Source organism: Scleropages formosus, chromosome 14 (genome assembly GCF_900964775.1).
Source record: "Scleropages formosus chromosome 14, fSclFor1.1, whole genome shotgun sequence".
NCBI classification, from domain to species: Eukaryota; Metazoa; Chordata; class Actinopteri; order Osteoglossiformes; family Osteoglossidae; genus Scleropages; species Scleropages formosus.
The window spans coordinates 9,443,643-9,587,821 of record NC_041819.1 but is presented as its reverse complement, the minus strand read 5'-3'; the positions used below and the strand labels follow the sequence as shown (position 1 = coordinate 9,587,821).

Genomic DNA, 144,179 nt, shown 5'->3' with positions numbered 1-144,179 from the left:
ATATACTATATACTAGGAGAAACATAGATACCCACCATACCTAACTGTTGCGACTTACGTACAAATCCGACTTAAATACAAACGTAGGAATGGAACTCATTTGTAATCTGGGGATTGCCTGTATATATTTTCTGTTGGGATGCCACAAGATATACTAAAACACAAACCAAATTCAATTTCAGGATCTAAAAATAACTGCAATTTCACCCAAGTGTGCCACTCTTCAAAAGGCTTGATTTGAGAACCCTTTGGAAGTGGGAATGTTGAAATAGACTGTACAATGATTCGTCAAGCGTGGCTAACGAACCCACACGCGTTCCTAGCTCACCACCTGCTTCGCCGAGGAGGTTTTGTGCACCAATGCTGCCGGCAGATCTGCGGTGGATTCATGGTCTTCGCAGCCCCGGTGGTCAAGAGCAGAAAGAAAAGCTTGAATGCAGGTCTGATTAGATTGAAAATCTTCACGGCAGGAAAGCAGCACCTCTGCAGTTCACAGAGAGGCGAGCAGAAATGTGGGAAAACCATACGAGATCGTGGCGTCACACCCTTGGTATTACGTAGCATGTTTTTCAGGACTTCATCACATCCAGGCTTCAAGTTAAGAACCAGTGGGGCCTTTAGCACATTCTCTCACTTCATATTAACGGAAATTATATAAGGTAATTGCTGAGTGGGGAAGGTAATCACATGTGCTCACAGCACTAACACGGCACACTGCGCAGCCCAGGTCCTCTGTAAATTGCTCCATTGCAACGGCGATATGGCGCAGTAGTGGGCATCCAATGTGCCACAATGCGCAACAGATCATGTATCACGATCCAGCTGGAAACGCATAATTTATACCTGGTAGCATATTTTGGCGTATTATTATTTCAGTTTGTTTGCTATTTTTTATATTCCCAGAAAAACCTTGATACACAAAGTTTTGCTTCAAAGTATGCGAACCCCTTGTGTCCCTTAGTTTCACCGCAAAATTATTATTTATTCAGCAGTCGTCTTTCTCATATGATATTATAGGTGTGTAATGACCAATTCTATATGGTGCTTTACACGAAATCATGCATCTAGTAGAAAAACAAAAGTAGTGCAGGTGCTAAAATAAGCGAACCCCAAGTTGCGTTGGTTAAACGAAGAAGATAAGTAAATTCAGTGTTTAAATCATAATCATGTGCAGGTTTTTTCTTAATTTTAAGATTTAAGATTGAGATTATAAGTTTGTTTTAATATTTTTTAGAAGAATCATGACCTGACTACATAATACTGCACAAATCTCAAGAAAGTAATTTGTTGTCATATAGTTATAATTAATGACATTTGATTTAATTACCACTTACCCCTGTGGTAAAAGTAAGGTTTCTTGGGATGTGAGGACAGCTTTCCATCACACTGCCTAACTCATATAGTCTCGCTCAGCATGGCCAAGGAGACTAGTTGTTAGTCACAGCTGATCCAGGTTTTATTTCTTTTTTTTTTTTTTTTTTTTACAATGCCTGAAAAATTACCTGGAAGACAACAGGTGGTTTGCTAATTGCACATCAATCATCCTGGTCAGACGCATTATTGGAAATATAATCTTCTTATATAGTTATTATTGGCAGCTCAAATCCTTTGAGATTCGCTACACAACCGCAACTGGCAGAATCCTTCCTTCCCCTCACAATGGGCAAAGGTACTGATGTCTTTATTTTCCTTCCCTTTGTCCTTTCCCTGATACCATTGTGTGTGCACAGTGCTGGCGCTGTCTGGCTCTGAGCACCGTTCCCTGTAAGGAGAGCAGGTGTTGGGGAGCAGCGCTGGCTCGGCCCACACGAGTGGCTCTGCCGGCCAGGATAGACTTCAGCATGACACCCTTGCAAACCATTCAGTGACAGCCCATTTGTTGGATCGACCTGTAAATCGCTTACATACATTAGAATGCAGCTGTGACGTTGTCTCTGATCAAAATACCAATCTTCTTCTTGAGACACTATAATGAGACCATTGAGATTATTCTTCTTCCCTGTCTCAGAAGGCGGTTACACCTAACCAGATATGATCCTCTCAATAATAAATGTTGTCCTCGCATGTAGTCTTCCTGTTTTAATTTTTCTGTTTTCTGTTTTTGAGAAGTGTGGTAAAATTAATGAATTACAAGGAATTGTTCACAATTCTGCATGGAGCATTCGATAATCATTCCTCAACAGCTGATGCTATTTTCATAATCGTTTCGTTCTGCAAAGGCATATGATGCATTTCACTATTTCAGTGAAAATGTTGCAGGTTTATTCTCTTTCTTTTGAATTCCACATACTGGCATTTTCAAAAGCAGCAACATTTCCTTAGACCTTTCTTATTTCCATTACCGTGATGCACTAAATTTGACAGTCGCCTAATTTGTTCTTCATATTAAATGGGACAGTTTCCTAGGACCTGTGACAATTTTAGTTTCAACTGAACTTATTCAAATGAAAAGCGTCTTCGTTTACAGCTCTGCGGAATCCGTCAATATACATCGTTTGTCTGATAACTAGGCCTTTAACAGAAAGCCATTAATTGAGAATCATTTTCACTTCTTCTGGTGAAGGTTTTTAGTTTTCTCCTTATCTTAGCACTTCTCTGCTCCTTCTGTTCCTCGTGTCTGAGGTCCTTTCCCAGGATAATTAATATTCCCTCTCCTTGTGCCAGCTGACTGGAAGAATGGTCGACCATTTGGGGAGAATGTGCTGTACGTGCACCTTTCATTTGGCCCAAGATCACAGGCAGGTAGAAGTTTTTTCCCTGAAAACACACGCACACACACACACACACACACACAGAGGAAACCCATACAGTGCTGTGAGAGAGCAGCACTACCTGTGAAGATAGTGTACTGCCCTTTGAATGCATCATGTTGCAAAATCATTAATTTTCTTAAAAAAAAAATTGCAAAAAAAAACAACTGTAGCTGTGCTGCACTTGATCCTTCTGCAGTGTCAGAGGAGTTCTGTAAAACTATTTAAAATGTCTCTATAAATAGCAAATGTGTAACAATACCAAGCCTCTACAGAAGTGATAGCAATCCACCTTTGCTGAACAATGTGACGATTAACCTAAGTGAAAAGATCAAGTTAATAGCAGGAAGTGTGAAAAGGTTCAGCCGTTTGTGACTAAATCACAGCGAGGGTGTCAAACTCAGATTTTCTGCAAAGGTGAGCCCTCTGATATTGAGGATTTCATTACAAATCCATTCTGTGAGCTCATCTACGTGTAACTGGCCACGGTGGACTCAGAATATTGTAGGGCAGTGGGAAAATTTCAACCGAGGTCGACCTCAGTCTTCTGAACAGTTGTTCATTTGACCTGCGTAAATGGAGGGCAGCGTTTGCCTCCAAAAACTGAATGAACGATGATTAAAAGTTTCAATGAATTGAAACATTAAGATGAAAAGCATTATTTAATAAATTATTTTCATAAATACTCCAGAGGTATATGGTGTGTTGTTAGATGATGCTTGCCAAAAATATGCATTATTTATTGCGGAGTACTTTTAAAATACAGGTCCTTGAGATGCACTGCTTCTCAATAGACACTTAGATACAAATAAACTGAAAATTCACAGCTAGTAATAATGGCTTCATTAATGCTTTATTTGTATGATGTTTTGTTTCCAGGAAACACTGAGGATTTGGCATAACGTGCAATGATAAACTTTTCATTTTTGAGGGGACATTTGAAAGCCTGTGGAACATAGTGTAACATAACACTGTGTTCACAAAGTTTGGGAAATGGCTGGTTAGCTATGAATAATGGATGGCCTGATAAGCTTTGAGAGAGGTATTAGTCAACATGTATTTCATGAATAGTTAGTTGTTCCTCCTTGGAATTATTATGATCATGTGCTCTGTAGTACTGGATTTACTGCTTGCCTTATTTACATGCTAACATTTTTTTTTGTTGCTGGACCTAAAAGACCATTATAATGGAGGGTGAATGACCCAGTTTCTGTCTATTTTTAGTCCAACGGCTCAGGCTCAGTGTTCTTGCTTGGTGGAATAACGCAGTCTGGCTTCATTAGGGGTGGATGTGGATGAAGTATGCTTGATTGTTGTGGGTTTTGACTGGTATATTTGGAAGGAGTCGCATTCTATAGGAGTCCATCTCTAAAGTGCAAGAGTAGAGAGAATGGGATCAGCCGTATCTTGATGGAAATGCTTCAGCAAGGTCTCACCTTCCCAAAGGCATTCACCTAAAGTAAAATTTTCCCCTAGGGAAACAAGTCCAATTGTAACTGTAGTTATCTCCTTTCCAAGGTGGCCAAGTGGCACAACAGGTAGTGCTCCTGGAATGTGGGTTTAGATTTAGTTTTGTCTGTGTGGAGTTTGCATGTTCTCCTCATATATTTGCTTTGTCTGGGAGCTCTGATTTCCTTCCACAGGCCAAAAACATGTGCTTCCTAGAAATTTTCTACTCCACATTGGCCTTAGTGTGTGCATGTTTGAGTGAATGAGGGTGTCTGACTGCACTACAATGAACTGGTATTGCATGCATTGGACAAGTGGTTATTGATTATTTATGGATGGATGGATAGACTATTTCCTTTATCGTGACGTTGCTTTGGGTTATGACTACATATCCCTCTCCAGCCTTACGCAGTAATTTCTAGATTGATTTCAAGTGGCAGAAAACTGTTTTTTTAGGAACCCTACAGAGGTTAGTTCTCTCAGATAAGAAGGTTCTTGAGAAATCAGAAATGAGAGCTCATGAATCAGTGCATAGATACTAGTGTCATCGCCTGTTTCAATAATTAACCTTCAAGTTTCTGGGCTGGGTCATTTAATAATCATTTCTCCAATTTCAAGATTTTTCTCCCTTTAACTTATGTAGAAAAGTTAAAGTAACCTAATGCTACCACTCAGAGACATGCTAATATTTTTTGAGACATTAGATGTCCTTTTTTTGCTATTTTTAGATGGATCAGTTTTTTTACTATCATGAAAAAATGTGTTTTATTTACTGCATTTCATATTTATTGGATAATTGTTCTGTACAGAAGGCCATGAGACTTACCTCTCATTATGCAAACTACACAGTAAAAAAAGAATAATACTACTGGTAAGTTGATTGCAGGACTCACGGAAAGCTGCATATGCATACTCAATGATCGCTGGCATAAACAAAAACATATGCAGGTGCATAAACTGACATATGAACACATAAACATAGTCAGACAGCATTCACCCAGGCAAACTTAAAATCAAGCTCTTACATTAGTCATTTTGAGATAGATTTTGCATAAGGGGACTGGTACAAGGTTGCCAAAGCACTGCTAAACCCTCTATTAGCCTGCTCAGGAAATTAATTCAAAATTAACAAGATTATTTGCGATCAGTTCAGAGTCTTATGGAAAAATTAAAATTCCCAAGGAGCCACTTTCCTGAATCACTCAGTTTGTACAGCAATGCGATTAAGGCTTTTATTAAATAGGTCTGATGTATACACACACACACACACACACACTTTCAGAACCACTTGTCCCATACAGGGTCACAGGGAACCAGAGCCTACCCAGAACACAGGGCGTAAGGCCAGAGAGGGAGGGGACACACCCAGGACAGGACACCAGTCCATCACAAGGCACCCCAAGCAGGACTCGAACCACAGACCCACCGGAGAGCAGGACTGTGGTCCAACCCACTGCACCACCGCACCCCCCAGCTGGAGACTCATACAGAAGTAAAATTCAAACATTACATATTATGCATTCACATGTAGTAACATAAAAGAGGGTTAGCTCTGTGTTTGTGTTGTGTTTGTGTATTACATGAAAATATTGCCCAGTAAGTGTGCTAGGTAATCCACTAAGTTGGCCCATGGTTTTTTTTTAAGCTCTTCACTAATTATGTTATAGATATGTGGTCTCGTTCCAGTGGAAATTAAATCTGTGTTTGACTGGGTTGATGATGTAGCAAATCTGAGTATACAAACCAAGATGAGCACTACTTTCAGTTCCATGAAACCAAATTTATGTTGTCTAAGAAAACTATTAGTGGTGTGTTTGCACCAATGTTCCTTTTTCAATCCTTGCTGATAAATCAGCAAAGCTGCATAAATTACTAATGAACCTCATTTTGATTTAATCCCTTGGTTACCTACTTGCCAAATGGTCAAGAATATAACCTATTTAAATGAATTCTGCAATATTCATTTTCAAAGTTACAGTATTGGTTTACTCCAGTACTTTGAGTTAAACATAGTTAAAAATTATGGTCCTCTGATAATGCCTGATTTAACACTATTTTGGATTTGTTTTAATATTATTTAAATTGTATGAAGTATCTAATCAAGGGTGGGGGTGTGGTGGCGCAGTGGGTTGGACCAGGTCCTGCTCTCTGGTGGGTCTGGGGTTTGAGTCCTGCTTGGGGTGCCTTGCAACAGACTGATGTCCTGTCCTGGGTGTGTCCCCTCCCCCTCCAGCCTTACGCCCTGTGTTGCCGGGTTAGGCTCCAGCTCCCTGTGACCCTGAACGGGACAAGCAGTCCTGACATTGTGTGTGTGTGTGTGTGTGTGTGTGTGTGTGTGTGTGTGTGTGTGTGTGTGTGTGTGTAGTATCTAATCAACAGCTCAAGAAAGCAAAATTAATTATGAGTTTAGCTGAAGCAAAAAGGGTATAGCAAGAAAATGTGGTGTATATTTCTAATTAATATTTGAGGCTTAGATTTCTCAGGGTCCACCACAAAGTACTCATCATGATATCTCTTGGTGATACAATACTTTAGTTTTGGCCATACCTTAATGTTATATACTGTATGAAGTCAAGGACAAAACAGCTGCAGCCCACAGGTGCCATAGTTGTAGTGCAGCTGCTTCACTGCCCATTGCTGTATATGACACTGATTGCTGTTGACATAGAAAATTCCCTCCTCAGATGGCCTGTCAACCTGCTCTTGTTCATAAGGACAGCAGCAGGAAATCTGCTTACTGACCCTAGCTGGGTGAGAGCAGTAACAGACCTGCAACAGTATGTTTGGTACAATTCCGTTGACACATATCAACCCGAGGATATGTCTTTCAGACACCCTTGAATGTAATTGTTTATTTGTCTTAAAACCAAGAAGATAACAATTAAGCTTAGGAAAAACAGCCATAAATAAAGCTAAAATGTTCGCCTTCTGGAAAGCATTGCCTTTAATATCCACCATTTCAGGGAAAAAAAAAAAAAACTTTTAAGCAGAAAAGAGAAATAGAAAACTTTTCAGTTGCAATAGGAAGTGTGGATGGACTATTACTAACAAAATCTGACACTTTAGGTCGTTGAGGTCGTTACTTTCACGACTGCACATTAACTTCCTGAAAATTTCAAATTTGCCAGCTATTTGGCAACAGCATTTGTGTTCAGTGAAGAAAGCATTTAATCTGTGAAAAAAGCTTATTGAGTAATTGACTGATTTTGAAAAGCCTTGGCGGCTTTCCCTGCCTGTAGGGTTTGAAATTTCATCCATGAAGACCAGCTGATGATGACAGAGTCACAAAACTAAATGTGCAACTCTTCCCTGAGTCCTTCCACTGACATGCTAAATTACCAGGAAGGTGGAAAACCGTTTTTTTGTTGATCGGCAGCAAAATGGCCATGTCAAGGTGAGAAAAACTAGTTTCATAAGACAATGGAAATGGCCCTGCCCGCGGTCAGTGCCAAGAACTTTCAGCTACTGCAAAAGAATTAGTTTTGGGTAACATAAAGGTGTACATTTAGTCTGGTCAATAAGAATTGTTTACATTTAGTTTTTTGACTGTAACATAACCACAAACTGTGATTTTCCTTGTAGTTTGAAAAGAATTAGTACGTCCCACAATAGAGCTATAGAGTATGGACACAGGTATTTACAGGCAAATTTGAAAAGCATCTGCTTCTTTTAAACATCAGCATAGAAATTCAGTTTGAAAAGCTAACACACTGCTTCATTTCAAAAATTCAATCATCCAAAGGATACTAATTTTGTCCAGTCTAACACAGACATTTAGGGTGATTAAAAAAAAAGAAAAAACACACCAAAGACACACCAAAAAGACTGTTGGTGTGGTAGAACACTGAGAATTTCACAATGTGTCAGTACTACATGCAACTACAAACGTTTATTATCAGAAAAAGCTGAAAAAGATGTCAGATTTTCACTCTGGGGCCTGGCCTTGGAATGCTGCTGAAGTGCTTCATACAAGACCTAAACATTAACTGGAGAAGTGCTTCGTGCTGAATAATGGCTCAGTTGGTACTTTGTCCAGAGGCAAGCCTTTGGCCCTGACTGAACCTCACTGGAGATAAACTGTGACACACAATATGGTAATACATCCTAGGCACATTAAAGGAATATTTTTTAAGAGGAAGGTTAGCATCAGCCGAGTTGAAAAAACAGACGTATGAAAAACTTAACAGAAATTCCCCTGTTTTCCTGCAGGTCTTCTTAGGCAAGAAACTGCTCAGCAGCTATATCAGCCTTTTGCAGGGTTGTTCTTGTTTTTATACATCCTGCTGAAATTTCCAAGACATCCAATGGATGGTGCCTGATAGCCATTAGCCCTTGTCCAAACACAAAATATATAGCCATTGTCTTGTATCGGTTTTTTGCTGATTTTTCCTTACATTGTATAATTAGCCCTTATATCCTTGGGAACTGTAAGTTTATTTTTCATAGACATAAATGTTTTTGCATTTTTTTTAATTACTACAGCTGATAGTAACATACTGTGTTTTCATGATTTTGAAACTCAAAAAATCAAGATTTGAAGAGTCTTATAACCAAACTAATTTCACAGCTACATTAATGGCAGTACCTTAGCATTTGTAATTCACCTGCAGTTGTACATTTACATTTATTTAGCAGACACTTTTCTCCTAAGTGACTTCCAATGAACTCTATGTAGTGCTATCAGCTCACACACCTTATTCACCAAGGTGACTTACACTGCTAGATACACTACTTACACTGGGTCACTCATCCATACACCAGTGGAACATACTCTCTCTGTGTCACTCACACACTATGGTGGAACCTAAACAGCATGTCTTTGGACTGTAGGAGGAAACCAGAGCACCCAGAGGAAAGCCAGACACATACAGGGAGACCATGCAAACGCTACACAGACTGAGTGGGGATCAAACCCACAGCATCTTACACCACCCAGGCACTGTGAGACAGCAACATTACGTGCTCTGCTACCGTGCCACCTAGCTAACTTTATAAAAGTTAAAGAGGGACAAAAGTAAGCTGGTTTCACTGGTCTAACTCATTCTTTGTCATTAATAGCTTATCCAAGTTAAAGTCTTGGTAGTCTACAGCTTATCTTGGAATCACAGAGCGTGAGGCTATTAGGGGTAACACCCTGGATGGGACACAAGCCCATTGCAGGATTACTTTTCCTTTTTTTTAGTGTAAGACTGTATACATACAGAATAAATTAAAAAAGATAAGGATGTACTCTAAATTTCACCATTTTAAATCCATCACTTTCAGATCAAGTTGTATGTTTGCTGCACCTTAATTAATTCTGGTGGAGACCTACATGTATACGAAAGGTGCTCTTTAATACTGCACTCCTCGGTCATTTGTGTATGGTTTGAAAAGTTTCAGACATTTAAATTGCAATTTCAGTTCACACCAAGCACTTTGAATTCACCATTTTGCCCCAGTTTTATTCTGCTTGCTTGCCAAAGCATCACAGAGAACTGCTAAAATCAGCAGTACTTAATATTCAGCTGGATTTTTTTGATGAAGCATGTTGCCACTTACAGACCTGCATGAATTAAGCAGTCTTTTCACTATGGAAAGATGAAATTTATTTTGATACAAAAGTTGAAATGACAGTAATTTGAGCTGAGATTGACACTGCAGTTGCATAGGCTGACAGAGGACATTGTAGGTAATAATATCCATTTATCTATGGAATGTGATAATTAATTAATGTCTACTGAGTGAATCTGCTGAAAAAATCTGCCTTGCAGCATTTTTGCACACTGGTAAAAGGTTTATATTAGTGCTATTATTTGAGAATAAATCAAATTAGTGTTATATTGGGATTATAAATAGAAATCTGACTTGCGCCTACCGGAATGATATCTTATATGTAAACATTTTTTAACTGGAAGAGACAGCTTTAAAATGTGGTTTAAACCTCAGTGGCTATGGATTTATCATCTCTTGCTGTGTTCACCTGGAATGCATTTCTTTTTTTGGCATTAACCTTTACATATGAGGAAGGTTACTCCTAAATGAAAATTCTTCGTGGTTTCACCTAACAGCCCTAGAGACCCCCTTTATATGCTCAAGTGCTGCTAAGCATCTCAAAGAACACTTGATCACTGATTGCTAAAGCACCTAGTTTTAAATGATCTCCTTCCATACGCTACATCACAGTAGAGCTCAGCATGGGGTACATCAGAGGATCACCTGGCTATCCTTAAATGTTCTCTGCTTAAATTTCTCTGCAATGACTAGTAATGACTAGCTTCATTCGAGCAAAGGTTCTGTTTTCCTTTAGGCTCGAAATATCCACACCATTGTCATTATAGTGTAAGGGGGTGCGGGTTGGTCCGCTGTTCGGTGGGTCTGGGGTTCGAGTCCCGCTTGGGGTGCCTTGTGATGGACTGGTGTCCCGTCCTGGGTGTGTCCCCTCCCCCTCCGGCCTTATGCCCTCTGTTGCCGGGTTAGACTCCGGTTTCCCGTGACCCTGTATGGGATAAGCGGTTCAGAAAGTGTGTGTGTGTCATTATAGTTTACTTTTCCAATCCAGACAGTTCACAATTGTGCAATAGTTGAACAGTGGTTAAATATGTGGATTTGGACTAAAATTCTGCCCAAGGGTGGCTCCTACCAGTTTATGCCTTACCAACATACTTAATTTGAATAAATTCACTAAATATTTAGCATAGAAGTGAAAGCTAAGGGCATCACAGTGGGTAGTGCTTGTGCCTCACAGCTCCTAGCCTTTGGTTTCCAATGTAGATTTAAATCCAGTTTAGCTTGTAGGGAGTTTGCATGATATTGTAACGACCTGCGTTACTGGTATTTAGGTGGGGAAGTGTTTTGTGTAAATAGTTGTATTGTAGGTAACTTGTAAATAGTGTGTGTATCCACTAGGGGCGCTTAGGGGAAAAGTGATGGGGTGAGTGTGCCTACCAGTGTGTGGAGAGAGAGCCTGGGGGTGCTAAGCAGGCTGGGAAGGCTGGCTGCAGGCGCAGGTCCTGGAAGAAACGGGTTCTTTGGACCTTGAGCATTATTTCCCTGGTGCCGGTGTTCTAATAAACCATTTGCCATGAACGCTGCCTACGCGTCCTTCTTCGCCCCATCCAAACCCACGGCACTGCGCGCCACGATATTTTCATGTTCATGTAGATTTATTCTAGGTACTCTGGTTTCCTCTAACAGGCCAAAGACGTGTTTCAGGTAGACTTTCGACTCTAAATTGCCTGTTGTGTGTATTTATGAGTAGATGGGTGTGTGCAATTAATTGCCTGAATGACAATATACTTTATTCTATCGCAATATACTTCAATTCTATCACATGTTATCATTAACATTGCACAGCACACAATCTCTGACAAAGAATGGGAAGAAAAGCTTTAAATGGGATTGTATGAAAGTGAATGCAAAACTAATGTGCGGCCTAAGCAATGCCATACACATAGTCAGTGAACCCTGTCTTGCCTTGATGAAGAAAATATGTAAAAATGAGACAATCAGATGATGGTAAACTGTGCTTTCTGTGCTAGTCTTTCTGAAGTAGAGATCTGCAAGTTTATCTACGAGCAATGCCAGTTCCATTAAAGGATTGAGATATGCTGTGCCTGTGCTACAGTCAATTCGAGTTGGGAATAAACGACTTGTAGTTATAAACCGTCCATCAGTCCTAATCTAATACATACAATTCAAATCCCCTTGATTGATGCTGTTTTTGGATCTCTTGGGGACACTGTCATTCCCTTCATCCCATGTTTATGCCAGCTCTCGTCAGCTATCTTAGTGTCAGTGTGCCCCACAGGTATGACACAGAGATGTCTTTTACTCTCTCCCTGCTTTCAAGTACCTTTGCTCTCAACTTTCTGACTATATCATTTTAAGCACATAACTCCAAAAAATATGTGAATGCTCCTGCCATTCCCTTTTATTTTTTCCATACATTATGTTTTATTTATGTAAATCGTGGATTCTAACAAATTATTGCTTACAAACAAAGAAAGAAGAACCTTTCCATCCCAGAGTAGATAAAATCAAAGCAGGGTAAGTAAATTGTACATTACCTGTCTTGAAGTTTGACCGAATCATACTTTGTCCCAGACTTTGCCCCAATGACAACTTTCATGACCTGTTATGACCTTTAACTGTAACATGTTCACCATAAAAAGATAATCAAATAGAATCAAAATAAAGAAGGTGCGTATATATGGTACAAAATGTCATGTAAATACTAGGAAATGATTTACCCATTGTTAAGCTTGAAGTAGTACAAATCCTTGTGAGGGTGGCAGCATATAGAAGATGAATGTAGGAACTGAAGAGGAAATGGCAAAGTGGAAAACATCAAAGGGGTTTCTTCCAGGTACAATTTCCACCTGAAGAGTTTGACTTTATCCAAAGCTCTCACCCTACTATTAAATCACAGTCATTTCCCCCCTTTAAAGATGAAGCATTTCAAAAAAGAGGCAGTGTTGTAGTGGGAAAAAGTACTTACTGACATCTGTAACCAGATGATTTTTATACTCATTGTACCATGAAAGTATATATATATATAAATACACACACACAGACATTGTATATATAACGCGTATGTCTATACGTATATGTATTGTATAAATGAAACACATTGCCCATATATGTATAATGTGGGGAGGGTGGTGGCACAGCAGGCTTGGCTGGGTCCTGCTCTCTGGCAGGTCTGGGGTTCGAGTCCCGCTTGGGGTGCCTTGTGACGGACTGGCGTCCCTTCCTGGGTGTGTCCTCTCCCCCTCCGGCCTTGCGCCCTGTGTTGGGACAAGCGGCTTCAACCAGTGTGTGTGTGATACACATATATGCGTGATGTGTTTCACCTGTTTTCCTGTGGTTCATCCGAAAATAAGTTTATTCTGCAAAAAATGGAACGGCAATTTAAATACTTTGAGTAGGAGTAATTTAATTTAGACCCAAAATGATTTTTATATCTTTGACCTTCCCTATTTCGAGACTGCCTTGTACACCGGTTGGCAATACACGATTAGGGATTTCTTTTATTTTGAAACACCTCTTGGAACTGAGCTGCCATCTTATTTTAGCAATTAAGTAACACGGCTTTGCTCAGGTGTCAGTGTCAGTGTGAGAAAATTGCTTTAGTCTTTAAGATCACACAGCTATGGATGTATGAAACATATTCAATATCAGAGAAAAAAAAATTAAAGGTACTTTGAAAATTTTACTAATGCCATTCAGTGTTTGTCAGATTTCTCCTGAGGTTGCCCAAAGAGGAGTTGGATTGGTCTTGACACAGTTTGTCACATCTGAGACAATATGAAGAGCTTCACAGCCACTGGGTAGCATCACGTGACACTGAAAGCGTGTGCCACCGAGCAGTGTGTAAATAAACTTGTGTTGCTTTTGATCCATTTCAGTGTTGCTGCATGCCAAGCCTGCTTGCTTTCTTCTTATTCCTAGTAGAAATTTGTTCCATGTATCTTTTGTCATCCAGCCCACACTGCCTGTGTCTCTTCTTTTAGGCTGATCGATTTGTGATGGACAGGATGGAGTGCTGGTGACATGCAGAAAGTAAGACAGCTGTCAGGGAGGGTTGTCCCTGCCATGCCGTGATCTCCTTCGGCTCCATTAGTAGTGTTCCATCTGTCAGTCTGATAGCTCGCATTCACACTGGCTCCTCAGAAGATCTTCAGCCTTGTGTGTGGCAGACCCTTTCTTTTCCTCAAACTGAAAGGTGAAGTCTGAGCCTCACAGAGACTCCTATCTCCCCCACACATTTCTTCAGATGTATACTACTTGACTCATATAGCATGACTTCTTCCAGTCTAACCTTTCTGAGCTGAACTGAATTTCTCAGCTCTCCTGTAGTTTTGAGTAAAACTGAACAAGCAAAAAGCACTATTATTTTTCAGCATTTAATTATAAGTTAATATTCCTGTAACATCAGCAAAACGTTTCCAGACACGTTTTAACAAAACGTTCACTTTATTTATAAAAGTTCTCAAGCACTTGAAATGAAGCCCTCATTTCAAAATCGTCAGAAGCCTGGGCACTGCAGTTCACAGTACTCTACAGAGTGATCAGTACCCACCGGAGATCATGCTTACCTGTCAGTATAAGGTAGAGAACCTAATTTCTCTGCAAGAAATGTGTGATCCTTTGTTCAAAATTTTACGATGGTGTTTTGGTCAAGTGATGGTCCAATTAAAATGCAAGTTTATGAAGGATAAGGAAAAACACGTACTGGAGCCTTGGCTGGCTGAGAGATGAAACACCTCAAGATAAGCTGCTCATAAGGCTTTCCCAAGACACAATTTCTGGTACAAGACCAGAACATAGGAGGGTGCTTGGAAATGTGGATTTTCTGATATGTAAGAGGCTCCATATGCTTTTAACACATACTAGTAGTACATACATGCAATGACTTTTTGATGTAGCTTAGTACACTTGATGTGTTGATTTTTGTGCTCTACTATACATGACTATCTTTGCACCTACTTTTGATATCAGTATCGATATCTTTCTTTAAAATGTATCTGATGGCTATTTCATGCCCGTTTTAACTTGTAGACAAGACTTTTAAAAAGCCTCTACCCATACAATCCAGAAATAAAGATATATCACAGGAACATATTCTGAAAATGTCATAAGGAGAAAAATCAAGATTTCTTTTGTTTTTTTAGCATCTCTTGGTTAAGTCCCACAGTTATCTGACAGATGTCTCTACACCTATTAACACTTTTCTAATGACATGTATCTAATTACTTGCACCTGTAACAATCAAGTATGTGTTCCCCCAGCACAACCAGGGAGGGAAAAAAGAACAATAATTGGAATAACAAAATCTATGGGAGAAAGATTTCAGAAAATAAGATTTTTTTTTCTTTAGTTTGGACTATGCCTAAAATGAGGACAGATGACTCAAGTCAGTGAATTCCAAGCCCATTTGGCTGTCAGAAAAGATTAGAGAGATCACACATTCCCATATTTGCATTTCATCAGATATTTCAAACTAAACTGCATTAGGATATTCAGATCAGAGCCTAGCTGACCTGTTTGGTCTCTCTGAAACTGTAGAATACAGAAAGGCACAGAGGAAGCTCAATTAGATCACTAAGTGGTGGTTTTAGTGACTGTTCACTCCCTCAGATAGAGCACAATGGAGATTGCTGGTATGTTAACATTACCAACAGTATTTTTGCTTCAATTAAGTATTGTAATTTCAATTTTATTGAAATGGCAATGCACATTTTGCTTGGGAATGTGTTTATGCTCTATAATAAGTAAGCAATATTTTTAAGATTAAGAATTCCCAAAAGAGTGGCTCATCTGTATTATGTGCAGACAGAAGGCGCAAAGATGCAACAAGTACAAGTGTCACACGGAACCGAGAACGTGGGGATGGCTTGACCAAAGTGCAGGATCATTTGTCAGGAACCGAGGGGTCAGGCGAGTTCTGGTTGTCCAGGACGGGACAAGAGTCAGTCGATCGGCAGTCAGAGTGGGAGTGATGATCCGGGGACGTAGTCAGAAGCCAGGGAACAAGCTGGTACTAGGGATGCCGGTAGTCAGGCCATGAGCACAAAGGAGTCCAGCTATCTCAGTGAGATCCTGCAAGTGTGAAGGAGCTGAGGAGGGTCTTTCAAAACCCGGTGCTCTAATTGTCATCAGGTGCTTGATTGGCATCAGGTGCTGTGGATTGTGGTGCGGGTGTGGACGTGACAACAAGCATATAATGAAAACATCCTTTGCCTTACAGAAGTGAACATGGATTAGAAACAAGCCAAATATATGTACAGTATATAATAATGATGTTTGTAATACACAATGCATCAAAGTTGGGACACACGTTTCCACATGGATAAAGAAGCTATGAAATACAGTTCAATCGAAAAACACTGGAAATGCACCCCAAGGTAAAGGCTAACTGATTCACAGCCTGAATGTATTATGTACCCACTGTTACAGGGTACGCTACTAAAGCAAACAGAGTAAAGTACTTTAAGGTCAAACCAGTTGGTATAGACCTGAAAGTATAGGAAGATCCTCTCAACTGTATTGCAACTCTGGTGTGTTCTCACACACACGCACGCATGCCATCTGAGCCGCTTGCCCCATACAGGGTCAAGGGGAGCAGGAGTTGAACCTGGCAACACGGGGCATAGGGCTGGGAGACGGGACACACCCAGGACGGGACACCAGTCTGTCACAAGGCACCCCAAGCGGGACTTGAACCCCAGACCCACCGGAGAGCAGGACTCAGGCCAACCCGCTGCACCTCCACACCCCCTGGTTGAGATTCAACAGTTACTTTATATGAATGCCTAAATCTCATAAATAGTTCTATGAATACATTCAATGCAATCTTCCTGACTTGGAATATCTCAAAGTTTCTAAAGAAACTGTGATTACATTTTGCCCTTGGAGACTGAAGCACAGATATTCAAAGTTTTGCTCTTGGCCATGTCCATACTGGAGGTCATGAAAGGTACCTTTGGGCCACCTTTGAAACCTTGCATATTCTACCTCATCAGAGGTCAAAGTGAGACATTTCTAGAGCAGAAATACAGTAATGGTATGTATTAATGTGGCAGGTATTTTGCATTTGCCTTACATTTGTTTAGCCAGTGAATTTTTAACAATGCAAAAAAAGTTTTCATTGTGTCTTCCATCTCAGTGAAACATAACCCTGCTCCTGATGTGCAGTAAATCTTCACTGGCATGCTTTCTCTGGCTAAGGAATAAAAGTTCTCTGTTCTTTCATGACATTGTAAAGTAATAAAGTACCTCAGACATCATCGCCATTTGGAGGCAGAAGCTCTATTAGAAAATATGGGACTTAAAGACTCCCATGGGGCAGCCAGTGAAATGTATTTATTTGATAGGACTGCTGAAAATTTGACATTTTTACTGGGTTGCAATTTAACGAGAAAGACACCCAAGAAGAGAAAATTGAAAAGAACACCTTGAAATGTCCAGTGTTACAGTTTATTTTTTAACCCCTCAAGATGAATGCCCCCTGTCTAAGGGTGAATCACACTGAATAGGAAAGATCACAGACTCAGACCTCTTAGTGACATAGGCTGAATAGCCATGATCTCAAGGTGACATAGCCTGAATACTCCTAAATTTAGGGTGACCCTGATTAAATATTCTTGATAATATGGAAAGCTGTACAACTTGCTTAAGATTTCATTAAACAGAAGGTTTTATAAGCCTCTAAAGTGAGCATTATTCTTAGCCATTTTAGTGGCCTAATAAAAGTTTTCTAACTTTGAGGCACAAAGACAGGCATCACCTCGCATTAAAGAGTCACTCTGCTTTTGCCAAAGGACAGAGGGTATTCATAGTCTATCTGATATTCATAGAGATACAAAAGCAGGCACACATATACACATGCTCCACATGTGCCAGTATCCAAGATGCCATGTGTTCATGAAGACCAACCTTTTCTCATTAATTTAAAGCTGCACTTTTAAAGGATCTGACTGAGGCACCTCATAGTGTGATGGTTGACTGTTGCTTTGTCTGTGTTTAGTGATCCTTTCTTTGCTTTCTTGTTATGATTAGTTGTGTATTGACTTTGTGTTGTCGTCTCGGGGAAAGGCCGAACAGGCAAGCTTGTCATGTGACCTACATCTCCACCATGTAGGTTTCAGCAGCCTGTCTAGACACATTAGGGAAGAGGAAGGTGCCACCCCCTGTACTTTTGGCTTTTGGTAGACAGAGCAGGTTAGATAGGGCATCCTAGATGCTGAAAACCTTTTTGTTTTGTTTTGTTTCATAGCTAGGATAGTCTACCAACTTTAGACTGTTTAATTTGGTTTTCCTAAGTTCCTTTCTTTGGCCCCATCTTAGTTCCCTTTTCTCCTGGAAAGTGTCTTTATGTTATGTAAATATTGTAAATAGTCACCGGAGTATCTACACCAATTAGCACAGTAAAGAGAACATCCTTGTTGTATGTGTGATTTCGTTGGCCCCTTGTTACCACTTGTCACCATTCACCTGATATTACATCCCAGTCACCTATAGAGCTGTGAGAGAGCTGCTGGCTCTGGACCTGAAGGTTGCATGTTCAAATCCCACCTCCAGTTGCAGTACCTTTGAGTAAGGTGTTTGTCCTAAAATACTCCAGTAAAAAAATCCCCAGCTGAGTAAATGACTGTAGGCATCTTAGCATTCTAAGTTGCTTAGGAGAGAAATTTCACTTAAGTAAATAAAAAGAAATATCTGTATTTTCTCTGAAATGTGCCTGAAAATAACAAGTAATGTACATTATCTGTACAGTAGGAAATCCAAGTTGAGTTTTGAGTGATTCTGGGAAGCAAAGCCTGTAACTAATCTATAGTCCTTGCCATGAATGATCTCCTTGATGATTGTGGACTCGCAGTAGAACGCAATAGAACGATTGCTCTGAATGTATTGTGAAATAATTTTAAGGTGTCCAAATGTAGACTAAACCTGAATAAATTGCTCACCCCCTCCTATTCACTTGCCCAAATCAGGGTCATTGCAGTCTGAGGCCAGAAGCCCAGGGTGCAAGTTTAAGTAGGGTACCCCTTGGCCTGGACAACGTTCCACCACAGGGCAGCCACACACATTCACAGACTGTGGGCAATAAATAGTCACCAATCTACCGGAAATGCATGCTCTTGGGATTGTGGGAAGAAATCCACAAATACAGGGAGAACATGTAAACTCCACTCAGGACGGATTTAAATCTGTGCTAAAACAACCCACTTGTTATGATGCAGCAGTGCTACCTGCTGCGCTCCCATGTCACTATTTCTGAAGAACCCTTACTAGAAAAAGCACCTTTGTTGAGTAAAGTTCTCTACAATCACACTGATTCATAAAAATAAATAATAAAGAAATCTGATTGAAGACTGAAACTACATACATAAAACTGAGTAATACTGAGTTGCATGTCAAGCCACTAGTCATCATCCATCTGATTTCTGGAGTGGAGTCCAAGTCCTGGGCTCATGCTCTGCAAGGCTGGATGGACTTTAGAATTGCTTTGGGGTGAATGGTGTTGAATTAGATACCGTTTCTTTGACAATTTATATTTTTTTGTCAGTGCACTTGGGATCCTTGAAGAGGCCACAGGTACTGTAAACGAATTAGCACTGGTACACCATGAAATAAAAAATTGTCTCTTTATACGATTAAGGAACCTATAAAGGTACTTTATTTTTGTCAAAAATTTTCTTTTTTAATGTAATTTTTTGGGTGGCGCGGTGGCGCAGTGGGTTGGACCGCAGTCCTACTCTCCGGTGGGTCTGGGGTTCGAGTCCTGCTTGGGGTGCCTTGCGATGGACTGGCGTCCTGTCCTGGGTGTGTCCCCTCCCCTTCCAGCCCTACGCCCTGTGTTACCGGGTAGGCTCCGGGTCCCCGTGACCCCATATGGGACAAGCGGTTCTGAAAATGTGTGTGTGTGTGTGTGTGTAATTTTTAGAAACACTATGCATATCACTGTCAGATAACCTCTGGGGTTGCACAGCATTCCTTATAAATGAACAGCCAAATCCATACAACCACAGAATAATTCATTGCTAGCATGTTTTCAAAATCCAGGCTTAATACATTATTCACAGATTCTCCATGTTTGTTATGTAGTCTAGAGTATTTTCTCTCCTAAGCCTCCATTCTTTAAAATGACGTGCAGGAGGACCAGATGAGAAAACTTACTGCCGTATAGCTCTGTAGACTGGAAAAAATTTACGTTTATACAGAGTGTAGTTCATCCTGGTTTTTATGAATAAATTAGGAATTGAATTTTATATGTATTAAAATATACTGTATAAACACATCATGTATGCATAACTTGTTTATATCTTTATAGCTAATTTTATACATTAAATCAATTTCCAAATACTCTTTGTGGGCAAGGATTCTAAATATAACGGTCTTGACATTGCGTTGCAGATGGTGAACATATTTGGTTTCAGTTTTCCATAATAGCTTTGTTGAGAAATGATGCTTAAATTGTACTGTTCATCAGTGAGTTCTTGGGAAACACACACACACACACATATTTTTAGAGCCGCTTGTCCCATACGGGGTCACGGGGAACCGGAGCCTAACCCGGCAACACAGGGCGTAAGGCCAGAGAGGGAGGGGACACACCCAGGACGGGACGCCAGTACGTCACAAGGCACCCTAAGCAGGACTCGAACCCCAGACCCACCGGAGAGCAGGACTGTGGTCCAACCCACTGCGCCACCGCACCCCCTTCTTGGGAAACACAACTGTCAAAACTTTTGTACAAAGAAATGTGCTTGATTTTCGTGTACCGACACATTCATGAAACACCTATAAAGGTACATGAAGGGCCACAGGCTTCTGGTCTGCAGGGTCTGGTCAGTTTTGACACATCAGCACAACATGGCCACATAGATGAATCGCATGCAGGATGGCAGGTGACACAGAGTGCATCCTTCCCTGTGCTTGAAGCACTGCTTCCCAGAAAGTATGCCGCAAGAGAGGGCTACAAGTACCTTCTTAAGTCCCAAGAGTCATTAAAGAACAGTTCCCATCTTTCCTGTCTATGCACTCAGCCATGACTTGGCTGCTGGTGTGCCAAAAAGTTGAATGGCAAATCTGCTTTCTTTCATACTTGTGTCTTAAAAATGAGAACTTACAAAATAACATCTCTGCTCTATTGTGAAACTAGCCAGGAGCCATTTATTACAAAGCTTAGTGTTCTTGCTGCAGAGGTGCCGTGGTTATGGTTATTGTTACTCGTCAACATAAAGTCATGAGCCTCTGAGACCTGCGGAGTCAGCACACTGCATTTTATTGGAGCTGTATCAAAACAAATTATACAAACACAAATAAATCATTTGGTGCAGGCAACATTCAGTACATTTATCACAACATTACAAGACCCAATTAAATAAACAAATGCCATCTACTTCTGCAAGCAATTATATGGTTTAATGGGCAGGTAATAGTCTCAAAAAGCAGCTAATTACCATCTGACACAATTTACTGGCATCAGTGGACCATTTCATGACTTTTGACAGAAATGCTTGAACTTGGATTGCAATAAAAAACTGTTTTCTAATACAAGAAAACAAAGTGAATACACAGTATGACTTGCTCAAGTACTGAAATCTTTACAATCGCGTAACTTCATGAAGGCCTTTTGCCAATGCTTGTCCTTAGCAAAGCTCTGGAACAGTTTCTTAACGCTTCCTGATATACGGCTTTAGCATTGGTTGTGTGCACTACAAATCAGTCGTTTGATGGGTGTCAGCAGAGGCGAAGGCTGTGGAACAGGTGGTGCCCAGACCAGGACGCCCACACACACAGACAATTAGCTGAAAAGGGTTCCTGGATGAAGTGATTTATCTTTCTTTTAGTTCCAAGGCTGCGAACAGTTTACAGAGAGCTGGGAAACCGGACTGCACTGGTCTCTCAGGACGAGAACTGTTGAAGAACTCTGATTGATGTCTAAAACCCTGTGCATCAGAATAATCAAGCAAACGGAGACAGAATTCTTCTAACCATTGGAATAGATATCTATAAATCCTTTCTGTCCCAAGTCAGGTGTTGAAAAGCATCCTGATCAATTCCTCTATGGCCCTATTTACAAATTATGATCTCCTAACAAATAGCCTGACTGCATGTACTTTGTGGCTTTGCAATAGCTGTGATGTGAAAGACCCTGTAGGCCCATTGAAAGAGCATATCTAAACTTAAAGACATCCTACAAAAGCAATTCCAAATTCATGCAAGACATGAACTTTCTAAAAAGATGCTCTTTACTTGTAGTTTCATCAGAGGCCCCGTGGCCTTGTAAAAGGTTTGCAGTGCAGACTGTACCAGGATAGGGCAATTCCCCATCGCTACTGCAGTGCCCACGCTGCATGAAGCTCATTTTTATGGTCACTTCTGACATTACAGCATAATGTTAAACCACCTCTCATCATAAAAGCTCTTTTCATGTTTTAGCCAGAGGAAACAACTTTATTATTTTATGACAGCAGGAAAAAGTTTGTTGAACTGAGTGAGAATCCAGGGGCCTTCAAGCGAACACAACTAGAACAGAGAGGTTTGTGGAATGTTTTAGGCTGATATGTCTTACAAGGAAGACTTTCTAAGGGACAAAAGGATCACCTACATCAAAGATGTCTAGGGCCTGCAGTGGAGAGGGCTATGCTGCTGAAGTTCTGGATTACCCCAGTAAATAGATCACTCACCTTTAACTAAAAGCAGTTGTGAGATGGATTTCTTTCTTTTCTTGGTTTCTCCCGTTACGTGAAAGAAGTCTAAAAAGCCTTTATGATGCAAATCTAGCAAGAACAGTGTTAGATTCAGTAAGGAGACGGCTTCAAGGATAACCTAATATTCAGCATTCAGTGGCCACAATTTTATTTTATCATAGAGTGCAGAACTTCAAAGCGAAGAAGGCAGGATCTTCAGGGCACTTGCATCATACGTAATGTCCTAAAAGAATTAGTATGACACAAAATATACAACACCTGGATATCAGGAGATCGTAAAACCATTTTTTTTCCTCTTCAAAATTGAAGCCTTGAAGTCTTTCATTTACAGTTATTGCCAGAGCCAGTGTTTTCAGTCTGTCCTCTCTCCTGCAATCTCTCTGATAAATTATTTCAGGCAATTTCCAATGCAATACCCCTCAGAGTTTCATTAACCTCCTCCTTGTCAGTTGACCCCTTCGTGGCCTCTTTGTAGTTTAGTGTTTGCATCTATTAAATATGTTGGACCGACTGTTGTAGACAGATATTCATGGATGACTTGAGCTTGCTGGTCTGTAACAGTACTAATGAGGTTTTCAGCATACAGTATATGAAAACCAATGACAAACCAATGAACATTTTTCAGATGATCTGATCTTAAAATCAGAGGAGGTGTTTTAGGCACCCTATATTTCCTATTACTTTAGATGGATTGTTTCCTTTGATGATGTCACAAAAAGACTGTTATGGAACATGGATTCCATTGGCTTTTGTTTTCTTCGAATAATTTCTTTTCTCATGGATGCAGAAATTCATCTGATTTCATCTGAATTTCTTCAGTTCTGAAGGCACTACAGAATGGTCATCTAATAAGCCATAACATGCATTAATATCGTGGTAAGTACACCTTGTAGCTGATACACCACTGAAGAGAATATTAATCATAAGACTCAAAGTACTTTCTGTTCAACTCTGGCGTACATAGGAGACTTGCAGCCGTATATATGTTCTAGTGGTTTAATACGCAAGATGAGCTGTTCATAGAGTATCTGCATGCTCCAGAAAGCTCAGTGGCATGCTGCTGTAGATGATCATTGTGCGGCTGATGTGCTGGATGAAATGCAAATGCAATGCCAGCAATGTGTGTGCTTTGGAAAGAGACCAGGGGTTCTGGCATGCCCAAGCTTCATGAATCCTAAAGACTGGACTTTTATTTTCATTTTTCACATTTCTCACTTTTGAATTGCAGAAGAGGTCATTTTTCAGTAAGGGGCATCTTCAGTGTTCACACAATGTTACTTATATTACTGGTGATAATTGATTAAAACTGGACACACTTTAAATCTATTCATCATTTTGGTGACGTGACCATGTTGTTGCACTGTTTATGCAGATGTGCAGGGAAAACAAGATTGTCCTTATTTTGCTTCTTAAGATTAACAACCTTAAGACAATAGCAGGCAAAAATCTACTTGACACTGAGGGGTCGTGCAGTATTGGGCTATCTACTGAACTAAAGTCACAGTGAGGAATTAATGGTGATTAAATTAAATCAAATGTCAGCCTATACACTTACATTACGTTCATGCCGTGGCCCAGTTTCAAATGCTGAACAGCCTCAACTCCCTCTGAATAGGTCAGTATGAAAATCTTGAAATGGGCTTCTTACAGTATTGTTTTCATAACTTGTCAGCATAATACAGGAATTGTAGTAACCCTGCTATTATGGAAAAAATATGCTACATTAAAAAAGAAAAAACATTTTGATACAGAATCTGTTTAGCTCTATACCGAAGAAGACTGGAAGGTTTATGTTTTTTATATTTTAGGGTATATACAGGTTTACATACTTTATGACTCATGATTGAAGACTATATTTAAAATTCTGTTTGGGTGTAACATGTACATATTTATATCACACTTCCGTGTCTTTTATACTTAAAACGTCTGTTGAATTCCAGAAAAGATTGCCAGACAGCAAATTCAAACCACTGTAAATAATGAGGATACTCGCTGAATCTAAGGTGTAAGACACACACACACACACACACACATTTTCTGACCCGCTTGTCCCATACGGGGTCGCGGGGAACCGAAGTCTACCCGGTAACACAGGGCGTAAGGCCGGAGGGGGAGGGGACACACCCAGGACGGGACGCCAGTCTGTCGCAAGGCACCCCAAGCGGGACTCGAACCCCAGACCTACCAGAGAGCAGGACTGTGGTCCAACCCACTGCGCCGCCGCACCCCCCCTAAGGTGTAAGAATCCAAGATTTTTCTATATAAGTCTCTATCAAAAAACTAAAATAACATGTATACATAGTCTTCCTAATATCACTTGCGTAATAAAAAATGTGGGACTTTTGTGATGAATGTGTGTATAACTCACTCACTCACAGTAATTTAATAGACTTTCTCGCATATTGCACAATTTTGAGTCACCAGTTCAACCGAAACATGTCTTTGTATAGTGGGAAGAAGCCAGAGCACCCAGAGAAAACCCACATGAATATTGGTAGAACATGTAAAGTCAACAGAGACTGAGCAGAGATCAAAACTACATCCTCTTACTACCCCTGTGCTGTGAGACAACAGCACTATTTGCTGCACCACAGTGCTATATTATGCAATCCTTTAGCGGCGGCACGGTGGCACAACAAGTAGCTCTGCTGTCTGACAGCACCTGGGTGGTGCAAGTGGGCATGAGTTTGTTCCCTGCTCAGTCTGTGTGGAGTTTGCATGTTCTCCCCATGTCTGCCTTGGTTTCCTCCAGGTGCTCTGGTTTCCTCCCGCAGCCCAAAGACATGCTGTTCAGATAGGTTGGTGAAGTCACCCATAGTGTGAGAGTGTGCTCTGCTGATGTATGGATGAGTGACCCATTGTAAGTGTATCTAGCAGTGCAAGTCACCTTGGTGAATAAGGTGTGTGGGCTGTTAACACTACATAGAGTTCATTGGAAGTTGCTTTGGAGAAAAGTGTCTGCTAAACAAAATCACGTAAGTGTAGGGTGTGCAGTTGGGAAACTTGTCCACACCTCATTTCATATTGCTGTCATTAATGCTTCATCAAAAAACCTTCAAAAAGCTTAATCAAAAATACTCTATTTCAAGGATTGGAAAATATTGGCTAATACTGAGAGAAGAGGCTGTTGGACACACAATAGTTGCTGCACAGATGGAATCTCTCAGCCTCTTTCTTTATTGGGAGCATGGCCATTTAATTAGTGTAAAAAGCATTTTTGGTCAAACTTGAGGTGGATGCACTAGCGCACAGTTGGACTGTGTTGATGCTGCTGATACTTTCCTGTCTAATATTGTGTCCGTCCACATGTTAGTCCACTGCTGTCAAAATGCACATGATAGTCCAATACTTCATAGAGTGTACTACAACTTAAGGTACCCAAAGACTTGCAAAATTTTAACTTAACATTCATCACCCATTTTCAGAAAATAATTCAGCCCTCTTCACCAGTTATTTGTCAAGTTCTTTTAATTCGCACCACCATGGTTACATTCATGTTTCAGTGTGATTTCTCTACCCACACACAATTATATCTGTTTCCTGAATAATCTTTGCTCTTCACAAAGAACACAGAACAAGAATATATGGAATGCAATGTACAGTAAATTGAAACCAATTGCATATGAATATAGGGATTTTCTCATGGCAAGGTTATGGAAAGCCACTTATGCTGTTAATGAGTCGCTGAGTGTGAAATCAGTCAGACCTCCTCTGGCTGTTGAAAATCTGTGCATATATTTGTGCCTTAGAGGTTATTGCTCAAAATAAATTTGAGATTTATGCACAGAAACTTTTAGAGACAAGGTTAATTGAAATACTTATGCTTTTGCCTACCCAGACCTTATTTCACGTTAAGGTTCTAGATGTGCATAATGCATATGAGGCATATTATGAATTTTTTAATATTCATACATTAATTGAACATTTAAAATGAGTGTACTCACACTTCTGAAACAGCTGGAGGGCACAAACACATATGGCGTGCAATGAATTTCAATATCACACCCAGACTGATCCTTTTCCATGAGGACATTATAACCTGCAAGGTCTATAGGGAAGCTTGTCTGAGAATGAAGAGAACAAACAACATTAGTTCTTAATTCATTAGTTCTTATTCTTTTAAAGAATAACTAGAAAAAAATCTAGCAGAGTCACACTAATTTCACATGAAGGAATGTCAAATATGCATATCATCTGTACATTTCAGAGTATAACAGAGTTTATACTGTTGTCTTTGTACCTGACTTCGAAATTCTGTCACCTTCTCTGACACCTTTATTCCACACACACAGAGAGACAGACTGAAGCTGCTTGTCCTGAGCAGGGTTGTGGTGAGCTGTAGTCTAACCCAGCAATGCAGGGTGCAGGGCTGGAGGGGGGACACACCCAGGATGGGACACCAGTCTGTTGCAAGGTACCCCAGGCAGGACTCGAACCCCAGACCCACCAGAGAGCACGTACAGGCCAAACCGGCTGTGCCAGCGCACCCCCTCCACCTCTGTCTAGTAATACTTACTGTATATAACTGAGAATGGAACAGATTAAAAAAATCTGTTGTATTCTTTATATCGACAGTTTCTACCTGCAATCCATCTGGAAAAGTGTAAATTTTGTCTCTGTCTGAAATCATTTTCAGTTTATTGACCAGTTTATGCTGAAGTAATACCATAAGCATAGGCCAGTTTTTGTTTTTGTGATTCATGCTGTGTACAAAGGGAATCTTCCTATTTCAGTAAAGAACACTAATTTCTTTATCAAAGATAATGAGCAATTTTTTTTCATTAAAAAATAATAAAATTAAGGTGATGCTCTGCAAAGCATCCACTTTGTGATTTCTCATGTGATGTGCTTTCCTGATCGTTTCCAGACCACATCTCAACAGTAGTCAGGTGGTTGTTGTTAAAGGGTGGATAGAAAGAAATGTAACAGAGTATGTTTCTATTCATTATAATTTTATCTGAGGTTTTTCACAAGACCACACCAGTGAATGAATGGTAGGACATCTGTTTTATGTAGCTTTTTTTGATTGTAGCATAGTCAAATAAATTAGTGCTCACAAATGCGTTTTTAAATTGAACAAGTGGTTTACTGTTTGAATTAAATGATTTCCTCTTTACGCTTAACCCTTTCATTTATCCGTAATTTGTTTCTGAAAGCAGACAGACTATTGAAAACCAGATAATGAAATGACTTATTGAATTATTTGTTAATGGGAAAATTCCAATTTGTTCCAAACCCATTTGATGCCAAAATCACCCTAAATGATGCCAAATATAAAAAGGAAAAAGTATAGTAACACATTAAAATTGTACACAATTTTACCTTTTTGTGTTATTTTTTAATACACATGGCAGTTAAACTTTTTTTCAGTTGTGCATGTGGTTGTATTTAAATCTACATTTGGAACAGAGGTAAGAATTGAGTTTTCTTTTTATTTCTATATGCTTTATGTTTCTTTTTTTCTTCTGATTTTACACATAAATTCAAAAATTAAAGGTTTGATATTTTGTAGTTGCTAGGTTTACTGCTTCTGTAGGATAAAGGAAAGCGATGTGTGGAAATTTCATTCAGGTAAGGTATAATATACAGTATGTAAAATAAGTTGTAGAAAAACAATGATTTCATGAATTAAAATTAGCGTGATATTGTTTGGACTGTCTTGAGGAAGAGATGTCACATTTAAACGAGAAATTACAAAATCAAATCACAATGGTGTAAAACATAAACACATGACTGTGAAAGTGAGACTGAAGAGAGCCAGAAGGCAAGTGATAGCAAGGATAGGTGGTTCCCGCAATCCAGTGTGTTTCAAAGTCTCACTCAGCCCATTTTCAAATGCAATCAAAGTTTATCACGCCAGACCACCTGTGTCACGCCCACGCCATCAGCCTAAGTGACGGCACCTGCACTGAATCAAAGCAGCAGGGTAGAAAAGCACCATGTCAACTCACCAGATTGTGGAATCTCTTTGGAACCACTGCTTTGATGATGGTCCTACAGAGCATATCCTTCCTTCCTTCCTTCCTTCCTTCCTTCCTTCCTTCCTTCCTTCCTTCCTTCCTTCCTTCCTTCCTTCCTTCCTTCCTTCCTTCCTTCCTTCCTTCCTTCCTTCCTTCCTTCCTTCCTTCCTTCCTTCACCAGCCTTGGCTCCTGTTTTGTCCCCAGAACAATGTTCGGCCCTTGACTGCCCCATGACTATGATTCAGGTTTGCCCTTTTGGTGTTCTTCATTAAAAGCTCCTGTGATTGGGTCTACCTATCCCTCTGTCTCCCAGTCTCATCCATGACAACCCAATACACATCTGGTCTGACTGTGGCACACCAGATTCATGAAGATCCAGGCTGAGTAATAAATGGTAAATTGATTAGTGATATTAATGTCAGACTGGATATATGAAAAATCTGATATTGGGAGATGGAATTGCAGCAGATGAATGTATTTTGTATCAATCATAATGTCTCCCTGAGTTGCATTTCAAATCTAACCCCCAATCTCCATCCCCCAATGACTGAACTGTTAGTATTCAATCAGTAAAAAGTGCTTTAACATTACCAAAACCAACAAAATGAAGTATAGCAGTACTGGGGCCTTTCAGCTAATAATTAAGTACTTCAGTGGCTTTTATAGGGAAGCGTTAACCTGATATTATTTCTGCTTCTAGTTCTCATTAAGGGTTGTACTGACAGTTTTTCTCTCTTCAGTACTGCCATACTGAATTAATTAATCATACATAGCTTTAACATGTCTTACTTTGAATTATATGTATTATATGGGTTATAGAAATCTTTGCTACCAACATCTATCCATCCAATTTCAATAACTGGTTGCGGTGAACTGGAGCTTATCCTGGAAGCACTGGGTGCAAGGCCTTGGGGTGAGGGGGTGCACCCTGGAGGGGTTGCAGGATAGCCACACACACGCAGTCACTCACCCGTTCACATACCCAGGGCAATTTAGTTTTTGGGCTGTGGGAAGAAACCAGAGCCCCCGGATGAAATCCAGGCAGACGCAAGAAGAACATAAACTCTAAACAGACTGAGCAGGGATTGAACCCATGTTCTACCAGATGCCTGCTGCAAGCATTTTACCCATAAATTACACTCTGCATTTTTCAAAGAGGATTTTTAATAATTCAGATCTAAAAGGATACTGTAGATAAAAACATTTATTTTCATAAATAACAAACTGGTGTCACATTATCCTATGTATAAAATATTTTGTTCATTGAACTAATACACAATTAACAGCTTTTTTGTTTATATGATGTTTTCTTTATAAAGTACATTTCAATATAAAAAAGAAAAACATGTATGAAAATTACACGACAAAGTGATAAATGGTGGTGTTCCACAGCTTGATATAGAATAATGGAATAATAACCAGTCTTACAAGACAACAGAATATCTTCAAGTAAAATACCTCATTACTCCCATTTAAGTACAAAATGGAAACAAGATTAATGTATGTTAAATACACACAGAACACCAGCACTGAACTCCTGTTGGTTTCATCCTTTTCTGTAAGGCAGGGGTGGTTTAAGAAATACACACTCAATTATAGTTGCATTAAGAGAACTTGTACGAACTGCATGTAAGCCATTTTTTTAATTGAAATTAGAGGCAACGTGGACTTTGGATAGTACCAGTGGGTACCTGAACTTCTAGTGATTAAGTGGTCTGGGAAGTTAAAGGAAATTGCAGTTGGTGTGATTACAGTGTTTATGATGTACAACATGACTACTCAGTTATTCTGTCAATGCACTGTATATGTTTATAATTCTATATGTAACACTGTGAAATCCAGAGAGTGATTCAAGGTTAATGTAAGAATATCCAAAAAAAAAGTCACACTTCTAAAAGCAATTATCAATTAATTTCCAGGGTTTGATGAGAACAATCAAGTACAACAGGCCTACCACCAACACTGAGCTCTTAAAATAACAAGTCTAATCACTCTGCTAGTCAGTATAAGTTCTTCCAATATTAATTCACATTGTTGTTAACATAGCCAGAATAATGACTCAGACTCATAGATTTATTCAAAATGCAAACCAGAGATTTCTGATGCTTATTTATTATGAAAATGCCTAATATTGTTAAAGTTAGTCTGACTTCTTTTCATAAATTCTTCTCTTTGGTTTTACAGTATGTATAGGGTTACAAAACTGCTTCCTGGTCAGAATCAATACATGTTATTGATATATTTTCGTTAAGATGTCTGTACTGATGAAAGCCTAAAAAAAGAACCCACAGTAATGGAAAGGAAATTCAAAGCTATTAAACTGTGCACTTTTTTCATTAAAAAAAAAAAAAAGCTTTTCGCTTCACATGTTCTTTGACCATGCTGACTGACCGCTTACATACTTGTTAAGGCACACAGTACACACAAGTGTCCTTGCTGAAAAGCAATCTCATAGCATGTATTTCAAGTGTGCTTTGAACAGAACTCATTGCTCTTTCACTATGCCAGTAATTAACCATCAGTATGTGTTTTAATGTTTCTATTGTATGAGAGAATTGTGCTTTAAAAATCTGTTTATCTTGCTGTAACACCAGCTCCACACTGGATAGCTGAGAACAAAAAAACTCACGTCAGTAGTGCTAGTAGATGTGACAAAAGCAAATGTATCTAAAGAAGGCCTGTGTGAGGGTCATTATTTATTTTTAACTAGGCTGCATGGTTTGTTTTTATCTTTCATTGTTTTTGAGATAACACACAATGGCTGTACCGCATTGCAAGTACAACTTGAATAAGTGTATGAATCAATATACATGCAAATATACTTAAACATTTGCATCATAAGCTAAATATATTAAAACTCAGGTAAGTTTTCAAACTAATTAGTGGCATAAATAGATTATTGACAATTAGTAATTCAAGTAAATAGTGATTTTTTTCTAGCCAGTCAGTCTGACTGATGTTTTATTATATCACACAGGGATTATAATTGCTGAGATAAAGTTGAGAAACAGACAATTGTACATGTAGAATGTAAGTAAGAGGAAAAGGTACCAAATGGCAGTTTAGTCCCAGTTAAAGCACTGCTTATGCAGTCGCAGGGCTAATATGGACAAAGTAAATTACTATAAAAACAGTTAAAAAATTAGCTGAAATATCCAGTGTGGAACTATGTAATAAACAAGACTGTAACAGTGTCAAGGCTATAAACATTAAACCAACTGGTTAAATCAGACTGCAATCCTATCAAAGCAAGAGTTTGGCAAAAAAAAAAAAAAATCAATTTTATCCTTCATTTTTCCATTGGGCAATCAGTGAAGAGTGCAGATACTGCTACCTGTATTAATATAATGTGACAGATTTTATTTATTCTGAAACTTTTTAATGTAACTGAACAAATAAAAAAATGAATTTATTTATTACTTGATTATTGTTAATTGTCTATTGTTATTTGTTATGGTAGTACTGAGGTGTGGAAGAGTTCTTGCCAGACCACATGCTCCGATCTTGACAGTGGTCTTACTAAAAGAAACAAATCAGACCTCATGCATCAGTAGATGAACTCTGAACAACCACAACAATAAACAGTGCAACAGACTTATAAGGATGAGCAGGGAAGAGAAAACTTCAGAGAATAAATCACTCCACAGAAAGTATAACCACAGAAAATACAATCGCAACAAGTGATTGCTTCATATTGATGTCAGTTTCGTAAAATTTGCAAAACCCAAGAAACATTAAATATTTCTGTTGCTTTTATTACAGCTAAGCTTTGTTCATACCAAAAAAAATGTACCAAGTAGTAATTATAAAGTTGCTGGCAAAGAAGGGAAGGTAAAATTGCTTCAATTATAGGGGACTGTGGTAATAGTCTCCAAAGTTTGTATCTGAAGAGGAACATGTTCCGACTGGTTCCTGAACATTTGCTGAACAAATTCGTATGAACAGGTATACCACAGAAGTACCACATTCAGGCCAGGTCTAGAAAAAAAAACCATTAGGCTTAACACAGTAACTGGATCACTTCATGGTGTACTGCACATCTAAACCAAACCAAAACGTATAGCATTTAGCCTTAAACGAATAAGGTTGATTTTCTGGTAAGATAGGTCGTCGTGTGAAATTATATATCTGATTATTCATATATAATAATTCTGTGCTGGATTTTTACCACATTTTAAAGCACATACAAAAAGAAAAAAATATTCTTAGCTGCAATAGATATTCAATCTGGATGTGAAATTTTCAACATAAAAGATGAGGAGTAGTTTGTCTACAGCCTAGTAACATTTTCACTTTGACTCTATTATTTGTAGTTACATGCTCTGTATTTCTTTCACTAGACTAATCAAGTCCACCTGTTTTCTCATTTTCTGAACTGAAACAAAACAGAAATAGCGTCCTTTAATTTTCTGCACCTTCACTCAGTCCTTTGTGGAATAATTTCTGCACTTAGGGTGATTACACTAAATTATATAGCTTTCTAGGAGACGAAATTAGACATGATCTGAGCATAAATAAACAAAGGGCCAAGATGTAGAGACACCTGAAGAAAACCATTTTCAATCCACTGTGACGGTCACACAGAGACGGCCACACTTCATTTGTTACCCCTGCACGTGCAGATGGGTGATCCTCCTGAAGAAGGCACTGTGGATTTTCTGGAATGTCCCTCTTATAACAGACATGCCAGCCAGTTTCTAACATCTGTGTGAATATTATGTGTGCGCCTGTATGTTTTGCCATTTCTGTTTTCCAGAGTGGACATCTAGACATTGCAGTGTCCACAAATCTTTTTAACTTCTGTTGTACTTTGTTGTAATATGGGAACTTTAAATATGTTAAATATTTATCTGATGCCAGAAGTACAAGGCTGGGATTCCTCAGTCAAATTGTGACTGAGTTAAAGAACCCTGGATTTTTTACAGTTTAGTTAATAAGGTACTGCAAGAATTAGGTTCCCCATATTTTATACACCAGACCTATTAATAGCTATGACTACAGACATTTTTGTAACAAAGTCACTGAAGTACTTGAAGTCTTTTCTTAAAAAATTCAGTTTCTTGTCTTTCTTTCAGGCCTTTCTGCATGTCATCCACTAATCCTGAAAAGAACTTAGTCCATCATAAGGGAACTAAAGGCAAAACTACAGGTAGAGGTAGCCAACCCAGTAGACAATGTTGAACAGCAGGAATGACGTGGGGAAGAAGATCCGGGAATAGGTATCTAACTCAAGAATATCTATGTGCACCCGTCCCTTTCTCCAGGCGCCACCCTTGCACTCTTCATAGCAGCAGAAGAAGCTCTGGCAGTCCTTCCCGTCCAAGCACTCGTAGACACAGGCCTCCTCAAACTCCTGCCAGTACATGGAGTTGTTTAGCGTGATGACGGTTGGAGCTGGTCCCATGTCAAGCACTGAATATTTCTGGAAGGCAGGACGGAAGAAGTTGTTAAAACTGTGTTGTCACGCTGCTTGTAACCTATGCAATAAGCGAAACCCAATATCATCCGGAGGCCACTAGTCAAAGCCCTGAGCACAAACTTCGCGCCGAGAGCTTTCCAAAACTGACTTAATTCACTCCATGTCCTGGGGCAGTTACGGCCATTGTAGCAGATGTTGACCATTCACTGAAATCGAATGAACAGCATGGATACTGAATGTTTTGTCTCTCTGCTTACAGCACCTACAGCACCAGCATTACTCGTGGGATACAAGGAGCATTCACAAAACCCCTACAATTTCAAATCTTCCTCTATTTACTGTCATGATACTCAGGAAAAAAATGTATTATGTGAGCTCTATGACACTTCTGACATCCACCTCCCTTCAGACAATTACAGCTGTAACATCTGCAGCAAAAACAACCTTATATACTATATATTAGCAAAACCAATAATTGGTATGCTTGTCGGATTGAAAGATGGACCTGAGTGGAGTCTGATTGCTCGCAGGGCTCTCAGGGCACCAAAGTACCTGCAAAATGAGATGAAGAGCTGATATATAGAGTGAGCAGCTCTGCAAAGCTGGAGGAGAAAAAAGTAAAGTAGCAGCTTCAAATCTGAAAAACCCAGGTTTTCATCTTTGATGAAGGAAGGTGGAAAAGTCAGCAGGACTATCAAAAAGTGAGAACAAGAAGGCTGTTGGAGGGGTGCCAAAACCACACAGAAAAAAACAATTTTTATAAGTTTTAAAAATGATTGTGTATATAATCTGCAGTTTTTTTAATTTACATTATTATATATTAATACACAAATATATATTATAATAAAATATGAATTAAATATATATCTAAATATATTTCTTAAGAATTTCTGAAGCATAAAAAGTACATTGTTTTGGGTGGTAACTTTCTGTTTGTGCAATAACATCGATTTTATTAAATGTAAAAATGGACTTCAGCTGCACAAGAAAAGTCATAAACTATAAAAGAAAACTGCTGTAAGCAGTGGAAGAAGTAATGGCTTGAACACAGCAATCTGTAAACTACAATTTGAAAGAATGGAAGCGTACTAAATGCCAATAACGCACATAACTTTTATGATAAGAAAAATGTACAGTGATGATCAGTCTTTTATCTGCAAAGCTGCTGCGTGTTGCACAAATACAGCCTGGACTTGGTGATTCAAGTTTTATTATGGGTCTTGCCATTGTATGGCTTTAAAAATGGACCAAGTATACAGGTAAATGCGACAGAATAATTTTAACAGTCAACAATTTTTTTATGAAGTCAGGCAGCACGTGTGCTCTCACCGATCTTTTGGTCTTGACGCAGTTTGGCTTCCGTACAGTGTAGGAGTAGTAATTGAGGGTGGCGTACTCCATCAGAGCCGCAAAGACGAACAAAAAGCATACGGTGACAAACAAGTCCATGGCCGTGACGTAGGAGACCCTGGGCAGAGAAGTCCTTGCCACCGTGCTGAGGGTGGTCATTGTCAACACCGTTGTTATCCCTGGAAGGAGAAGACAAGACAGTATGGTGCTCTCATACTGCTGCACCACCTGAACTAGTTTTTTTTTTATTTTAGCTCTTACATAGATGTTTCCACAAGTTTCTGTTTGACAGAATCTCTTCTATTCACCAGTACATAAGATCGAGAAGTCTGTATGGACTTCGTTATTAATATATCTTTAATCACAGCACTAGTAGCACAGAGAGGTATTGCGTACGTATGTTTAATCAATTTCCACTTTTCTCTTTTAATATTGAGTCAATTTCACATCAAAGCACGATGCTTTTTGAAACTTTAATTCTGAGTGTGGCAATTGCTCCAGCAAGCTCATATATGGTGCAGGGGACACTGTGTATCTGTGCTGAAAGGACTGATTTCTTGTGCGTGATCATTATTAACCAAATAACCTCTAGGGTACCAAAGTGAAGTCGATCAAGTGACGAGTTTCTATCCGTTGTCTTGGAGTTTGAGCAAAGGGTTATTAAAAGGTTTCTCATGTGCAGCCAGTTAGGTAGCCAGTGCCTTTTGGTAACACAGAGCACAGGTCTTGTTAGGAACTGGTTTTCTTCAGCAGCCAGTGAAGTGTGACATGACATGACTTCTGCCATTTATTTTTTCTTATTGTTACTATTTCATAAGTTTGTTTATTTTTAACCTTGTTGGCACAGTATTCCAGTTACCACAGTTGCATACTGTTTTTGCAGACAAAGTATATTTTTGGTTTTATCTGTCGAGAATTACTATTTTACCAATTTAAACCAATTTAATCAAGATATTCCACTTCTACAGGAGGACCCGCTCCTTTGAAACCATTACACTTCACATTAAAAGTCCATTTGGCACTGTGCTCCCTCACTGGTCATGTTACCAACGAGCAACTCCTTATCTACACTCTTCCTTTCAGTTTGGTCTCAGCTGATCAACAGAGATCTCCTTAAAGCGAATAGGAATGTGAACTTTTTTTCATTACTTCTGTACCAAAGTCATAATGACCTTTTTGTTGGCAGGCTGACTAATAGAATCCACTCACCCTTCTTCCTTCCTTCTCCAACTGAGTGCCTTTGCTTTAAAGACACTCTTAAATCTAAGGCAGAGGTGAAGGGTATTGTCTGCCATATATCGTATTTCTTATCTCAAAAATACAATACAAGACATAGTGCTGTGGGAAAGGAGATTATGAGATGTCTGAGGATTAAGGTCTTGCTAATCAGAAATACACATAATTTAAAAAAAGTCGCTTCAGTGCTGTACTGCATTTTCTGCCTGAGTAAAAATGAAGGTTGCTGTTAGTGCAATAAAATAAATCAGTCATCTCTAATTAGGCACTCACACAATAGTCAGAGGTTGAATGAGAGTTATACCAGCTCATGCATGCATGTAATACACCATTCATTCATTCATTCATTCATTCATTCATTCAACTTCAGGCTTTTCACCAGCCTCAATAATATGTAAACATGTATGCATGATTTGTTTCTTTTTGTATAATTGAAAATAACAAGGATATTTCATTTCATTAATATACTTCATGCATTTTAATATTTAAAGAATTCAAAACCCTATGCTTCAGATTTGTAAACACACAGAGATCAGATTTTGATTCTTTACTGAATGTATAAGGTAAATTAAGCAGGTAACAAAGGGTGGCGCTTTCACAGACTTTGACACCAGTTACTCCAATTTACCAGAAATTATGTTATAAATTCAACAATATCGAAGTTACATTATAACTTATATGGAAATTTTTTTCACAGCCCATAAACTCCCAAGTTCCATTATACAGCCCTAAAGCTTTAGCATTGCATAAGAAGTGATGAGCAATGGAATTTACAAAGGTCACAAAATAAACAGATAACTGAATAAATAAATATTACAGTACAAAATAGGATTAGAAGAAACAGAAGTCTGACAATTGGACTTTGAAAGAGAAGCTTTTGAAACTTTTCCTCTGCACAACAAAAAACCCTATTGTCAAAGAGAGTGGGAAGCAATGTGCTGTAGTCACGTGTGAACATTTTCTGGTCTAAGCAAGTCTCCTATCATGCTTCTTTTCTGTCTGAGAATCACACCAGGGGCCCAGTCCCGGTTAGAGGTATACCGAAGGACTAAAATCTGATGTGAAATTATTTTATACTTGAAATGTGAACTGGCTACACAAACTGGATATATTCTCTCTCTCTTTCTCTCTCTCTCACACACACACACACACACACACACACACACACACACACACACACACAAACTAAATAGGAACTCATTAAAATGGTATAAAATGAACTGAAAAAACCGTTACCTTAACTGAAAATGTTCCACAGGACTGCACATGAACAAATGAAGAGCGTGTCATTAAAAAAGGGAAAGACACATACATTAGAAGGCAAATAAAAATGGGCTTGCTGATGACCGCTGTATAACATTCATGCAAAACTAAACAATTAAGAGATGATAATAAACATTCAAAATGAAAGACAGAAATTGCAGCATGGATGATGCATTGCACAGTATCTAACAGTCATGCTCTTGAGGATCTGTCTGTAGCAACTTGTCAAAGAAAGGGTTAGGATTGAGGTACAGTAATTCCATTATATTTGGTAGGCAGTTTGGAAATTCAAAGAAAGTAAATGACAGTTCCTGACATTCTGTGGGTAATGCTCTCAAGTTAACTCTTCTGTGTAGTCATGTGTCGAAATGAAATACTGTTTGCTATTAATATTCTGAAACACAATGAAAAGTAGCTGTAATAATTATGCGACAATGGTGACAAAGGTGACCTCAGTCAGATGAAAAATAAATGTAAGCACAAAGATGAAGAAGCCTCCACAGTCCAGTAGTTTGCTATGAATCTATTATAAGAGCATACGTCTTCCAAGAATAGTACACAGCATTCTTATTCTAAACATCCAGCTCAAGAAGTGCTGTTCCAGTAAGAGATCACATCAGACAATGGTCTTCACACACTCTACTTCATATTCTTTGCTCACTTTCTGCAGCAGATTCATCCAATCTGGAACAGCTAGAGCTTCTGTTTTTATGCGCAAATGCTTTAGAGGGCCTACCTAGGGCTGTCCTGGCTGGTGTGGCATCTTTTTTGATCCAGAAAGAGACCCATGACAGGACCACGGTAAGGATGCATGGAATGTAAGTTTGAATGGTGAAATAACCCATTCTTCTGCTCAAGTCAAAGTATACCGTCATCACCACATAGTCACCTGGAGACATGGGGACAAAAGAACAGGAGACATACAAGTGTCAATGAAAATAAAAATAAAAATAAAATATGGGCTGCAGTTTATTGCAGTTAAAGAAATGCATTTTGACAGTTGTAAAACACTATTAATTTTTTGGTTGGACTGTCTCCTCTGATTCTTTGTCAGACTGAGTTGAGTGTCTCTGGATGAGAGCAGGTTTCCTTATGGAGGCTGTAGATGATGATCACTGACAAAAGCATGCTGTCTGCTCCTGCAAACCATAATCCCCTCTTATCAGTTTTTAAGCGAACAAAACATTCTTGTTTGCTTTGTGCCGTGGCAAGATGACTCTATGTCAAGTCTGGATTTTAAAATGTGTTTATTGCTGAATCCATCCTACCCCCCCCCCCCCCCCCCCCCCCAAACCAACTCTTTTATTAATTCATTTGTATTTCCCTAGAAAATATTTCATCATATATTCCCTGATGTACTGTACTGTGTTTCTATAAATTGTTCAAAAGCATAAAGAGGGCTTTCTCCAAGTTTTTTTACTCCTGTTACATGCATAATGAATGTGTTTAAATAGAAATTTTAGATTTATATTTAAAACAGACTGCACTTATGACTACAGTATAGGTTTTTACAATAAGGTACACTTAACAAAGGCTCCCAGAAGCCTTTTCTGACATGGATTAATATCTTTCCTCAATATACAGGATCATTTATGAATTTTCTTAGATAAAAAAATTGCTTTTAGGAGCTACAGAGAACAATAACATTGCAAAGAAAATCTAGGCCTATATGAATAATTAACAGGTTACAATTTTTTAAAGTCAGTTTAAGTAGTTGTTAAAGTTTTGGGTCATTAACTTTCTTTTTCAGATTTTCAGGAGTATGATGTGCAATGCTGTTAATCTGAATCAAGGTCTGGGCCTCTAGATAGCTTTTTATTCTCTAAGGTACTTTAGTATTCAGTCTTTCATTTAAGGAAACCATAAGTGTTATAGACCAAAAGATATGTTATTTTCATAAATTCTTTAGAGAAGGTAAAAATAAATTCTCCATATCTTTGGAGTACGTCCCTGAGAAATCTATTAAAACAATCCTGTGGAAGATTATCTTACTTCTGCAGTAGTTCTTGATAGTAGTAGTAATAGTTCTATTTTCAAATTTCTATATTTATTATGTGTTTATGGTAGGAATATAAACAAACTGTGCTTTCAATGAATAATGAAAGAACAGAAGCTACGGACAGATCTATGACAAAATGGTAAGCAGGCGCTGCATGGCATCCATCACCCTAAGGCAAAATCAGTTCCACTCCAAAGGAAATGCAACTAATGAGTCAAAGTAAGAGCATTATAAAAACCCTTCTCAGTTCTGCAGCACCTGTTGACATTCCTAACCAACCATTATAATTTCCCAGTATACCCGTATCTATATTGTACATATTACATATATCATTCACAGCATCCAAAACATAATTTTTCAAACATACTTGGCCAAAAAAGTGTTATCTTACATAATGGCTGTATAATGACCTGAGGGATTGACTTTTCAATATTTTTTAAGTTTAGTGGAATGTACCATTTACAATGTTATTCACATGCTTTTTAATTGAATGATACACTTTTTAAAGATATATATTTTAAATTTACCTAGCTCATGCTTTTTTCCAAGGTGACTTACAATGTTAGGACTGCACATTATGCTACTTACAATTTTTTTAGTTATTTATAAAGCAGGGCAATTTTTAATGGAGCATTTCACTACCTCGTTGAAGTGTACTGCTCAAATGTACTACAACAGGAGTAGGATTCAAACCTAGACCCTACAGCTGCAAGGAGATGCCCCTTCACATTATTACAAACACAGGATTAATTTCCCACCTTGCTTTCCAACATGAAACAATTAAATAAATTGTGTTAAATGAAGCCATTTCCTCAGTCACTATCACTCTTTGCCACTCAGTCAATATCCTTCAATGTAACACGTTTGCTATGCCGCAGACACCAAGTGCTAATGCCAAGCACACGCTGTCACACATTGGAAATGAAACCATGTTTTGCTCTGCTGCAGTTTGCAAACTTGGGAAGTCATTATGTGGACTGAGGGGCTCCTCTAGACTAGCCTCCAGCTGGTCTATCCTGCTGCCATTTGACGGTAATGCTGTAGGGCATTGCAGCTTTTTTGACGTATGTCCCGGGAAATGGATATTCCTTACCAGCAATTCTTGTACAGCTGTTTCCTCCTGTGTTTGTTGAGTCAAAAGGAGCTAACTGTAAGCAAGTGCTCTGAGTGCAAATACCCATTTTCCTTTTAAGACCAGACTTAGATGGGAAAAATTTTAATGTTTAAACTCGAGCTTCATATCCAAGACTAGGATCTGAGTTTGAAAGTTCGTTTTACGAACTCGTCTCCTTGAGGAAGATAAGAAATGAAGCGTTTGCCCTTTATGTTCAAAGGAGCTGTCATGCTGTTACATGTTTGTACTCTGTACCTGTCATTGGTGCATGCACAGAATCATATCCGCTGGTTCAGCTCTACATTCATTGCAAAAGTCCAACATGCTCTCAGATTTTCAATGTTTTTAGAGAAAGATTCAACGCTCTGAACAAGCCTTGCTGTTTCTATCAATTGAGGGGCAACATGATCTATCTTTGAAGCACAGACTGTATAGCAGGGTACACCCTGGACAGGATTCCAGCCTCTCTTAGGACAATCACCCATAATCATTCTTTCACACACACACACACACACACACACACAGAGAGAGAGAGAGAGAGGGGGGGTAATTTAGAGTAAAGAGTTCACTTGAAACACACCTTTGGATAGTAAAAGGACACTGGGTTACACAGAAGAAACCCATGATAATACTTAGGTCATATTTAAGTACAACATGCTATTTCATTGTTACTAATGCAAATTTACAGTTACAAATAACATGTTTATATACCATATTTATAAAGTACAGTATATTTATTTCTATACTATACTTTTGTACACTCAGTATCACTATTAATAGGACAACTGAAATAATAGGACTTTAGTGACTCTTTTATTACCTGATGATGTCTTCATTATGTCTGTGGTATTTCTTAAGCCCATGAAGTCAAACTGGTAAAGCCTCCATGATTTTTGGTCTGCAGCTTCCACAGAGTTCTTCCTCCATTTGTAAATCATCTCATCTTGAGGATATCCATCTGTAATCACAAAGATGTTACTCTACTGCATCTGTCCTAACGACAAATAACCAGCCCTTCTTGACCTCAGAGGTTAAAGGACATCATATCTCTTTTGCTTAAAGTGAAACAAAATGCCAATCTCAAACAGAGAGTAAAGTGGAAGGAAAAAAGAACATATGAAACATATGATTTAGTGTTATGTTTGATCCATCATTATGTTGTAATTGACCTTGGCAGGAATTTTCTCTGAGAAACTGGATAAAAAACTGAATACATTGCTTCTTTGTCTCAGCTTGTGATTTGTCAATAGGTTATCACATGTTTTTATCACTGTAGCATACTGAGATGACCTTATTTCATAATGAACCAATAAAGCTGATACGGAGCCTTCCATCTATTAATACTTATTAATGCAGTTATTTTGGACAAAGTATGAAGAAAAGTGCATCATGCAATTATGGGCTTTGTTTTGACTACCTCATTGTTTATTCTGCTAATAAGAACTGAAACTTTATTAAATTTCTGGGAAAATCCAAACATTAATCTAAATGACAGAAAAGTAAATGATTATCATTCACTCTAACCATGTGAACCAGATGTTCAGTTACTTCCAATAACACATTAAGTGGGCAGAGGACAGTTTCCTAGTTGCTATGATAATCATGCTTACATTATTTTCACATTGTTTTTGGCTATTTAAAAAAAAAAAAACAGTTTGCTAGAGCAAAACTGAAGCAATTATATAATTAATGAAGTACCATGGCAGAACTAAAATTACGACGAAGTGGCGAATAGCAAAATGATTGTTAGTGAATAATTATTATAGATCTAAGACCAAATCCACTGAGTAAAAAAATGGGCTCTTATTATTATTATTATTATTATTATTATTATTATTATTATCTCTTACTGGGCAGAGGAAAAATCCTTCACTGAACTCCTATGATTGGGCAAATACTGAAAATCCCCAGCATTCCATGACATTCTATGACATTTTGTAGCACAGTTCTTCTCTGCTTCCTGCCCTCCCCACATGCCTGTATGCCAGCCCCGTTTTTGCACCAACTGGTATTTCAAAGGTTGCTGGAATGAGAACAGCCCTGTCAATTTTTTTTTTTGTTGGCTTTGTGCTGAGCTGTAAAAGGTAGCTGAAGAGATAGCACTTTTGCTGTAATGGAAATGGGAAAGTTAAATCCCAACCCTCCTATATGCCAATAAATCATGTGGTAGGTGAGTAAAGAAGGCATTTCATTTGAGAACTGCTTGTTTAACGTCAATGACATCCACTTTGTTAGTTTTCTGAGCACCCCCTCACTTGCTTTGTGCTTCGCTCTTGCTGTACTCAGTACATTTTTGAGGACCCTGGGGCAAGGTAGGCTAAAAAGTGAGCCAATTACTCTTAATCACAAAGCAGAATCGCTATCACCATGGGAACAAGGCTACTGCCCAGTGATTTCTGGTGGTTGCAGAACAGGTAAACTGATAACAACATGCCACACTGACTTTGTGGGCAGGTTGGAAAGCAGTGGAAGAGCCTTATCACAGTAATGTACATAACTCATTGAGCATGAGCTCTTAGTGATTTTGAAAACAGCAACAAAAAAAAAAGACCTTTGGACCCCTACCCTGTATTTTTGCATCTGTGAATCATTCTCCCTCATCCTGTAATGACTTGTCATTTCACTTTTGTAATTTTTGCAGGATTTACACCCCTTGGAAATTAGCTCTAACAGCCCTGGTAAAATTACAGAGAATCATTCGTCCTCCTGTTTTTCAGAGAACTGGGTCACTGTGTCAGAACAAATGAACATGAGCAACTACTGTGGAATGGGCCGCAGGTCAGCCGGTCAGACATCTGTGCTACATGCGGAACACGTTAAGTTCTGCAAGGTCACACCTTGCTTTCTGATCGCTTACTCTCACACCTCATGACTTCTTTTGTCACTCTCAGCAAGAGGGACAATATCTAACGATGCCCACAATGTTTTATTTCACATATTCTTACATGTTTTAATCTAAACAACTTTAGGAATGCAAAAAAAAAAAAAAACACAAGTAGTAAAGGCTAAAACCTTCAAGGTAGGTTTGAGGTGTCCTGACTTTAAATAACATGCTTTTTAAAATTGAACAGATGCGTTTAAAGATGTCAGAAGCAAAATTTTGGTTTGAGAGTTGCTTTAGCAACTAAACCAAGAGCATTCAATACGCAAACATATTCAAACATATAAATTAGACAATAACAGTACAGTTGTCTAGTACATGTTACTAGTGGAAAATCTATTTTTATGATGAGATAAAATGCCCTTGACTATGGAAGGACAATAAATAAAGCACAAATATGCTCTTCCATGTGTATATGAAACAATAACAATATTGTTATGAGTGAATATGCTGCAGAATTGTAAGGTGTACATTATATTTGTAAATATTAGTACAACTAATACTCAATTAATACTCTAACAATCGAGGAACTTTTTTTTGCTGAAACAGGGATTGTATTTTTACCATGATACTTGTGCTTCTCTGGCATGTATAAAATGTAGTCCCACTACTGTCTTATACACTGAACTGGGATGAGTTTAATTCTGCCATATTGGTGCATAGTTTAAACTGAATTACCAATTAAAGATCACTGCAATTTACTGACAGGCAAATGTACTTAAATTACGACTGAATTAATGCTGCCAGGGGTTACTTAAACATGATGTGGCCTGCATTCAATATTCAAAAACAGATCTTTTTCAGCTAACCCCCAGTGCTGCAAACCAATGTAGCCATGATGATGTTTGTTGGGGAAGGATTGACTTGCTGGTATAAACACTGCCGACTGAGCCATGCTTTACTGATAGCTTTAAGGGACACGTGTGACAGAGGGCTTTGTTAAACACCAATACCGAAACCATTATCCCTCTAAGGCAATGATTGTATTACTGCAATAAATCTGCAGACAAATGTATTGCTACTAAACCTGGAACGTTCCAAAAATGGTTTCCCAACGTGTTTTTGCCGTTCACTCATTTCATTTCAAATTCTGCCTTTTTATTTTCTCCTGAGGCGCAGCAGATTTGGTTGAGGCCTGCTCTCTAGCAGGTCTGCGGTTCGAGTCCTGCTTGGGCTGCCTTGTGGTGGACTGGCATCCTGTTCTGGGTGTGTCCCCTCCCCCTCCAGCCCTGTGCCCTGTGTTGCCGGGTTAGGCTCTGGCTTGCCACAACCACGCCTGGGACAAGTGGTTTCAGACTGTGTGTATGTATGTATGTATGCATGTATGTATGTATCTCTATATTTTCTGCTGTCAATAACAACTTTGTGAGTTGTCAAAACAATGCACAGAATGGATGGAACACTTGGTGCTTTTCTGCTGACACGGAAAAAGACCAATTTTTAGTTAAATACAAGATAATTTTCTTTCCTTTCACACATACTTTAGGAAGGACTTTTATAGTGTCTTTCCCAGCAACCTGTTGCATAACAAAGCATCATAGCCAGTCATTTCTTGTAAACGATTTATAGCAGGCAGATTTACATCTCGCTCCTCAGACTGAAAAGCTGCTGTACAGACAATGCAATCTCCTCCAGTCTGAGGGAAAAGACAAAGGTGTAAATTTTCTTTCAAAAAAAAAAAAAAAACAAACTCTTTACTTCACAGATGGACATGTACTATAAATCTCTTCTTGTGGTGGCTCTGTTTTGAGCAGGGGATAGACTTGCTTGGTAAACAGACATGCTGTTTTCTTTCAGTTTTCCTTTCCAAATTGGAACGTTGATTTTCTAATGCTATTAAAAGTTTGTAAAGTACAGCAGCATGGCTAAAACCCAAATGGTACTACTTTGCACAATAAGAGAGAGGAACATCATTATTATAACAGCTGTTGAATCTGTGATTTTAAGCATCCATTTGTGTGCAGCTGTGATACACTCTGTGAGTCAGGAAATGGACCTGTCCATAAAAATGAGTGGTTATTGGGGATGTAGAAGAACAGGAGGTCAGCACCAGCCTTTTGAAATACCTCCGTTTTCCAAAAGGGAATCGGTGTATGCAAACATGGGTCATTTATCATGGCTTGCACTATGGACAAAAACCATCCAAAAGCTACACTTTTAACCTTTCTTATTTACATATAGTATACTTAAGACGTTTTTCTCTTTGACATATATATAGTTTTTCCAGTTGAATAATGATTTCTTTTTCACTGACATGATGTTCATGGTGGCTTGATATTGAATTATTTGCATGTGTGCCTGAGTAATGATATTCAGTATAATCCTGCATAGATTCAGATCATAAAAAGGATCAAAGGTGTTAATTAAAAATGTGGCAGAGTGCATTGATTGCAGTTAATACCTGAAATGAATTGTCTTTAAGATACAATGTGGTCCACTAGAAGAGAGAAAATGTGTCAATGGTGAAAGCCGAAAAGCATTGACTATGCAGGTACTGTGCTATACCGGTCCTTGAAAAGGAGAAATTTGGATGATACATGAGGAAATATGTCCAGTGAACAAAGCGAGTCAAGCATCCAGTCCTTCCTGAAGTGCACTGTAGTACACCTCCAGAGGGCCAAACCCTCATCACCAGCAGAACTCTGTTAGACTCAAGAGTAGGCAACAATACTATTTCCAACACTACCAAGGACAAGGATGCGTGAGAAAGTTCTTACATTGCACCTTGGCAATACACAAGACACAGCTAGCTCTGTTCAAGGAATATTATCATAGATGGTCTGTATTTTATATTTTATCTATTTTTGGTAAGAAACCTGTTTTTGTGAGTTATCAATAGAGTGAAACATGGCTCTTTTAAGAAAAAAAGTCACAGGAAAAATAAAAAACATGTTTTTTCTTTATTCTGCATACCTGTCTTTTTCCTTTCCTTTGATTAGTGATGAAGAGGTTTGCAGGGTTGTATTGTGAGGTAGTGGGGAATATAACTCACTTCTGTACATAACTTTTGATTCCAAAGGGTTGCCCCACTCTCAGCTCAGTAAAATATATTGGTTGTCTGCTGATAAGAAAACTGGAGACAAGACAATCCCTCACAGCACAGTGCAAGATGGATCTTCTCTCACAGGACTGTCTTACAGTATTTCTATTGTGATTCTGCGCCCTTGAAAGGTAATAGAAAAAATGGGAAATAATACCTGGAGAAATCATTGTGTTTCTAGTTTTGAAACACGTATAATGCATGGGTGCTACTAAAGCAAGCCAATGAAAAATCTTACACAGTGTATTTCACCAACAAAAGGAGTGCTGGCTTTCAAATCTTGTCCTTGCACACCCTGTACATTATGGTTTTTGTTGCAGCTGAGCTATTAATTATGCGTGACTGAGCTGTTGAATGAATGCAACACATAATCGAAATGATAGTAATGTGCATAGGGGTCAGGGTTAAAAACCAGTGAAAAAGAGAAATGTTCGAGTATGAATTAGGAGCGAATGTGCCATTACTGAACTGCATTGTCATTCTGCATCAAAACGAATGTGTACACATCCATCTACCTTCACCCAGGAACACCATACATAGATAACATTGCAAGTCTGGAAGTTAATGAGTGGCTCAAACAAAGTAAAGCATGTAAACGACTGACTGCAGGTACAGTGTGTTCCAGTGGCTATATCACCTATAAGTAGGAATGTGTTGGTTTCTGACAGGGAGAGGGGGGACGCAGGCTCATGTGCTGACACTAAACTAGCCTAATGAAGTAACACATATGTGAAAATACAGTGATGAAACTTTAAAACAAAGTCTGCAACTTACCACATATTTTAAGTGGATTATATACTATACAGAGGGAATAGGGATGCAGGGGCGTGGTGGTGCAGCAGGTTTGGCTGGGGCCTGCTGTCAGGTGGGTCTGGGGTTCGAGTCCTGCTTGGGGTGTCTTGCGGTGGACGTGCGTCCCTTCCCCCTCCAGCCTTGCGCCCTGCGCTGCTGGGTTAGGCTCCGCTTTGCTGCGACCCCACTTGGGACTAGCAGTTTCAGACAGTCTGTGTGTGTAGAAAGAGTGCGTTCCACTGGTGCATGGATGAGTGTAAGTAGTGTATCTAGCAGTGTAAGTTACCTTGGTGAATAAGGTGTGTGGGCTCGTAACACCACATAGTGTTCATTGGAAGTCACTTTGGAGAAAAGTGTCTATTAAATAAATGTAAATGTACAACTGCAGGTGAATTACAAATGCTAAGGTATTGCCATAGAGTCTGTGTTGAAATGAGCTGAGTTGCTACAATATTTAGATAACCTAACTATAAAAATATATTTAGATTTTCAATTTCTGTTCCATGTAATTGATTATAAAATGTCATCTGATTGTCCATTACCATGATACAATCAATTCAGAGATACACACACACACACACACTTTCTGAACCGCTTGTCCCATACGGGGTCACGGGGAACCGGAGCCCACCCGGCAGCACAAGGCGTAAGGCTGGAGGGGGGAGGGGACACACCCAGGACGGGACGCCAGTCCGTCGCAAGGCACCCCAAGCGGGACTCGAACCCCAGACCCACTGGAGAACATGACCTGGTCCAACCCACTGCGCCACCACGCCCCTCCAATTCAGAGATAATTAGCTGTATTTCTCCCAGAAGCAAGTCTAACTCTTTATTAATATATTAACTCCTCTATATCAATGTGAGATATTTAAAGTGTATATCGAACAAAAATTAAAATGAATGGACAGCATGCGTTGTTGGCCATGATAAAAAGATAGTGTTTTTACTTTGTTCTTAAATATAACATTGTACAGTATTCTGTACTAGACACAAGTGCAAAAAGTAACATAAAAACTGATAACACCATTAGCAAACAAGTAGAAACACACACACACACATTTTCAGAACCGCTTGTCCCTTACGGGGTCACGGAGCCTACCCGGCAACACAGGGCGTAAGGCCGGAGGGGGAAGGGGACATACCCAGGACGGGACGCCAGTCCGCCGCAAGGCACCCCAAGCGGGACTCGAACCCCAGACCCACTGGAGAGCAGGACTGTGGTCCAACCCACTGCGCCACCGCACCCCCTACAAGTAGAAACAATCTTACATTTATTTATTTGACACGTTTCTCCAAAGTGACTTCCAATGAACTCTATGTAGTGTTATCAGCCCACACACATTATTCACCGCGGTGACTTACACTGCTAGATACACTACTTACACTGGGTCACTCATCCATACATCAGTAGAACACACTCTCTCTGTCATTCACACATTGTGGGGAACCTGAACAGCATGCCTTTGGACTGTGGGAGGAAACTGAAGCACCCAGAGGAAACCCACACAGACACAGGGAGAACACACAAACTCCACACAGACTAAGTGGGGATCAGACCCATGTCCTCTTGCACCATCCAGGCACTGAGAAACTGCAGCGCTACCCACTGTGCTTCCTGTGTTAAATGTGATTACCACAATGTAGGTTTGGACAGTGTACATTTTAATAAAAGTGGTGGGCAATTTTAGACTAAAGGGATTTAGGGTTCTTTGATATAACTTCTTAACATCTTGTTAAGAGTCAACTTCAGGAACTTCAGTATTCACCCATTGATAGCATCATCAAGGCTAGATTTTGCTGAATTTTGTAAAAACAGACACATATACGTAGTATCCCATTAATGCTGACAAAATACTTCCCCAAAATAGGTAAATATGAATAAGGACAAAAGACAGAGCCAAGTGTCCACCATTATGAAGAACAGGAATGGACCTGTGTTCAAACCAAGAACTAGTTATTGGCATTTTTGGTGTGTGTATCATGATGACATAAATACAAATGAAAACCAAAACACAGATCAAGACAGACCCGGAGAAGTTAATCACTGATGGAACTTAGATGCAGTCGGATTTTTATATGCAACCTGATCAAGGAAAGGAGAAGACTGATAAGACTTGTAAAAAGTTGTTTTTTGATTCTTCCAAGAATGGTGCCTATGTGGGTTGTCAGATATTTGTGGTCAGGCCTGTTATTTATTCATTTATTTTTTCCTCTTTATGAAGGTGTTCTTTCTTTCTTTCTCACACAGCAAATGCCATTTTTGGCAGTTCTACTCAATTTGGAGAACATATTGAGCATGTAACACACACACACACACACACACGTAAGATACACCCAGCAGAAAGTTCTAATGTGCACTTAAGGCTAGTTGCCCTATGTCTTCTTTGGACTCACAGCTGGAGAAGATGAGTGGACACGAGTGCTCGTCCATGGGGAAGTTATGGAGCTGCAGCTGGCACTCAGCATTGATGGTCATCCTGCAAAGTGGAGAGGAACGGTGAGTGGCTTCCCCCCCCCATGAGGCAACGATTAAAGCCCTTCCGTCAGGTAAAACATTCCTACTGTTGATAATTGAGCAGATAGTGAAGGGAAGTGAATATAAATAGATTCCCATCTTTGGAGGCATTGAAGTTGTAATTGAAAGGCGGTATGCCCATTTTTTTCTGTGTAGAAAAGTGGATCTCAGATGATAACATTATGTAAATTCTACTTCGTAAGCATGACTTAACATCAAGTGTAACATGTAGGCTGTCTGGCCTGGTCAGGCAACCTTCCTTTGTGAGTCTAGAAAGAGTAAAGGAACCAGCTGAAACTTTGGTTCACTGGGACAAATATCAAATGGGTATCATTGCTTCTCCTTGTATAAATGCTGTTAGTGTTTGAAGGAGGGCACGGTGACACCTATCGACTGTGATTTTTCAGTTTTACAGTTGAGACAGTTTCCTCTAACCAAAGATTATTAAGAAAGGAAGGAAATGGTGCACAGGATATAGCTTTTAGCAGCTAGCAAATGTTTCACCATGTTTCACCCACTGCAACATTGCAAAACAGAAAGTTTTGTCTCCCTGTGGTTTTTACCTGTAGCAAATTTTAACCCAAGAAAAGAACCTTAAAAAGTAAACTGTTTGCTACAAACCTCTCCCTTAAGTCTAACTTTGATTTTCGGCAACCGATTCGCAAGTTATGAAACAGCGAGAGTCGATATAAACTAAGCATGTTTACAGTCTGAGTGCTTTAAAACGACATTGTGTATCAGTGTAGCGCAGCTGTGTTGACATTTCACTTCCAGTCGTTCAGGCTTGTAGTGCTTTTAGGCACACCATGCAGAGAAAGGGGAGCTGCTGTGCACCTCAGCAGTAAGACTGCAGTACCTAACTGTGACCAGTCGTGCAGAGAGAACGTTGTGAGAGGCACTGCCAGCCGAACCCACTTTCCGGGCAACATACTGTACTTGGCTTATGATCTTTCTCTGGCATGCAGCTTTCCTGGCACTTGTGTCGACTGAACATTTCTGAGTTGTGGGTTATACCGGATGATTTGTAAAGCATGTTTGCGAGATTTCATCAGTACAAAATCCATACAAAAATGCTGCATGACAGTATTGCTTATGGTACTATTCTGGCAAAATAAATACTTTGCCACAATTATTCACTGGCAATTTCTCTAATGAATGGAGTCGGACATTCCCCATCATTTTTAACAAAAGGTCTATCATCGGCATCCAAAAATCCTTCAGAAGAGCCAAGCAGTGGATGACTATCATTTTTGTTTTCAATGCTCTTTCATCCCAAGGTCTCTTCATGAAAGAGGTTTTTAAAAGTGCTACTAATCTGAAAGTAATGAGGGCTTAAAGCTATTTGCTGTACTTGGAATACGTTTTTCGTTGGAAATTTGCAAGGAGAAAAAGGAAAAAACCTAGAAAATGTAGCTGGGTGATCGTACAGTGCGTCTTCCAAAGACATCCAGCTCTCAAGAGGCTACACAAAATGGCACTCTTGTTTACCTCAGCTTTACTGACAGGCAATGGACAGAATTAAAATGGAAAGTGACATTTAAGTGTCCCCTCTCTTGAATCATCTAATATCACCAGTCTAAATTCTGTGGGGTTCATGAATATTGATTGCCAATATGGCTCCATGAGAGAGTTGCTAGCCAGGCTTTTGTCATGATTAGCCCATGCAGCACATTTGTTTCTGTCATAGCAACAGCACTCTTTCTTGTTGCCATGGAACTGCTCCATAGAGTGTTGGAGACAATGTAACAAGCTCCATATGCATAGACACCAAATATCAAAAAAAAAAACTCATTCATCACCTAGAGTATTGAAATGTGGCAGACATTCATAAATCACTATGTTTTATTTTCACTTTTATTTTCATGAGTATTTATAAAGGTGGTGTAATATCTCTTAGGTTTTCTATTGCATTAATCAATGCAATTAAATGATCAAGTGGAATCAAGTACCACTTCATTTGTACTCCAAAACTTGCAGTAGCTTTGTACATGAACTAATCATTCATGTAACAAAACTGACACAAATAATACACATACAAAAAATAAACATAGATAAACATTTTAAAATTGATGTAATAAATTGAATGAAAACATGTAAAATTGCTTTAATGGCTGGAAAGCTAAATTCATCAAAAATTCATCTGATTGTATATCTTAATGTTGTGCAGAGTGAATGGACTCATAATTAAAGTTTAGCTGAATCAAGAAACTGACTATAGAAATTCTAGAAAAATATTATGTTTTGTTGCTGTAAGGACATTCAAAAGCTGTATTTTCCAATGTCCTTACTGCAACAAAACAAAATAAAAATATATATTTATATTTAATATAAATATTAAAAAAACAAGAAAAATTACAAAGCCGGAGAGTCACGGATAACGAATAAAGTCTCCATAGTCACAGAAATACGTACAAGATTGTTAGCTATGAAATGTTGAGGAAAAGAAACTTTTTACTTTTTTGTCGATGTCAACTCAAATGCCCTTTGGTAAGACCACATCAGCAAAATGCTACAAATATTTTTACTTTTTTTTTTTTTTCTAGTGGTGATTTCAAAGACTTAAATCTATGATAAGTATGTTGCTTTTGAGGAGTGCATCTGCTAAATGAATAAATGTAAATGTAGCTGTAAATGTAAATCTTGCTCTCAGATGTAAATGTCTTCATGTAGAAGACTGACTCCTGTACCTACCTCAGTGTGTAAAGTATCTTTCCATCATTCCATATTCTGAGCAGCTGATTGGGTGTTGTAATCCAATGGGCTTCAGCATTTTTGGAATTTCTGAAGATTGTGTCCGGTATCCAAATAAGTCCAACCATATTGCTGTTTAAAGTCAATATTTTCATTGAACTGTTGTATCGGAGTCGGCTGTCTGTCCATGTCTGGGCAAAAATTATATCAATCTGGTATTCCTGCAAAACATAAACACAACGACACCATTGTTCAGAAGAAACAAATATGGCATAAAGTGTGTGATATTGTGTTAACCACTTTCATTAGGTACTAAAAAGATGCATGTGCCATACTTTATAAAGGGTATAATGCAAACACGTACTTCATTTGAATTCAAACTGTCTGTGCATAATGCTGTGAACCCTTTGTAGAATGTGAGTCACAAAGGGAGAAAAGCAATATTAATGAAGAATTAGAGTCTGTGTTTCCCAAAAGCTAAATGATGGAAAGGAATACAGTGGAGTGTTTGGTCACTAAGGGACAAAGTAAATGTCACTCATGCAGACAGTTGAGTATTATTCCCTTCTCAGTGAGCTCTTTAATTACACCTACCGCATTTGACCTGCATATCAGTAGAGGACTAATGTACAAATTGACCCTTGAAACATGTAGCTGTTTTCAGGTTTCCATTTTTTTTTCCACACGAAGACTACTATATTTAAAAACAGGTGTGGCTGTTGTCCCAGATATTTAGCACCCAAAACCCAGACTAAACACTGAGAGGGCAAAGCATGTTTTATTGCCAAAATACAGCTTTTCTGTTACATACAGGGCTGTAACTCATTGCATCCATTGCAGATCAACAATAGACCCTTTGTGGTAATTCTGAAGTACAGATGGCACATCTGGAGGTGAAAGTGCATGAAAAAAAGGAGACGGATTACAAGCATATCCTATAAATGGAAACTGAACAGAAGAAATATGTAACTTTACGCTGTTCTAATGTGCTCGGCTTTCCTACGTGACTGAACACCTGGACGCCTTCATATTCTGCCACTTCTCTCAGGTACTATAAAATTAGCCTCACAGTCAAGGTCCAAGGTAAGTGGAATGACAGCTCTCTCATTGTCTCTCTCTTTCAGTTCAATATTATTGCTCCATTCCATCATTGGGATTTATGATTTTATTGATTATGACTGAGCAGTAAAAATTATAGTTGTGTTTCATATGCTGAGGAGCCAGTGTTATCCGTTTTGTAAAGATCCAGGACAAAAACAGTATAAGCAGTGCATTGCTCAGACTTCTCTTATATTAATAATGAATGAAATAAAGAGATAAATCTGACTATATTAAACCAAGATGTCTCTGGACAGGTACATGACAAAATATTCTGTTTAATACTGGTATGTTTATGTAGAATGAAGATGTACATTAATTCTGGCCATTTGAATTGCTCAAAATTTTGAAGTAGTTTAATATCATTTCTTTCAGTTTCACAAATTTTCGGTTTTAGCTGTTAAAACAGGACTTACTGATCATGCAGGTATGATGCTCAGAGAAGTGTTAGTAACACACACTTGTTGCTAAATAGCCAATGCCTGTCAGTAATATTTCCTGTGTATGACAGAAAAGGTGATGCACTCTTCACTTCGCCCTAAAATGGTGTTTAACATGGTTTATACCAGTATTACGTTCCATTATAAGCCATTACCAGTATCTGAGCAATGCCGGATCAAGAAGAAAAGAAATACAACTATACAGGAAAATCACTATTTCTGGAATTATATCATTTGATCATTTTCATCCATACAGTGAATCGGGTGGCCAAGTTCCTCCCACGGCAGCCACTTTCCAGGACCCTCTCTCCCCACGGTTGTGTATATTAACACTGCACCATTCCACTTTAAAAAGACAGAGCAAACCACACTGAATAAACATTTGCACTTCCTCTGTCTCACAGGGAATATTGTTTCCCTTGAACCTACACTCTTAATACATTCAAGCTATTACCATTTTTATAATGGGGATATGAAATACAGTACATTAGCTATGCAGAACTTTTTTTTTTAAAATGCTTTATATGTGGAAAAAAAAATACTGTGCAATAAATCACAAGAAATGTACTGTAACCTGTCACTAAAGGTTTTCATTTCCTTTTTAAATATAGGCTTTATAGAAAAAAATAAACACTGTATTGTGTATAACAAACTACTATTAACATTTTATTTCCAAGTAAGAGGTGCCATGAAGAGTATGAAGGAGCATCAAAAAGCACATGAAATTGCCCACAGGGCAACGTTTGCTTGTTTTAAGCTTTCAGTGTTGCTCTAATCCGATGCAGACCAGGACACAACTTTTGGTGTTTACACCAATAACTTTGATTCGCTCTACAGCACGTTTGGTTTAATTTCTATGTGAACGCCAGAGAAATGGGCTGCTCACTCCTTTGTGCTAATTAAATTCATCATAGAGTACCATTCATCACTTCAAATAGCTCTGAGCAGAAATAAAAACTCAGCTGAATAAAAAATGACTCATGTCTACGCTGCCAAGGAAGAGTCATTCTGCCACGAAGACATGTGTTCTGACATGAGCGGCAAGAGAATTTTCCTTTTTAATTAGGCGGTGGTCTAAAATGCTGTGCTATTACAGTGAAAAAAAAAAAAAGACATTACACATTTTAAATATCTTAGAAAGCTGGAGCTGTTTTTACAGGAGCAAAAGCAAAAAGTCAGGAAACATTTCTTGTTAGGAAACCAAGTAGGCTCTGCTGACAAGGACACACACCATACTCCTGGGTGCTTTTCCAGGTTAAACAGTTGTATTGTCACCTTTGAACAAGTACAAACTTAGTAAGAGATTTCTTATGGTTAACATAAGACAATATGACACACATTTGACTGATGTAAGACCGCAGTATATGCATTCAAATTCAACAACGGATTAAAATAACCGTGCAACAGTTTGTCCCTGTTTTTTTTTTTTTGTTGTCCTCCAGTCAGTGAGGCGTCATCTCTATGAATGTAAAATACACACACGCATTTTCAGAACCGCTCGTCCCATACAGGGTCGCGGGGAACCGGAGCCTACCCGGTAACACAGGGCGTAAGGCCGGAGGGGGAGGGGACACACCCAGAACGGAACGCCAGTCCGTCGCAAGGCACCCCAAGCGGGACTCGAACCCCAGACCCACCAGAGAGGAGGACTGCGCCACCACACCCCCTCCTTGAATGTGAAATATTTTTGTGAAATATTTCTGCACAAAAAAATCAAGCGCCATCCTCTCTACAATTACCATAAACTAGTATGAAATTGAAATAATAAGTTTTCAGTTTTGCATATGATTTTGGGTTAATGTCTTAAGTGACTGCCAGCTCCAAAGATTCGGCAAATTCTGACAATAGGATATGTCAGGTGATATAAATGCGCTATGGCGTCAGTTCCTAGGTTTTCGCATACTTTTATATAACCGAGCTGTACTCCACAACTGTGGCAAACGCAGTTTTCCTGGAAACTGCTATTACAAATATTCCTTACAGTCATGCATTTAGATGTGCTTTGATGCTTAGGGAATTCTTATGATGTAACTCTGGAAAGGAAGTCGAGAGAAAATTACGCTAGTGAGAAATCTTTGTATTTGTTTGTGTGAACAGCAGTTGTTGTCAGTGTAATGTATCATGCGCCTTCTGGGCATAGACAGAGCCACATTCACATTAATCTTATCTGTGGAGTTCTGTTACTTCCACTCCTCCAGAGACTCACAAAAGTGTGAGGTCAGTTAATGCCCAGCCTCCCTGCGTGCTGCATTCCTCAGTGCTCAAAGCTTAGTGCTGGTCAATTATTTTCTGCCCTGGTTGGTTCACAGTCATTGTTATCCTCTGGTGATACTCAGACTAATGCATTGTGCCCCACTTGAAACAGAGCACTGAAACGTGTAATTACCTAGAACATAGCCTATACTAAACCACATTTTTCCTTGTGGTCAATTGAGAGGTGGTCCTTTGTGGGAAAGGGCCAAATTTTCTCATGTATTAATGAACGCCAAGCAGTCTCTTGATTAGCAAAGTTCAGATCACCTCCTTGTCACTTGTTGGTTAGACTTCACGGGCCAACTGAGCCAAACGGTATTTGGGAGTAACTGGAGGTACCCATGTTGTACAGTGGTTCTTTTGGTGCTGTTCTGCTTTCAGATTCTTCAGCTCCATAATGCTCGCTTCCATGCCAGATATATTGTAAAAGGGCGTTGACTCAATTCATGTTCCACTTCATCTGCAAAGTTATTGTGCTGAAACTCTGATGATTTCCATCACTGCAACTTGCCACTCTTTAGGCGTCTTCTTCAGACCACCTTTCTTCCCCATCACCACTTTGACAAAATATTTCTCTATTCATTTCAAATTTTTTTAAAAATTATTTGGCTTTTGTACCTAATAAAAATTATGTGACTCAAAGGTATTTTAATGTACTAACTTTAACTTTCCGGGGATGAACAAATATGCTCTTACAGATAATTATGGTGCATTGCAATGGATGTCTTCTTAACAAGATTGTCATAAACAATCTTTCAGTTTGAAATGCAAATTGCTGTACTGTACTCTAAGTACTGGTGCAAGTACTATAAGTTTAACTGATGGATTCTGTCGGTTAATTTGACCGTTTTCATTTCGAGTTTCTCTAGATGATGGCTTTTCTCCTTTCCTTTGGAGAATCTGTTGCTCCTGCAAACTTTCAATATTTGTTCAAGTACTCAGCACTGCAGAGAGCCTAAGAAATGTGATTTATTGTACCAACAAGCAGCTCTGGGTGATGGCTTCCTATTGTCACTGACATATTTTTTATCCTTTTTTTTTGTCATAATTCAATCAGACCTGTGAGTTTTATGTTTTGAATCGGAAGTAAACGTAGCATGCTTTTCTATTAAAAGAAGGAAGGTCAAGCTGACGAACTGCATCCTAAGTTAGACAAATTCGTTTACCAACGCTTAAATCTTAATAGAAATGTGTTTCGGAAAATAGGCATTCTTTGTTTAAAAAGGTGACATTGACTGTCTAAGTTGCATTTTTAGGGTGTCCTTTGGATCTTCCTCCCCACAAAGCTTTGGTTGCTCATTGTCTTGCATCTTATTTTCAGCTTCTCTTTTATTTTAATCAACAAGAATTGGTAAATAAATCTCAGTGAGTCCTCAAAGAATACATAAAAAATAGTCTTTGGGGGAATGATAATAAAATAGAAACATATTTCTGACTAAAATGAACTTACATTCACTGAAGGTCACATTGTTGTGTTGTTACAGCATAAAAGCTTAGGATCTGAAATGTTTTCCACGGTGATTGTTATGTGTGATATTGTCAATGGTCTGTGATAAATTTCCTCTTTTAGTTTTTCTTGGTTCACTTAAAATGCTTTAGATTATCACCATGAAAACTACGACATTGCTGTGTTCCACTGTTCTTTAAAGTGAAGGTGAGGTGAAAGCACGAAACATTAATCTAATCCATCATACTGACTATGTTTTATTCAGCATAAAAGTAAGTCTTGTGATATATATACCTCTCTTGTATATCCTCAGACTGGAGTTTGGCAGTTTGTTCACTGGATGCCAGAGTCATCCAACCTTATTAACTTTACTACTACTCTGGCCTGGGCTCAGCAGTAGCAGTAGGACACAGGACACTCCCAGTCACTTGTCTGTAGTTCTATGTGTCATAGATTCAGGCTGCACAATGAGATAACGCATTGTTGTTGGGAAAATGTGCTAATTACATGGTGTAATGAAACAAAAAAACTACAAATCTGAACAGCGTTGATGCCAAGACTCAGTGATTAACTCCTGGCATGATTAATTAACAAAAACCATCCCGTGACAAAGTGCGAATGATGAATAGATGCACTCCCGTTGTATGAAAGATAAAATGCTTTTCTTGCAGATAAATTATGCAAACTTATTTCAGAAACAAAACTAACTGAACTGGTGCCATCAGTTAAAGTACTTTAGAATTTGAAAGCTGATTTTAGCAGTAACTTACATCTCTGAAGAAGCCATTGATTAGTCAATTAGTCAATTAATCAAAGTTTTTGATTAATATTTGATAAAAATTTCTGGAAAGTCAATATGATATGTAAAAGGTGTAGCCACATTCGAGTGTGTTCCACAGCGAAACCAAAACAGCTGTTGTATAGCCCTTGTCTCCAACACTAGTGTGATTTATATGGACTTTCTGGATATTATGACTGCAGAGAATATTTACATCTACCATTAAATTTACTCTGATTCACTTTTACACATACGCAGTGCTTATCATCTGAAAAGTACATCGATTGATTTAAGACACATGTGAGTGTAATAAATAAATCATCCTGTATTTACACTTATGTAAAAATTCCCCTAGAAATGTTCTGAAACTGCCTTAATTCAACATGGGATAGATTCAACAAGGTGCTGGAAACATTCCTCAGAGATTTTGGTCCATATTGACATGATAGCATCACGCAGTTGCTGCAGATTTGTCGGCTGCACATCCATGAAGCGAATCTCCCATTCCACCACACCCCAAAGGTGCTCTATTGGATTGAGATCTGGTGACTGTGGAGGCCATCTGAGTATAGTGAACTCATTGTCATGTTCGGGAAACCAGTTTGAGATGATTTGAGCTTTGTGACATGGCGGGTTATGCTGCTGGAAGTAGCCATCAGAAGATGGGTACAGTGTGGTCATAAAGGGATGGACATGGTCAGCAACAATACTCAGTTAGGCTGTGGCATTTAAACGATGCTCAGTTGGTACTAAGGGGCCCAAAGTGTGCCAAGAAAATATCCCCCACACCATTACACCACCATCACTGTAGCTCATCTGTTTCAAGGTTCGACGTGTTGTGCGTTCAGAGATGCTCTTCTACATACCTCGGTTGTAAAGAGTGGTTTTTTGAGTTACTGTTGCCTTTCTATCAGCTTGAATCAGTCTGGCCATTCTCCTCTGGCATCAACAATGCATTTTCGCCCACAGAACTGCCGCTCACTGGATATTTTCTCTTTTTCTGACCATTCTCTGTAAACTCTAGAGATGGTTGTGCGTGAAAATCCCAGTAGATCAGCAGTTTCTGAAATACTCAGACCAACCCGTCTGGCACCAACAACCATACCACGTTCAAAGACACTTAAATCACCTTTCTTCCCCATTCTGCTGCTGAGTTTGAACTTCAGCAGATCGTCTTGACCATGTCTACATGCCTAAATACATTGAGATGCTGCCATGTGATTGGCTGATTAGATATTTGTGTTAACGAGCAGTTGAACAGGTGTACCTAATAAAATGGCCGGTAAGTGTATAAACATGTTAAAACAAATATTTTGTTTCGGGAGACTTTCCACTTTACAACATATGATGCAAGGCTATCAGTTTCACACGACTTTAAATACTTCTAGGCAGTTAACTGAACAATTAGAATCCTGCTTTATCATCCTGTAAAACTCAGCATTCTGCTGTTCCTCCTCCTGCCTTTGTTGTTGTACGTGCCAAGTTGAACTCGGTCAAAATCCTGGTTAAGGAAACCCTGTCAAATGTAGCATCAATCTATGGCATTGTGTTATATATTTTTTTCTGAGACTCAGACTTGTCATTTTTATGTTTGTAAACAACATCGGACTATGAGTGACGCATTTTAACCGGAATCATTTTCTTAGCTTCAAACTGGAAATGTCATAATTTTCCGACAAACCTGTGGGAAGAATCCTGGCATGAGATCACAAAATATCTTTCAAGATTTCATATGTTCTAGCCAAAGGAGCACCAGAGGAGAGGAACGGATTCCTTGGGGAAGACCTCTTCAACAGCTTTTCTGCTTTGTCTCAACTTACGCTTTTTTCCTTGTGATCCTTCAGCCCAGTTTCATTGCTTCCAGTTTTTTTTTTAAACCCATCTGTCTGCAAGCCTCGCTGCTTGGGTGGCCTGAAGGCTGGTTATGGCCTCTCTAATGCATGCCCTGCAATGCCAATGACTTGCTTTATATAAGCCCAATCGAGCTGTTGGTGCTGGAAGAAGCCGTGCATCACTCACTGCTAGCAACTGTCAACTTGCAACCACCTGAGAGGTCTTCAGGAGGGGCTGAGATCTGCTCCTCCTGTCAAGGCAGAACGATACGAGTTGTGTTCCTTAGCTCCAGTGCTGCCACTCAGCAACAGGATTACATAGCTTAGTACAAAACCAAGACCTATGCTATACAAGTAGGCCTGTGTTTGGGAAGATTGCATTTTACTAGCTGTGCAACAAAGGGAGCCAAACCGTGAATTTTAATTATCTCCTGTCATTATATACATAGTAATGGCATGTCTGTAAGTAATAATAAGACTGTTTATATCCCCATCTGCCCCTTTTCTCCCCCATCTATCTATCTATCTATCTATCTATCTATCTATCTATCTATCTATCTATTTGCCTGCCTGCCTGCTATACAAACAAATATATAATGCAGATCTTCTGAAGCTCTGAATTTCTGCCATTGACCCTTCAGCATTTTTTATGTTAATTCAAATTCACATAAGCCACATATTATGTAACCTAGAAACTGTCTGTACTTCCTTGAATTATCATGTTACCTGATGTTTAAAAATACAAAGTCTTTAGTGAAACGAAAAGGAAGTAAACTTTGGCAACACCTGGTTCTGCAAACGTTCCAATATTTAAGCTAAGGAAAGGCTGCAACGAACAGTTCAGGAGATGAATAATAGAACTGTTTTAGCTGGGAAGTCATACATCGAATGTGTAACTTTGTGTCGTTGTTCTTGAGACCGTCACAAGTTTAATCAAACTTTCTCCACCTGTCCCTGCATAAGTTTAGATACCTCCAAATTATACCTCCTCTTCGACATCAACAGCTGGGTTTCCTGTCTCTCCCTGTCACCCTCTGTGAATCCTTGGTGTTTCAGTGTTGCCACAGAAACTCACGATCTGAACACTCCCTTAGCTACCCTTGTCAGGGGACATCAGTAACACTCCTAGCGGCTCCTCATGATTGTACTCAGATGTACTGCTTCCAGCCTTGGCCATTCCCTGATGTGGCAAATGTCAGGCTGAGTATCATTTGCATTTGTGTTTAAAGGACACCTTGATTAAGTTCTCCCTTCTGCTCTCACCCACCTGTTCCACTTGTGTCAGCAAGATGCTGGGCTAGTCATTTCTCTTGCTAGGACTTGTTTAATTTGAAATCCTCAGCTCGGAGCATGCTTTGCCTCTGTTCACATCCGAGAGAAATTCTCCTCATGTATGTGAATCAGTGCACCAGAACAGGTACTGCACCTTCCCTTTTGCTCCTGTTTTCGCTCTTTATTCATAAGTGCAAATAATGCTGTTGGATCATGTACTCTATGTGCATCAGGGTGCAGCAGTCAGACAGATTAAACAGCACAGCACAGAACAATACGTAGGAGATTTAAATCCGGGTCGTCTTTGAACTCCCAGGATCTAATGTGACAGACATGGACAGTAATAAATACAAACTCCCTAGAATCTCTGCAGACATCAGAGGGAATGATGCAATCTTGTGACAGGAAATCTGAAAATGGGGCTCTCTGTTCACTTTATTGCCGAAATCCCTCAAGGGTAACGAGGTTAAACACACAACCATGAAATGTGGCGTAGGGAACAGGAAAAATTTGCACAAAATTAGATTATTCCCCAGCTTATTTTTTACTTCAAGAACAATATTAGCTCACTGGGGACCAGGGCTGATTTTAAACTGCTTAATTCCTTGCGTAAAACTTAAGAAAACTCATGATATTAACATTTTAAAGTATTTCAAGATGAGCACTAAAGTGTATTAAAAATAATGCTCTTTATAGTTCTGTGAAAAATTACTTTCTGCCCAGCCTTACAGATTTTATCACTTCCCAAATGACCCACTAGGGGGATGTAAAAAAAAAAAGTCAAACTGGCAATGAAACAACCCTGAAATTTTGTCAGCGGAACATATTTTATATTTGCATAGGTTAGAACGTGTATGAAGTGTCAGCAGAGGCAATAAAAAGTGTTATGTGTTATTGGTCAGACGTGACCAAAGAAAGTGTGGCTTGGTGAAATGTAATCTGGATGTGCTGCATTTATTTTTTGTTGTACGTACGGTACATTTAAATCTAAATTTAAAAATCAGCATACTTTCCAAGCTTACGTTTTGTCTTCAGCAAGATTTCCAACATTCACATATTACAGGTCCAGAATAATCAATTCTTTCACACTTATTGCAGAAATTTCAAATAGGAACCACTTAATGTTCATTAAAAATAAACAAGTCACTGAGAGGTATTTTTCCTTGCAAAACCGCAGGTGGTTCCTCTATATAATACGGTATCATAACGAGAACCGAGTGTGGCAACTTTTTGAAAGTAACATGTAGAACCCCAGATTGTGCAAGTGTATGGCTCTTTAACAGTGAGACAGCATGCGGAATTGCCAAGATAAAAGTAGGCTGATGACTCCCTCCTCACCCCCAGCTATTACAGCAAGTAACAGGCAAGTTCTGTGCCCAGAGCTACTTCACCCACTGCAGCGGGAGTCCTAGCCAAGCATGCCCAGCGCACTCATTAGCATTTCAGGATACAGTTTCAGTGCCCTAATTTTCAGTAGGAATCAGTAACTCTACAATTTGGCAAATTCTTCAGTAAAGAGTAAGTAGGAAACCGCAGGTCTTAACCATTTCAGGGTAATCCTGTAGGATTAATCCTCTGACATGATTTTATTTTATTATTTTTTTATTGCAGGGAATGAGCAAGTAGATCATTTTATATTTACTTAGAAGTTTCATCCACCATCTACCAGCTGCACAAAGTAACAAATGACATGACAACTATTCCAATAATTGTTCTAATGTGCAAAGAGAAGCCACTCGAGCGGACTTGATATGTAACCTGAGGTAAAATGAATTTTCAGCTAAAATTTCGTATTCTAGTGTCTTACGGTCAATAAAAATTTACCGTGATGTTTTCATGCATTGAGGTTATGCCTCAGTGCTCCTCGTTAAGCTTCACGCCTGTTTTTGCCAAGATGTATATTTTATTCAGATTTTTTTATTTAGTCAGCTATCTTCAAAACATATATTACAGCTGTAGTTTGATTTTCTGAAATTAGCTGTCACATGCCAGATGGGGAACTCTGAAAAAATTTGAAAAAGTCTATATGCAGTAAACCTGACAATTGTACTACTTTTACGGTAGAAAAACAAGTGTGGCCTGTCCAGAAAAGGCATTATGCTATAAATGATCTTATCAATTTCAGTCCTTTAGAAAAACTTGGTACCCCTGCATCCTGTCAAACCTGTACAGATGTTTTGAGATTTTTGTAAATGAATTTTGGCACTGCAGTAGCAACCACAGCAATATTTATTAAACTTCTACAGTGTGATAAAGAACTCTGGAATCAGAGTAAGAATTTGTTTCCTTTCTTTTTTCATAAGCCTGGACAGAGAGAGATAATAGCTTTTACTTTTCTGAGCTGTTTGCAGTTTATGTTGAAATAGCTATGTTCGCATGTTTTAGTGATTCAATTTAGTTTGTCCTCCTTTCTATGTATCTTTAATATGTAAATACTGGTTTATGAGCAACCTTTACTGTTTGGTTTGTATATTTGCAGTCTTTGCAGTCTGTTCCTTGAGGCATCAAAGTACCATTTTATTTCTGTAACCACAGCAACAACTCACATGGATTCCTTTTCACCTGCTTTAATGAACATCAGCTTAGTACTCTGCCTTTTTGCTTTCATACATTCACAAGACATTATCTCTTTTCAGGCTCTTCATGTCTTCAGTCTGTGCATATTTAAAGAAGCACTGCAGCAATATGGTCATACACAGGTGAGTGTTGCAGTAAACCTCTGAAACTGGTTCTTGCAACATACCAACAGGAGATCAAAACACAAGTGATGCCAAAGAAGTCAACAAGCAGTTCTCTAATTCCATGACTTGTTTGGAGCTATGTCTGCAGAGTGAAGAAAAACACTTTCCTGCTTCCACAGTTGGATTTGTTTTTGCATCAAGAATTATTTTGCTAATTCTTAAAGTTTTAGATTGTGTTTTTATAGAGAATGACCTAAAGCAGTATGATGTAATAAAAAGATTAACATTACCAGTCTATTTTCTTTTTTCATAGTGAATAAGCAAAAGGTTTATTACAGGAGAGTCCTCCTAATGCCTTTTTTTAATTGCCTTAAAGGTGCCCCTTCATGAAGAGAAAGTGATGAACTGAAATGCTAAAGAACTTCCCACATCCTCAGTCATCTCTAAACTTAATTATACTTAGTGAGGAGCCCTGGACCTTGCTGTCTAGTGCAGAGGAATGAGAGGGATATTTATCTAAATACTCTCTGCAATTCCCGATTCTTAATGGGCTCTAATGCATTTCCATGCAGGCTATGTTCTGTACCTGTTGCCATTCAGTACTGAGAAATTGACGATGCCCTCAGATGAAAATGAGAACCAAAATGTGTCCTTTTTTCACAGACTCCAAAATAAAAAATGGCAGGATTCAAGCTTCTGCAGCCGGAAATTGTTAAATGGAAGCCATTTCCTGAGGAAAACGTGATGAATTAAAACAGCTCTCCAGACAGAATCTCATTCTTTATGACTTGTGTCGGCTGAGGCGAGCGGCTGCGGGGACGCCGGCAGGGCCTGCGTGGGTGTCCAGGCAAAGCAAGCTGATCTGAGCGTGGAGCGCCTGGGCAATCGGCACCGCTTCTCTTGGGTGGGCGGCCTCTGTGAGGGGCTCCTTCTGGCTCGGCTCAGCTCACGTGCGGCCGCCGCTTCCTCAGCTGCACACCGTTGCCTTGGACACGCGGTGACCCGGGTGTTTAAAAATAGCTCTCCCTGTCCACGAGCCCATACCACACAGTCGTCTTTCGGAGCTTGGGTGTATTAATGAGGAAAGCCATACTGAACGCTTGCTGCCTACTAATTGTGAACCCCATGGGGTGTCTATGGGTCCTGCTGTGTGTTGTCCAACATATTGAGGATGCCACTGACTGCTTCATCCCTTCCTAAAGTACAATGGAGCCAGTGGCACCTTAACTGCAGCTTTGCATCTGTCAGTTGGCATGGAAAGGTGCATGTGAACCCCACTGAACCCTTGCTGAACATAAGAACCCTGGAAGGGAATGCCACCCAGTGCTGAAGACCTGGTGGATAGAGCTGTGCACCCACAGTGGATATGTGTCACTAGTTCTGGGTCAAGTGAGAAATGAGAGCTCAGTGATGTGGCTCTAACTGCCCTGCCTGCGTTAAAACAGTGAAAGCTGATGAGAGATCTCTGAATAGGCAGTCACCCTGCTCTCTGGTTGCTCTACTTTTTCATTCAAAGAGGGAAGGTTACGGCATCAGAACACGATCACATTTCTTAGCTGTGGAAAAAATGGGATTTGATCTCAGTCTGAAAGTATTGTTGTCCAGGCCAGAAATGTTGTATGTATCACAAGTGATCTGCATCCTAGAAGCTATTATTCTTCTTGAACTAGTACACACATTTGGGCATAGACATTGATACAGGAAAATGATTTTCTGAATTGTCTGTTGCTGGTGAAGTGAAACACAGAACACTCTTACAGTGTGTCCTGACAATTTCTCTGCATTAATTGTTTTTTTCAAAATCTTTTTTTGTTTTACCACCTTTCTCTAGAATGTGTTTAAAGATGAGCGCTTTAGTCTCACTTATGTTAAAAATGATTTAACAATAATTTATGCTATTTGTCAAAAAATAGAGGGGGGGTGCAGTGGTACAGTGGGTTGGACTACAGTCCTGCTCTCTGGTGGGTCTGGGGTTCGAGTCCCGCTTGGGGTGCCTTGCGATGGACTGGCGTCCCGTCCTGGGTGTGTCCCTTCCCCTTACGCCCTGTGTTACCGGGTAGGCTCCGGTTCCCCGTGATCCCGTATGGAACATGCGGTTTTGAAAATGTGTGTGTCTGTGTGTAAAAAAAATAGAGTTCTGAGATCTCTTACTGTTGTTGTTGTTTTCTTGTGGTGCAATTTTTCACCAAAAAGAATCCCTAATTTGATGTCATAAATTCTGTCTACCTATTGATGGTAATTACTTATCAAACCATTTTTTGTTCTTATCATACCTAAATAATAAGTAATAATATGGACACTCAAAGTGTTAGTCCACTCATTCTTCAGAAGTCAGCAATGACAAATTTAGCATTGCTAAACCAGCAGTGTTTTGTCATCTTAATTTCAGCATACAAAACCACCAAAGGATCCCATAATATACTTGTATATTCAAAAAATTGACAACAGCAGGTACCCGCAGTCTATTCATCCTGAAAAGAAGAATATTAATGACTCATAGAGGCTTTCTACCAAAATAAAGAATTCTCTCTCTATGACTGGTACATGGAAAAAGGATCTTACCCTCAGTGTCCAGGTCCTTCCAACTGGACACTTACTATAAGGGACATGTAAGTGTTTTGGTTCCAAGGAATAAGAGCCACAGATGTCACACTTACCTCATCAGGCACAGACAAAAATAGGTGAAATCAGTGATGGTTACTTGTTCATCAGTAATTAACTGGTTAGCTAGGTCAGGCCCAGTTTCCAAAGAGCTACTTGTGCAAAGGCTCTTATTTCAGCTTTTTAATTCTGGAAAAATTCACTGTATTGTTGTCACAGTAAGTATATGATAAAATGGTGTCTGACATAAAGAAAGCTAGATTTCACTACTGTAGTGGAGATTACTCAGGATGTAAATAAAATAGATCAGCTCAGCTTAGCATTTAGGCAAACCATCGTTCTCAAACAGATAATAACAATCGCACATCAAAGCTGGCATAAAGGATTCCAGAATTTTTCTGACCATAAGAATTTGTAAGAAATCTGTTAAACTGATACCATTCAAGAACTTCACAGTTAACTGTAACTGACAAAGATATAAGATAGCACCGTGAGCAGCATATTTTTTGGTGTCCAGATATGACTATCATATACAGGTGGTCCCCGACTTGCGATGGGGTTACGTTCCACAAAACCCATCGTGAGTCGAAAATATCGTAAATTGAAAATGCATTTAATACACCTAATACACACCTCTGCATGGCAGACTGAGAGATGCGGATCCCTGTGGCTGCCCAGCGTCGCGAGAGAGTATCGCACTGCATATCACTTTCCGGGAAAAAAAATCAAAATTCAAAATACGGTTTCTACTAAATGTCTATCGCCAGCTCACCATCATTAAGTCAAAAAAATTGTAAGTCGAACCATCGTAAGTCGGGGACCACCTGTATAGTTTAAATGTTGAATGAGGACTGCCAGAACATTGCAAAACATTTAAAATACTATGACTTTTCAGGGTTAGCATTATCTTTAGTTGCAGCAAACGAAAGGAAAACACATCTTACTGTAATGCAAAGCCAGCACTGTACAGATCTTGTTCTCAGATATTGCAGCTCAAAGGTTTCAGTTTCCTCTTTTGCAGGCACTGTCCAAAATCACATATCAGTCAAAAAATACACTTGGAGGACAGTGGACTCATTAAGTCAATGGCAACATAACACATATTATTTAGAGAAAAATTGTGTTGACAGGCAATACAATATCCCAATTAAGCCAGAGAAAGGATATAGACTTTTTTCAAATGGTAAAGATAGTGGAAAAAGTGAAGTACTCCTAAAAATAGTTTAGCGATAAGTCTGAGGACACTGAAGCTAGTGTACAGGGACCTGCCTGCCTCATTGGGCATTAACTGTTCTATCACACAGGAGCACAGAAGATGTTCAAAGAAACACTTAGATTAACTCAGCAAGGGATCAACAGCTAATTAGTGCAGATGAGAATTTAAAAAAAACTGTTCTATGACAATTTTAACATTCTTTGCTTATGAATTTTTCACATCTAAGGTTTTGACACTTATTAAGTCACTTTCAGGGACATGGTGGCACCGCAAGCTAAGGCAATGCTTCAGAACTCCTGAGCTGCTCTGTTTGAGAGAGGTTTCCAAGCAGCCTGGGGAGGGAAATTATTTATTATCTCACATTCAATCTATGTTAATTAAAAAATAAATGAAGTGACAAAATAATAAATAAAAGCAGTCATTAACTTGCCATTTAGCTGACACCTTCATCCAATGGACTTACAATTATATACTTGTACAGCGGGGTAATCATAATAGAGCATGGTAACAATACTGCAGTGAACTGATTACACAGCTGCAGGTAATAAAGTACACTGCTGTTCGATGAAATACCATATATAATAGTCACTCACCAAAGAAGTCACTGACAAGCAGTGCGTTAATATGAAGAATGGTGAACAATTTGTGCAGAGAGCAATCTGAGCATTAGCTCAAACCCCTGAGCACACTGAGCTGTCAATCATGCACGACACATACAAATGCCCACTGACCTCTCCATACTGCCTACACTGTTTTCTACAGACCCCCCACCACCACCACCACCTCCCCACATTTAGCTCTCCTTTTGTTTAATGGCGTCTCGTTTTGTAAGGGACTCACTTAGCTCATCTGATGACAAATATGAGTCCTCCAGCAGAATTGAAGCCCACATGGAAAATACAGTCAGCATCTGCGCAAACACACAACTGATCTAGTAGTTCTAACTTCTAAAATAGTATGACTGGTCAGAAGTGTTTGTTCGTTCCTTTGTAGCTGCTACTGGAGAGTTGTTAGTGAACATTGCTGTTGACCTGAGTTCTAGAGAGTTCCCAATGGCATGTTAAATATTGTTCATTAATATTCTAATTGCGTGTGAGAGTGTAATACTCCGGCAGAACAAATATCCTTTTTAAGGTTAAATTTATTTTTATAAATGATATATTTCCGTGTGTCCCCTCCCCCTCTGGCCTTACGCCCTGTGTTACCGGGTAGGCTCCGGTTCCCCGTGACCCCGTATGGGACAAGCGGTTCTGAAAATGTGTGTGTGTGTGTATATTTCCTTTGGTTGAAAAATGTGGAATGACAAATGTTTGCGTCTGACAATTGAGTAGGAATTTTGTGAACTTATTTTCTAGCTTTTATAATTGAATACGGCGTTGGAATGGGTAGCACAGTTGCCTCACAGCGTGTGATCTGTTCAGTTTGCAAACTGCAATTCAGCTCAACCTCGTTGGAACTCGCATGTTCTCCTGTGTTTGCACGGGTTTCACCGGGGATCTCCAGTTTCCTCCCACGGTCCAAAAATGTGTTTTATGGCTCTTTAGTAAATCTATGAGGGACTGTATGTGTATGGCTGCCCTGTGATGGACTGGTGGTTTGCTCTGGTTTACACTAACCCTGACTTGAACAAGCTGGTCTTGTATAGACAGTGTAATTTAGTTTCAATACTGTGAACACATATTTTCTGATTTTTTTAAATTTACAGGAAAGGTCTACCAAATACAAATCCATCTTAATCATAAAAGCTATACCGGCTATACGTACATCCACCTACACATCATACATGACATGGGGTCTTTTTCAGTAGAAGGGTGCAAAAATCTGAGTGGAAATGAATTCGATGTGCAATCTAAGAAAACATGTTGTGATTTTTGCAAGTTTCTCTGAGCAACATAGTGGCACAGCAGGTACCTCTGCCGTCTCACAACGCCTGGACTGTTCGGGCACAAGTTTGAATCATGCTCAGTCTGTGTGGCGTTTGGATGTTCTCCTTGTGTTTCCTTCTACTGTCAGTACTGTGTTTCCTTCTACTATTCAGTTTCCTTCTACTGTCCGCATATATACTTTTCAGTTGAACTGGGGACTCTAGGTAACTGGAATTTCTGAATGTGCCGTTATTGGCCATGCATAATTTTCCTGGAACATAAAGATAACATAGAGATAAATTATTGAAAGGATGTACAGACTTTTTCCCCGTAACACTTAATTTGTCATTTCTGCTGGTTCACATCATACAAGAAAACAACTTATAAGTATAATCTGTATCTATTTACCAGTTATCACAAAGTGTTTTCTTTCCAATCTTCAGACAAGCTGCATAGCATCTTTGCCTTAATTTTTCATTTAAAAACCTGTAGCATGTTTTCACTATAGGAAAAATGTCATAAGCACTTGAGAGCTGTCCTTCAGATTCATCCTTGACCGAAGACATGGTTTTGTTTCCCTGCCAGCTCACAGTACACATACAGTTAATCCTCGCTATTCTCACTGTTTTGGGTCTAAGGGGTATGAGGCAGAGACAGCAAATTTATCAAAATTAATTTAAAAATTATCTTTTATTATGTTAAATGCACAATTCTAAGCATGCATATTATTAGCAGTTGTGTGAAATGAACTATTGTCTTCTTTACTGTACTGTAGTAAATGGCTTATGGATGGAAGGATGTGCCAAGTCAAGCCTAAAACTTAGCAATCACTTGCAGGGTGTCCAGGATAAGGGAGGAGTGAACAGTATTTGCTAGAGCCGTGTTCTATGCATGTTTACAGCATGCAAATATGGGGAGAAACATGCAAACTCAGCACATCCTCAGCTGGACTGAAACCCCAAGCCAATAGACGAGCTCTGATTCACACGTGCATAGACCTGTACCGTGCCTTGTGACTGCCTGGCTATACAGCTGCCCTGTAATAAACAATATTTTCTATATTGGTCCTTTGATAACATGGAAGTAATAATCCCCATTAAAGGAGCTCAACAGGAAAGCAAGATGAAACCTCATGGCGGATGTAAGACATCCTGTGATTGTCTGTGTTCTCTGCTCTGCCATGGTATGGCTCAATTACAATAATAACTTGATTAGTCTTGATTAGACCTTGCGTAACAAACCACTTGTGTAAATTGTGCAATCTGGTATGTCTGCCTCTCCTTAGAATGCATCATCGATCAGTCTTCAGCCAGACTGTAAACATATGACTGTTGACTTTTAACCTCTTTTAGGCAAGCGTGTGATCTGGTTGAAGCAGAAAGTATTCCTCCGCACGTTCGCAGTGTTATGCAGCCCTCAGTGAGACAAACGCCACATGCTGTTTGGAAGTCCTAAACTTTCAAAAGTCATTCTCAATATGACAAAATCTCATAGAAGTGATGGATTCGTTTTGGTGTTATATTTGAGTCACCTGACAAGAGTACCCCAATATCTATAAACACTGAAGTAGACATCTATAGGCCACAGCAGCTTGAAATTATAATGCACTTATATGAAATACAGCAGTGAGCATAAAAAATATAAAACAGGAAGTTCAATAAAGCAGGAGAAATCAACGCCAGATTTTTTCTTTCCAGTAGGAATGTGAAGTTGATAGTATAAACCCTAAATGAGCAGCCAGGCAGAAGGAAGAATGCTTCCCTGAGACCAATGAAGTGTGGAGAAGCCTTCAGCTATGGAAGCAGAGAAACACCGATTTCATTCTGGCTCCTTCCTCACTGAAGATGTGAGGAATGGTAAACCCTATGGCTGACCAGTTTCAGCTTGTTGGTCATAATGACAAACCCACTGCTTAGACTAATCCCCTAAAACACCAATAATCATGAAGATAATCTCCAGTTTTTACACAGTCTACTGATGAAGAGGTAGGGCTAGAAGTGATAAAGTGTACAGTTGCACTGCAGGCACAGGGGTCTTACCACTTGCATGCAGAAGCATGCAATCCATAACACCTCCACCCTCCCATATTTTTTTTTTGTGCTTTCTGATCGCTACTGCACTTGATATATAAAGGGTTTGTGAAAACACACAGATGTATTAATTTGTTTTTACATGTAAAAAAAAATAGCAGCAGAATAATGTAATAATCCACAAATACGTTAACTAAAATTATATTAAACTGTCATACAGTCTGTCCAATGTAATAGAAATGAGATTTAGGTATAAAAAATAAGAAAAAAAAGAAAATATTGGGGTTAGCAATGGTTATATATTTCCTGGACATTCATTCAAAACTTCATTTATTCATTCATTCATTCATTGATTCATTGAGTTTACTGGAGCCTATTTGCAGCCTGGTAAATATATAAAAATTAAATGAGTGCATTCAAGCAATTCATTTAAAAAAAGAGCTGGCCTAAAGAATCAGCAAAGGAAAATTAGGTTGCCAAGCTATCAAAAGACCTGTCACATAAAACATGTCAAGTTTTATCGCATCCTACAGCACAGTGGTGCACTGCTGTATGTGACATGAAGGAGCAAGATAGAAAAGTTTCCCATTGCATGGATACAGCCAAGCCCAGCAAGGCCTGAGTTCTATAGGGATTCATTGGATAAAGGTGCTCCACCTGCCCACACAGAAGGGAAACAACACCAAACAGTGCTCTTTCAGTCTCTAAAATTCCTTTCAAAGTGCATAATTTCACCCTTTATTTTACGTAATGAACTGAATACATTTGAAGCTGTGAGACCACTTTCTTTAAAAACCACTTTCTCTGTTTCTCTCTTTTACTTGCATATTACAAGAAATATCAGCGGTAAAGGTTTATAAGAAAATGCTCTCTGTCTCAGTAAGCTAAAGGATGTTAATACTTGTGTTAGTACTTGTAATAGTTGTTGTGCAACTGCAGCAACATAAATTTTAATTTAGATGCAGCCAAAGGGACTGTTCACTATGTACAAATGTGGGTTTTATTATCAGAGAGGGTTAAAAGACTAATGAACATAAATGTATTACGTTCTCAAGCCTATATAAATTAAACATACAATATTATATATAAATAAATGTGTGTGTGTATGTAGATAATGAAATGTCAGAGTACATTGTTCTGCAATAATATATAAATAACATTTTTTTACAAAGTATTCAATTATGAATAATAAAATTCATTGCTTGGAGGTATATTATAAAACCAGGCAATTCCATAGTTTGCAATGTTTATTAAAAACTGTTTCTAGGAATGGTTTCAGAATGATGCAAGAGAGTAAAAGAAACTGATACAGATTATGTGATCTTAATCTTTAATTCTAAATCGTGTGGCCTAAAAGTAAATTCAAGAGACTGCAGTCAGTATTAAATTTAAACAAATTTTGGTATTTTTATAGGCTATGGTTATTATGAGTGCAGAGGACAAATTTAGTTCAAAAGTAGCCATAATGAAAATATAACACAATTTACATCCTGATTTACAATATTGCCTTAAATTCTCCAGACTGGGGTTTACATCATTCTTTCTTTCCTTTGTATTTTCCAAGGGTTTAATGTTAAAGAGTAATTTGTTTCTTTAATTTTTTTTTACTCTATTCTTCCAAAACTGGAAAAACCACTAAGTTTAATGAGTAAAATACGAACTAAAATGTGTTATCATACTACATGCGTTGGATAGCTATAAAATGTCACATGTGTTTTGCACCAACTCTCAGAAATCCTGTAACTTTTTCAAATGCATGTTTATTATAAGAGCCTATTAAAGAGATGTTGAGGTACATAATCACTGACAAAGTGTTCACCATAACATCTAACACAATTTAACACATGCAATAAAGAACATGTATGTACAGATTCCTGTTATTATATATATAAAATTGGATTATAATATGTATGCATATATATATAAATATATATATATATATGTATATGAAGATATTTAGAAATCTACAGGTTTATTGAACAATAACAGATAACCATCAAAGTTGATAAAAGTCTGTAAGCACTCCAAATAGCACATTGGGCACAAGAAAGACAAAAGTATTTAATATTGTGACCAGAGCATTGTAGTGCAAAGAATATTGACAGCAAATGGGGGATGATAAAAAAAACGAATGAGAAAAAAGGAAAGGTACTTGAAAGCGGCATCTTTAAAGGACTTTAACAAAGCATGTAAAGCAAACTGGCCTCACAGATTCAAAGAACTAAATTATGAGCTCTGTGACCCAGTCCCTACTAATACTATGTTGAGAGCTTCACAAAATGAGTTTATTATAGAGAGACATTTTGGAACCACTTGTGTCTAAGGTCAGTGTGCAAAAATGATAACCTGGAGTAATGAGAGCAGAACTTTGACCTCTGTGCAGTGGAAAATGTTCTATGATCTGATGAGAGGTTGCTTACACTTTTTCCTTCATCCAAATTTATTTCTGTTTGGAAAAAGCTAAATGGTTTCTCCAAGTGGCACTTTATGACAGCTGTTAAACATAATGGTGGATCTACCCTTGGTGGATCCAATGATATTGGCAGCCGTCTTGTGGGAGTCACTGGCTCTGATGACTGATCTGCATGATGTTATAAGGGTCAAAGAAAATGAATCAGTTTTGATGGACACCAGGATGAAGCAATACACTTTCCACGCCCATGTCAGGAGATAATTTTAGCAATATCTTTGCTCTTCCGAGTTGCCCTGTTCCGGTTCAGACAGCTCAAAGTGTTGGTGCAAAAAAACTAAAAATTTGTTGTGTGTGATCATATTAAACACAATTCGTAAATAATATTAAACCTTTATGGGAAGTTATGGAGAGTACAGTAGTGTTCTACCACCTTTATTCCTCAAAGAACTAGAGGATCTCTTTTCACTGAACAACGAATGATCCAATACCCCCACTATACATAACTGAGAATGACAGAATTCCAGTGTGAAGCCATTCTGAATGTTACTAGGAAATCATACATTTTTTCCATGAATTTAGTCATATATTGTTTGCAGCACCCATTTCTTTTTGTATATATATACTGTATGTGTGTATGTAAGTTTATACATAAATACACAGTTTATTGTATATATAAAAATGAGACAATAGGACTGCAGTTCTGTGAATCTCAGCATCAGTGACTGTGTTCCCAATTAAAGCCTTACTCCACTAAAGGAGATGCATTTCCCACCCCTCTGGGTCTCATGTGTGGGTCTCACTGGGTCTTTGGTCCAGTTGCCACAGCCTCTGTTTCTGTCAGAAACTATTCCTGCTTCTGCATGGTGAACCTCAAAAATGTATTGACAGAGGCTCTGTTCTTTGAAGTGATGCTATTCTGGTTCTGAGAGAGTGTGGGATATTTAATGTAACTGACTGATGACAGCAACTTTAACTGTTGGTATCGAAAAAGTGTGTGTGTGTGTGTGTGTGTGTGTGTGTGTGTGTGTGCGTGAGTCTTCGTCTTCTGCAGAAGGCATGAATTGCATTCTCTTACCATTTTAATCGATGACACAGGTCCAATGCTGTTCACATATATGTCAACATCTATGACGGTTGGTTTAACTGCAAAAAAAGAGAAAAGGATATGATTAATATTTAATATATTCTGACATTAAAAATCATTTATCTGGGTCCAATAACACTTTTCCATGTGGATCAGGTTGAATAACAGCCAAAGGAATAACAGTCCAAAAGTCAATGTTGATTTTGTGGTTCCAGCTGTGTCCAAGGCACTTGTTTTGCAAAGTTGCTGCTAACCTTTATTATACTGATTTATGCTCAACTTATGCATCAAAAGAGTAATTGTCAAAGAGTGCCTATCCAGTGTTGGGTCACAGTAGTATGGAGCATATCCTAGAAGCATAGAGAGTGAAACATGGTAGAACCTGGATAGGATGGCATTGAATCACAAAGAAATCTCAAACAGTCATTCACTTCCATGTGCACACTCTAAGAAAAACACAGGTTTAAAATTTCACCTGAAACCCATGTCTTTGGTTTGATATTTTGATAAAAACCTGTACAAACATGGGGACAGCATGTAAACTCAGCACAGACTCAGTCAGACTGGAACCTAGAGCCAAATCAACAATCCCAGAGCTGCGGCACTAGTGCTACATGCTGCACCACCATTCCAACCAATTTATAAGAAAGTCTCTGCATACCCAGCTCAGATTTGAAGATTCGAATTTCAAATCTTCAAGCAGATGGTGTTTTCTGTGGAGAACACACATGCTGGCAAAATTATGTATTCATAATAGATGAGCAGTAACCTGTGGTCCATTACTATCTTCAATGAGTATAGCCCCAATTCTAGATGGCTTTGACTTCGGGGGGGAGTGTTATAGGTGTTGTGACACATAATGGGTGGGCATATCTTTACTTACGAAAGACTGAACTGTGCGCCAGAGGGAAAATTTGCAGTTATACTCTCATGACCAACAAACAGCATGCATGGTTTGTTGGGTTTGCTCGGTTTGCTCATATGCAGTAATACAGCTGTAGAAACACCGTACAGCTCCCCAGACCCTTACAATCAAGCACTACTAGAAGTTCTTTTTTTTTGTTCTCTGCTCCCCAATGCAGTAAAAACCCATTTTAAATTAGTCCAGTATAATCAGAATTGTGCATCATCTAAGCATGGCCATTGGTATTTATAGGTAACTTAGCTTATGAATGGGGTTAATGGTAGTGAGACAGTTTTGCCTTAACTCTTTTTGCCCTTAGGACAGAACAATAAACGTGACGGACAACCACGAGAGAGAATTTAAATTAGATTTTTAGAAAGAATAGCTTTTTTAATATTCATTTCTTTACTCAATAACCTACTTGTATTACTTCTGGCAGACACCCTCATGCAGAGCGATATATACAGAGAATATGATTCATGCAGTACAAAATGCAGCGGTGATCAGAACGCATCAAGCTAATGGTTATCAGAAACTTTATGTTTCACTTCTGATGAACAATGAGTGTTTACATTGACTTTACAGGGAGTTTACATTGTTGCCTGAGTCTGGAAAAAAAAAAAGCTTCATGAAAGTTGTTTTCTAGTCCGAACAGAGATAAGGCAGATCTTATGAGGGAGATGGAAGACACTGCACTGGTCCAGAGAGCTCCTTTGTTGACTCAGCTCAGTTAGGAATAACAAGAGAGAGCATCGTTTTGAGTCATTAAAATAATTTGCTGTGTTTCTCTGGACTCTCAGTCAGACTCATTTGGTAGAGGAATTGGAGATCAGAAGTACTAGTCTCACTTTGGTTACATGGGTACCTTAACAATGCTGGCAAGGAAGGGAACGTTCCATGATCAACTTCTATATGAAATGTTTTGCTTCAAGTAATGATATAGCCAAACCACTCCTGCTACTCCTTTGCCTTAGAAACCAGGAGTCGGATTCGACGAAACGGCACTTCCATGGGCGATACAGCACTGAAACACATTTACTCACAGTTACTCAGGTGACTTGCATAGTTGTAGTTCAAGCTGGCAGGGGGCTAGCTGTTTGAAAGGTGTGCTACACAATTGTCCAGGTTTGTTGTTAACATGTAACTTCATGGTAGAGTATCACACTTCTTATGTAAATGATTATTGCAATTTTGCGTTATATACTCGCGCTTGCAAATTCAAGAAAATTTAACAATAAATGTTGTCAGCCCATGAAATGAGAGCACAAAGTGTGATATTTAATTGTTGCATTGTTGTTGATTTGCATTTAATATTTAATACAAAAAATAGTGATACTCACTTATACCTGTTTGCGGTAACACGTTCATGTGGTTTAAATAATGTAAATGGCTAAGTACTCCAAAATAGCCATGAATGCCTTTTGCAAAATGCTTGCGGTCTGGCTCTCTTGCCTTACTGCAACCCTCCCCTTCACTTTCACTAACTCTATGACAATTTATGAAAGAAAATGTTGTTCACAGCTTACCATCACGTATATGCTGTGCTCGCACCTCTCAGCTCTTCTGACAAACCAATCTTTCTATCTGCCTAGCACCAAAAAACAAGCTAGGAAGATGGGCTGCTTTTAAAAATGGGACATCAGAGGTGGGTCTGAGTGACTCACACACTTTTCAAGTCCGGGATAAATCAAGTCCGTGTCAGGTCAATAAAAATTTGTCTCAGTCAGGTGACTAGTTTCGTCACAGGCCTTCCTTCTCATGTTCATCAGATTGAGATGCACGGGGAAAGCTTCAGAATCCACAAATATAAGGCAGTAACACACAGCAGTGCGGGTTACACTCACCTCCAGAATTATCGGCTGCACCTGACGAGCAGATAAGGTTCCAGTGTTGCTACAGACTTTAAATGGACTGAAAGGAAAGAGGAAAGGGACTGTGGAAGTACACAAGATGCCATAGTAGTGGTGGTGCTGATGGTGATGATGTCTTTGTCTTCAAAGTTCTTGTTTATGTGTGATTATGTTGGTATGGTTATGCTCTTGGTTTTATGTTCTAATGAAAATCTGCGAAGATCGAGTCTTGATCACATACCAAACCCAGCACTCCCTGGCGTACCACAGAGGTATTGCACAATTCATGCTTGCATGGCTAAAGGCATTGCCATTATTTACAAGTTCTATGCACTGGTCAATTAATTCCTGTGATTTTCTAGTCTGCTAGTCATTTCACTTCAGCACTTTTCAATTATTATAAAACATGATTAAAGGTCACCCTGACAATCTTGTCAATCAAAGAGTAATGAATGTCTTACAACGAAAACTTAACATAATAGAAATTTCCACCTTCCTCAACCCTTCAGCTATATATGTCTGGAAATGTATCCATTAAAATATTCCTCATATTTTGCAGAAGAGATCCAAGTGCATTTTAGAAGACCTTGTACAACCTACAAAGGTAATGACATACTTAGTACATTATAAGGCATTTAAAGTAACGAAATGAAAAAAAAAAAATGTTCCTGATCAACAGACCACTGGAATTACAGGTTCAACCTATTGTGAAAATTCAGGCCGAGAACATTTTGCTCATTCAAGTATAATAAACCATTGATGGACTGTGACTGTCGGTGCATGAAGACCCCAAGCAAGTGGTTTGTAGTGGTAACAGGATCAGAGTGTGCCATTCACAGCTGACTGAATGCTTTTATAGAGCTGTATGATTCTGGTGTGACCACCCCTTGGAGTAGAGCAACCGCTGGAACCAAGAGAAAGAATTCAGAGCCTGGACTGACGCTGGAGTTAGACTTGACACCTGATACTGTTCTTCATTTCAAAGGACAACAGGCTGGAGCGTACAGGAAACATGGAGTCCCTGTAAAAGAAAGGACAGACTCTCCTTTACGTTCTAAAGAGGTTCAGGTAATTTAGGGTATGCAGGACTCTGTTGGAGATGCTCTGCTAGTCAGTTGGCAACCCCACAGGATGCCAGCAGGATTAACAAGTTCATCAGGAAGGATGTCTCCATCTGGGGAGTGAGGCTGGACTTCCTGGTTGGGCATCTTGCGCAAATGGGCACTAAATAAACTCTGTCATGGACAACAGTTTCCATCCTCTGCACACCTCCTTAGTCAAACACAAGAGCATTTTCAGCAACGGGCCAGTCCAGCTGCAGCATTCCAAAGAGGTCATTTCTAAAAGCAGCCATCCGACTCAACAATGAGCCCTCACTCTGCCTGGGAGGTAACCTCTTAATGACTGCGTGGCACTTAGCTGATCTGTGCCATCTCGATTCATCCTTCACCACCTTACTTCGCTTAGCCCTCTCTTGTGTAAATACTTGCTAGTTTTTTTACCTAACCTTACCTCATTAATCAACTTACGTATCTCTGTTTCTTCTATGTATGTTTGTATGCATGTATGTTGTATGTCATACACAACCAAACGGAATTACCCTCTGAAACTAAAAAAGCTTCATTCATTCATTATTTACACTGACCCTACTTCTCCCTTCAATGCACCCTTTCAGATAACATAACAAGCAAGTCCTTATATTGGGATAGATGTCCAACAAACACACACCATGTCTACAACCGCTTGTCCCGAGCAGGGTCGCAGCAAGCTGGAGCCTAACCTGGCAACACAGAGCGCAAGACTGAAGGGAGAGAGGACATACCCTGCATGGGATACCAGTCTACCGCAAGGCACCCCAACAGCACTCGAACCCTAGACCCACCACAGAGTAAGGTCCAGTCAAGGCCGCTGCGCCACCGCACTGCCCTAGACATCCTATAGTAAATCAAAAATACAAATAAACTTGATTATACATGACAATTTTGGCTTGCATGTGTCACGTTGAAAATGTTCACTTGATCGGATGGAACTAATCCTAATTTCCTCTGCTACATGGATGTACTCCTCTGGTGAAAATGCCATTGGAAAAAGACAAAAAAGTCTAGAAAATCCAATCTCCCTTCTCAAAAGATCCAAAAAAGAATGTTTATCAAAAACGAATAGCAAACAATTGTTTTCATCATCCAGAGAACTTGTTCTCACACCACCTGATGTTCTCTGTGCATTGGAGCTTGGTTTTGTCACAACCACAGACCGATAGACAAATATAATTAAATAGGAGCAAGAAGAATAACGTAGTGTGATCCTGGTGAGAGATTACTGAGGCGCATGACCAGCGTCACTCCGGCACCAAGGCACAGCTGTAAGCGACAAATCTCCCATCTCTTAGAGCTTATCAAAAACTGCTTTTAATGGGACTCCATAAAAGACACAGAACGCATTTTCCATTTCGACTTGCAGATTACATTTTAATAGATTTCCAGCCTGGCTCTTGCTTTAGCTCTTTTGCCACATTTAGGGGTGCTTTCACTCTCCTGAAAAGTATAAATACAATAAGGAAATATGAGGAGCAAATTATGTCATATATTTCCATGTCCCCTAATTGCAGTATTCCCAATATGTCAATGAGAGGACATGGGCATATTTCCTAGAAATGAAAAAATAACAGTAATGAATCTTTTGAACACTGGATTTATTGGAATAAGGAACCTGATAAAATTACATTAAATATGCAGCTTGTTCATAAAATTAAACTTCTGTTAGATAACATTTCTTTCAGACTGAAATTTAAAGTTTACAACACTCCTTTGATTTCAAGCTGCTTACCTTGAGTTAAGACAAAATTTAGACACATAAAAACTTCCCTGAGTCAAAGGAGCTAAAAGATCACTGCCTAGAAGACATGGACAGAGGTTACAGTATTTGTTAAGTTAGGCGGCATAGTGGCACAGCGACTAGCACTGCTGTCTCACAGTGCCTGAGTGGTGCGAGAACACATGGGTTCCATCCCTGCTCAGTCTGTGTGGAGTTTGCATGTTCTCCCTGTGTCTGCATGGGTTTCCTTCGGGTGCTCTGGTTTCCTCCCACAGTGTAAGTAGTGTATCTAGCAGTGTAAGTCATCTTGATGAGTAAGGTGTGTGGGCTGATAACACTACATGGAGTTCATTGGAAGTCACTTTGGAGAAAAGTGTCAGCTAAATAAATACATTTAAATATGTAATTACTGCTCTTTACAGCTCTTAACCTTAGACATAAATAAATAAACACAGACCTCAGGACACCAAATTTACTAGAATAGTGTCTTAACTCGATTTACCAACTTCATGTTAAATAGGACTCACTGAATACGTAACCAAAACCAGAGAACAAAAAAATTTTAGGACCACCTATCACTGATCATGCGTTTCAGCTAAATCATTCTTACAGGACATGGAACAATTACTTCATTTTGCACTTTCATTTCTGGGCAACATTTCACACTGGGAACTCTGGTGTTTATTCGTCATAAACCAAAAGCCTGACAACCTCAAACGTTGCCACTGAAGGGCTCTAATGTACCAATATAGCAATCAAATGAAGTTCGTCTTGGCTAGCGGTCCACAAATTTCATTACACTCCTAATAATCAGACAGGGTGCTCTGGGACTTCAAAATATTTCCAGAGTGTAAAGTGAACGTGACCATAAATTTACCTTTGACCTCCACAGGTCATGGTGCTGTAAGAATTATTTCCAAATGTAATAGGGTTTGTATTCCAGTGGATAGCAATTCCAGAAAAACAGAATACAGTTCGGGCTTTTTCCTACATTTGGATGCCTTCAGCCAGCTCCCTTTGGGCAAACACATGACAATGTATTAACTGTAATATAACCCAATTTTCAAATAAGACACAAACTAATCTGCATATTTCACCATACTTGTTATTCCAAGAGGGGGTGCGGTGGCGCAGTGGGTTGGACCGCAGTCCTACTCTCCGGTGGGTCTGGGGTTCGAGTCCCGCTTGGGGTGCCTTGTGACGGACTGGCGTCCCGTCCTGGGTGTGTCCCCTTCCCCCTCCGGCCTTACGCCCTGTGTTACCGGGTTGGCTCCGGTTCCCCGTGACCCCATAAGGGACGAGCGGTTCTGAAAATGTGTGTGTGTGTGTGTGTTATTCCAAGAGCAACAATTGGAACTGAAGGTGAGCACAAGGCTGTTAATCTGAACCCCAGCTAGGTATATATTCAAAGTATGGCATTTTTCCTATCTTCATTGAGTTAGTATTCATTCTAAGTTTTGCAGATAATTATGCAGATAATACTTTGTTATCCTGAACTATAGCGCTAAAGGCAAAAGAGTCTTTTTCAAAAAAGAAAATTTCCATGCTATACCCAAATGCCCTTGGTTTCACAATGAATCAGCAGTAGGCTGATCATTAATAATTAAGCTTGATGTTTAATTAAAAGACAAAAATTAAAATGTTCCATTCTTATTATTATTATTATTATTATTATTATTATTACTGAATGTTCACAGAGGGTTGCTTTAAGAATAATTTTTTGAAAATTCATTTTTTAATTGAAAGCCTAGGCCATCTGATTAAATCATCCTTTGCTATCCATCTAATTAATCTCCCTCATTAATCAGATAGTTGCTCTTGATGTAGCAATAATTTGAGGAACCTTTTAATGATGGCTCAATGACATTCTGTGTTTTCTCTGTCAATAATTTTCTCTGCATCACACAAAGACTGCAACAGGTGCCATTATAGTCTTCACTCAGCTCCTCTGGATGTGTGTTCCTGTGAATTTCCTGCACTTGAGGAATCCAGAGAAGCTGAGCATGATCTGGTCTGAAAGAACAACAGGTTCATAATCACTTCTTTCTCTCTCACCATTGCAGTAAATAGGTTCTTAATATTAATCAGTCATTAGGGAGATGTGCATTGGTAATAAACTGAGGCAACAGAGACTCTCTCAGAGCAGAACAATTAAAAAAGAGACTTTTAGAACTACAAAAGCAATTCCAGAAACCAGCAACTGAAACCAAAATTAAGCATCATTTCCCAGTTATTTAGTGTGTTAGATATTCTACGTACAGACAATTATCCAGAAAACAAAGTCTGCAGTCCATTGATAGATACCTATTTTATGTAAATCGAATGACCAGTGTTCTTTGCAAGAGGAATTAGACCACTACTTACCTAGAGAATTAATTATTTTACCTGCTTAATTTCATTAGTTTGAACACTCTTTCCTTCTTCATACAGCATTGGGATAATTTAAAATAACTTCAGACTTTGCTGATATTCTCAAACCAAGTATTCCTTATGTTAAAAAGTGAATTTCAGCCAAAAATGTAAATGAAGCATTAATAAGTTTTTTCCAAATAAGCAAATGCTAAATGCAGTCATTTTCACTCGTTACTGGGGGAAACTGCCCAGGTCTTGCTTTCTGTCCAGCTGTAACCTCTAAAACTGCTGCATCTCCTGTTGACAGACAGCAAAGGATGCCTCCACTAATGTGTGCCAGCAGACACCACGGGAAAAACACACATGCATATATGACCCCCGTACACCTAGCCGCACTTAAAGTGAAATGTTACAGTGAGATGCATGTCTTCATTCTAATGTGTTTACTTTATCTCAGTCAACAGTCTGTCGAAGACCATGTACACCCACAAGATCACAGGATGTATGAACAACATGCAATGATAAAGCAGTCATGGAACTGATAAAATGCTTTATATCTGAGGTTTCATCACTGATATGAAACATAACATTTTCTCACACATTTCTATACAAGATCATACTAAAATGCAGAAGGAAAAGAGCTAAATGCACTAAGATTTGAGAAGGGATATTCAGTAATCAGGGGGGCACAGTGGTGCAGTGGGTTGGACTGGGTCCTGCTCTCCAGTGGGTCTGGGGTTCGAGTCCCACTTGGGGTGCCTTGCAATGGACTGGTGTCCTGTCCTGGGTGTGTCCCCTTCCCCTCCGGCCTTACGCCCTGTGTTACCGGGTAGGCTCCGGTTCCCTGCGACTCCATATGGGACAAGCGGTTCAGAAAATGTGTGTGTATGTGTGTGTGTGTGTGTGTGTGTATTCAGTAATCTGGGTTACAGTGAGTAAACTGGTGTTGCCAGGTGGATTCACTTTAGACCCATGACTACCGGAGGGGGTAAACTGGAAGTCCTGTTCCTTGACAGTTGGGTAGTTGGCCCTCCCCACACTGGGACAAAAGAAAAAAACACTAGTGATATCACAAGAAAGCCCCAGCTCCACATATATCTTGGTTAGATAGATAAATTGTTGTGCCAGACATCTGGATCTAACTGGACCTTGGCTTCATGAACATTTATTAGAATGAAATCACTAAAAAAGGTTTCCTTTTAGGGTTTGTCAAAGTGGTGTAGAGAGGGAAGTCAAAGATATGAAGATTACTTTGGATGATATGTAGACCAACAATTTTTTAACCTGTTTATAATTTTTTGAACAAATCATTCTCTGGCTCTTTCCTCAAACTAATGGTCAGTTAATATAATTGAAAACACACACACACACACACACACACACACACACTCTCTGAACCGCTTGTCCCATACAGAGTTGCGGGGAGCCGGAGCCTAACCTAGCAACACAGGACCTAAGGCGGGAGGGGGAGGGGACACTCACAGGACAGGATACCAGTCCATCACAAGGCACCCCAAGGGGGACTCAAACCCCAGACCCACCAGAGAGCAGGCCCTGCTCCAACCCACTGTGCCACCATGCCCCCCTATACATATATATATATATATATATATATATATATATATATATATATATATATGTATACACAGTATAAATGTAGTCACACAACTATAATTTCCCTACAACTACAGCACAAAATTTTAAACTTTTGCCAGCAGCTTTATTCCTTTGTATGAGACTGTTGCTTGTATAATCATGTCCACATACATGGCTCTGATTAACAGATTGTACTGCAAAGTGTGGTCTTTTGACAGTCCAAGTAAGTGTGAGGTTAAAGTTACTTTAATGCAGGGAGCCTACTAGGGAGGAGATCCGCAAGGCCATCAAACTGCTGAAAAATGGCAAGGCAGCTGGACCTGACAACATTCCAGCAGAGAAGTTGAAAGCTGACATTGAAACTACACTGGAGATGCTATACCCTCTTTTCAAGAAAATCTGGGAGGAAGAACTTGTCCCAACAGAATGGATGGAGGGATACCTCATCAAGCTACCAAAGAAAGGCGACCTCAGCAGCTGTTCCAACTATAGAGGCATAATACTCCTGTCGGTCCCAGGCAAGGTGTTTAACAGGATCCTCCTCAACAGAATGAAGGACACAGTTGACCAGCAGCTCCAAGACCAGCAGGCAGGATTCCGGAAAGAGCGATCCTGTACAGATCAAATAGCCATGCTGCGTATCATATTGGAGCAGTCAATAGAACTCACCACTCTACATAAACTTCATTGACTATGAGAAAGCCTTTGACAGTGTAGACAGAGACACTCTGTGGAAGCTGATGAGACACTACGGAATACCAGAGAAGTTTACCAACATCATCAGGAACTGCTACGACGGGATGGCCTGCAGGGTGGTGCATGGTCAGCAGCTCACCAACGCTTTCCAGGTGCGAACAGAAGTTAGACAAGGATGCCTCCTGTCACTATTTTTGATCCTGCTTGTGATCAACTGGGTGATGAAGACCTCCACAGCTGAGAAGCGACTTGAGATCCAATGGACACCTTGGGAACAGTTGGATGACCTGGATTTTGCAGATGACCTCGCCCTTCTCTCACACACCCACCAGCAAATGCAGGAGAAGGCCAGCATTGTTGCAGAGAACTCAGCACGAGTGGGTCTCATCATCCAGAGAGAGAAGAGCAAGATACTGAGGGTCAATGCAGGCAAGGAGTCTCTGATCACACTTGAAGGTGAAGTGTTAAAAGAGGTGGACAGCTTCTCCCACCTAGGCAGCATAATCGACAAGCAGGGTGGGACAGACGTCAACGTCAGAGTGAGAATAGGCAAGGCAAGAGCAGCCTTCCTGCAACTGAAGAATGTGTGAGGGTCCAGAGTTCTGACAGTCAAGACCAAGACCTGAATCTTCAACTCCAACGTAAAGTCAGTCCTACTTTAGGGAGCAGAGACCTGGAGGACCACCGTCACCACCACAAAAAAGATACAGACATTCATCAACAACTGTTTGCGACAGATTCTGAGGATCCAATGGCCCATGATCATCAGCAATCAAGAGCTATGGCAGAGATCAGGACAACAACCAGTAGAAGAAGATATCCTGCAAAGACGCTGGCGATGGATCAGCCATACCCTGCGAAAGCCAGCTTTAGACACTACAAAAAGAGCCCTCACGTAGAACCCCCAAGGCAAGAGGAAGCAAGGCCGGTCAAAAAACACATGGGGACACCACCTGGATGCAAAAGCCAAGAGGATGGGCCACACCTGGGGACAACTGGAAAAACTGGCCCAGGACAGAGATGCCTGGAGAGCCCTTGTCGGCGGCCTATGCCCCAGGAGGGGTAGTAGGCATAAGTAAGTAGTAAGTTGGATGATATACCTGAGTAAAATATTAAGCAGTGAAACTGGATATTGTGCTGATCTAGGTTGCAAAGTTTAGTAACTGCTTTCCCTCAATTTTGTATGAACCCACACTGCACTGTCCCCTGCAGAGCACTGAATAACAGACCCAAAAGGGTCTTTTTATTGTTTCACACAACGCTTGTGCTCAGTAGCTCTTACACTGAGAGTATTTTGGGCAAATATCTCTTAATCTTGAATTGCTATGGCAATCTGGTGGGGTTTTATCATGTTGCATTCCATTTAGAAAATTACTTTTGAAAAAGCATCATTGGGTCTGGCTTTGCATTTCTACAATTGAACAGCAGTCATTTTTGGCATTATTTATCCAAATATGACAGCAACAGTTTTGAATTCATTCTTAGCATAATAGAAAAAAATATCTAATGATGTATTCTGTTATTTTCTTACTTGGCACTGTCTTCAGTGGCATCAAAATATGCAACAGTATTAAAGTTCTATTTTTGTACAAGTATTGAATATGGCATCAACATATTATATTTGCTCTTCCCACTTGTGTAGACCAGCAAGAGTTATGTTTTATCATTAAATGCTGATTTTCTTGAATTTGTGGGGACATATACATTATGCGAAAGACAACAATGGCACTCACATCAGTTTCCTATGGTATCTGAAAAAGTGAGATATTTAAACTAATACAAAGAATTTATTGTATAACACTGCAGAGCTTTTGAGGGGCAGATGCAGGGCTTTCTGAAACAGAGAGTTATGTAAACCTCTGTGTTCTTTTTCAGGAAAACATATGTACTGAGTGCAATGAGCTTTGATGCTGAAGATGAGAAACGGGCACTGTGTGAACAGAAAGCTGCAGTATTGTGAATAAGGGTTCACCAGCAATCCCAGCAATCACAGATACAGGTGTACAACCATGTTTGGTTGATCACCATGACATGCACACAGGTGAAAGTATCAGCCTGCCATGCAGATATACCAGTAAGACACCAACTCATTCACAGAGAAGTCTGAATCCTCCAAGTTCCTTCTTTAGTAAATAATAAAAGCACAGCACAGTGTTTCCTGAAACTGACTGACATATGCTAGCAACTACAAGCCCAGTGCCTATAGCAAACTGCCATGTGGCATAGGGTTATCCCATATCAAACAACTATTCGGTATCAGGACTTGTGTTGTGGATAGTAGCAAGGGAATGATCTAACGCATTTGAATCTCAGCAGTCAGTTGCTACACCCGGTTAGGCATTGGAGGGATTTCTTAGCATAGTATCAAAGGTACAGACGATCCCCGGACTCCTTGCATGATGCTTAGTCAGCGTTCCCACATGACATGTGGGAATTGTAGTGGAGGATTCCTGTACTGGACTGAAAAGAGGATGACCCACTTTGGAGGATTCCCCCTATACTAAAAGGGATCTGACATAAGAGGGAAAACGCTTCAGGCACAACGGCCAACAGCCTCCCTCGGAGTATTACTGCATGCTCATCTCACCACGTACAGTACAGTTATAATAAACCCACACACGGGATGGAACATCACGCTTCATTTTAACGTATGCTGCCTTGCCAGATGAACAAGTTTTATACTTCAGGCAGTCAGTTTTACGGTGTGCAATAATACCCTGAAAACACACTGCAGTTGCTCTGTTTATTCAGTTTATTTTTAATAATTCTATCCATTTAAATTGCATGGCCATGATTTTTTTTATTTGTTTTGGTAAAAAAACCAAATACACTGCTACTTTCGTAACGCATACCGCTTTATACAGTATTATGTGGAAAAACTGAATGTACCTGGGAATCTTACATCTGTTTCCAAATCCATTCTGCTGCTGAGGTAATGTTCTTTTTGTATTGTTCTTGGAGATGTATGTCATTTTGGAGAAAAGCATCCACTAAATGAATAAATGTAAAAATAAACATATGACAACCAACACCAAAACAATAATGAGTTGCAGTTATGTTTCTTTTTCATAATGTTTTAAAATTTGTAGTGAACCTTGCACGCTTGCTGCAGTTTTTGGGTTCTTAAGTATATTGCTCCAGATCAACTCCCATTACTTGGAAAAGTTTTCTTATCGCCTCCTTCGCAACCATTAAAGGGCAACCCCATAGGTTCAGTGTCTCAAATCCAGAATCTGCAGTCAATACTTTCCTTCTGGAATGAATGTCTGCAGGGATGTTGCCAGTGCAGTGCACATGAATGTCCTCTTACCACAGCAGATCCTCCGAATGCCTTCCCTCCAGTATCCTTTAACCAACAGAGTTCCTTAACCTTTCTTTAAGAGCTGCCTGCAAGAAATTCAAGATGCTGCGTAGGCCAGAAGTCAATAGTGTTTACGGGGACACAAAGCAGCTGAACGGACCCACAAGAGAGGTGTAATATTTAACACTTATAACTTAAAATAATTTTCTTCATGTCTATCTCATTAACAAAACAAAAAATGCACAATGTGGAATAACGTTTTTTTCTTAATCCCACGCTTTTCTAACAAAATGAAAACTAAAATAACCTTGTACTGTGTTGCTCAAGTCTTTTTTGAAATAATATTCCTTTTTTTAAATAAAAACCTGGCAATGTTCTGATATCCTACATAAATATCGCCACAAATAAGCTGAGATCCATTTGAGAGCATACAAGATGATGAATGTAGACCGAGAGTACACTTGGTACACAGGGACAAACTGTACGTCTTTTCACTTTAGTACAGACCTCTGTTTCACATCAGTCCCTGTGGACATCCCCGTGTCACTTCCCCAGTACAGAAATTGAGTTGTTTTCCATCAAGAAAGTTCAGCGATACATCTGTGCACATTGCAGGCCTGGAAAAGTTCTTAACTCGCAAAACGTATTTCTCAACTGGTAACTCACATATAGCGATTAAATAGCAGAACGCAGCAACGCTGAAAAAACTGATTTATACCATGATGCATATAATGTTAATGATCTGTGGAATGTTTTCAAAATCATTACTGGGCTGTACTGAACTCACATTCCGTATGTTTTCTACGTTAAAAACAACTAATTCTGTTCATAAATATGTTTTTTTTTTCCTAGACAATATATAGATAAATAAGTTTCAATCTAATTTGTTTTAGATCTAATCTAAATGTCACCAAAAAGAATTTAAGCTTTCAGCTGATAAAATCCTTTTCTAAATACTTCTGAAATTACCTAAGATGATAAATGATAACTTCTGTCACTCAGCCATATTATGCACAATTGGTCTTTTTTTCAACTCATCAGCTTTTATATACAATACAGTCCAGCAACATTCATACACATCCAGGCCATAAGATGCGCAGCTGAGCAGGGCCTTGCTCAGAGCTATTTTTTGATGAGAAATGAATTGAAGAATGCAATAAAATGACTTACTCCCAATATCTGGTCGAAGTTTCTTGTCATATTCTTTCAGTAAGTTGTTCAGGATTTGTGTTGCATCCTTTTGCTGAGTTTTGGGAGCCAGCATTTGGTTCACAGTAACATCCTCATACTCCTCTTCATATTCCAGTGTCTTTGAACTACAAACAAAACACAAGAAGGGTTCAGGGAGCTGAAATAAGCCTTTGGTTATGTTCATATTTCCAGATTTAAACTTTTAATAAAGTATGCTTATTATTTTTTTCTTTCCATTGAACAAACTTTTTCTTACTATTACTATTTAGCAATATTTCATATTTTCAGAATAAGACACAGTTCCATGATCCAGTCAAGGTGCAAACCAGCCTGGACACTAGGGCATTTGTTATGGACGCTTCACGCTTATAACCATAACCAACATTTCTGACCAAGGGTCTCTGTGATTCCAGTTCAATTAAAAAACCAGGAAGGGAATTTATTGATCGATATTCACAGACATATTCGTATGATTTAAGTGGTCACCGAGGAAACGAGCCAAGGAGATGCATTTTTCATACTGTAGTCACATGGATTACATGTTTAGATACTTTAAAATTTGCATATATACAATGAACATTATTGTGCAATATAGTAGCAGTAGTGGTACTCCTACTAGTACGAGTATAATAATAATAATAATAATAATAATAATAATAATAATAAAAGCTGTTTTAAGAGGCTAATAAAAATAATAATCACAATAAAAGCTGTTTTAAGAGGCTACAAAAATACTTTCTTTAAGCAACCTTTTCCGCATGTCCTGGATGGATACTTTTGCTGCTGTTCCCTCAAAACAAGAAGATATTCAAATGTCAGGAGCTGTGTTTATCCTGAATGACCCGAATTAGATATTAGACAAAAACTAGTTTCCATAAACAAAAAACAAGAGAAAGACGTCATGATGTAGCAAACAAATGTGAGTAACTGCATCTCCACTTACCATGCAGTAAAGACTGACAAAAGTAGGAAATAACGGAACACTTTGCAGCTCATGTTCACGTTCAGGTTCACGTTCAGGTTCATGGGAATCCAGGACGATCGCATCTAATAGCCTCTCAGCTGGCTTCCTCTAGAGAAGTACGCGGCGAGATTTCTCCCCCCGCCGAAACTACCGATATCTGTGGCTATGGAGCAAATGCAAACTACGACATGAGATGCTTCATAATCCAAGAGGAAAGCCATGCGTGCGCGCGCGCGCGGCGGCGGCGCTTCTCTCTTTTCTCGCGGGTGATCAGTAGCCTGAGAAGACAGAGTGAGCGCGCCTCCTGCTTCTTAAAGTTCCTTTCTCCTCCCTCGACTGCGTCGTCAGTGCCTCGGACATCCCGATGTCCGCCAAAGTCCGCACTTTTCCTCAGCCTAACCCTGAGATGTTACGCTCGCGGTAACTCTGCGCAAAGATTAATGTGGCGAATCTAATACGCCCGCACTCCCCCTTTTTTGTCTCTCATCCCGCCTATCCCTGGTTCTGTGTGTGTGTGTGTGTGTGTGTGTGGATGGAGGTGAGAATCCACCCCTGAAGGACTCTTTTGCCATCCAGCCTGTCGCCCTCCTGCTCAGACGAGCCTCCGAACGAGTGCGGCTCCTTCCAGCACATGATTTGTGCGCGCCGCCTGTCCTGAACTGAAGGCAATTTACCAAAGGATTCGCACCGGCCTTTGTTACCCTTACTTACTCCTGTTCGCAATATTTTATTCAACTTTTCTCCTCTTATTGCCGTGGCCACCTAGTTATTTCATTTCTTTTCTTTGAAAAACCTTTCTTCTTGTTAACCTCCCAATCATGTTTGTCAAACAGATCAACAGATTAGACGCAACCGACTGCGCTGTTTCCCCCCACGTCATCATTGCTCAAGTCGCCGGTCTCTCATGCCTTACGAAACGACTGTGGAGAAGCTCCTGTTATCTTTATACATCGGACACCCAGTTTAAACAAAATCGATTTTTTTTTCCTGCATACTCACACACACACTTGCTGAAATCGCTTGCCCCGAGCAACCCGCTACGCCACTGCCCCCCGATACTCCTTTTTAAAATTATAAACAATACACTGAAAAACAGCACTGGTGTGGTAACTAAGAAAAGTACCAATGACAATAATATTAATTATGATAATATCTGAATATCATGGTTAGAGCTGCCACTTTGTACTCCAAAGACACAGGTTTGTTGAATCTTACCTCCATCTGCAGTACCCGTTTGCAAGGTACTTATCCTAAAATCACAGTAGTAAAGAGGACCCAGGTGGTAAACACTTGTAAGTAACTGAACAATGTAAGTGACTTTGGAGGAAAGTGTGGGCTGGATGAATCAACGCAAACGTAATGAAGTGAGCTGTGGATGCTTCAGCACCACGGACAGCGCATAGCTCGCAGTCCTGCTTTAAAGGAGCTCCATTTGGGTCCAGCTCCTTCTGGAAGGGGGTTGGGGGGGACGTGGGGCGCAGCGAGTTTGGCCGGGTCCTGCTCTCTGGCAGGTCTGGGGTTCGAGTCCCGCTTGGGGTGCCTTGCGACAGACTGGCGTCCCGTCCTGGGTGTGTCCCTTCCCCCTCCAGCCCTGTGCCCTGTGTTGCCGGACTAGGCTCCGGTTCACTGCAACCCTGCTCAGGACAAGTGATTTCGGACAGTGTGCATATGTATGTGTGTGTGTGTGTGTCTGTGTGTGTGTGTGTGTGTGTGTCCTTCTGCAAGGGGGATCACCTCTTCACACAGCCGGGAGCCCTTGCTGCGGGGAGTGGCCTCAGGGCGCCGGTGAGAACAATGAACAAACAGCTCCTCATCACACCAGGCAAATTGCTGAACTGGCGAGAAGCGACTCTGTGCTTCAGAGTGCGGCAGCAGGAAAACTTGCCCGAAATTTTGTCCACTGGTATCTACTAGTACTTAACATATCCTGGAGCAAAACATTTCTGGTAAAATTATGATGCCCGCTTTAACTTAAGACCGCTGTTATTTTGTCATCACTGTTACCTAGAATCCAGAAGGTTCCTGGTTCGAATCTCCTACTTTGATTCCGATGCGATGCAGTAACAATGTGGTATGTATGTATTGCATAAATGGGCAAATTGTTGTGAAGTTAAGACTGTGAACAGCCTTGGAGAAAGGTTTCAGAGGAATAAAGGTTAATAACTGTCAAAATATAGGCCTTCCATGTTTTAAAATAAGTGTTGGCGCAAGCTGAAACGGAGCTGAAGAGTCATGCAGGAGCGCACCGGTCATGTCTACACTCCAGGGTTTCCTTCAGCCATGTTCAGATACCACAGGTTGAGCAGCTCTGTGGCTTTTGGTCCAGTTCTTTGTCCTTGTTTCCAGGTACTCAAAAGGAAAACTGTGGCAGAGTGGACCTGTTGGGGATCTGCTGCTCCAGAATGATGAGGATGCGTGATGGAGCCAGACTGCAAACAAGCTGCACACTTCCCCTTGTGGCTGATCCGAGCACCGCGGACAGGGAGGTCTTACCCTCCTTTCTGTAGCAGACATCTTTGTCCAGTGCGCCTTGCAATGTTAGTCAATCGACTGCATCATGATTTACAGATATATAGAGCTCGGTATTCTCTACCAGTGGAGATATGTTCAGATTAAAAGTATATGAAAGTTGACAACATAAAATGTTTCAGCACTTTACTACTAACTTTTTAAGCATTTTGTTTAGGCGAGCAATCATAATTTTTCGGGGTTTACTGTTCTTGTGGGGACATTTTCCCAAAACAATGTCCTCTTAAGGTTAGTAAAAGGATTTCTCAGGAACAGTCTACCTTTGTATGATGGGGGAAGATTGTACCAGTTGTCTACTCCAATGACTTCTATGCCTGAATATGAATTGTTCATGTTTATATGCTTTTGGTATTGCCAACAGGAAATAAATTAAAAGAAATAATGAAATATATGTATTGAAAAAAGAATGATATCCAGGTATTTCCTGAGAAACAACAGTCCTCAATTCTCTTCCCATGTCCACAACCTATCCTTTGTTTTCTCCCACATGTACAGGTTTACCTTCCCTCAATGGGCCCTGGGTCTAATGGCAGTGTTTGGAAAGGATTCCAGAGAGGATCACAGAGAAGTCCTTGCTGTGCAGTCTCTGCTATCTGAGGATAACTTTGATAATAAGTGCTTTCAAAAAGTTTTGGAACCATTAACTGCAGATAAAGGCATCACTCCAGTTATAAAAAATCCCAGTGGTGCTCTCCAGTTCTGCATCATGCTGGCCACAGGTAAAGAGAGGAAAACTGCTGAGTATCAAAAACCCACATGTCCTTTTTTACATAATCAACTGTTTCTCATAATAGTCTATAATATAATCCTGGGTACAGTTTGGCACAGCAAAAAATACTGACTGATCAGCATTTGGATATCTTTATACAAAGTTTGCGCTTTCACAAGTATAGACAGAAAATGCCCAAAACAAGTTTGACCTAAGGTCAATAATAGAGTGTGATGATTAATGATGTTTTGGTGTTTTTTTGGCTCTTATTGCAGCTGACAGCACTTTAGTCAGGTCTGAGTTTCTTTAAAAGGAACTAAGGGTATTACAATCAAAATGATCCAAATTCATCATATTGAAAAAGGTTAACCTAAATAAGCATGAGAGCTAGAAAAGACATTAAAACACCACATAAACAGTAAACATGAGTGTAAAACCTCAGCAAACAAAACAAACTCAGAGTAGTAAGACTGACAGAGCAGCAATAATTAAAATGAAAATCTAGTCAAACCTCTTCAGTCATAATGCAAGACAGATAGATAGATAGACTTTTCATAGTAGTCCAGAACAAAACCCAGTAATGAAGTTTAATGATTTTCTTAACAATAGAAATAGTGTGTATACACAATATTCAACTCAAAATAAAAAAAAAAATTATATAAGAAAGGGTTGTGATAAAACAGTGGAAATGACACACTTTATTTTGCATACTATCTTATACTGAATCATTTTTAGAATATTTCGATCAACAGTTCAGTGTTGTGTTAGGATGTTTAGTGTTGATGATGGATTAGTTTGACAGGAGAAACTTCAGAGTATGATATACAATGTACAGACCTAGTGTAGTTTAGCATGTAGAAATATAATCTCATACTTCATTTTGTTTGATAAGAATTCCCAAATATGGAATATATCACAACAAACAAATTCAAACCACCTTCTTCATAAAAACTGGTTCATGATCAAGTAAATTCTGAAAGGTAACCTTGGTGCATAAGGGCTGCCCTTGAAATGTATAGTCAAATTCAAGGACATACAGATTCTTGAAAATGAAGCATGTTTCACAGACATTGTGTAGGAAACCTTTATTCTTCTCAGTCTCTATCTGCTAAAACTAAAAAGGGAATCTTTTGTGCATTGGCATTTTGAAACTATGGGCTCAGTTGACTATGTATGGGTCTATGAATCAATTACTTGTGATCCTTAAAATTGCAGACATGCATATTTGGTGTAAAATCTGAGATCTGTACTTTCCGCATATTGAGCTTTTATGTAAATTATATGTAATCATGTTTAACTCATGGGTTGTTTATATGTAACATTTAAAGGAGTCTACTATATAGACAAACATATGACAAAATTTCCAAGTCTCCAAAGACCAAAAGTAAAAGGTATATATACATTTTGACGTTTTACATTTTATTCAGTGTAGGGGGGTGTGGTGGTGAAGTGGTGCAGTGGGTTGGACCAGGTCCTGCTCTCTAGTGGGTCTGGGGTTCAAGTCCTGCTTGGGGTGCCTTGTGATGGACTGGTGTCTCATCCTGGGTGTGTCCCCTCCCCCTCCAGCCTTACGCCCTGAGTTGCCGGGTTAGGCTCTGTGACCCCGTATGGGACAAGCGGTTTGGGGAAGAAAAAAAAAAAAAAAAAAAAACATTTTATTCATTTTACAGATGCTTTTCCCCAAAGTGACTTCCAATGAACACTAGGCAGTATATTTTAACTCTTCACTTCACATTCTAAGAGGGGCATAGTGGTGCAGTGGGTTAGATCGGGTCCTGCTCTCCGGTGGGTCGGGGGTTCGAGTCCTGCTTGGGGTGCCTTGTGATGGACTGGCATCTCGTCCTGGGTGTGTCCCCTCCAGCTTTACGCCCTGTGTTGCCGGGTTAGGCTCCAGCTCCCCGCAACCCTGTATGGGACAAGCGGTTCAGACTTCACACTTTCCTTCCAACTTTGATTTTACTTTGTCCATAATAAGTCAATGGGTGATCCTTACCAGGTTTTTCTCAACTTATGTTTAAGAACTTTCATGGCAGCTAAGCCAAGAAAAGTAGAATTTGATAAAGATATAACTTACACAATACATCATGATGGCCACAGGTAAAGAGAGAAATATAACTTAGATGATTCATAGTTTTAAACTACTGTGTGCAATTGCTTCATTGATAGAATGTCCCTAATCTGATTTAAAAAATAAAGTTAAGCAACTTGAGACTGAAGATCTAAAGGTTTTTAAAATCTTTCTCCACTACTGCCTGTCTGATAAACCACGGTAACCGCCGCTTCTCCTGCTAAAATGGGATATTTGCATGTCCCTAATCCCTGGTCACAATCTGCATCCTGCAGTCAGAGAGCCACGTCACTAAGCCCATACCACTTATCCCAGACAAATTCATTTGGAGAAATGCGGTCTTCCCCAGGGAACAGAAAAAGTAATGAATTGCTGGGTTCATCTGAATTTGGTGGAGAGAAGCTAGTAGCATCCAGGTTCAACTTCTCTGGGATAGCAGAAATACGTTTTCTCTAAGAGGGATGTGACTCTCTTCCTACACCAATGACTAATTCACACCATCTCATTGCTGCTGTAGGACATCCAGAGGAAGCCTTGGTCTGGAGTTTTCGCCGCTGATGGCATGAGGCTGGATGGGAATCTGGCGAGGGTGAAAATGTGCTGCTGGTGGATATTTGTCCTGGGTTTCTGGCAGGCTGATGGACTTCTTTCCTGGGGTTCTGGGGGACTTCCTTTCATTGCTGAGAATAACGCAGCTCTCCTGGTCAGCTGGTGAGTACAGAAAGGAACCTGGTCTTCCAGCTAATTTATACCCCTCAGCCTCAATATGCATTCTGTGTTCTAAGGACAAATGGCCACTCAAGACTTGACTTAATTAAAGTAAGCATGTGCTATAAAAAAACATAGTATACACTAATGGGGAAAAAACTCAGAGAGTGACTCTTACATGGAGAGTTAAAGATGTCAACAGGTGATTTGACATTTGACAATTTGAAAAACTGTATCTGTGAATATATTTCTTACTTATTTTAATATTTTTTCAATGTTCTGACACTGACTGATGTCAGGGCCCTGCTGGCAGCCTCTGGATAATCTGTTCTTATCACAGCAAAGAAGGTTTGCACCTTGGATTAACACTGCTAATTAAGACCCAGGGGGGCACCTTATGAAACTGCTTTGGCCCACACCAAGGCAAGATTGATTGCTTAATGGTTGCCATTGCCTTTTGTAAGGGTCTTTTACTTTATAATGACTTGATTCAGAAAATAAATTTCAGTGCTCTTATTAAATGTCAGCAAACAGCATCACACATGCATCATGAAACCCCAAGAAGGGGCCAACACGTTTCCATTGCAGTACTTTGTAATGGGAAATCATTCACATCTGCAACGTAGGGGCACTGGGACATTGACGTATCCATGCATTGGAATATGCAGAAGACAATTCGGAAGCGTAAATAACTCTTTGCACTGATGCCAACAAAAGAGTATTACTTCTTTACATAACAGAATCAACCAGATGCCTGGGCATCCCACGTGTTACAAATATACCATCCAATCCCAAAACTGTAACACCACCCTCCAAATGCACAACTAATAGAAATTTCAGCATGGATTAACACTACAGTACCAGTCCCTCAGGACACTGACATTTTCTTTTATTTTTTCTCTCTGCCGTGACCCAAGAGAAAATTGTGTTTGGCATGAGTCAAAATCTGGTCGTTTTTCTGGTCATTTTTCTGCCCATCTTAATTTCAAAGCATTTCACGTGTCTGTATGTACGAGTTGGATATAGTGTATGTTTTTTCAGTTCGATAATAGATAATGGATTTTATAAAATTGATAACAGATGGTCTTCAGTACTACTTGGCTAAATGTGTATGAATTAATATATATATTTATGTGAAATATACAGTATAATCAAATTAGGGAAATTGGATAATATACAGATAATTAAATTTCAGACAGACAACTTAAAAATATATAAATCCCAACAGAATTCAGTTATGGTGAGGAAAGTAGTATGTCATGAATTTCATTTTTTTCAGCATCATGATATGCATATGATATGGCATTGGGGGGTACTTCTGAGGGAGAACGCATGTGCAAGTACTACAGGTGGTCTCAGGACCCAAATGGGACACTCTACCTCTGCAGGTGTGAATGCCCTCTGTGTTTTGTTGTCTGTCCAGTGGGTTGTGAGGCATTGAGGACCATGATGAGGCAGACATCTGGAAAACTGGAAAAATAAGAGAGATAGATGCAAACGCACGGATAGCTTGGGTGACCTTGCGGTATAGTGAATAAGTGAGCTACATTTAATCAGACTCGAAAACTATACAAAACAACTAGTGCTTTCCTGGCTAAATTACAGTAAAAGCTTTCAACAGTCATATCAGAAAAGCCATATTGTCAGTAAAGCTATTTAAAAAAAAAAGAAGAATCTGGGAGAGACATTGAAAAATGCACGTCCTCTAGAGCGGAAAAAAAAAAAAATTAATTGCAGGGTCTCAAATAGGGTAATATACCAAAACAATGGAAAAAAAAGCCATTCCTATAGTAAAACAAAGGAGGTCACTGGGAATAATAATGTTATAATGAAACTTTTAGCCTTGTTCATTCTGGACAGCCAAAACCCTCCTGCTCTTAAGAAAGTCTTTCCTGTCAGACAGCAATCTGCTGAAATCAGTGCTAAAGGCTGCACTATGCATTAATTACACACACACCGTCACAGGGAAGGCAGGCATGGTGGTCTGTGAGCTGACCTCTATAATGCCTGTACATCGACGTTCAGGTCCATTCTAGCAATTCACTCCGTGGCTCTCGGGTACCCGCCAGCCTTGGCCCGGCTGCTATGGCCAAGTGTAATCTCTCGACATATTCCTCAGCTTTCACACCCCAAACCCGACACCGGCAGCATGAATGTACAAAGTCCAACTGTTCATCCATCTGGATACAGTTGCAAATCCCCCATGATAGCTGCCATGGGTCCTCCTTGCTGGCATTCAGCACTGCACAACAGGCACATATCTCAGAGGAACAGCAAATCAGATTCATACAGACCCCCATTTCACATCTTAAAATAGTCAGTAATAGAGTTTACATGCTTCCTGTGAAACTAATTCATCTGCCTAACTCCCAAGGCACAGAGTGTTCACTAAGGGTTAGCCAGCAACCAAATAAAATGGCGCATAGTTTAAATTTGGAGCTGCTCTTTGCTTTCAATGGCCCTTTTACAGGGAAGCGAGGAAAACCTTGAACTTCCAAAAAAATGTCTCAGGCTGACAGGTAAAGGTTAATATGAGGTTTTACAAAGCTTAGTTAACAGAAACATGAAATTCCACAGTGAAGCAGCGAATGCTATTGATAACAAGTGTCAATTTTTCATTCAAGGGTAACAAAGTTTATTTATGTAGTCTTGTATTTGAGTCTGTATTTGAGTCTGAGATTGCTGAATAAAAGTTGAAAAAAATATAGTGCATTCTACAGGCAATCAGAGAATAACATTAAAGATTTAGCAAGCTTTGCATGGGCACTAAGCTCAAAGTGAAATTAAAACAGAAAGAGAAACCGCTTGGAAACATTTGGTTTGTAGAACATACTGAGTGAATAGACTTTCCTACTACATAGAGGATCTGCTGGTAGTGGGTGTAATTTGGATTGATTTAGCAGGTGTCTGTGAATATTACCCATACACCCATGCAGTCCAGTCAGAGGTCATCAGTAACTGATTCAAAGCATGACCAGCTGGACTGTGACTGGGTCGAAGGTCATTTAGCATATTGGGAAACATCCCTTCTCCAGCACTGCTGCCCTCAGCTGGTCATTCCACATCTGAGAGATAGAGATGTTAACACGGTGGTGGTCTGTCAAGCCGGTGGAAAGTCTTAGCTCAGTGTTTCACAGAGATGTTCACCTAGCTGAGGGTTCTGCACAGGCTGAGCTCCTCTGAGCCCCTGGTTGAGGTACAGACATGAGGAGGGGTCTTTCAGAGGACTCCGGGCCCATTTATTGTTTGGCCTTAAGTGGACATCACTGATTATAAATGACAGCTTTGTCTCGCCTTATTGGTTTGGCTGTGGGGACTCAGGACAAGTTGCAGAGGGGACACAGCACAGAACTGAATTAGTACGTGATCAGAACCAACCATCTAGTACCAAACTGAATGCGTTCATCTTCTGTTAAATAGCAGCAATTTATTCCATATTATTAATGATAACATTTACTCAGAGCTCATGCAAACGTAAAAACTTGGTTACAAAAGTCAGTGAACCAATTTATATTGAAAATAACATTATTATTTTTTTGACCAGTAGACTTTTCATACCGCTCTTTAATTTCCATTTAATTATTTTTCATGTTTTTGTTAAAATTGCAGCTAAATAATTTATAAAGTTGGTACAACATCCATAAGAGAATGACAGACTACATTATGGAGCTTAGTTGGTGCACGTTTAAGGGAAACAACAGGGGGACGAGCTCAGTAATTATGCAGATAATCTCATCTTCGGTACATGAGCAGTAAATGAGTACCTCCCCAGGGTGAGCTATCTTCTGTAAGTGTGAAACATTTTTCACACCTTCAATGAATGTGGTCATGGACTAGTTCATTGGTCCTCTGAAAGATAGCACCCAGAGAACCGAATATCTTCGACTGTCTCATGGCTTCCGTTAATTAACCTCCCCACTTCTCGTCCTCCTCAGATTCACGGCCACGGGGGTCCACGGAAACATTGATGTCCCTCAGTGTATACTTTACTTTCTGATGGAGATTATGACCAAGTATTCTTTCTTCATAATAATTTACAAAGTTCACCTGAGTCAACTAATAAAAAGAATCTTGGCAGCATTGATTGAATTCATAACTACAGTTTGAGTCCAGGTGGACCGAACTGTTGAAACAAACAACTCGAACACAAACACACAGGCTATAACTACCTAATGGCTATCAAAGGCATTACCTTAAATTGCATCTAAAAATATCATAAAAACAGACCTCTATCTAGTGTGCCTCTGATCAAATGTTGGTTTATTGAATACCTGGCATCATGGACTTACTGGGGTCAAAATGCAGTATGAATTCTTAATAATCTAATTTGTGCAGCTGGTCACTTCAAAATATGCGCAGAAAGTTCTTCATTCTATGCTGGTGTCCAACCTAAGCCAGGCGAATTTTCTGTTTCGTATAAGGTGCACAGACCTGCTGTTGAGCCCACATAGCCTGAGAGGAAGATACTTTGCTGAAAGGTCTCAAAAGTGGTTCAGTGGGATGAAAGGAAACAGGAGGAAATCAGAATTTGGGAACAGAGAGACATCAGCAAGTGCAAGGAATGAAAAACCGGAAGGATGAAAGGGTTTTCTGAGTAGGCAGAGTACCTACCTGCACCCGGATAAAATGTGCTGAAAAGATTTTTCATTTAATAAATGTAAGTATAAAGGCATACTACCAACAATGAAAGGACAAACATGGCTTGCTACAGAAGACCAAAGAGGATGAGATTAGGATAAGAGATGGACTTGGGGATGATATTGTAAAAGCTTGTTTGTCAGGTTTGGTTGTTTGTTTTTTTTTTGAGATTGTAAAAGGAAGGCAGGTATGGAAATAGAAAAATCAGCCAAAAGCCATATCTGCTCAGAAAAGAGTTGCTGCAAGTCTAATTCTAGCCACTACTGTACACTTAGATGACACTGACATATAGTGCAAAGAAAATAAAGGAAAATGGGTTAAAACAAAACAAGCATCTTCAGGGTAACCAAAAAGCAACCCAGGAAGGCTGAGGGTCAAAGGTTGAGCCTTGAGGTGTTTAAATGAAAGGAATGGGGAAAGAAGAGACAGCGATTCTTGTTCTGGGACCTCAGCGACACTCATTTTGAGCCTTTCCTGACTGAGCATTGAAGTGAGGGCAGCAGCGAGCCTGGGGGCTCTAGCCTTCCAGCCTGGCCCCAAATTGGAGACATATGAAAGGAACCCAGAGCCTGACTTCCAGGCATCAAAGCTGGTGCAAGGGAAGCAGAAAGAGAAAAGCCTAACAGAGAACTGGTAAGCACTGAGCTGGAATAAAACAAATAATTGAACAGATAACAATGACTAAATAATGCTAAAATATGCAGCTATGTATACGACGAGTTAGATGGACTTCTCAAAATCTGATTGAACGTCAAAATTACAGCAGGCGTCATAACCTGTCACATTGATAAGCTTTGCATTGCATCGGTGCTGGAAACTTGGAATGTTGCATTCTGACTGCCTTGGATCTTTGTCAGGTCAATCAAACATTTGTAATCTCATTATTCCTTCCTTCTGAAAATGATCTTAGGGGATAGTTTATAGCATTAGCTACGTTGGAGTCTAATTACCAATGTTACTATAGTTAATCTGACCACTGGCCGTGGCAGGGTGATTCTGCATTTCTAATACATTTCAAATTTACTGCCATACTTTCAACATCAATCCACAGTCTTAATGGAACCCCTTCTCTCAGCACACAGTTTAAACCATAAATAAAAAGCGAGCGTAATTCAGCATGGAAGCACATATTGGTGTACCGACTGCTGACACCATTCTGCGGTTATCACTAGTGATTTAATGTTTGAATTATTTGTGTGCACATGTAAAACTGTTAGAACTGGATAAAACTTGTCTAAGAACATATATGCAGATGAGGATCATGGCTTGATGTGTACTCTTTGGCTATAACTATGGTCGGAGACTTTCATGGGTTGAGAAAATCCTCTTACACTGTACCTTGTGTAACCCTCAAAGTTGGCAAGAGCAAAGCTCCAAGTGATGTTAATCTCAGTCTCTTTCAAGGACTGTACACCATGTGTCTATTAAAAGCTGACATCACATGAACACTTGCCTTATGAACCTTGAGGAAGACCTTCATCTGGGCTGCTTTCACTACCATTTGAAGTTGCTGGCAGCAGGTGGCACAGTTTTCAGATTTTGCTGTGGTACGGTAGTTATACGAAGTGAGTCCGGAAGAGATGAGCTTTAAGACCCCTTTTCAATGTGGACGAAGATTCTGCAGCTCCGTTCTGAGCGAGAGGGATTTTTTTTGTTTATTATTTGTTTTTAGGCATTTTCTTAATTTCACCTTTGGATAGTGCAAAGAAAGTGTGAATGTTACTTTGTGTCACATCACACCTCAGCTCTTGTGTCCTGCAAAAAAGACACGACAAATACCACCTCTTTACAGTATAGTGACTTTGTGCTGTGTATTTTAAAAGGTCAGTATGAGCATTACCCTCTCACTGGTGCAGTGATTTATGGTTCAAGGTGGTGGTCCGAATGTGTTATGGAGAAACCGACTGGACTAGGAATGAGAGGACCACCTGAGTATTGCACTTTTTGACAGCACAGAGCAGCAAGGTCCTGCGTGGACATGCAGGTGCTTGTCTGACGTATCACTGAATCGTGCTGATAGAGATGTTTACACAATGCACCATTTCAGCAACAGACTGTCCTTTAGAATAGTGCTGCAGAGCCCCTTGAAAATGGCACTGCGATATTAAAAGATGATCAGTTCCCAAAAAACTGCTACACTGAATTCATCACCATGATGAATTATATCCTTATAGAATAACAAATGTGTCCTTTCAAAGCCAGTGAAGTGTTGTGCTACCGGTTCTCATTTACATTTATTCATTAAGCTGACACTTTCTCCAAAGGAACTTGCAACGTTAAGATACTTACAATTATTTACCCATTTATTGAGCAATACTGGAGCAATTCAAAGTACCTTGCTCAAGATGGGACTAGAACCTCTGACTTTTGGGTCCAAAAGCAGCAACGCTAACTACAGTACACTACCACCTGAACCCTAAGCCTCTCCATGAAGGACAGCCAAAAACAGCTTTCTAATTAGTATCTAATCATACTGAAAAACACAGAATTCTAAATTATTTCGTATAATGTGGAGATTTACATTGCTTTTCCTCTCTGCCTGCTGGTCTTTGTAAACAACTGTATGTTACTAATAGCTAATAAACTTGAGAGAACAGCCATAGCAAAATATTTCAGTTCCATGGGATTCTCCAGTGATATAATTAGCCTCATATTAGAAATATCAGAAACTAGCTAATTGTTATTAATAAGATCAATTATTTTTCTTCAGGGGGGTGCGGTGGCACAGTGGGTTGGACCACAGTCCTGCTCTCCGGTGGGTCTGGGGTTCGAGTCCCGCTTGGGGTGCCTTGCGACGGACTGGCGTCCCGTCCTGGGTGTGTCCCCTCCCCCTCCGGCCTTACGCCCTGTGTTGCCAGGTAGGCTCCGGTTCCCCGCGACCCCGTATGGGACAAGCGGTTCTGAAAATGTGTGTGTGTGTATTTTTCTTCAGTTATAATTTTTCTGAATTTTTATCAGTGTCAACATTACCATTGCCTTGAATTACCTCCATTCAATCTGTAATCTAGTATATTTGAAATATTCACTAGCCTGTATACTGTATATATTTTATATACATATACACAATATATATACAGTGTATATATATATATATATATATATATACTGTGTATATACAGTATATACTGTATATTATATATATATTATATATATGTAGTTATGTCCCCATATACACCTACTGCAAACAGGCTCAGGAGTCAGGATTTCTGAAAACTGCCCCTTATTGACCACATACATGTCTTTTCGACAGCAGCCTTGACAAAGATGCCTCGGACAGTACAAAGCAGTCCCGAAACACTGGAAAGTTCTCCCACACAATGGTTAGGAGGTCATCCCTCAACCCCCCCCCCCCAAGAATTCCCCTGTGATAAACTAAGAATAAGCAACATACCAGCCAATCAGAACAGGACTCAGGACTATGTACAGGAATAGACACATGTGTCACATGGTCAGGAAAGTGGAACAAGAAATTTCTCTTTTACAATTATGTGCACAAAGCTAATAACATACTTTTACTGCCATCTTGTGGATACAAATGCAGTTCTTCACACTTCAGTTTATGTTGAACAAATAGTGCCACTTCAGTACAGTATGATGCTACAGTTGTACCCATTAATTCCTTTAGATAGAATAAAAATAATGCATGACATTGTAATGCTTTACATAAATGCACGCTGTAGCCACTTTTACACACACACACACACACACATATATATACACACACACAATGTCTACAACCACTTGTCCCCCCACTTGAGTGGGGTCACGGTGAACCGGAGCCTAACCCGGCAACACAGGGTGTAAGGCTGGAGGGGGAGGGGACACACCCAAGACAGGACGCCAGTCCGTCACAAGACACCTAAAGCGGGACTAGAACCCCAAACCCACCAGAGAGCAGGACCCAGCCAAACCCCCTGCACCTCTGAGCCCCCCCATATATATATATATACAGTATAAATGTAGTCATACAACTACAACTTTCCAACAACTACAGCACAAAATTTTAAACTTTTGCCAGCAGCTCTATTCCTTTGTATGAGACTGTTGCTTGTATAATCATGTCCACATACATGGCTCTGATTAACAGATTGTACTGCAAAGTGTGGTCTTTTTGACAGTCCAAGTAAGTGTGAGGTAAAGTTACTTTAATGCTTCTGTGTTTAATTCTATAAACACATATGCAAAAACAGGGTATTTTTGTCTTGCCTTATCATACGTTTATATAGCAGACACTTTTCGCCAAAGCCACTTCCAACGAACTCTATGTAGTGTCATGAGCCCACACACCTTATTCACCAAGGTGACTTACGCTGCTGGGTTAAGACACTATTCTAGTAAATTTTGTGTCCTGAGGTCTGTGTTTATTTATTTATGTCTAAGGTTAAGAGCTGTAAGGAGCAGTAATTACATATTTAAATGTATTTATTTGGCAGACACTTTTTTTTCCAAAATGACTTCCAATCAACTCCATGTAGTGTTATCAGCCCACACATCTTATTCACCGCGGTGACTTACACTGCTAGATACACTACTTACACTGGGTCACTCATCCATACATCAGTGCAACACACTCTCTCTGTCGCTCACACACTATGGGGGAACCTGAACAGCATGTCTTTGGACTGTGGGAGGAAACCAGAGCACCTGGAGGAAACCCATGCAGACATGGGGAGAACATGCAAACTCTATGCAGACTGAGTGAGGATGGAACCCATGTCCACTTGCATTGCCCTGGTCCTGTGAGACAGCAGCGCTATTTATCTTTACTTTAACTTATCTATTTATCTACACCCTAACCCTGAGAACTGTAGAGCTATCAGTGGCAGTAATGATTCAATTTAAAAAGGACATTTTGCTAGTGATAGCATTGTTTTCTACTTTTTTACCACTTGAAGCTTGGAAAGTAACAACCTGTGCTTCGAATGGAATATGTCAGGATTGGGACTTATACTCCACTCTGGTGCTTCGCACTGACACGTGATGGCAACATGAGGCCAGGTTTTGGGGGCATTTTAGTGGAACCAAATAACAGTTTGATGGATGGTTGGAGGCAAGTGGTAAGAGCAATTGGTGGCAAACTGCGAGGCCGGTCGGAGACGAGGGATGAGGACAGACCAGGACGAACTGTGAGGGTAGAAGGAGTTAGCTGTGAGGGCTATGAGGGCAGGCAGTGGCAATGACAATGGATATATTCATTTATGCTTTAGCAAAAAGAAAAGGCTCTCTGGAGTGATGGAACTACTGGATGCTGGATTCACGTACGTGATACTGCAAAGCCCCTCAGATGAGGCGGAACGGACATGATGGAAATCGGGAACATTCCAGAAAGAGAGGGGTGTAGCTCAGTCAGTGGATACACACGTAGCTGTGACTGAGCGCAGACCGAAATGAGAGGGGTGCAGCTCGTCCGTGAAGATTCACTTAGTGTCACCTGTTAGTAGAGTCACCGCAATAGGGGGCGGGAAAGTCGAGCGACACGTGTGCCACACAGCCGGGTAGAAGTAGGCACAGAGAACAGATCAACTGCCCTGTTGAGCAGCACAAGACGTAAAACAGAACTTACTAGTATAAGGAGTCGGGGGGAGGTAAAACTACACATGTCCATGTGTCAGCGACTTCCCTAACCTTCAGTGTGAACTGCAAAACCAGTACAAAAGAGAGCTGCTGAGAAATATAATTGCTGCTGAATTTAGCAGACCTCCACGGCCCCTTAGAGCATAAAACACGAATGCATTTTAGCATAACTTTTATTAATAGTGTCACTTTCAAAGCAAGCCTGGGGTTCGCAGACCTCCTGAAGCTAATCCATGAAGAACCCCTGGCATAGAATAAGGATAGGAATGGTTCAGCAGTTTCCACAAGGAAGTCCAATGTAGTAAAACTCTAGTCACCATATAGTCTGTTCTCATGGTAAAACAGAAACGTATGATTTTCTACTGGCGTACTATCAAACTGGTCTTTTCTTTCATATGTTTTTGCTCTTTTTTTTTAAGAATTGCACTAAGCCAATCTGCAGACCAGTTTATGGTCAAATGGAGTCTATCATAATGATGCAAATCCACCCAACATCTGCCATTCTCCTGCTCCATGTTTCTGTTACAGTAACAGCTGTACAGTCCCAGCAGGACAGTGCAGAAGTGGATAAACACATTTAAAAAAATTGCCAAAGGCATTTTCATAAATATAAGAGGATGTGCTGCAAACTGTTTCATCGGTGCTATAGGTGGCGCAGTGGTTTTTTTGAAACTGGTCAAAACGATGTGAGAAAACTAATACTATACCCTTTAGAATGACACATAATCACGAAGTTTTTCATAAAAGCTTGGGTCTTTGAACAGGCAACAGTGTAAATGTTAATCTATTTAACAGGTGGGCGTTCCTTTTCCGAAAAAAATTCTGAAAGAGTACAAATGAACGAAAAAAAAATGGTCCAAAGAACATGAAAATGCAGGTCATTACATGAAAATTGTCAAAAACTTGGGGCCCACATGTCTCATTCTGGATTTGCAAATTGATGAATATATATTTAGCTGTAGGGGGTGCGGCGGATTTGGCCTGTGCCTGCTTTGTGGCAGGTCTCAAGCCCTACTCGGGGTGCCCTGTGACACACTGGCGTTCCGTCCTGGGTGTGTCCCCTCCCCCCCTCGACCCTGCGTTCCCGGTTAGGCTCCGGCTCGCCGCGATTCTGCTCCGGACAGGCAGTTGTTGACGTTGGTTGCTTGGTATTTAGCTGTTATTCAATAAAGACTGTTTTAGCTGTAAAGATATGCTGGCCTTGCTTGTTTTTTGTGAAATGAAATAACGGCGCTCTCTTATTTCACCAGACTAATAATCGAAGACGTGAAGAAAGAGGTGACAATTTTTTTAAAAAGGCTGCTACTTTTCAACCACATCTGCAAAAATAATTCCACTCCTCTTTGTGGCTTTAATTTTAAGACTGCCAATGAAGTTCTTCTCCAGCTTTAAAGCAGTCACATTACTTTGCAAAATATTTCTACCAAGTCAATGCACTCAACCATTCACTTGAAGAACTGATTCAGAGACTAGCAGTGCAAAGTACCATATCTTGTAATATTAGATAGTTAAACACGGTATTCTGGTTCTTTTAATAATAACTGGGTTTATATCATTTTTTTAATTAACTCCAGAGACATTTTTAAAAGTAAATGCTGAGGCTGTATAATAATTCTAAATATTCTATTCAATCTGAATAGGGTTAATTACTGTCCTATTACCGCACTTTACAGTGTAGGTGTGAGGGGATGAGTTCTTTCATTACTTGTACTTCAGGAGGAAGGTGAAAAAAATTCCATCCCCCAACAAAATGACCCGATGTCACAAACCACACATATGAAAATCCAGCCCGACTGATGATAAGTGGGATTAATTCTGGACTGGATACATGAAAAACCAGATATGAAGAGGATGGGAGGTTCAGGAGACGAGCATAATTGGTTTTGTTATGAAAAAGTGAAATAGTGACCACATTCTCAGTATGGTGAAAGACATAGCAGACACAGGCACACGCACGCACACTCTCTCTCTCTCTCTCTCTGAACCACTTGTCCCATACAAGGTCACAGGGAGCCAGAGCCTAACCCGGCAACACAGGGCGTAAGGCTGGAGGGGGAAGGGACGCACCCAGGACAGGACGAAAGTCTGTCGCAAGGCACCCCAAGTGGGACTCAAACCCCAGACCCACCAGAGAGCAGGACCCGGTCCAACCCACTGCGCCACCACACCCCCCACATAGCAGACACTGTCATATAATGATGTACGACAGGTTTGTGACACTGCGTTGCAGCATGGGTAGTGAGACAGTTTTCAGTACTGTTTTTCTCAGTCTGCCTACTGAATAGCCGATGATGTGTGTGTTCAAGCTTTCCATGTTCTGATCGAGTACTGTTTCATAAAAACATCTCTCCGTCACTACAACAGAGGACATTGCGTCAGAAGTGGTGAATTTTTCCCAGTAATGGAGGAAAACGGCGAGGGCAGAATGGCAGTTTCACCCACCCAAAAACTTTCTTTTCAACAACCTGATGGTGCGGCAGCACTGGAAGCGGCACTGAATCAGATTCGGGACCATGACAAAACAGGACAAAAAAGAAGGAGATGTGCAAATCAGTTGCTTGATTTATGTTATGGGGAATGAAGCAGGGAACATCTTTGAGACTTTCACTTTTGAGAAAGGAGACGAGAAAACCAATTTCACCTAAGCGATAAGGAAGTGTGATGAATATTTCTGCCTGCATAGAAATGTAATTCGGAAACGTGGACCTTTTTTTCCGACGTGTTCCGGCAACCTGGTGAACCGGCAGAGACTTTTATCGGAGCGCTGTATGAGATGTCAGAGCACCACAACTTTGGATCGTGAATGTCGAAATGAGAATGCCCGCGATCACACTGTGGTCAGCATTTCTGATGAAGAGCCCTTTTTCAAGCTGCAGCTAACGCCAATCTTATTCTGGTGCGGTCTATACAAGACTATCCGACAGGTAGAAGGGGCCACACAGCTGGAAAGCCTTCAGGGCGAAGCTGTATGTGCCGTGCGGACATCCTCACAGGTGTATAGCAGGACACCTAAATGGCACAGAAAACCTAAAGATGAGCGAGCAAAGCGAAAAGAAATGTGGCAGGCATGGAAAGGCTAAACACAAGGCAATAATTTCCCTTGTGGGATCAATAAAGTATATCTATCTATCTATCTATCTATCTATCTAAGACAAGGAAAAATGCCCTGCAACAAAGTCCAGTTGGAATACATGCCACAAAGCTGGACATTGGGCAGGGCGTGTCCGAGCAAAGCGGCGAGTCAAGTCGCTGGCAGTAAATACTTCATTTACACTTAGCCAGTTGCAGGCAAAAGTGCCCAAATCCTCAAAGCAACTTGTGTCAAATATGGAATTTCTGAAGATGTCGTGGGTGACAATGGAATACGTATGCGCGTTAGTCGGGATTTAGTGCGCAGTACGTAACAGCTATGAAAGAGCTGAACGAGAGCAGGTGGGCGGCCCTGCCGTACTGTATTACAAAGTAAAAATGAAGGGAAACCGCCTTGTTATATTGTGTTATTAGATCTCGTGTTCACACACACACAGATTGTTTGAAACTGCTTGCCCCAAGCAGGGTCGCAGCGAGCCGGAGCCAAACCCGGCAACACAGGCCGCAGGGCCGGAGAAGGAGGGGACACACCCAGGATGGGACACCAGTCTGTCACAAGGCACCCTAAGTGGGACTTGAACCCCAGACCCACTAGCAAGCAGGCTCAGGCCAAACCAGCTGCGCCACTGCACCCCCTTACCTCATGTTCACTGTTGATGTAACTTCCCACTTTGATAAGGCTTATGATAGTTCTCGGGCTTGGAAGGCATACAGTATTTAATTTTTCAAGCAGTGGAAATGACGTCTTTGATTTATGAGGGTTCACCTTTTCAAGGGCTTTTCAAAAAAGAATTACCTGTGGAGGAAATGTGTACAGGTGCCGCATCTCCAGGAGCCGCGGCGGGAGGCGGCGAACGTGGACTGCGGTGTAGTTTTGAAGGCGACCATGAGGGGGCACCATACCTCCATTTTTCGGAGTCGCAATGAGAACGCAAAGACGACTGTATTACCGCAAATCTACACATTTAAACGTGTGGCGAACGTCTGGAACGCGCAGCCTTAACTCGCGTAGCCTTCGGGGGGCCTGAGCGTCACATAACAACATGAGTCACAGCTGTATTTTGGAACATGTTGCACCACCTCGCACAGTTCACGTTACGTAAGAGTAGCCAAACTGGACTAACGTAAGACTTCAAAAAAATTATGCATTTATAAAAACGAGAAAAAGCAGCACTGAGTAAACAGAGGCCACAAGACACTGATTGTGGAAGAATAAAGGCACACTGTGCAGCAGCAGAAAACACTGCACAGCGTGGGTGTCAGTTGCACGTTCGATTTTACTGTATTGTGAAATCGCGCGCGCACGCCGAACGCGCGTACGTAACCGCTGGTTCAGGGGAACAACGGGCGTCTCGCGCCGGGACCCTGCGCCGTGAGGTCACCGTGGGCGGGGCCGTCTGGGCAGCGCGCGCCGCTTGAGTGGATCAAGAGCTTATTACGCGCGATGTGTGTGTGACCGCGCGTGACAAAATGCCCTTTTGCGCGGCAAAAATAGACGACGCATTTTTAACTGTGCGCCAAACGAGACGAGCGCTCTGGAGTCGTGTAGAGAGCAGTGCGAATTCGCTCCTGTCACTGGAGTGCAGTTGTTGAGCTTGTCAGTTAATACAGTTACACTTGTTTACTTGTTGTTCTTGTTGTGTTTGTCGCTGTTCCCCTGTTACAAGTCACTAGGCTATTGCTGTAACCCGGTGTTGTGATGTAAGCAATGTAGAAATCATGTTAAAGTAAACGCCAGCTTTCTTTTCAATCCTCATACTGATCCCTCTCACTCTTGCACTTCAGTTCAGCCCGTGTTTTTTTTTTCATATTTTAGTTCACTATTTTTGTTCATTTGCCTAAAGCACTGTTGTGACGGGAAAAAAAATCTTGTCTTTTGCAGGAATTCAGTAGATGGGAACAAAAAACTGCATGCTATATTTGATACAAGGTAAGAAAACCATTTGCCCTTGGAGAATTTATTTCATTGTTACAGAAAGCAAGCAGTTTGCTTACACCATACTCCTAATTTATACAGCTGGCTTTTTCTATTACATTACATAAGAACTGGCATAATTTATTGTAACAATTCTTTTCAAAGCATCATTTACAATAGTGGTATTCATATGAAACCAAGTTCTGCTTAGGGATGAAATATACATAAGCACTTGTCCAAGCACACATACTTGCAGAGATATTTATATGCAGTACATTCTGAATCCAGCTGTTACGGAATCTCACCCCTTATTTTCTCTCAAATCTTTCCTTCCTTCGAGGTCTTGTAATTATGTGCATACTGTAATGCCACATTTTCAAAGCCGTTGTGTAAACAGAAACTTGTGTGAACAGAAAATGTTTTTGTCCTGTTATAACCTTCAAAACAAATTTCATCTTTCAGCACATTTTAACTGTCCGACTAAGAGTTCACAATGGGATTTAAGTTGTGCCATGTATAATTTTCTTTACTGTCAACATTCTGCAGATTGAAGGACAGCCAGAATAGATACCTAAATATTTGTTTAATATGAATGATGCCACAGTTCCAAGTTATATCGTGTTTTCAGTCTCCTCTTGTGTTAAACCTGATTACTAATCACTACTGATTAAGTCAATTCTGAACTCAACTGAAATACCAATTGGAAAGACATGTTGATGCCACTGCTTACATTTACATTAACATTTATTCATGTAGCAGACACTTTTCTCAAAGCAATGTACATCTCATAGGAAAATACAATGAGTGCATTACATCATGCTTGAATACTAAATGGGCGGTTTCCCACGAGTGGATACTTCAGTGGAGCTATCAATACGAAAGGAGAGCTCATCTATGCTTATCCATAAGAATATATGGCCAACAAATGGCGTAGTGGTTAGAACTTTTTCTTCTGAAGGTTATTGGTTTCAGTCTCCAGTACCCATGTCAAGGTTCTTACCCTGGTAAGTCATTGTAAAATTGATCAACATTCTAAGTCGCCTAGAACAAAGATGTCACCTCAATGAATGTGAATAAAAACACTTCAAAGCCGTCATGGTTAATTCCTACCTGAACTGGTCTGCTGTCGCTGGGGTGTGTATGAAACCCCTCGTTCCACCATCCAACACGAGACCGCTGTCCCCACCTAGCGGACCCCCGAATCACGTGGGAGGTTGGCTTATAGAGGCACTTTAATGCCCGGCGCGGTTGTGTTAAAACTCAGCCCAGTGAGGTAAGAACCGTACGACGGCCGGGACTCACTTAAAAGCTAAAGAGAAAACAACTTTAGAAGTTTTAAGAATTCAAATGAAGAAACGGGAGTACCCGGTGCTTATTGGGTTTTCCATCTCAGATGGGGATCGATGCTTTTAAAAAGGATTCGTATGTCGGAGAGCAGAGCTGCGAACGTCAGAATCCACAGGGAGATGGAGTAGAGCTCTGGATGAGACTCCGTGGAGAAGCTCGCGCTCTTGCTCGCGCTCTTGCTGTCGGGAGCGTGTTGACTGCGGCGCATCCCCAGAACGAGCACTGAAGGCGAAACTGCAGCGAACGGCGGGAAACACTTCACCGGTGTCGGGAAAGCGACATGAAGTGGAAGGCTTTGAGGGAATAGGCTTAACTCCCAACCGTCTGGAAGCGTCTCTCCGTTATCGCTTATCACCAAGCCAGCGTCCTGTTTGTGGAAGATCGCGGAGGGATGTGGTCAGGGCGCAGGAGACTGTTCGGTGTCCTTTCGGCACCTGTCATTGTAGCAGTGGTGTGCTGTGCCCAGAGGTAGGTCCCCCACGGCCGGCGTACGGCGAGCTGGGGCTCTCCGACCGGGGTTCGGACGAGAAATGATCCTGTCATTATGATTATCCTCCCTTTGCAGCGCCAACGAACCGGGAAACATGTCTTTTGTGAAGGAGACGGTGGACAAACTGTTAAAGGGTTATGACATCCGCCTTCGACCCGACTTTGGAGGTGGGTGACACTTAACATGCATATACATATACTTTCCTTAGCTGTCTTGGGAAAGGTGCGGACGAAACCCTATAATAAGGAAGACCCTTAAGGAATGATTGTGTCCTCTCTGAAATGCTTTTCAGCCAGTGCAGTGATATGTGCTCTGTGTTTGTTTAACCTCTATTTAAGGGGCCCCCGTTGCTGTTGGCATGAGCATAGACGTGGCCAGTATAGACATGGTGTCCGAAGTCAACATGGTGAGTGCAGTTTTGAGTTTACATTCCTCGCGCGTGTTTCGTGCGGCCAGTTGTTTGTCGGTCGCGTCTCAGCCGAGCATTTCAACTGTTATCGTTTAAGTTACAACAAGTCAGTAAAAACTTCAGCTGCATGTGCGCCTGGGCTGCCTGCTGGTGTAATACGAAGCAGTTCTGAAATCGTTTTTCTCTCTCTAACCGCAGTCATTTGCTCCTCCGTCCTTGTTCGAACGCAGCTCTAGTCACATTCGGGGGGCGCTGATTCCAACGTCTGCATTCACGCATGTGCGTATGAGTGCTCGTGTCATCGGCCACGCGCACAGCTCGTGCCGCCACGGGCGGAGCGTGGACGCGGCCGCTGTCCGCGGTGCTGAACTCGTGCACCGCCCACGCTGACGCTGCGCGATCCGCTCCGCTCTTTCGTTTTCAGTTCAGGATCCTGTGCGCCTTCCCTTATTTTCTCGCTTTAAACCTCTGGGTGCATCGAAGCTGATAATAGTAATGGTTACAATAACTAGTCATGACTCTAACATAATAACTGAAAGTAATTTGCTGAACAGTTTTGGTTCAATTAATCTCGTGAACGGATTCAAGAAGCTGTGACGGCGAAACACTCTTCTTCACGCTTCGGTTTAGAGTAATTCTCCATAATTAAAAAAAAAAATAGGGAATAATTGCTTTTAGAAGACAAGACACGCTGGTTTATTGTTAAGTGACCAGTTCTTAATTAAAGGCATCTGCTAAAAGTAAACTATAGCTTTTATGGTCAATGATTGATGACCATCCTTGAATATTTTATTAATTGATATTCAGCAGACCCTTTTTCCAAGGCAACTTTCAATGCTAGCTCTGCTACATTTAAAATTATCTTCCCATCCACACAACAGAACATCATAGCTCTCTGTCTCTCTCTCTCTCACACACACACACACACACACACACACACACACACTAGGAGCAATTTAATATCACCAGTTCACCTGAAACACCTGTCACTGGGAAAGTACTGGAGCACTCAGAGGAAACACATGCGAATTAGTTACTCACGGTGGCATCATAATACCCATATATTTACATATGTGTTTTATAAAATGTAATACTGTCCTCTATGCTACTACTGTACATTGGACAAGTAGTTCATCATAATGGATTTTTACGTACATTGCTGTAATATACAATTTATTATAACTCTTGTGTTTTACTGTTTATGCTGCCCGATATTTAGCTGTTCTGAGGCTTTACTTTGCCGTGAGTAGACACTCATCTCTTTACTGAGTTAGAGGGTATCATTAAAATCACAGCTAAATTATGACGTATTCCTTCGCATAACACACCAAGCTCAGAGAAGCAGAGCGGCTAAGAAGATGAAGCAATATTTCCTACTTTAATTAAAGGGATAAAGAAGGAATAAAGAGGAATCTGGTCACCTAAAATAGATTAAAAATATTTGTTGGCTGTTATATGACCAGGTAGTGCCATTATAAAACTAAATAGTCTCCATGACAGTTTTGCTTACAGCTTTCTCATACCAGTCTAGTCCCTAACCTCTGCCTTTACCAATTGACAGCAATGTGCACTGAAAGCATCCTTTGATTTTCTACACATATAAATTGCTCTGCTCTCACCCACAAACACACACACACTAAAGAAAATTAAGATTCACCAGTTCACGTAAAAGACACGTATTTAGACAGTGGAAGGAAACTGAGGCACCTGAAGGGAATCCACATGCACAAATCCACAGCTCAAAGAGAGCACAGACTGAACTGGATTTAAACCCAGGTCCAAATCCACCAATCAGGAGCTGTGAGTTTTTTCTTTTTTTCCTGTTTGCCATACACATTTATTATTTATAGTTCATTTTACTTTACACATTAAATCTTAATTAATGCACCCATAACACCAAACCTCTCCCTCTGTTGATGTAATGCACTCATTGTATTTTTCTCTGTGGTATACGTAGCTTTGGAGAAAAGTGTGTGCTACATGAATAAATGTAAATGTAAATGTAAACTTAATTCAGGAACCACTTATTTAGCTTATTTTATGCCTCAGTTGCTTTAGAAACTCACATATTGAAGTGCATGATTATCAGGCATCTGTTACAGCTGGCACATATTGTTAACTGATAGTCAACTTAACGTGACTTACTTGTGTAAGTGGCTCTGCAACTGTGAATTAGTTACATCAAAGTTCAACTCACTTTTTAATGTGGTTTTTGCAATATTTTGCCCAGACATTATGCTTCCAGTACATAAACTAAGCCGTGCATAAATTTTTCATATAGAATAAAAGCAAACTATAACTTTTATTTAAAAAACAAAATGCCTGTTATATTAATTAGTAGAAATTATCAGATTCATAAATACTGTTTATGTAAATTAATGTTATGAACATATGAAAGAGAGGCTGAATGCTTTTTAAAATGACATGACTGTGTTCGGAGTTGTATAATCTACAATTGTAGTGAAAAAACTTTAAACTACAAGAGGTTTAGAAACAAATGGTTCAGGTTGTTTTGACCAGTATAATTTGTAGAAACTTTCTTATGGTATGGCCATTATACCCCTTTACATCCGCTTTCTTATTGTTCATTGTAACTGCAACCTAATTTGTCAACATCTATGATGATTTTTCTTTTCCATTTTAAGCAGCCTGCTGTCATGGTTACGGTTCACATGCTGGAAAGGTTTCATGCTGTGAAATACATGGAGAGTGTGCAGGCGGTGTGGTAGATTATTATACAAGCACTCCATGTCAACAAGTAGCGTGCTTTTTGACAAGAAGGACAGAGTACCCTTTCAGGAATTTCCAGTCTTCTCCCAGAAATACAAACACGGGAATATGTTATGCAAAGTCATGCAAGGTATACTTTTGTTTGTGTTCAGTCAACATTATTGTTGCACTTTGCATTGGTATTTATTGTGATACAGCCGCTAGAGTTCTCTTGAAGCTATTATGAATAGCAAAAGACATAAAACAGAAGGGATTTTCTGAAGTAGAATTGTTTTATATTTATTTTAAATATGTATCTGTTAGGTGAGAACAGTAGATGTCCGCAGTACTAGTAGTGTATGATTTTATTTAACACTTCAAATCCCATTGGCTTGGCTGACGGGATTAGAGAGGTTTCCCTACTGTATATCAATAATGCAGCACCTCTTAGTCTTTAAAAATATACTTCAAACAAAATAATGTAATGTAATTTAAAGTAAACATCTCAAAAACTCTTTGGGCCAGTTATTGGCCTGTAGCCCAGGTATGTGTTAGCAGTTTGCTTTATACGTTTTCTCCCCTCTGCTGGCAGTATGGAGCAGCACTGTTAACTCAGTGTTGTGAGGTGGAAGCACTGCCTGCTCCACCACCATGTTTCCCATCCATCCATCCATCCATCCATCCATCCATCCATCCATCCATCCATCCATCCATCCGTCCTATACAGACATTGGGAGAACATGCTAACTCCATACAGAGTAAACCGAAGTCAAACCTATGCCCAAACAATATGGGCCCTGCAAAGCCACAGCGCTACTCGCTGCAGCACTGTGCAGCTCTTAGAACAACTATTCATAAACAAATTTTACACACTTCTGAAATTTGTCACCGTGTTTATTTTGCAGCACAGTTGTCATCGGTATTAGGATTGTCAGACCCTTTCTTTACAAAGTGGGGAAAGAGGAACATGCAAAAGAAAACTTTAGGTGGGACTCTCAAATTACTGCAGAGAGACAGGGGAGGTTAACCCTCACTGTGAAGGACGACGGCGTTTGCTAGTTTGCGCTTACACTTAGTTCTGAATTATTAAAGTTTGAATTTAAGTCACTCGATGTAGTGTTTCAGGTGTAAATCAAGCAGTAATTAAGGTTTTCAAATTGAAAAAAATTGCTATTTAAATTTTCTTAACACAATAGATGCATAAGCAGTAATATTTTTACACAACAATGCATACCAGGGATTGTCTGGAAACTCCTCACCAGAAGTTTAATTTAAAAAAGGTGATAACTACCATGCTGTGAAATGTTATGCTGTGTGTGTCTTTGAGAAAAATATTCTTTATTTAGCTGACACTTGTCCAAAGCAACATACATATTATTATTATTATTATTATTATTATTATTATTATTATTATTTAGCGGATGTCTTTGTCCAAGTCCACCACCTTACAGAGTTAATAATGTACAACAGCAACTACAAGCTATTTACAGTTATGTACCTATTTATACAGTTGAGAACCTCTATACTGTATCGGTACTCAAAGTACTTAAATCGGGGCAGTGCAATATGAGGGCCATTTAAATCAGGAATCTTTAGTCAACAGCTCTTATCATTATGCTACCTGCTGCTCCTTTATGTCATAGGAATGTAAAATAGTAAAAAAAAATGTCAATACTTTAAGGACAGTCACTTCTCTTCAGTTTGCGTGGTTGGTATGACAACATTGTGTTTGTTGTCTTTGAATCATAGTTTCTACTGAATTTTCTTTACTACTAATACTGTACGTGTGAGTTGTGTCTTGTTTTTTACTCGTAACTTTTTAGAGAGGATATTTCTCCCAAGGGCGTAGCTCATGGTAAAATAAGCCATGTCTTTTTCCATCACTGTGTTGTCCTGCTACTGTGATTATGGCGTTTGACATTTGCACAGTTGTTCATTAACCACCTGCATGCTGGACCACATGACCACTCAGTCAACCTTGGAGGTCCTACAAAGAGTCATGTGTGAACAAGATCTAGAGATAACCCTACTTCAGTCTATACTGGACTCGCCTCTACTGTTTTTTCCTGATGTGTTGCAACATGATTTTGCTCCCTCCTTGTTCACGCTTTCGTGTCTCCCTAACATAGTGTGGTTTAGGGAGAAGTTTGATCCTGGCTGCTGTATGTCAAGTCCTTGTAGTGAATCTCTGGAAAGCCAGAGGTGGCTACACCAGGAGCCTCCCCTGAGTTGCTCCGGGGTTGCTTTCATCATTGTCTTTGGATTGCCGTACATCCTGGGCTCATCATTACGTTTACATTGACTGTTTCATGTAGGACTTAATGATCAGGCAGATGAAAGCAGTACCTTTTTGAGGCTGTTGTTTAGGGTTGTAAAGACCTACATGGATCTTTCTTCTTTCTGAGAGAGATCTTTTCACTTGACTTGTTCTGTGTGCCCAAGGTCTGTGGAAAGATGTCTTTCAACTTCGTTCATGCAGTGGCTTGAACACATACCAATGAGGCTGGTAACATAGTGGTTAACGATGTTTACCTGAAGGTTTTTGGCTCAAATTCCTAGAGGGGCCCTGCTGTAGTACTCTTGAGAAAGGTACTTAACCTGAATTGCTTCAGTATGAAATACTGTATAGGGGGAAAGGACTGCAAGTCACTTTTGATAAAAGCATTGCCTAAGCAATGAAATAATGTCTCAGAGGGGGCTACAAGAATTATGTAGGAAGCAAAGCAATAGGAAATGCATAAAATATTAATCTGTGCAATGATGTTTTCATAGTAGGGGATATTACCAGGGGATTTTGTTGACTTAGAAGTGCATTTGTAAGAAATTTGAGGCAGGACAAATGCTTGTTCTGACAAATAATGTTGTTCGAGGCTAGATTTAATGTGCTCAATCTTTATTAAAGTCAACCACTAAGAGAGCAGGTTGCATCCAGTTGACACATACAAAGGCTGCTTTCCATCCTCTCAGGAAACTCCAGCACTGCTGGCACTGTCACGACTCACAGAAGAGGCTGCTGAAAACCACGTTAGCAAATGCCGCTGCAGTTACCGGTTTCCGTGGAAACCTTTATCATTATCCGCCTATCTTTGCATTTTTATTTCAAATATTCATCCAGGTGAGAGTTAAGGATGTTACACAGAAAAAAAAATGTTGAAAAATGCTGAAAGCATTGCAAATTTTAAATGTGTCAGAAATACTGCATTGTTTGAAATGCGGTTTTGCTCATTAAAATGATGCAGAACCCCACTTAAAAGAAAAATTGTTATTTTGCCAATCTGAATTAGGTAAAAATATAAATGTATTCATCTTCTAAAAATTAAAAAGTAGTGTAGCTTTCACATATATTATCCATGCTTTTGAAGATTGTGTGCCATCCAGTCACCATTTAGCAGTATTTGACAAATCCAGTCTTTTCACCTCAAAGTGAGAAGAAGCAGCTGAGAAGGAAGCAAAAGCTCACTGACATTTTTTTTGCAACCAAACCAAAAAGGGTTTTGAAGGAAATATAAATATCACTTTGCATATTATTACACTCAAGGTATATACTGCTAACTCTGGCACTTGTAAGATCTGTCTGGAATAACAGACATTTTAAGATTTAATTACAAAAATATAACAATAAATGTCAGAAATGTAAGCTGGTATTTACACTTGGTTTATTGATTCTTGCAGATTTATTAATATGTGGGTACTGTTTTTTAGTAGATTTGGCAATACTATATGTGGGAAAGTGAACTGGTAGGAGGATGCCTCAACACCCCCCTCTCGGAATGAGTTCAGGAATAAGGACATCTCAGTGCACTCAACACACAGCAGGAGTATTGGCCCAAGCCCCAGCAGTGTGTGGGTGTTCAGAAGATGTGTTGTCAGGGAGATGGGTATTGCTTTGTTTGGTTCCTTATTTATTTATAGTTTGATAGCTATGTTGAGTTTCCTGTAATTTTACACTCAGAGTTCAATTTTCAATGCTCTTAACCAGGTGCTTGCCTAACTTCTTCCTTGGGTGTTATTTGTATAAACTCTCCTGAGCAGAAGCTTTTTTTACTTGTGGTTCATTTCTTCCATCAAGAATAACTTGGCTCGCCTTGCTCAGCACACTTAAGAAAGATTTATCCATAAGGCCATCATATAACCTCACAGTAATGTATTTAAATATTCAATAAAGGAAATATTAAACATATTAAACGTCCCATGATTCATTTAGCCCTTGACTTTAACACTTTAATACAGGTGGACTTTAGCTCGGAACAAACATGGACTTTGCTGCACTATCACATGATAGTGATTATATTAGATTATACATAAAGTATTACTCTGTACACGTAACAAGAGTATCAGTGAAGACCGCTTTTCGGAGTGTATGATATTGCACTTTTTAAAAAATTCATAGTTTATGTATCAGAATGAGGCAAACCTTAATTTACTCAGTAACAGAGATGCTGTACATATTTGAACTGAAGACTTTAGCACAGCTTATCACATTGATTCTGTCCCTGAGTTGTCATTGGTTTCTTGTACTTGACGTTGTCCTATATTGAAAACTCAGTACTACAGCACCCTTTTTCATAGCATTTTTCAAGTGACATTGAACAGATACATAAAATGACCATAAAGAAGTACTTTCCCCTGTCTCATTTTATCTTTATTTAGTCATCCCTAAAATACTGCCTACATGGCAAATAATATTTTAGGGTTAGTAAAACAGCACAATCCTGTGTGAGGGGTATCACACTTGATAACTCTCAGTTACTAAAGTCCTTTACATCCAAGAATGATTAAAGTGAGTGAGTTCCTCACTCTGACCACAGTGGACCTCTACCCGTGAATCCGAGCCATTTTATTAAAAAATGCAGCCTGTGCAAGGATCGGTTGTCGTTAGAAAGAATACATGTAATCAAACATTTCTTTAGCACATTTATATGACTCACTGGACAATGCAGCAGACACTCTTGAGAAACATCAGGTCAGATGGGTATGCACTTAATCTCTGTCTTGTGTCCTGTGTTGTCTTGGTATGAGGACATCGCTCCCCACGTGCAGGTATCGTAACCCTCTTTCCATCCCAGCCGCTTTAAACTCAAGTATATTCATTGGGTTTCCTAACTTGCAGTCATAATTGCAGTGGTACACTTAGAGGCATCCCCAGGCCCTGTCCAGTGCTATTTTTAATTTGGCATGTCAGCCACCATGGGTGAGGGGGTGTTTGGGTGTGGAGGAGATTCCCTGCAGCGCTGGGTTAATTCTGGGGGTGGCACTGAAAGCCATTACGGCAGCAGTCCCCAGCAGTGCTCTCATGTACACATCCCACATGTTTTTGCCTTACAGATGCTTGTACATTAATACTTAATATCTTCTCTTGTCATCTCTTGTTACTGCAGTCATAGTTGGAGTTCATGAGAACTTTCCTGCAGCTTCTCAGCAGAGCATTACATGGGCTACAGTATCTATCCATGACCGAGACAGTGAAAGCAAATTCATAAGAAATGCTATGCATGTTCATAATTCATTTATGCCCTTTGTATGGAACTATTTGAGTGTTGTGTACTGCGTGTAGTACAGGGTATGTGGTAAATGCCTTAAGTGCACCATTTTCTAATCTCACCTCCGAAATTGCATTCGTCTTACATTTGTAACCACAACTGACATAGACACAAGTTTTCCTTTCCTCTAACTGAACGGATGGCTGTAAGAGGAACTCAAAGAGGTCTCAGTATGCCTCTGACTGCCCTTCCCATCCCAACCCAAGTGAAAACCTCCATTAAACTTTGCTATGGCTTGAGTGTGAAAAAGATGCTTGTAGATGTCTGAAGGCCCATCGTGCTACACAGTTTCATCTTGTCAAGAAGATGCTACTTCATACACATCACTGAAGAATATACACATTAATAATACAAAGCCCTGCTAGTTTCAAGGAATGTCGAATCTATCAGTGAGCTTTGTGTGCCTAAACACTGATTGATCGTAAAATCTCTCGCTTCTCATCCTGACACTGCCATTTATTTACACAACATGCAAGGAAAAATGGAGGAAAATATGATACTTTTCTGTCCACTCCCAGGCACTGACTATGTTTTCTACTTTCTCAGCAGATGTCTGGCTTCATGTCTGTATACATAATGGCAGTGCGAGACTTTGGAGTTTCTGGTGATAGTAGGGTTTCATTGTCACACTGCACTTCGCTCACCACAAGTTGCAAGTTTCTCTCTCTCTCTCTCTCCATCTGTCTCTCCCTGCCTTCTCAGCACATCTAAATTCAAATACATTAGTGGAAAATTAAGACATTACTATTTCCCATTGCTGCTGGTTTTATGTCATTCTTCTTTTTTCATATTGTTAGTGGTGCTGTGTTTTTCTATTTGTCTTACCAGGCATGATAGCTCAATTGTACTAATAGATGGATCATTAGTCAGTGAGGTGTGGAAATGCCATACCAAGGAAACAGAAGGATGCACTAAGGATATATGCAATCTACAAAGACTCCTGAATGCCTCATAAGGAAACGTAGTTGTTTTTGTTTTTAATAATGGAGAACATTTGGTGGATGCTCGAAACAGATTTGAAAGGAAATGATATTACTGCAGCATTGCTTAGTGTCACTGAGTCACAAGGCTTAAAACAAAATCAGTCAGCAGCAGTAGAAAGTCCAGAGCTGCCACATTGTGAGTTCTAACAGTTAAAGTTACATGAAAGGATATTTATAATAATATTTGATTAGCAGTCAGATAATCAGGATACTGACTTTACAGTAGTTTACTTGTGTCACCTAAAGGAAAACTGTTTTCTTTACTCTGTATTACTGTTACGAAGGCTATTAGACATAGCTACTTTAGAAATTTGTTCGTAAAGCAAGTGAGCCATAAAACACCAGTACCTTTTGGTTGTATATTTTCTATCACATGAAGATTGTATGTGCAACTGGAGGAAACCTGCCCACGGCATCAAATCATTAATGGCTCAGTAAGTGAATTCACTAGATATAATTAAACACATTATTATTATATTACATTACATTATTATTTTTTGGGGGGTGCGGTGGCGCAGTGGGTTGGACCACAGTCCTGCTCTCCGGTGGGTCTGGGGTTCAAGTCCCGCTTGGGGTGCCTTGCGGCGGACTGGCGTCCCGTCCTGGGTGTGTCCCCTTCCCCCTCCGGCCTTACGCCCTGTGTTGCCGGGTAGGCTCCGGTTCCCCGTGACCCCGTAGGGGACAAGCGGTTCTGAAATTGTGTGTGTGTGTGTGTGTGTGTGTGTGTGTGTGTGTGTGTATTATTTTTTGCAGGCATAGTTTAAGAGGTATCTTTATTTCCTCATCCTTTCATATGTGCAAAAGCATTTATGCAAAATAATCTTTCGCAGAGAATTCTATCATAACTTATTTTAAATAGAGTTCAGTTGATATGTCAAATATGGCATGACTGAATTCATCAAAAAGAATTCAGACTTTCATATCATATTTCAACTAGAGGTCACTTAACAGCACACCAGTGCTACATTAATAGATCAAATTAGCTCCCAAGATCAAAATGAGGAAACATAACACTTGTAAACTGTACTCTAATGCTACAGTAGTATACCCTTCAGGCAGAGCATGCCATATCTGTCCATGGTCTCAGCAGATGGCTGCAGAAGGTACAAAAATCATGGATTGCAACATGGGAGTGTGTAGGCCACACCTGAGTTCCCTCTCCCACATGCTAACTCCGTTGTGCAACTGAGCTGAGTCATCCCGCTCAAAGCGGCGCGTGGGAACCTTTCTCACAAGGGTGCTTGTTGCCACTCCATCCTGGGGAGATTCACTTTGAGTCCTGCTGGCACGGAGCAACGCTCCATCTCAAGTATGGGGGACTAAAGACGGAAGACAGGCAGGCATGCTGGGTCTTTTGACCTGGGAAGTGTTCCTTGGGCAGTGCTGCTTGTACCACACTGGTGCAAGAATGTGTGTGTACACTTAGAAAATGACAAATCTTTATTAAGTTTGTTTGCTATACCCTTCCATTGTCATAAACTGGATCCCATGTAACGTGTGCGTTGGTGTACCGTCCGGACGTAATACAAGCATGGACGTGTTTTACTGTACTGTCTGGACACAGACGTAAAGTGCGATGATCCCAACTTCAGATTTTAAATACAAGTGCTAACCAGGAATTAAAGTGCATGGGTGATGCGATGGACATGGAAAGAAGAAGACACACAGAGTGTTATACAAGATGTTGATTAGTGTTGGGTGAACGGAGCTAATACAAAGATGCATGGTGAAAGCAGGGTGGTACACAGGACCTGGGCAGGGTCACAAAGGCCTGACATAGACAGGACAGGAGCAGAAACACCTGATGAAGAATCAGGGCCATGAGCAAGAACCACTACATAATCACAGGTAAAGCACTGATCAAGAATCCACAAACAAGTGATGTGACTTCAACCCCATTATAGGGCTGGGAACTGATCAGGTTCATTGAAAGCAGGTGTGTTGGCTTAATTACATGGATCTGAAGTGGTGCCTCTGGGTCTCGCACAACAAATTTGTAGGGAAAGCGCAGTAACGTGATATCAGATTACAGTCAGTCAGTTAGATATTTCTCACTGGCTGTTGAAATATCACAGCAGTATTTTTTACTCAGTCATGGGCCATCATTGTTGTGGAAAATGAGAAATCTTGGGAAACAACAGAATGCACAGGTTTGTCATGAGCAATCTGAGATGAAACATGCACAGTGACGGTGCAGCGCTTCAGAGGATCCATGGTGTGTTAGAAAAGTCCACACTGGAATGATGCAATGTTTTGGCAACGGACAACAGGATGGATACCAGGAAAGGCTTATTTTTAATCGGAATCGTTTGAAGTCTCGGAGAATATCATTCTTACGACAGAAAAGCCTTCAGCCTCTGACTCTCACTGTCCAGCTAACCACTGGCTTACTTTGACTGGAATGACATTTGCCCCAGAAATTCAAATATAGACTGCAAATAAGGAAAAGGGTCAAAGGATAATGCTATAAAATATTAATGACCTAAAGAAATATTGCACATTACTTCATAAGGATGTTAAATCACTTTTTTGTTTTCTTTCTGCTTTTAAATGGTCTTCCAAACTGGGCTGCGTGGTAGAGAAAACATTTAGACATTCAACTCCTGGCAGGCACTGCATCGTCGATAAAAGACTTCTGCCATTGTTTTGGACAACGTCAGTGGCACAACAAGAGAAGGAGGGCTCTCTGTATTTTGCAGACTAATGCAGTCACAACTCTGTTTGGTTCCAGGATTACACGTTGACCATGTACTTCCAGCAGTACTGGAGAGACAAGCGCCTGGCCTACTCAGGGATCCCTCTGAATCTGACATTGGACAACCGGGTTGCAGATCAGCTCTGGGTTCCAGACACATACTTCCTGAATGACAAGAAGTCTTTTGTCCATGGAGTGACGGTGAAGAACCGCATGATAAGGCTGCACCCGGATGGTACCGTTCTCTACGGCCTGAGGTTGGTAGCGTGAAAGTCACCCGTCATCTCCTGTTATTGGCTTGTCTTTTATGGCTCAGCTCTCATATGGATTGTCCTTGATCTGTGTGAGAAGCTTGTGGAGGGTGCGCCAAAGTTTCTAATGCAAGACCAAGAGTTGAGCTATGAGGATGGGGTAGTTGTAGTGGGTGGAACCTTAGCCTGACACACATTTTGCTTTGGTGAAATGAAAAACCGTTTCAGAACAGTTTGCTGTATTAGGATTGTCCTCTGTTTCACATGCACTACACACACAATGCTGACCATGGTTCAGTTGACATTCAGAGCCTTAGAAGTCCAGACTGATAGACTTCAGCAACTTTTCTTCAGAGGTCTTCAAAAAGTTCTTTTGTACATGGCATGATGTACCTTTCTGAATGTCTGTTTTGCCAACTTTTCTTTGCATTGCATGATGGCATTGCAACAGCCAGCTCTTTAGGTTGATTAAAGTTGGTGGTGGGTGGGTGGACTGTTACTTTTTCCACACTTGTGATGTCACATTTCATTATGCTGTTGTCATATTTTTCTGTCTTAGACTCCATTCATATACCGTAGAATTTAATATAAAGAAGCTGAAAAAAAGAGAAAATTGGAAAGGAGGCAAATAATTTTTCAACATTAAATTAGGTTCCATTTACATTTATTTATTTAGTAGATGTTTTTCTCCAAAGCAACTTCCAGTGAACACTATGTAGTGTTATGAGCCCCCACACCTTATTCACCGTGGTGACTTACACCGCTAGATACACTACTTACACTGGGTCACTCAACCATACATCAGTGGAACAAACTCTCCCTGTCACTCGCACACTGTGGGGAACCTGAACAGCATTTCTTTGGACCGTGGGAGGAAACCAGAGCACCCGGACCATTTGACTTCAGAATATTCTTAAAAAGTAAGCTCTGCTTTAGATAAATGTGGTACTACACTTTAGATGAATATATTTTAACAAATATGAACAGTGTCAGTCAAAAATACAATAAGAACTTAGTTAAACCTTGAATTATTAAAACCTAATGTAAATTTAATATACTTTTTTAATTTTTTTTCCCATGCTATAAGTTGTACTCTCTCCTTTAAATATTTAACCTGTCTGGCCGGAGGTGGACGTACCCCAAAGAATCCATTTTTAACTCAGAAATACTGAAATATTTTAACGCCAGTATCTGGCTTTAAATGTGAGACATTGTATGTATGTTTATATAGTTTCTCGGACTATATATGACCACAAAATTTGAAATATGCGACTGTGTCTGTATCTGAATCTCATTAGTGGAGCAGACTGACTAACCATGGATTCTGCAGATGAATGTTCAGTCTTGGCCCGCTGTGGCTCATGACCATCCGGTGACACAAGCACACGTCACACTTCAACAGCTCACTTCTCCTCTCCTGTTCACCGGCGCTGACAGTTACTGGACTTGTAGTAACACGAGAAGCCTTTCCATTACTCTTCCCCTGTGCTCTTACCCCATGTGTCTTGTGGCTGCGCTCAAGCACTGAGCATGTTTCTGTCTGACCTAGGATTACTACCACGGCAGCTTGCATGATGGACCTGCGGCGTTACCCACTGGATGAGCAGAACTGCACTCTTGAAATCGAGAGCTGTGAGTACCGCACAGAGCGTTTTCATCCTTCAGTGGATCAATAAAGAAAGAGCAGGTCTTAACCTTAGCTTCTGGGATAACTCCATGGTCTCTGCTAATAAACACATTTCCCCTGCAAGAGAACACCAAACCCTTTGCATGTAGTAGGTGTGATTACTGTCGTGAGTAGAGTGATTCATCATTTTGGCCGGTTAGACCTGTCACATTGTTATCATTTTAAGTCAGTTGCATTTAACCTGTCACAGATGGCTGAAGTTGAATTAAACCGAAACATTGTGAAATGTCACAAATGTTTTGTAATACAGACACAAATCAGTCATAAGTGATACTAATATATGCAGAAGGTTGGCATTTATTTCATTATTAATCCCTTTGGATGGTCTATGACAATAAGTGGTCTATGATAAAAATGTAGAATATTATTTTAAAAACTGTTTTTAATGATTAGCATAAACTCATACAATCCCAGTTACTATGACAGAACTTTTCTCTTTATCTACTATATACTGTTGCCTTTTTTACCTGCAGTTATTATTTACATTTACAATGTGTGTTTATTTCTTTAGCATATGCTTTTTTCCGAAGCAACGTACAGTGTAACTCTGAGTTTAAAATTATATAAGCTGAGCCGTATCACATATGTGAATTTCAAGCGAGAACTGTGGAAGACACCCACCTGCTAGGCTTACGTAATTTTATTTTATTCTCCTTATTTAAAAATAATGACTGTTTCACTCTTATTGATTGGCACATGTTTATTCTCAGTGACTCAGGTCTTCAGAAATGCAATAGGTTTTCATTCTTGGCATGTTTTTTTTTTTTTCTCCCTACTCCAGACTAGCATGGATAATTTCAAATTACAACAAGAAATGTTCACAAAAGTTACAAAATGTTCTCTGTAAATGTAGATCTATTTAAGATATTTCCCAAGTGAGGCTTCTCCTATTCCAAAAATTATGTGAAAACTTTCATAATGTTGACTGGATTACTGCAATTTTCTTTTTTTCTGCTCTACCAAAAGTCTGTTAATGAATTGTAGCTTGAATTTTTAAAGCTGTTAATAAGGTAGTGCCTGAATATAACTGAACTTCTTCAAAGATATCGCTCCAAATGTACCCTCCCATCGCTTGAGGTTAGTCTTCTTCAAATTCCTGAACTACGAACTACTTACTTGAGAAGTTGAAAGGCCAGTTTCTCTTTTAATGCACCTAGATTATGGAATAGTGTTCTAAAACTGAAAAAATACACCATCTGCAGAACATATTAAACTTGTGGTTTTTATATAATCTGGGTTTTATCTGCTTTTTATGTAATTTGTAATATTTATTTATTGAGTTATATGTTTGTAAAGTTATATATAGTGATACTTGAAAGTATGTGAAGCCTGTAGGGATGGTCATTATTTTTCTATAAAATTTTAAAATAAACATATAAACTCTAAAATCTAAATTTTAAATAAAATAAACCTGTAAAGCGAGTAAAAGATGGTTTACACGTCCAATTTTACATACCTCACAAGAATACATAATAATAATAATAATAATAATAATAATATGTTCCCCTGTCTATTTTTCTGTTGCAGATGGCTACACCACGGATGACATTGAGTTCTACTGGAAAGGCGGCGAGAACGCGGTCACTGGGGTGGCGAGTATAGAGCTGCCCCAGTTTTCCATTGTTGACTACAAGCTGGTATCAAGGAATGTTGTGTTTTCCACAGGTGACATCAGACTTTTTTTATCTGTTTTGTATTTACTTTGACGTAGCATTTTCATCATGTACTGCTGCGCTGTGTTTTCATAAATATAAATAACTATGTGAAAATGACTAATAAAATTGAACACATTATCTTTTTTTACATTCTGTGGAGAAATTATATTTAAACTGTAAATTTATTGCTAATTTAATACAGAATGTGTTTTTACACACTTAAAAAACAGCTTTTGTATGCCTTATGTGTGGTTTGTCAAGTGCCACTGACACAGCACAAAGCACACAATGAAGCACTGCTTCAACAACAAAAAATACACTGAAAAAGCACTAAAAAAACATCAAGTACTTTGCTCGACATGTTTCTTTGAAAACCGTTGATTTTTAACAGCCTTTTGAGAGAAGAAATGAGCAAATTATGTTTTCATGACATTTTCCAAGAAGATCTGTTTGTTTTTGGACTTCTGGTTCAAAATTTGCATGATTGCAAGATTTTCTCATTGCTCTCTAGGTTTCACTCTGTGTTACTAACTGGTGAATGACAATGGAGTAGCAATTATTGTCCTGCCTTCCCATGTTTTTTCCCTCAAATACAACTCTTGTGTCTAGATCATACCTTCCTTCAACCTAAAGACCAAGAACATCAGTTACTTTTTTGTTTTTTACTCTATTAATTTACCCCTTAGTTTACCGTTCTTTTAATAATAAAATTTGTAAGGGGTGTTAGTTTACTATGTGCAAATAAGTCACCACATATTTATTGTGTAAGATATGTTGTGCTACAATGAATGCTGAAAAGCTTGGCTAGCATTCTAAATTAAGAATAATAACACATTTCAAATTATTAAAGGTATTTAATCCCTTTAATGTAGATAAAAATACATTTCCTGGGCTATGTATTTTTCATTGGAGCATTATGGAATTTATTAACATACATATAAACAGAAATAGACTTAATAAATATGATAACAGTGAGTGCCTAAACAGTGATGCCTCACTGTATAACTTCCTTCCCATTGATTCTACAAAGTCCCAGCTTTATCATAATGCTGTATGTACAAAAATATTCATGTACAGTACCATCCCAGTGATTTGTTTCAGTATACAAATTTCAGCTGTACTACTAAAGGACTTTACACGTTTCCTCATATTATGAATAGTTTTGCTGGTCTATCGCCATTCTTTGTGTGCCTTTCAGAATATGTCCATTTTTTCAAGGTGCCAAATTGTTTTTAATATTTCTCTGTTCTGTATACATTCTTTAACATTATGGGCATTAAGCTCAGTGCTGGAAATAAGACATTGTTGTGACATTTTTACTGAAGATGGATATTGCTATGGTGCAAAACCACATCTATCCTGTTGTTGCCATAGGAACTAAAACAAAGGTAAACTATGTGTGTGCACTCCCTAACATTAATATTAATTTTGTCTTCTTCAATGTTTTTTAAAGGTGCTTACCCAAGACTGTCACTGAGTTTCAAGCTGAAAAGGAATATTGGGTACTTCATCCTCCAGACCTACATGCCCTCTATTTTGATCACTATCCTGTCTTGGGTGTCATTCTGGATTAATTACGATGCCTCTGCTGCCAGAGTTGCTTTGGGTATGTTTTCTGTTTTGGCAAAATCAAAGCATACATTTCTATTTGCAGAATTAATAACATGAATTTATTGTTACATTTATATTCAGTCATTTCTATCCTGCCATTAGTAACACTAATTACTATGTTTTAGGAAAGATCCCAGGATTTCAGTGAAAACAGCCCACATCTGGGAAATACCTAACCAGTAACTTAGTCCAGAGCTCTTTCAAGTGCGCTGCAATTTGGGCTGCTGTTTTTCCGAAAAATACATAATCTGAAAAAATAAAAATCCTTTGCCCAGTGCAAGATTTCAGTACAGTATGACTCGCTGGATGCAACTATCCCTGTAATGACCAAGCACCTCTGCATAATCATTCAGTATATTGCCTTTGTCTCCATGTCTCTTTCATTGTGCTTCTCCAGTTATTTCCTCTGTACTCTCTCTGTGCTCCCTTTTGCCCAAACTCGATATAATGAGGTCTTCTTTATTAATCATACAGAAAAGTGAATATCAGTGTTTGCCTTCATTAAAATGGTTGTAGTTTGCAACAAGGCTAAAGGTGACCTGAAGAACATCATCATTACAAGCCTCACATTCCTATTACAGGATTGGTCTGGTCTCCAGATAAGTGCCGGAAAAAGCTCCAACCATGAAATCAATGGAGCTGGCTCAGTATTAAATTTACTCCCAGACTCAATTCACTGGTATGCTCCTGTGCCACTGCACTTCAATCCTAAACACTTCAATTGTTCTCCACTTACATTTTCCACTCTTCTGAGAATCATTTAATAATTTTTTGTTCTAAGAATCCATTTCAGAGGTTTCACCTATTAGTGATGAGTCATTCTATATGAATAAGAAAAAATGGTGTCCATATTAGCTGTAACTTAATAGTTTGATGCAAAACAAAACATGCAGAAAATATATGCAGTGACAACATTTTCTTGTATTAAATATTTGATTAACCTCCCCTTTCCTACTAAGCCACGGAGTATGTAATCAAGACCAAACCAAATGATAGATTCGAACCACGTGTCTTTCAGGAATAACAACCGTGCTGACAATGACCACCATCAACACACATCTTCGAGAGACTTTACCCAAGATCCCCTACGTCAAAGCCATTGACATGTATCTGATGGGCTGCTTTGTCTTCGTATTCCTGGCCTTGCTAGAGTACGCGTTTGTTAATTACATCTTCTTCGGAAGAGGTCCTCAGATGCAGAAGAAGCTTGCAGAAAAGGCTGAGAAGGCCAACAATGACCGCGCTAAATATGATGGAAATAGGGTAAGACCGTCATGTGTCACTTACAAACTGAAACTATGTCAGCTATTGTTATTTTAAAAAAATCACTGAAACTCTAGATCTGCAATTGACTGCAAGTGTATGACATTTGTCAACATTAGATAGTCAATGGAAGGCAGCATATTTCCATAGCCTGAATAGCAGATCTACTTCCTTTCCTGTAAAGGAAAATGAGGACCCCTCAGAAAAGCAGGAATGATGTATTGTTTTATTATAGCTATGGTATGAATTACATTTAATAGAGAGCCCAAGACATTTAAAGGTTGAAACTTCTGAAAGGTTTCTATCAGACAATGTAAATTCACTTATAGTAATCTATTTGTAATCTAGCTATGTTTGCCAATTTCATTGTGAGATGCATAAAATGGAACAGCTTCCATCCAGTGTACTGGATAGAGATTATGTTACACTATCTCTTAGCCTCTGTTACCGAAAGTGTTATCAGGACCCTCTGAAACAACTTCACAAGGTTTATTTGCAGAGATTTCAAAGTAGCACCAACAAGAGCAACTTTCAAAAGTCAACCTATTTGGGGAAAACAAAACTAGATATTTTGTTTATTCGCGGATTTTAAATACCACTCACTAAATATAACGTGTTTGATCCATGCACCATTTTTTATGACAGATGTTAAATTTTTAAATATACTCTTAATTAAAAGTTATTCAGCCACTTTGTAGTGTTGTACAATAGCATATTTAATGAGTTTATTACCCATCTGAATGTACAGACATTGGATTTATTATTGAAATGTCTCCCCCAGCTGTTCCTCCCTAAGGTTGCAGTACAGATCAAGTGAAGGGTCTGATATGAAGGGTCACAAATGTAGGGTTTCAGGTGAACCATACTATTGTTTTTATGTTCTCTGCATAGTCCACTCTGGAAGGAGGCAACTGCAAACCATCATCGGCCAAGCAGTCCAATCAGGTCCAAGGCCATCATCACTCACAGCCGGTGAGTGTGTGTCTAGTGCATTTGGATGAGTTGGTATATCCGTGTTCCTGCTATGAATCATATGGCGTGCCTCTTCTCTTCGCAACAGGGAACACACCGTATTACCCTCACTTGAGATGCAATATATTGTGTCCTGGTCTATTCGTTCTGGCACCATAGTCGATCATGTGCAGTATTTCCCCATGTATCTGGATTTATGTACATGATTCACTCAGTATGTTTTGCTTCTCTCAGTGCTGTTTTTCGCTTTCCCTAAATCACTAAAGTCACGTTTGTCATTTGTAAAATTGTCATTTAAAAAAAACTGGATCCAGAAAAAAAATTTTCACTTTGGGGGACTTAATTCAACTCATTAAAGTAGTGGTTCACATTGTTACTAAATGTTAAAAGATAACTGAAATTCTTTATCAGTTATTAGTTTCAGTTTAAACAGATATTTGAATGCTTTGTTCTTGCTTTACTGTTTAGGAGGTGAAAGGAGAAAAATCAATAAAATAGCTAAGAAAAATAACCTGGAAATGTTCTTTCAGTTTGACAGATATCACTTTGCAGTTTATCTTGCACAGGAAAACTAAGTAAGTAATTAAGTGTTTTCCTGTAACAGTGAACCCTAAAATACAATATTAATTAAAAAAAAAAACATGCTTTAAGCTTGGCATGTACAATACATATTTGATATATGCTATACTTCAACATGTATATAATGGGCCATACAACAGCTGACACAAGCATTTGCAAGTTCTGCAAGCTTAGTACTGTTGAAAACAAAAAATATTAGTATAAAAACTGTTATAAAAAATGTTCAGAAATTTTAATAAGAGACTGCATAGTTTGTTCAGTTATTTTCTATCAGGGCTTTGCAAGTCTTTTTGTTAAAGAGGTGCTCTTGTCAAGAAAATAGTCATTTGTGAGCATGCACTGTCTTTGTGGAATATGATTTTATATTGTTCATATGTTATAGTGATTCCTTTGTTAGTGCATTGGCCAAGGAGTTACTTCATTTAAAACCAGTTGTGTTTCCCTTCCCCAAGGTTGACTCACATGGAAACATTCTACTCACCACACTGGAGATCCACAATGAGGTGGCAGTTAATGAAGTCACAGGCAGTATGAGTGAGACCAGGAACTCCTCTGCAGCCTTTGAGGGCTCTGGGATCCAGTACAGGAAGGGCAGCGCTCCACGGGAGCCACGGCACCACGGAATGGACCGAACTGCAGCACTGAAGAAAACTCGCCTGAGGAGAAGGTCCTCACAGCTCAAAATCAAAATCCCTGATCTGACAGACGTGAACGCCATTGACCGGTGGTCGCGGATAGTCTTCCCAGCCGCGTTCTCCCTCTTTAATTTGATCTATTGGCTCTACTACGTGAATTAAGTGACATGTTGTTTTTTCATTCCATTTCTTCTTGTTTGTTTTTGGAAAGACTTCTGCCTGCCAGGAACATCTCTATTTGTCCTTTTTGCTAAAGGTTTTTATACGGTACTTATTAAAGAAGGATATCAAGGGAATGCAAGTAACCCTCAAAACTTTTTTTCAAGAACTGTTGGGGATAAAAGATGTGTTTTGAACATCTGAACTTTCAGAAGCACTGAAATCATGTGCATATTGTAAATATAGATGTATATATTCTGCAAGTGAAAGTAAAGAACTGTTACAGACATATCAATATGATAAACGCCATATGATAATAATGCTTTTATAATAATATTATTTAAAAAAATTTGCAATAGTAAATGATGTTTTATTCCAGGAAGTTGAAAGATAATATCATTTACAAACACAACAGTACTATGTGCATTAAGTTAATGAGTTGTGTGAACATGACTTTAAAATATTCATGGAATATGAGTTTTGTCATTGATAACATATAAATCTTTGCATTTTTCTTTCATTGCCTTTACTGTATTATGCTACTATTAACATATTCTTGCTTCTTGTAGATTTTTAAGTGTATCCATTACAGTGGCATTATGTCATTATGACATTTTGAAGTCATTCTTTTACCTTTAAACTATTTTTCCAGAATTTAAAAATGTTTGCTTATAAACTTGTAATGGCATGAAATAAGATTATTCAGTATAACCTGTTTTGCTTTTTCAACAGAAAATCGCACACTACTGAAAATAGCCCACGTGTAATACAATGTCACTTTTGACTGAATTTATACCCTTTTTGTTTTCATATTTCCGTATGTATTTATATGTAAGAATAACATGCATACATGTGTAAGAGTTATCCGCAGAGGATTTTGCTCATACTTGATATTGTGACCAAAAAACTGAACTATGCTGTTTATCATTAGCATGTAGGTACAGTAACATATTCAGTCTTCTCAATATTCCAACCTTAAACAGCTCTGTAATGGTGTTGCATATTTTCCAGTCACCTCAGTAAAATGTGTTTGTAGCCTACATTTAACATGGTATTAAGCATTGTTCTAAGTGTTAAAGTTGTGCCATAAGGGTTGTGCCTACAACAGCTTAAACATCACATAAGTTCTGTTATCATAGAACTTTCACACATTAGGCATATTTCATTTCCAGTTTGAGAGCTTAAAAGTCTAAATATTTAGTAGGATAGGTCTCACCATATACAGTATAACATACATTGTTTCCAGACAGGTAGTTTTGTTGTCACATATTACAACACATTGTAATAGAAGTAATAATGCAATTAACAAAAAAGTAACGTAATAGCACAACGGGTTATATTATATAGAATGGTGTAAATATACATTTTTTAAATAACATGACAATTTATAAATTATTCCACAGTTCAAATCTAAGCTAATTTAGTAATCAAGTCAACCCAGAGGCAATTCAAGGCAATAAATGCTTGAAAAATCTGAATATCTCAGTTTGGAGTTTATTGAGTTAATAAGTCTTTCCTATCTAGCAAAAATGAGATACCTATGAAATTCTGCAGTTGAGCTTCTTGCTAATTAAGGCTGCATCCTTATTCTTGATTTTAGATATTTTCATTACTCTAGAAATGTATACAGTTTCACTAATGGAATGATGAACATATTATTTTATTATGCAGGACAGAAAGAGAAAAGAATTTAAACTGATTGTTTTGTTGCACTGCTGTGTTTTTAAAATAAACTGCATGAATACCTTTTGATACATACATGTCAACACCTTCCTTCTGACACTCTCATGGGACAAAGAAGTGATGGGGTGGCAAGGAACCTTCAATCTATGCAAATAAAAAAGATTTATAGCAGATTTAGGCCTTTGTTGAAAATGGGAGGAAAGATTGTTACAAGTTTATCCCTATGTACATTTACAGTGGGACACAGTGGCAAAGCAGGTTAAGCTGGTCCCTCACAGCTTGGGTATGTGGAGTTTGCATGTTCACGTCTCTCCCTGTGTTTGTATCCCTCAGAAATGCATGGAAGAAGGCACTAGCAAACCAGTTCCATACCCCCCTGCCTGCGAACCATGCACGTGGTCACTATAAGTCGGGGTTGACTCGATGGCACATTCATCATTGTGTTTATAGTAAATGGAAATGCAATTAAGATGTCTCCTCCCATCTCATTAACTTCATCTTCCTTCTTCCTTTTTGATACGTGTCACATAATTGTCTGAACTCATATCAGTGTGGCATTATGGCTTCATTGTTCTTAGTTTCACTGTTATTTCCAATCTGTTTCATAAATGAAACACAATTGTTTATCCTACAACAGATATGTACTATACATGAAAATGTTCAGTTCCCTGGTGCTTCATCAACAGAAGCAAAACATTGCCATTTCAGACACTTTTCTAAATCATGTGGAATATAATCTTATTACTTAAAGTGGATATCTCTCAGACTGTCTCCCAGACTCCACCAAACACCATCTGCAATCAAACACCATCTGCAATCATAACAGAAATCCCGCCTTCATTATTACTCCTGGCCTTGGGCCTTGAGACAGAAGCAGAAAAGATGAAGGGGGCAGATGTCATTAAAAGAATGAAAACCATTAAAAAATTTTTCCCTGGTGAATGCATATTTTCTTCATTGGCTGTAAAGTTACTATAGATCATGTAATAGATTCTTACTCATGCACTGGTTGGTGAAACTGTTGATGTGTGCCAAGGGTTAGACAGAGTGCTTAAAAAAAGTCATTTCTCACTTTTTATGTATATAAAACAATCTGTTTTACAATGATAATAGACATCTTGATACCGCTGAAATCATAATCTCTTCAGAATGGTACTTTATCTGTTTGCATGTGAGTTTCCATTTATCTCAGCATGAATGAGATCAAGTCGACAGAACATGTGTCAATGAATGTTCTTTCCCTCTGTAGCTGAACGCAGAGGTCAGGGAAAGTTTGGTGCTAATGAACACTCCACAGGGAGACTGATGTTACATTTGTTTTTAATTTTAATCAAACCATAGGGAAATATGTAGCTTTGCTATTACCACCAATCATTCAGAACCATCCAGACTACTAATAAATATTCAAGACTATTGCCAGAGCGTATAACAGGCACAGCGGGCTTCTTCTTAATTAGTTTTTTCAGTGATAAATCACTTTAGGCCAATTGCATATACTAGGATCAAGGCATATCTGATTCAGAATTCAATAATCCCTTATGCTGAGACAGTTTTTTGAGTGCAAAACTTAGCCACCATTGCTGAACTTGAGAACCCATAGGGCACATGGAATAAACCCTGTAATCTGAAGACCTAGGGATCCCACTAGGATCTGGATCCTGTAGCTCTGCCTTCGACCAAATATCTTTAATCACCAAACTTATTGATACTTGTGATATAAGAGCGGTAGAATTGATGCCATACTGCAGCAACATTGAAGTTCCTGGACTCCAGAAGTTATGGGATGGAGGAAACGTAAAGAACATGGCCTACTAGAGCTTAATCCCTTTGTGTCTACGGATATAAGGTTGGTTTTACTTGAACACGCTGTGCCCTCCCAGCTCTCTTCCATTGCAGGCTTGTTTGACTTGCTGTAATGTTTACTCTAAGATTTCATGGTTCCAGCTGTGCTGACCTAAAATGTAGGTTTTGATGTCACCAGAACTGTATGACAGATTACCCTGAACTTCTACTACTCTGGGAGAGAGTGATAAGGATAATCCACAACTGACTTGAAGCATTGCCTAAATTTATCATATCATAGGTCAAGGAAATCCAGGTTAGTATTCACTGAATTATAGGCATGAAAGGTGCAATGACCCTGATGGAATGTTTAATAATTGGTGGTAGAAGTTCTCAAACAAACCACTGTAAATGCCTCAAGGTTTTGAGAACAGCCAAATGTAACATGCCTTTGATTTTTCTCTGGTTTATTTGGACCCCATCCGGGGTAAGAACATAACCAAAGATGCGGACTCTTCACTTTGGTAAATGAGTGAATTTCCTTAGTTCACAGACTGGTAAGAGGTTGCCCAAATTGACAAACCGAAGACAAAACACACAAGAATGAGGAACAAAGACATCCAGCAGAGGTACGAGACAAGGTTTTGATCTGATCTGTTTAAGAAACTTCAGCTCTGAGTAATGAAAGGCACTGTCAGCTTTTTGAATATACGTACTGCCTTTGAATTGTCCCCGAGGAGCACCGCACCCATCATTTACTTACACTTTTCAAAGACTCTCACAGATTCTGGGCAGTGAAAGTGTGTTACTGTTGTTTTGCTAGAACTACAGCCCCCTGGTCAGGATTTCACTTTGAGCTGGCCAGTTCCAGGTGTTTTTGTAACATAATGTCAGATGTGATGTCTGCTACCATTTGCCTTGGTAAGCAGCTTCTTACGAACACCATACATCAGTCAGGTTCATTTCAGAGTTCTCTGGGCAAAGATGTCTTAAAACAATGCCAACAACAAAGAAATACACTGGAAGAATCCTGAGGCCAAACACTTCTACTCCATACGCAAGTTTTAAGGCTTCATGAAACAAGTTCATATTTCTCAAGGCATACTTGATTACTCTGGTTTACAAACCTATCCCTTTTACTCCTCATGGTTCCAAATGCTTATAGTATATTATGGAATGTCTGAGACATATGTAATAAAGGTATGACTTGTGTGTTATAATGTTACAGGGATGAGAAGGAGTAGAAATATTCTTACCTTAGGAAAAAAAATCCAAGAATCAAAGGGCAAACCTTCTCTAAATTATGACTGTATTTACAATATCTGCACTGTGACAGTGACTTACATAATAAATTTTCATATCACACATTGGCTGAAACCACTTGTTCCAAGTGGGGTTGTGGTGAACTGGAGTCTAGCTCGACGACAAACCCAGGACGGAATGCCAGTCCATTGCAAGGCACTCGAGCAGGACTCAAACCCCAGACCCAACAGAGAGCAGGACCTGACCAAACTCAGTGTGCCACCATGCACCCCAAGATTTGTATCTCTGGTCAAAAATAAATGAATCAATAGCATCAGTTTGAACTACACACTTCAAATAAAACACATTATACTCTTCTAAATTGAAATAAATAAGTCTAAAGCAGTAACATTACAATTGAGAATACACTGTAAATACAGGTTTTCCAAAGCTTTAACATTTCGTATAGCTGAGGTGTATATTAATAAGATGTATTAGGGGTTAGAGGAACAGTGCAATTGCTGTATTCTCTAGTTTATTCCTTTGAGGAAAACAGGGCACTAGTCCATTTATTTGTGCCCAGAATATTGTTTTTCTTTTGTCTAATTTGGGCAAGCAGGGGAAGAAAATACTGACAAATTGGTATGTGCTGAAACTGGACAAATTAGAGCACAGATGGACTGTAGAACAAATGTGTGATTTTACAGCAGCACCATTGTTGGAGGAGGAACTAATTTTCCTTAAAATGTAAATCACTATAAATGCTACTTTTTGAATGTTTTTTTCATATATTTTTTAAACTTTCTGAAATCTCTTTAAGCTTATACAATGTGAAAATGTTCATTCATATTTATATCATTTAAATAAGTTACATTTAAATCATATATTAAATGTACACACACACAGTCTGAAGCCACTTATCCCAAGTGGGGTCGCAGTGAACTGGAGCCTAACCCATCAACACAGGACATAAGGCTGGAGGGGGGGGGGACAAAGCCAGAACGGGATGCAAGTCCATCACAAGGCACCCCAAGTGGGACTCGAACCCCAGACCCACCAGAGGGCAGGACCCTGCGGAGCTTGCCGTGCCACCGCACCCCCTACATTAAACATAATTATACATTAAATTGTTCTTTTTTTTTTTTTTAATTTTACTTAACAGTCAGTGAACAGACAATGAATAAAACATATATTTTATTTATTCTTACGGTCCTCACATTTTGTTCTGTTCTCTGAGAAAATGTTTGTTTTTTATGGGGACTGGCACATGTACAGCATCTGATGACCTAGCAGTACTGTATTATTTGTTTAAACAATCCTGACAGTTTCCCCTTTGGCTTTGTTAAGGTTCTTTGTACTGTATGGTAGCTCTGATTACTGATGCAATACACACTCTACCATTTTCTAGTTGTGTCTGGCTGCCTCTAGAGAAGGAATCTGTTGGGTTTTTAACTTTTTTCTATGAGGGAAGCGAATTGGCTGGGATCCATTGCTTGCCTGCTTGGATCCCACAGCTTCATAAAATCTGCCAGGCCCCTGTGAGTAACTGGTTACTAGTGGCAGGAATTGTGTTCCTGTTGGTGATTAGATCCTCTTACATTATTCCATTTTATTCTTGTTAAAATCAATTTGGAATATCTCAGCTACAATTTGGCATTTCAAGACATAAAGGTATTCTGTTGCAAGGATGTTAAGAAAAGACATGGGCGGCACAGTGGCACAACAAGTCGTGCTGCAGTCTCACAGCACCTGGGTGGAGCGAGAGAACATGGGTTTAATACCCGCTCAGTCTGTGTGGAGTTTGCAGGTTCTCCCCGTGTCTGCGTGGCTTTCCTCCAGGTGCTCCGGTTTCCTCCCACAATCCAAAGATATGCTGTTCAGGTTCACCCATAGTGTATGAGTGACAGAGAGAGTGTGTGTTCCACTGATGTATGGATGAGTGACCCATTGTAAGTAGTGTATCTAGCAGTGTAAGTCACTGCGGTGAATAAGGTGTGTGGGCTAGTAACACTACATAGTATCCATTGTAAGTTGCTTTGGAGAAGAGTGTCTGCTAAGTGAATAAATATAAGCCCATAATTTTGCATATTTAAAAATTAAAGGATCTGGCTAGATATACTGGTGTTGAAAGTTCTTCCCCAAGGTTCTGCATGCAATATTTCTACATAATACTTACCATTATTTAAAGCAATAATGGTTGGTTACTATGTCATGAAGTCAATAAATTTGTGACCCCTGATTGTCAGCAATTGTTAAACTTGAATCTTGAAGTGGAACAAATTTTAATAGAAAGGAAGTATTGCAATGATTAAAGAAAGAGCTCAACCTCAACCTTTACCCATCTAAGAAGTCTGAACAAGATGCTTAAGAGAATTTCTATAGTATGTTTGAAAACTCAGCTGCCTAAAGAGCAATATCACTATTAGCTAAAAGGACTGTGGCCTTAATAATTCTTCAGCACCATTTGAACATGGCAACACAACTTTGCTGTGCACTGCACACATGAGCTACACACACATGACAGCGTTAAACTTGAGCCATTTCATACACATCCAATATAGAGGATAACTAAAGGGCCTCACTTCCCACCCTTATAGAAAACCCTCAAATGGATGCAACAAATCACCACCTTGGTATTTTGGAATTGACAGAAATGACTGTAGGCATTAAAAATTGCTGTCATTCATAAGATCATAATTTTTTCTGAAAATGAAACATACATCTTCAGAGAGTTATACCACTTAACTGCATTAAAAATGTGGCACTAAGCTTATTTTCACTGTCAGAACATCACTCATTGCATGTATGTGTCTAATGGGAGAGCAGAAAAACTAATAAGAAGGCTGCAATAACTTTGTTCACAGATTACATGAAAATGAACTGGTATGATGTAATTAGAGGAAGCCAATAAAGTGTCTATCAAATATGCTCATACCATACTGTATGTAGTAAATACTTGCACACAGGGTGGTGTGATTAATCTAAAGTAACATTACTTTAAACAAAAAAAGATTGTACAGACTATAAAACCAAGAAAACCAAACACTTGACAATAAAAACACATCCAGCATCTCACCTAGTCTGTTACCAAACATGAAAGTTTTTCATAAGTAAATCCTACAGTACAGAATATAACATATTTTGAGCCATAAGCATGTTAGATTTCCTAGGACTGGAAATACATACAATGGGTCCCCTACATAAAAACTTAATTGAGATAGAGAGTGGATTCATTACTCAAAAAGTTTGTGAGTGAATTATAATACTTTACATTTACATTTACATTCATTCATTTAGCAGATGCAACATACTGTACATCTCAGAGAAAAAATACAATGAGTGCATTACATCAATGGAAGGAAGGATTTGTATGCAGATAAGTGATTCTTCTAGAGTACAATTAATTTTTCACAATCCATCATACAAAGGGGCCAGGGGCTCCTCATCAATTCCGTAACTCTTTTCTATTCTTATTCTATATGCAGCTCTTAAAGTAAACATTGGTTTTGGACTAAGCAACTGTACATGGACAATTGCATGTTTGTATGAATGTTTGCATGTCTGGTGAAATGCTGTTATGTTTATTAAGTTGCACGTCTCTTTGAAGAAAAAACATCTGCCAAATGAATAAATGTAAATGTGAATGTCAAGAACATGACAGCTTTGTGTTTGGAGGGGAACAGAGCAGCAGACTCTCTCTCTGTCTCCCACTGAGCAGCTCACGGAGACCAGGCTGACAGACAGCCTCTCCCTCTGATGAACCAGGATACCTCACTTATGCCTGTGTGTTATGAGTCCCCTGGCTGGGTATTTATGACCCATGGTAATAAGAAATCATAGTAAAGATCCATGACCAGATCTAGAGCAGGATGCTGGCAAACTTAAGGCAGCACTTATTCACAATTATTGTCAGCA

At 39.5% G+C, this 144,179-nt stretch overlaps 2 protein-coding genes across 4 annotated transcripts; one reads left to right on the top strand and one right to left on the bottom strand.

Annotated features, from left to right (window-relative positions):
• Window positions 1-33,506: 33,506 nt before the first annotated feature.
• LOC108920501 (gamma-aminobutyric acid receptor subunit gamma-3-like) lies at window positions 33,507-91,592 on the bottom strand. 2 transcript variants are annotated; one of them, XM_029258042.1, is made up of 10 exons: window positions 91,580-91,592; window positions 91,321-91,381; window positions 90,357-90,502; window positions 75,665-75,732; window positions 52,664-52,884; window positions 49,852-49,934; window positions 41,565-41,702; window positions 38,368-38,520; window positions 35,112-35,311; window positions 33,507-33,785 (listed from the first exon to the last, which is right to left on the bottom strand). In XM_029258042.1, the coding sequence occupies exons 2-10, from the start codon at window positions 91,371-91,373 to the stop codon at window positions 33,507-33,509; spliced, it is 1,341 nt and encodes a 446-aa protein (XP_029113875.1). In that variant the 5' UTR covers window positions 91,374-91,381; window positions 91,580-91,592. The 2 variants fall into 2 exon arrangements, with proteins under 2 accessions (XP_029113875.1, XP_018584797.1); XM_018729281.1 differs by lacking the exon at window positions 91,580-91,592 and adding an exon at window positions 38,254-38,273 and having other exon boundaries at window positions 35,112-35,342; window positions 91,321-91,375.
• A 20,554-nt stretch (window positions 91,593-112,146) lies between these two features.
• LOC108920432 (gamma-aminobutyric acid receptor subunit beta-3-like) lies at window positions 112,147-135,859 on the top strand. Of its 2 annotated transcripts, XM_018729181.2 has the most exons (11): window positions 112,147-112,254; window positions 112,540-112,587; window positions 114,485-114,576; window positions 114,748-114,815; window positions 126,782-127,002; window positions 128,546-128,628; window positions 130,211-130,348; window positions 131,792-131,944; window positions 132,968-133,212; window positions 134,104-134,184; window positions 135,216-135,859. In XM_018729181.2, the coding sequence occupies exons 3-11, from the start codon at window positions 114,504-114,506 to the stop codon at window positions 135,558-135,560; spliced, it is 1,407 nt and encodes a 468-aa protein (XP_018584697.1). In that variant the 5' UTR covers window positions 112,147-112,254; window positions 112,540-112,587; window positions 114,485-114,503; the 3' UTR covers window positions 135,561-135,859. The 2 variants fall into 2 exon arrangements, with proteins under 2 accessions (XP_018584697.1, XP_018584696.1); XM_018729180.1 differs by lacking the exons at window positions 112,147-112,254; window positions 112,540-112,587 and adding an exon at window positions 114,199-114,387.
• The last annotated feature ends 8,320 nt before the right edge of the window (window positions 135,860-144,179 follow it).

Bases quoted from the DNA above. Each gene is read 5' to 3' on its own strand.
- LOC108920432 (XM_018729180.1), top strand. From the start codon at position 114,311: ATGTGGTCAGGGCGCAGGAGACTGTTCGGTGTCCTTTCGGCACCTGTC. The intron at 127,003-128,545 runs GTTGGTAGCGTG...TGTCTGACCTAG, and splicing joins ACCGTTCTCTACGGCCTGAG to GATTACTACCACGGCAGCTT. The intron at 130,349-131,791 runs GTGACATCAGAC...TGTTTTTTAAAG, and splicing joins GAATGTTGTGTTTTCCACAG to GTGCTTACCCAAGACTGTCA.
- LOC108920501 (XM_018729281.1), bottom strand. From the start codon at position 91,373: ATGAGCTGCAAAGTGTTCCGTTATTTCCTACTTTTGTCAGTCTTTACT. The intron at 38,521-41,564 runs GTAATAAAAGAG...CCATGTCTCCAG, and splicing joins CATAATGAAGACATCATCAG to GTGACTATGTGGTGATGACG. The intron at 33,786-35,111 runs GTGAGAGCACAC...CCTGCCTTCCAG, and splicing joins GCGTCAAGACCAAAAGATCG to AAATATTCAGTGCTTGACAT.